Below are 125,903 nucleotides of genomic sequence, written 5' to 3' on the forward strand. Positions count from 1 at the left end.
TTTCCAAAATGAAGGGCCTCCCTTGATCAGGAGCGCCAGGCAAACAGGCCTGAGTGCATAGACCCACGCGATGACAACAGCGGGGTGGCAGCCTGGAGTCCAGCCGTGCTTCGCCCTCCTGTCTTCTGAATTGCACTTTATTTCCTGGGTACTGAGCACCAAAGTGAGAGGCCAGGGTCTTCTGGGAAAAGCAGGATCCATGGCTTCCTCCTGCAGCGTCTCTCTGCAAAGACATAAGCCTGGGAGGCTGGCACTTGCTGGGCTTCCTCCTCATCCTCACTGCTTTTGTGCTTTCAGATTTTTTTCTCCCAGAACTCAAACAGCCCCTGCTCTCCACCCCATCCAAGAGACCCAGACCTCTCTTCCCACCCTTCTGCTCCCGCAGACCCCTAGGTCTCAACTTGATCCAGGCTGAGACTTGATGGTTTAACTTTACCCAGCAGACGGAAGGAAACCTCCAAAGGGCTTTGGGCAGAGGAGAAATCTCATCGTTAGGAAAATTCCACTTGGCAGTAGTTTCTCAAATGAATCAGGTAGGAGGGAAGTTGGGTCCTTCTTTGCCAGAGCAGGTGCCAGTTGGGAAAATGGTGCGCTGCTGCCACCTATAGGCAATCGGCCTCAATTACAGAAGCAGTTGACAGATGGGTGACGGTGCTACTGGAAAAGTGGCCTCTTAGTTGAACTAGACTAAAAAATAATAAAGTTAAAATATAGCGCTCTAGGGAAGTGGCCATGCTACAGACTCAGAACTGGCCTGAGCCCCTCCCAGACCTCCCTCGGAACAGCTTGATTTATAAGGAGGTCCTTGAATTAGTTTAATAATAAAATCTCCAGGTTGAGCTAGGGAGACTCCCCTCCCCTAACCATCCCGTTGGAATCTGTGCTACAACAGATTTGAACCTCAGAGGAAATGGAGGACGGTCATTTCTCAGAAGATCGAGGAAGATTACTTCTTGCTGCAGGTGACACATGATACTGGAGAGGAAGGAGACTTGTAGGGGACCCTGTTTGCTTGCATGGCTTTTACCAGGAGCACTTTTCTCCTACCTGCCCTTTACAACATGAAGAATTAACACGTAGGTTAATTCTAAATAACTGGAAACTGAAAGGAAGCCCTTTTGAGACATAAGACAAAACTTAAATCTTTGATTCTTTCTGCAAACGCATCTGTATGACGTGATGAACTCACCGGGTATAACCCAGGCTCTTGTGTACAAGCAAAGCATCTCAAATGCACACCCAGTGGTGCATGCCAAGCAGCCGCATTTATCAAAGATCACAGAAGCTGTGTTCAGGACAAGGCTGTACTGGCAAAAGATACTGCACAGAATGAAAGGTGGTGCCGGGTGATAGGAAAGGAGAAGCACTACACACAAGGAGTACAGCACACAGCAGCGACCATCCAGGGATGGTGGAGCGTTCGGGATTTAAAGGATGTGCACTTCACCCCTGAATCGCTACGCGTGACTGACAGGGATGACTGACAGGTGCTGAGTCAACACATACCATTGTCCCAGAATTCACTCTGTTCTTAATTACATGCATGAGATGCAGTGTTATTCGTGATCCCTTAATAAGGTTGGAATAGGGTAAAGGTCAGGCTAGGAGATCCGACACATGTGTCTGCCCAGGGTATCAGGGAATCGCTACCTCTCTTTAAGACAATGGAAGGAGGAATGGCCCTAGGATGCTGTTTAAAATCCAACAGGTGCAAGCTGGGCATGATGCCGCATGTGCCCGTAATCCCAGCACTCAGAAGGCTGAGGTAGGAGGGTTGCTGTGAGTTTGAGGCCAGCTTGAACTACAAAGTGAACCCAAGTCTAACTTGAACTGCATAGTGAAATCCTGTCTCAAAAAGACAAAAACAATTAATTAAAATTCAGTAGGTGAAAGGAGTGACTTCCTCAGCTCCATTGTTTCCACTTAGGACATACTCCAAGTCATCTCTTTATAACATTATGCAATGTTTCTTCTCCCAAAGTTCAAGTGAACTAGTCTGGATTTTTCTCTGGGTCATTAAGTTACAGGAAGAGTTATCATGGCTAAATGTTCTCCCGCTGTGCTTTCTTCCTCCTTCCCAATATCTAATGTGGACTTAAGTTTTTCAGTGTAGATAAACAAGGTCATTTCTCTGAGCCGCTGCCAAATTTGCACTACATTGTTGCTTCTGGAGGACTGGGAATCCACAAGCAGCCATTCTGAGGTTTGTAAAACAGGAAGCACGGAGACAGGAGGTTAGGGTGTGGCGAAGCTGGCCCGGGAAGTAGGTGAGACCCGTTCGTCTAAGAGGTCCCAGAACGCTTCTGCGAAACAGTCCCCAAAGTCCTGCTGGTGGATTTCCCCTGAGAACTGGGCAGGTTTTCAATACAGTGGCCTGGACCTGGCTCAGCCTGAGGCCTGGGATCTAAAGGCTGGAGGAGGCAATGGGAAGGGATCACGGCTCCAGGGCTTTCTGGGAAGCCAGCTAACCCTAACCCTTGCTGCCTCTGCCCAGCCGCCCAACCTTCCCTTCCCCAGTGACCACCTCCTCATCTCCCTACTTCTTTTTCTTTTCACTACTCAGTTGTAGATATCCCAGTGCAGCCAGGGGAAATCCATGTGTTCTGTTTGTTTGTTAACTTGTTTGCTTTCTGTCTTCTAATGCCTGACTTCATCCCACCACTACGGAAAAAGTATTTGCTATAAAACCAAAGCTCACCTCTTGCCATCAGCCTCTGAGAGGACCAAGCCGCTCTATGTGTCTGTTCTATACTTTTCTTTCCAGCGGCGTTGGGGCTTTTTCTTCCCTTTGATTTCCTTCTGCAGAGGGCAGGTGATTGGTGGTAGGAGGTGACGGCAGGTTTGGTATGCGGTGATAACAGGTAAATTGGGGAGGTGGATGCCTAAAAGATTGTGGGAGCCAGGTTGGAGAAGTGACTGGAATAGAAAGGGAGAATATGGGGGGCGCCCTAAAGTACTGAACTGCACTTAGAAGGACAGTATGAACCTATTTTATTTAGACGAGTGTTAAATGCAATATATTTAGATGTACACACAGAAAGCTACCCATGCGTGTGTGTGTGTGTGTGTGTGTGTGTGTGGCCACTATTTCAGGCTAGCTTCCTGCATGGGGCCCCTTCAGGTCACACTAAAAATGAAGCATGTGTCATGCCAAAGTTCAGTGCCACCACGCTGAACCATGATATCAGACATGAGAAATCAGTAGAGATAGGAGCCACATTTCCAATTAGTTTCGGTCTTCTGATGTTCTGTCTCCCTGTCCTTGCCTTATAAGGAAAGGAACTTTGAAACGACAAACCTGCTTTTCATTCTTTTCTGTTCTTCAGCCTTTCTCTGACTATCACACCAAACTCTTCTGTTCAGCCCATTGTATGGAATGAGAGGTTGCCTTGTTCTAGAATTCCAAAACGAAGCCAGTTAAGATTTTAAATTATGCTGTTGGCATGTGGACCTCTGATGATACAGGCAAACCGACTCTAGCTGTACCAGCTGAGTGAGCCTGGCCGGGGTAACATTCGGTAGCCAGGAGCAACCACCTGGAGCATCTTGTCTTGGTTTCTGAATTCACCACTAAAAAGAACCAGGAAATAGCTGAGGCCAGGGACGGCACAGGAACAAGGTGAGCCTGCGGTATGTTATAGCCAGAAGCAAGAAGATGCTGAAAGAATGAGGGAGACGTCAAAAGAACACAGAGAGCACCTCCAAGGATTCAGCTTGTCCCATTGGCTGAATCTGGGACAATCTAAACATCAAAATAAACAAGGTAGTATCAGATTTCAACTTACTGAACAAAATCGGGCTCTATGTTATATAATAAGTAAGTGGGGGAAGAGTGGACGCTCTTTCTGATAGTGAAACACCAAGGAATTCTCCTAAAGAGAAACTGGGGGCCTTAATTCAGTTTGCCAAATAGTTCTTGGTTCTCAAAAGAATTTCAAGACCCACCAGCAAGAGACACAGAAAGGTTTCATTAGGCAGAACTAAGGAAGAGCACACTCAAAGGACATAGAGTAGGATCCTCAGGAGACAGGTGCGTTATGGTCTGGAGCTGGGAATATTTTTGTGCTTGGGGGTTGGAAATTTGTGCATTCTGTGAATCTATAGAAAACACAGATTCGATGTGCAGGTGAAAGCCCTGTGTTACAGGTGTGATCATTAACGGTGATATTGGCCTGACTTGAACAAGCATCACCTAGAGGACTAGTAAATTCCAGGTGTTTTTGGATGACTGACATAGAGGCTTCAGACTGATGGGGTGAAACCCCAGATGGGCTGGCCCCCAAAATAGGCTCATAGCTTGGAAAGAATGACAAATGATGAAGAGAGGAATGTCCCCTTTTCTGGAGGAGCTCTGCCCTTTTCCACTGCCTATAGAAGTTGGTCTTCAGTCCCTTCAATCAGACCTTTCATGGGTACCTTGGTGACTGCAGCGAGTCCTCTGGGCCTTTGACCTTCAGCTGCTGTGGGGCTTTTGACTCTCCAGCACACACAGGGCCATTTTGGAGTCTTCTGTGTTTGATCAGCAGATGGCCATCGGACACTTCTGCTTCTAGTCCTGTAAGCCTACCCAATAAATCCCTTGTATAATCATCCATAAATTTGTCTTGAAACTGTTCCTGTAGAGGACCTAATACCACAGGGGAAAGGGGCAGGCTCAGTCTAGTCGGATTTGGATGTGAGGATGAGTCCTGTGAGCATGAACCAGGCCACAGAGCAAAGATATGGAGAACAGATACGGATGACCTTGGGTGACTTCGCACCCTGAAGTCTGTACAGCATCCACTACGGTGTCTGTAATGTTCCTGTCAAAAAAGCATGACAGGGTCTAACCAAAATAAAATATCAAACAAAGCCAGGTCTCAGGTCATCCTGCAGAATGAAGGTTTAAAACTGGGGAGTGTGAGCCAGGCATGGCTGCACATGCCTATGCTTCCAGCCTTCAGGTAGACCGAGGCAAGAGGATCACAAGTTCAAGCCCAGCCTGGGTGACCTAATGGTTTAGTGAGTTGCCTGTTTTAAATTTTAAAAAGGACCAGGAATGTAGCTCAGTGTGAAGGACCTGGGTGAAATATCCAGTACCACAAATGCAAACAAATACCCCGAAGGATATGAACTACAGGGAAAGACTGAAAGAAATTTATCCCTACTGAAGGAGAATGAAGACATGTCACAACTAAACGCAGCACATGTCCCTGGATTGGATCCCACATCAGAAGGGGAGACATAGCTGGCTGAGCTGGCAAAGTTTGACGAAGTCTGCACATTGGGCAGCACTGTGGTGCCAAAGCTGATTTCCTCTTGGAGGATTTGTGCTAGTTTTCTAGATGCCATAACAAATTGCCACAAACTGGGTGGCTTAAATGAACAGCAGTATATTCTTTCACATTTCCAGAGGCTGGATGTCCAGATTCGAGGTGTCAATCAGTAGGCTCGGCTCCTTCTGGAGATTCTGAAAGACAAACCAGCCATGTCTCTCTTCCAGCTTCCGGTGATTGTCAGAGTCCTTGGTGTGCAGTGTAACTCCAGTCTCTGGCTCTGCGGCTTTCTCAGTGTGTCTCTGTGTCACTCTATCCTCTCTGCCCTGTGAGGTGTGGCGTGTGAAAGGCCAGTACCTTGGATGGTAAAAGAATTTACCAATAGTCGAGGAGCATAAGAAAGTTTACTGACACCATGCAAGAGAGTAGCACGTGATTCGGAGAGGACTGTGCCATTGGGCTGGGGTTTTAATAAGGCTTTGAGGACATGGAAAGGGTATGAGGTGCTCAGAACAAGTGTCCCAGGAAGGCTCCCTGTGTACTCTCCGTTATGCATTAAAGGGGCCAATTTGGCATGGCCCACTACTGTATCTATTCATTTTTTGTTTTGAGACAATGTCTTGCTAGGTAGCCCAGGCTGGCCTTGAACTCACTTTGTAGCCCAGGCTGGTCTTGAACTCACAATGATTCTCCTGCCTCAGCTGCCTGAGTGCTGGGATTACAGGCATGTGACACTGCATCCAGCTCCACTATTTTGTGTATACATAAGACCCTTAAGGTTCAAAATAAGGACACCTGTTTTCATCAGTGCTGAGAAAGGAGTACCAGGTCATTGGAAAAAAACGTGTTCCCCATCAAAAGCATCTTATTTACTTTTACGTGGAATTCAAGGTGTGCAAAATGGTCCAGTCATGAACAGCTAATCATACACCTGAGTGAGAGCTTCCCTCTCTCTCTGCTTTCTTGTTCCATATGGGCCCCCAGCCCAGTGGATGTGCTGTCTGTTCATCGTGGGTCAGCCCCACTCACCAGTTGGCCAACCCACACACCAGTCTTCTCTGGAAACACCCTCACAGACACACACAGATGTGTGCTTTACCAATTTTGCAGGTAGGTACAAGTCCAGTCAAGCTGACAACTGAGACAGACCATCACAGCATCCCCTGCAATAATACTGGCCTACTGAGTACAGGCACCACTGAGATGACCAGCAACACCATGTCCTCTCCCCAGATTACTCATTACATTAATAAACAGTGTCTTTCAAACTCTTGCATGGTATGTGATGAATTTCCAAGCCTTCCAGGGTGTCGATAGTCTCTAATGTGCCTTCTTCTCTGAATCCGTTGATCTCACCTTCCACTTCCTAGGAGCAGAGTTCTGACACATCTACTTGATTTACCATGGGCCACTGCTCTCCCTCAACCTCCCAAAGCTGTACTAGCAATATTTCTACTCTTTCTTTGGGACCCTTGCCAGATATTAAATCCTGTGTCCTGGGAGAGCACTCCCATATCTGCAAACTTTCCCTTGCCCAAATTTACATTCCATGTATTAAAAGTGTACCCAGGATTTGTTTGAATCATTACAGTAAGACAGCAGATATGGGAATGATTGTGATAAGGGAAGATATTTATACTCACAGATCTACAGAAACAGGAGGCCTAACAACCATGCAGGGGCATGTGGGAAAGCACAGGGGATGGCTGGAAGGCAGGAGAAGGGCAGGGAGCCCTATATGTATTCTGTGACTCCTCCAGATTGACATGCTTCCCATCTCAGAGTCTGCTCTGACCCACAACCTGCACAACCTGTAGCACTGCCAGACAGAATCCTTCAGGTCTAGAGGGGACTCTGGAGGGTATGCCATCCATCCAACACTTTAACTGATTTATCGTGTGTGTGTGTGTGTGTGTGTGTGTGTGTGTGTGTGTGTGTGTGCCTGTGCACTCACACAGGTTGGTGATTGAACCCAGGGGTCTCATGCATGCTAAGCACACATTCTACCGATGAGCTGCACCCTGAAGCCAGAAGACAGAGGAAGTTAGTCAAGTAGGGCACAGGTGCTGAATAGTTAACCTTCTACCTGCTATCTTGATTGGGCACATGTTCCACCTTTTGCGATAATTTCACCTGTATTTACAATGTATTTTTCATGAAAAAATTAACTAGGACCTTGTGATGGCCCCAAAGGGCAAGGAATGGAAATAAGAGTATCCTGTACCCATGATTCATGTTTGTAGAGACAGATATAATAGCCAACATGAACCTATTTCTCACACTTAATTAAGACCAAGGTCTTAAATCTCATGATAAGGAACACACACACACAAACACACACACCCACACACACACACACACACACACACACACACACACACACACGATAAATCAGTTAATGTGTGGGATGGATGGCACACCCTCCAGAGTCCCCTCTAGATCTGAAGGATTCTGTCTGGGAGTGCTGAGGCTGATCATTTTTTATTAGAATTACTTGGAAGGGCTCTTTGGAAAACCTCACTCATCAGAATTTTGGAAGGATAATGGGACATGACATTCAGTTTAACATTACATCTTTGCGAATATGCAAATTACTTGATAAGTTAGGTACCACTCAATGGTTCTGAAAGTAATAAAAAGTGAATAAAGCCACACTTCATCCATTCTAATTCATTTCTTTTGCTGCTGTTGTTATTGTTGTTCAGTTTTTATTTTTATTTGCCCATGTTTACAGTACATCATGACCACGTTCTTCCTGGGGAGCTGGTACATGTATATAACACACCTTAATTCTCTTAACATCTCCTTCCTCTCCCTTCTCTCTGACTCTTGGTGATTCATTTTGTAAGAGTTTAGGGTTTGGGGGTGAGGGTGTATCTCCACGTAGAGCTGGGCCCTGGGTTCAATCTCCCCACCACACACACAAAGCTTGATGGGAGGAAGATATATAAGTAGAGTGCAGAAGGGTCATTGTAGACGTTTGTACAAGGCATCTTTGCCACCAAGGAATTCAGCCTGTGGGTTTCTGTGGCAACTGCTCAAGATTACAGGGTTCCTCAGGCTGGACCTTCTCTGGACATGGTGAGTACAAAAGACCCACGTCAAGATGGGCCTTATCCATGAGCTCTGAGGCCCTAGGGAGTGATCGCTTTGATCCAGGGATGCAGTGATGTGCATAAGACAGCCACGGTGCCTCAGTGGTCTACAGGACCCGAGGTGCACTCAGAGGAGGTTAACATCAGTCTCAGGCTGAGAAGGCCAAAGAGGAGACCTGGTGCCTTTTGTTTTATTTTATTTTTGTTTTCAGTACTGGAGATTGAACCCAGAGCCTTTGCCCTGAGCTACAACCCCAGACCTTTATAAAATACCTTATTTTTAGACAGGACCTCCCCAAGCTGCCCAGGCAGGGCTCAAACTTGAAGTCCTCCTGATTCAGCCTCCCAGAGCATTTGAGATTACAAGCAAACACCCCACACTTGGCTGAAGCCTGGGTTTGCAGGAGATAGGGATGGAAAGGGTTGATTTGTTTGCTTTGTTCTGTTTTTCCTCTGTTAAATTTTTAATCAGAAGAAAAATAATTTTTCAATTGTTGCCATGTTAATTTCCAGAAGAGATGGATAATGTTCAGGTTGACCTGCAAGTTTAGAACTTTAAAGTTTGGGCAAGCCTTGACTGTCATTGACTTACTCTCTATGGAAAGGTTGGGCAAAAAGATCTATTGGCCATCACCAAACCAGAGCAAAAAAAAAAAAAAAAAACAATACACAAAATCCCAATGACACTTTGTTCAGTTACCCCTGGTGATTGTGCATCAGACCAAGGCATAAATGTACTAAGTTATCTCAGGGAAATAAACTTTAAACTGTGATCAAAACACACAGTGAATTTTAAAAATGTGTTACAGTAAAACACACATGGCCACGAATCCCCTTCCTTGCTTCAAGCGCACGTATCTCATTGCTGTTGCTACTTCCTAAAGTAGTTCTGGGAGTCCCTAGTGTCTTTTTAAGGGGTGATCAAACACAGTGACACAACTGCTGGGCGCCATCCCGGGGAAAGCCAGGCTTGAAAAACAAGTCACTGGATCTGGCACCGTGTGACTTCCGGTTCCTCCCCAAATACCAATTGACGGTGAAAGGCAAATGTTTCAGATTGATTCAGAACATTGAGCAGTACAACTAAAGACACTCACAAAAGAAGACTTCCAGAACTGCTTCAGAAATTGTTGACAGCAATAGGAGAAACACGCTCCAAGGGAAGGAAGAATATTTTGAGGGAGACTGATTGCAGTGTGTCTCTTTACTGTCATAAAACTTCAAAAATTTACACATGACCTGTACTTTTGGATCACACTTTCTATGTCTCCATATATCCATCTGTGTAATATTGTCCTATAAAACTACAGTGCTCAACCTAGTGTACAATTGTAGAATTAGGGGTGGGGGATATAGCTTGGTGAGTACTTACTTAGCATGGGAAATGTCTTGGGTCCAACACCCGTACAATAAATTAAAAACAACACAACAATTGCAGGGTTAAGGGATTTAATAGTTTTTTTAAATGTCTCTAATTTTTGGGATACAATCATGTGAAAATAAAGCACAAAATGTTCAATAAAGGATAGAGGGACAATTGGAGAACAGTGATCAGTCCACAGACCTTTCCTTTGAGGAGGATTAGTGGAACTGTGTTTTGTTTTGGCAGCTGTCAAAAACTGAGCTCCAAACTGACATGCCAATCCCAGTAATGACTTTAGAGATTCTGCTGGTCCCAATTTCTTTGACTCAGTTCCAGGCTACCTTTGGACTGACAGTTCTCAAACAAGGGGAAGGAGGCAGGAAGATCATTTGAGCCCAGGAGTTGGGGGAAAGACAGCAAAACCATATCTATGAATAATTAACCAAATAAAGTGTAATAAAATTCACCCTACACATTCTCTAAAGACTTAAACTTGCCTTCCTAGGTTTATATATGAGCTCAGGTATATTCAAACACATCAAGGATTTCCCTCATTTCTTAAGCCCTGAAAAGGGCTCAGTGATGTTCCCAGCTCTACATATGTGACCTGATCAATTTATAATGAAAAAAGGATATATAAAAATAGTTTTAAAAGTCTTTTATTCCATTTCTAGGGGGTGGAGCAAAGATGGTTGATAGATAACAGCTGGCTACAGAGTCTCTCTGAGATAGTCAACTTAGAATTCAACATAATACAGAGTAGGGAGCCCCGAATGGAGGAAGATGAATTCTCTCGTCCCAAGAAGAAACTAAGATGAGCAGAACCAATCAAACATACAGTCCCGTGATATTATTGGAACAGCTAAAGGACCAGTGTTCCCGCTGATTCGACTCACTGGAGGCGCAGTCACACTGAGGTTGGGGGTTGGCCAGCCTAACGAAGAGCTGAGCTGGCGGAGAGCCTGCATCAACCTGTGGTAAGTGATGGGAGTGGCACCATTCCACAGAAAGGGGGCTTTGGTGGACAACATTCTGGGACCAGGCAGGACTGGCAAGTACAAGGGACAGCAGTGACTTCAGTCAGTTGTTCCCTTCCCGAACGGGATTGGTGGAGTGAACTAAGCCTGGATCACGCGACGTGGATGAGACCCAATAGGTTAGGCAAAATCAATTCCCTATGGCAGTGGCTCACACTAACACAGTGAAGTCTCAGAAGTTTGACTGACTCAGAGAGAGGCCGCGCAAAGCAATACAATGCAGGCCTCAGCAGTTTGACTAATCCAGAGGGGAGGGGCCAGCATAGGCTGTCCCTGTCTGCAATTCATTGGCACACTGCAGTGGGAATGGTCACCTGGCTAGTGTGCTTCAGAAGAATTGTAACCAACAAAGAAAGAAACTGGGGCCTCCTCGAAGAAACAAAAAAGATGGGAAGAGGAAGCAACAACAAAAAAATCCCCAGCCCTGAGAGCATTGACCCAGGACAGGTAAATACAGAGAATGAGAACAGCAAACACAATATTAGACACGGCACCAGTGGACATAAAGAGATACCTTCAGGACCTCATAGACAAGTTCAAAAGTAAAATATTTAGGCAAGTAAAGCAAGATATAAATGTTATGTTCTATGCTTATCGCCCTAGTAACCATGTTCCTGGAGCACCGAACACATTATTATAAATTTGTTATAATTAACTGACCACGTCATCATGATGTTCTGTAATGCGTTGTTCCCCACCCCACCTTAGTAACCTGTTTGCTGTGTCAACTTTTGTTCCCCTTGTAAGAGACAAATGATGCTGTGTCAACCATTGTTCCCTTTATGAGAGACAAATGTTCCTGGAATTGGCAGACCAAGGGCTATGAACTGGCTAACCATCCACTGTGAAATGCCTCTGACCTTAAGCAAAGGGGAACAAAGGCCCACCTTGTTTCTGTTTCTCATCACTATGTACTTAATGGTCAATGAGCTAATCATAAATGAACTATAAAAATCAGTCAAAATTCTAACTCAGTTGCACAGCTTTGCAAATTCTATCTGCACTATGTTGCTGGCCAGCTAAAGTAAGCGCTCCTTCTTAAAACGACATCATTTTGCCCCATTCTTTTTCCGTCTCACTGGGGCCTTGTTTTTTGGGAGGGGGTTACAACAATAAGAAGATTAATAAAAGAGATGCTAAGCACCCCTCAAGCAGACACAGACAGAAGAAGGGAGGAACTCAAACAAAGGAGAGAACCATTTGATGAAGAATAGAAACAAAATATAGAATACAAGAAGCAGATTCAATGAGATTACCAGGAAATTAAAAACTCTATAGAAAGATGGCAAATCTGCTTGAAAGAAACTAAGGATAGATTATCCAAACTGGAGGATAGATTTGCAATGTGGGATTATGAAAGGAAAATCTTTTTAAAAATAACAGGGAAACAAGCAATAACAATACAAAGGCTAGAAGACAACAAGAGGATCTACAACTTGAGAAAAAAGAATGTGAACGAAGAAGCAGGGTTACAAACAAAGGAACTACAAAGGCTATTCACAGAAAAAATTAAGGAAAACTTCCCAAACATAGGAAAAGGAAATGATATTCTGATGTATGAGACATACAGAACTTCAGCCACCTACAACCAAAACAGAGCTACACCCAGGCATATAATAATCAAGATCCCAGAAATTCAATATAAGAACAGAATATTAAAAGCTGTTAGAGACAAGAAACAGATCACCTATAAAGGAAGGCCCATCAGAATTACGGCAGACTTCTTGACACAAACCATCAAGTCAAGAAGATCCTGGAGCAAAACATTCCAAGCCCTGAAAGAAATTAACCTCCAACACAGATTGATATACCCTGCTAAACTGTCTCTAGAAATTAATGGAGAAACAAGATGCTTCCAAGACAAAGAGGAACTTTGGAAATTCACAACCACCAATCCAACTCTACAGAGAATACTGCAGGGCATGCTAGAGAAAGAGAAAAGTACTAGGATTCCAGGAATAGTGGCAGAGAAGCCTCAGTGAATGGAGCAGAAAACAGAATGAAAAAGATAAGCAGACAACTGATGGCAAAAAAAAGAGCATAACAGAAATGAGGCAGAGAAGGTTGGTTATAATCTCTAATATAGATGGCCTTGATACACTAAATTTTAAAAAAAGAACCACATGTGGAGTAGATCAAGAGGCAGGGCCCACTGAGATGCTATTTATAGGAAATATAATATAACATGAAAAAGAGTACATGGACTGAAAATCAAATATGAGAAAACAATGCTCTATGTGACAGAGAACCGGAGAGTAATAAGGGCAACTAGACCAGTATTTGTGGATAGGTTGGAAAGACAGGCTTTAATAGGTAAAGGAATACAATTAGAGATCAAGTCCAGGAGAGAGAAGGTTTGGAACCACTTAGGTAAATAGCAGGTTGCCCCTCCCCCCAATTTAAAATCAAGGGTCTTGGTCAAACCCAAAAATGTACAGTGTACCCTGGAAGAGTGAAAGGGGAGGAAGAGTCTTAAAAAAGATGGCAGAAAGTATTGTTAATAGTGTATCAGGATTTAAAACTCACATTACTCATACCACTCTGCTTAGATTTTATTCTTTTTTTGATAGATTTTATTCTGTCCTAGTTTGTCTACTTGCATTAGATTTGAGGGCACAGATAGCTATCCCAAAAACATTAGGATATAGCACAGTAATCATCTTTAATTTCCTATTATCTTAACCTGGAACCCTGTATGACTTATATTGTCTTATCATGACTGATCTTAGTTAAATCTGGTTTGTTTGATTGCTGTTTGGTATCGACAGATTTTATTCAAAACTGATATATTGATAGTATCAAGTCTGAGAGTATAGGCAACTACACTGAAGATGACAAGACTCACTACAATACACATTCTGGCTTGATTACTGCCTGTTTTTGAAGTTTTCTACTGTTTACAAAGTTGTGTTTTTATGAATATTGTTATGTACTGATATATTCAATTATACTATGTCTGATTATATAGCCAATTCTATTGAAGATAACAAGAGACAACACAGGAACCATGGTAGAACTCCTTGCACACTGATCTTATATATCTTTTACATTTCATGTGTTTATAGGAATATGTTTTGTTTTGTCTTGCTTTATTTTGTTTCTCTCTCTAATATAGAAAGGATAGAAATACATGTTAAGACTCATGCATGTGTAGAACCTATAAACAGTTTATGAGACCTGATCTTATGACACATGATGAAATGAACAGATACTTTGAAGAAAAAGAGACACTAAAGTGCCCAGTGCTGATCCTGGAGTGTCATAATGTGAAACCCAGCAATAGTATTATTCTTTGTTCAGAGTGACATTAGCCTGCTTGGGTTTGTTCAGTCTCAACATAATTGAAGAGATGGATAACCACATGTGTATTTAAGTATATAGGATTGATAACTACATTTCTAAGTTTTTGTTGAATAGTTGAACAGAACTGGTTACAGTCTCACTGTTTGAATCCCTTTATATGTTCCACTTTAGTATCTTGAATTGTAAGAAGACAATCTGTAATCATCAACTAATGATTTCTTACTGTTTATTTTTTTCTTTGAAAGTATTATTTCTACCTGCTTTCTGTTCTGTTTAGTCTTTCTTTATGTAAATTTTTTTAAAAAATTTCAGATTGTATTCTTTGCAAACCCCTACCCCATTGTGATATTTAACTGTTGACATTCAGTGCAGAGATAAGTACAGAATCTGGTTGAGAAGAACAGTGGTGACCCTGGCAAGTCACAGGTGTTTATTTAACGCCTGCCTCTCCTAACACACAAACAGCAGGACAGACCAGCTGAGTTCGCCTCTGTCTTGTGCCTCTATGAGTCTTTGATCACTGCGTTGCTCAGGGGCCTGGTCCGCATTCGGAAACTGCGGTCACGGATTGTCTTTACTTTGCCTCTTGCACTACGGCTCACCGAGCTGGTTTGCCTACCAATGGAATCACTTTTGTAATTGGTGCCTGGCAAATCCGGGGGAAAACAGCGCTCCAAGACCTCGTTAAAGAGTGGAGAATAGTCAGTGCACAAACTCTGCAACAGGCCACGTGAGTGAGCCCTTCAAAGAATGACTCAGAGATGGCTAGAGGACATTTACTTTATTCAGAGTTCCCTTGGTGCCTTAAACACACACACACACACACACACACACACACAGAGTTTACTTTCTGTTGGAGAACATACTACAACTATGCCTCAATTCTGTCTCCATGTTCCCTGACCAATTGATTTCCAAGACCAAAAACAAAAACATAGACCAATTAATGAGGAGTCACAGTGATGTGGTTTCCCTGAACAGGGAAGGTGAATGCAACATTTCACTTTTTCTTTCTTTTTTAAAAAAAATATAAATCCCAGGCTCGTGATATAGTTCAGCAGCACAGAGCCTGCCTGGCAAGCCAGGGTCCTGAGTTTGAGTCCCAGTATCTCCCCCCTGCCCCATATATATATATATATATATCCCTTTTGGAGAAATTTCAGGAAAAATCCAAAATTTGGCAAACTAATCTCCTCATGCCTCAATCGTCACACCTCTAAAAATGTTACAGAAATAATGCAGGTTGGAGCTGGGGTATAATTCAACGAGGTACATGCTTGGCTGTAAAAAGACTGGACTCAGCACACACACACAAAGGAGGGATGAAAAAGGAGCAAGAAAAGATGGGAATCCGCCATTCCAGCACATCTGAGGTGCTGAGAATAAAACAACTCCGCACCCATAGTCTTTCACTACTGTTCACTATTATTTTACTAGAAACCTCGTCGGTTCTCTCTGGTAACCCATCCCTCTCCTCTCCACCTCATAAGCCCCGTATGGCAGCCACACTATCTGATCTGCACATAGTTTTGGGTTAAATTGTGGTCTCCTCAAATTTCATGCACTGAAATCCTACCCTTGACTACTTCAGAAAGTGATTTCATTTGGAAATGGGGTCGTTGCAGATGGAATTATTGAGATGTGGTTAGTGGCGTGGACACCGCATCCAATATAACTTGTGTCCTTTTGATACTATGTGCAATGCGTCTGAGAGATAGAGTCCCAGCTCTCGAGTATGGGGAGCAAAGCATTTGAAGTGTACATCTGATGATAACAGAAAAAACAGTTGCATTTATTGACGTGAACAGGGTAGGTGTGCTTGGGTTCATGCTAGCAGAAAGGAAGCAGGGCATGATCAGAAAAGTGGTCCCCAGAGGGCGGGGAAGAAAGAAGATAACTCAGGCTTTCTGATTTTAAAAGACATGCGCCCCATCCTGGGTGGCTCTCACTGGATCTGTTGGCATACGATTGACAGAGTGCTGAGACCTCTCAGAGGTACCTCACACACATGGCTGTCCTGGAATTCCTCTGTTTTAATCACATGCATGCTATGATGCATCCCTATGTGTGAGCCTTTAACTTAATGAGATTTGAGTGGTGAAAGGTGACAGAAGTCAGGCCCTGGGATCGAACAGGTATGTGCCCAGAATTATAGTTTTAGAGATTCCATGACTCTTTGTTATTTTATTTCTGTTGCTTTTAGGACCCTGGCCCCAGGATTGGCCCTCAGGTGTGGCCCAAATTAAAGTGAATGGAGAGGAAGTGTCCTCCTGGTCCCAATTGTGCTACCTCTATTACTTTTAAAAAGGGGAAATTTGGAGACAGAAACAAGTGACGAAAGAAAACTACCACATGAAGATGAAGATCGAATTCAGGATGATGTTTCTACAAGTTGAGGCACCCCACAGAGTGCCAGCAAACCACAGCTTTGAGTCCTGTCAGTTTCCCCTCACAGCCCTTGGGAAGGACCAGCCCTTGGAACACCTTGAGCTCACACTCAGGCCTACGTAACCTTGACTCAATACACGTGCATGCCTTGAGCCACCCAGTCACCGCTACCTTGTCACTGCAGCCCTAGCAAACAATTGCTGGTGCATGGCTCGACTTTTCCCACCTCTGTCTTTCTCCCAGTGTTGTAATCTGCAACTGCAAAATCAATAGCTGCTAGTGCAAAAGCAATCCACATTTTGAATGCTATATTTGCCTGCTGAGATATCTGCAGTCAGAATTACCCTGTTTCAGGACAGAGGTATAGCTCAGTAATAGAGCCTTGTTCTTAGCATGGGCGCAGCCCTGAGTTCAAAACCCAGCACAAAAATAAGTGAGTAAATAAATTTAGAGATAGGAAATAAAAAATAATCTATTTCCTATTGTTTTCTTTCTTTTGTTCTTTCTCTTTCTTTCTTTCTTTTTTTTGCTTTCTTTCTTTCTTTCTTTCTTTCTTTCTTTCTTTCTTTCTTTCTTTTTTTCTCTCTTTTGTACCAGGGATTGAACTCATGACCTTGCGATTGCCAGGATAGCTTATGCCACTGAGCTAAATCCTCTGCTCCTATTGTTTCTTGTACATGCCAATCATGGTTTTTGCCACAATCTACATGTATTAGTAGCTAATTACAATAATGCCTGCCTGTTCACTAGAATATATTTCTCGTGAATATATTACATAGATTATATATCCTAATTCAATATTCAAGAACTTATTTTTTAAAACGAGCCTTAAGTAACTTTTTATAAGTAAAACTGATTTTCAAGGTAATCAGTACATAAAGAAAATATATATATATTGGATTACTTAGCCAAGAAAAAATATAATTTGATAGACATATAATATTATATACTGGACCTTAATATGCAATGAGCCAATTTTCCCTTCAGAGGGAGCCAGGAGCCTTTGAATGCTGTGTGTTTGCTGTCATGCACTAGGTGGCCACTACTGACCACAAGACTCTAGCATTCAGCTATTTTCTTGTTTCTAAATAGGGCAAACATACAGGCTTCATTTTGTACTATAAGATTCTCTCCTTGAATTTTTTTAAGAGTAGGAAAGGTTCATTGAAGACAGGAGGGATCCTGAGTAAGTTGCCTTCGTCAGGGGTAATTTATACAGCAAAGTCACAACCTGGGTACAATGCAGTCAAACTATAATCAGCCGAGAGTAGAGCCGCTTAGCTAACGACCCAATAGGGAAGCAGAGCATGTAGCAAGGGTGTATGGTCGACATCAATAACTTTGGCTTATCTATGACTTTAAAAATAGGAACATTTTGGAAAGGATTGGGCCCCAGGTGTCTGATGCATATCTGGACTAATGGCAGTATATTCTGTATAGTCTCAACTCCTGTTTATTCCTGAGGGAAGTATGCAAGTTTGGCCCTTGTGATTTTTATTTTCCTTGGTTTGTTGAGCTTAGGTCTTTTTTTAATGCAGGCTAGCCTTGAACTCACTGTGTGTCCCATGGTGGTCTCAAACAGCAATCCTTCTGCCTTAGCCTTCTGAGTGCTGGGATTACAGGGATGTGCCACTCTCCCTGGCTGTCCATTGTGACTTTATCCTGAGGCCTGGGCTTCTTTAAATGTACCTCCAGCCACAATTCTGAGGTCTTTATTTTTCACTGACTTCCGTGAGAGGCCAGTCCTTCTCTGACTGTATGTTAATGTCTATCTAACTTAGGTGCCTCTAAGATTTCCCCCTCTAAAGAGCTAACCCAACTGTGGGTAGACGGGAATGGGCTCTTCTACCTGCTTTGAGCTGAAAAGGGTCAGTGTAGGGGACATTGTAGTCAAGGGCCGTCTCCAGAATTAATCTACTGGGCTTAGGAGAGATGTCACCTTGGAGTTTAGCAGTTATGAACTCCCTTTAGAAGGTAGATCTAGTGGATCCTGGTAAAAGGTTTCTGGCACATTTGCTGTTGGTGCCATCTGCATGACCATTTGGAGTTTGGCAGTCTCTAGGTGAGAGTAAAAAGCTTTTTCCAAGAGATTAAAGCATGTACGACTAAAGCATTGGTATTAGAATGGGAAGACTGAAGTTAATTTTTAAAAACTTTAATAAATATCCTGCATCAACTTTAGAGTATGCATTTAAAAACCTTCAGCTACTGACTTTTTTTGGTAGTACCGGAGCGTGAAGCCAGGGCCCTGGCCCTCCTAAGCACCCACCTCACTGCAGAGTTACATCCCTAATCCTTGTCAATCTGTTTTACCCAACCTTAAGAGCAAAGGCCAGGATATCTGCTCTCATCACATTTACTTAACATCATAGGTAACCAGTGTACTTAGACAAGAAAAAGAAATAAAAAATATACATATTAAAAAAGAAGTAAACCTCTGATAATATCAAATGGCACTTCGGAAAATGAAACAGCAGTCTCTAGTAAAGTTAAACACAGACTTACCATATGACCTTGCAAATCCACCCCTAAGTATTGACCCAAGAGAAAAGACAGCATAGGTTCACATAAAGAAAGTACATGAATACTCACGACAGCTTTTTCGTAATAGCCAAATGTCAGAAACAATTTAAATAATCACCAGTTGGTGAGTAGAAAAACAACTGTGTCTATACCTGTATCATTCAGCAATAAAATGGGACAAAATAAAAAAAGTCATATACAAAAGACAAAAAAATTCTTCTATACACTGTGAACTTGTTGAAGTAACAATAATCAGATCAGTTTTTGGAGAAGATTTCAACTGTAAAAAAAGCACAAGGAAAGTTTTTATATTATGTATTTTAATAGTGGTGATGACTATACAATTATCAAAATTTATCAACTTTCTCACTTAAAGCAGGAGAATCTTTTTGTATATAATACCTGTAGGGGCAAAAGGAAAGTCTTTCCCTTGTCTTTCAAAATTTCCCTGAAACGAACCAACAACAGGCAGATTAATAGGAGAAAATGATAAAGAACTGTATGAACATGCATGGAGGGAAATCACACCAGGAGAGTCACACACAAAATAATGAGCTTTTCCATAGAACTAGTGGATGAATGAGGTTTAAATGACTTGCTGAGCTACAGAAAGGATACAGGAGGAGATGGAGCAGACCCTGTGGTATCTTGGGACACACAACAAGAGAGAGTGGACAGAGGAATGCATGGGTGGAAGAGGGTTGTCTTATTATGTAGGTAAAGTCTATTGGGTAATTTTCTGAAGCAGCCCTCAGAAAACCGGGTGAAAAATCTGTACTGGCGTTTGTTCTGGGGAGGAGAATGTAGTCTCTTCTTTCTCCTTGGTAATCTTTCCTGGTTGTCTGATGGGATTCCCAAGGAAGTGGCGTAAGCCAATTGTCTTTCTTTTAGAAGTTTTCTTTGGCCCATTAGGGAAATTCCAAAAAAGTCCATCCCTGGGCTTCCTGGAGAGAAATAAGACAAGATTAATAAGATTTTGAATGGGAGCTGGTTTCTAGGATCTTTCAGCATGTCAAAGGGCCAATTTTTGGGGTACCCTTTTCTGAGTTCCAATGTACCTTAATTTAAAAAGAATTTAAGTGATTAAGCAAAAGCATGGTCACAACAAGCCTGGTTTGATTTACCAGCTAAGTTAGGGGGAAATTTATTTTACTTCTCAAGGCTGTTTCCACTTCTATGAAACAGAGAAAAGAATATTCATCTTATAGAGTAATGATGATGAAGAAATAGGATAATTAATGTCCTGGCACTAAATGTGTGCTCCATACACAGAAACCATGTGGATAAAGGGAGGCAGGCAGGTGAGGAGGGATGTATATTGCAGATAGAGCAAGCAGCAGGTGCAGGAGTGTAGGACTTTTTTAGTCTGGTTGGAGAATAGAGCAGGACAAGATGAGAGCATAGCCAGGAATCACCCTGTTGAAGTCCTCTGTCTGCCACATTAGCAAGTCTAGATTTTAATTTGAAATCTCCAGGGATTATGAACAGGGAAGCACAATATGGCACTTCATGGGGTTTTGGAGCTAAGCTTGAATACTGATCTTATAACCGAAAGCCACAGGCTCACTCCATTTGGGGAGTGCAAAGCTGATAAATGTGCACAACCAAGTGATGAGAGAGAGAGAATCAGAAAATTTGGATCTGGAATGACCCCCAGTGTCTTGTGTGATTAAGATCAGGTCACTGGGAGAAGGTGGAACCTTTAAGAAGTGAGCCCTCAGGCTGGGGATTTAGCTCAGTGGCATAAGCACCTGCCTTGCAAGCAGGTGGTCATGAGTTCAATCCCCGGTACCGATAAAAATGAAAAAGACAACAACAACAAAAAAAAAAAGTGAGCCCTGGTAGGAGGGAATAGGTAACTGGGAATGCCTTTAACAGAGTTCCTTGGCCCTTTCCTCTCCTGTGCTCTCTGCTTTACAGCTGCCATGAGGTGACTATCTTTGCTCCACCACAGGCTCTCTACAGCAGGTTCAGCCTCACTGTCTCAGCCTAAAACAACGAGGTTGACCAACCATGGACTGAACCCACTGAGACCGTCACCTCCAATATGCCTACTCAAACTGTTGGTGTGGTATATCTTCTCCTGCTTTTGTTTTTCTATTTGTGTAATTGTATTTAAAGGGAGTTTCTTGTAAACAGCCTGTGGGTGAGTCCCGTGATATTGTGAAATAGTGATAGTGAAATAGGTAATCAGCTTTTGAATCTGTTTCTTGGCAATTTCTAAAACCCTTGGAATTGTCAAAGTCTGAGTCTTTTTGTAAGCAAACGAGTTGGCTGATGGCAAAGGACTCCTGAGTAACCTTAGGATGGGGAACAGAGCATGTGGGAGTCCCTACTCCATCCCGTATCTCCCACTCCAGGCTCTCAGGTTGATCACCAGTGGACAATAATGCAGTCAATCATGCTTCTGTAAAAGTTCCAAATTCCAAGATGTGGAGAACTTTTACCTAACCCAACATGTGGCGATTCCTTGAGGATAGTGAGCCTGGAGAGACCATGGAAGTTCTCCACCAATTACTAAATACCTCACCCTGCATATCTATATTAGTCAGTTCTTACTAGAGCTTACAGGGCTGAGCCAAGGCTCCTCAAAAGTCTGCACATGCTCTGAATCAGAGTTAATGTGGGACATAGACATTTACAAGCATGGCCTACAGCAACTGCCTGCACAGTGAAATGTAGAAGAGCAGGAACGATCTATATATACGGGCTAGAGATCTGAAGGATGCAGCTGAAGGTCTGGAGCCCACAGCAATGTCTACATCAGGAGGTCAAAGGATCCATGAAGGAAGGCCAAGAGGTCTACGCCAGAAGGTCAAAGGGTCAGCACTAGAAGCTAAAGAATCTGCACCAGCAGGACAAAAGCCCAGTGCACAAGGCTGAAGGATCTGAACTAAGTCAGGAGATGACGCCCAAGGCAAGGGTGGAAACCGGAGCTCCTCCAAAGAGAAAGCTGAAGATCCTCCAAGGAAAGTCAGCTGAAATCTTTCACTCCTGTCCTCTTTGTTATACTGTTTTGATGACAGTCTTTCAAGTGGGTCTTCCATGCCCAGAACCATGGCTGGGCATCCCCGCTTAAGGAGACCATTAATCAATTAACCCTTTCAGTATCTCACCCATTTGGACATTTATCCACATTCTTTGTGTGAACCAGTAGAGAGCTGTCCTAGCAAATTAGCCAAACCAGAAGAGGGAGCACTGGGAACCTCAGGTTATAGCTGATTGGTCAGAAGTATAAGGGTTTTGGAGGTGATTAAGAATTGCAAGTATTGACTATTGAATACTGAGAAGGAACAGAAGCTATGTGATCAAAACATATACCCAACTCCACACAAGTAATAGGAACATTATGTACTGCAAACATGTTCAAAAAACAAAAACAAGAAGAAGAAACAAAGACAGCGTCTCCAACAGTGGGCTTGAGAGGTTTCTGAAGCTGAAATATGGAAATTACCCCACCTGCTGATCTTAACCCGCCTTTTTTGTCACAGAAAAAGAATTTTCAGGATGTATCAGTAAGAGGCATGAGAAGGGTTTGTTAGAGTTTAGGACACATTCAAAGGCAGAAAGCTCAAAGAAATGAGACACATTTCAGTTTAGAACCAGGCACATTTACACTTTTCTTGAGAGGTAAAAAGTCAGGGAAAAACAATGCCTACCCTTTCGCCTCCCTTAAAAAATGGTACCAGCCCATTCAACAGGTATGAGCAGGTTTGTTCTGTTGTGGTTGTTGTTGGGTTTTTGTGGGGGAGGAAGTGATAGTGGTAGTTGATTTAAACATTCTCGGGATTCACTCAGCCTGCTGTTTAATTTTTTTTAATTTTTAATTTCTGGTCCTGTAGTGCTGGGTCTGGCAGGGAAGGACTGTAAATCCAGATACAGGGCTTGCTTGGGTGGCTCTGCTGAGTCCTGGACATTCCCATCATCTGAAAAGCATACCTTTTAGTTATGTTGTCCATGTCTCCTTTCTATCTATCTTTTATTTCTCCTATCACAGGAGAGGATCAAGAGATGGATGGAGGTGTTACTGTGGGTGATTGGGCCCCGGATGGGTTTCTAGGTACTTGTGCATGATGAACAAAGAACTGGACATGGCACGACACAACAGTATACTCAGAGTCACTGGGCTTATGCCCCAGGGAAGCAAAAATGGAACAAGCACTGAAGGTATTGGGTTTAGGAATTTAGAATGTTGCACCAGGTCCAGGGTGCGTCCTGTTGGGTCTTCTGGATCAAGATTGACAATGTGATTGACAGGGTGCTGAGTCATGTGAGGTGTATCTATTGCACATGCCTTTTCCCATAATTCATTCTGTTGTAATTGTAGACATGAGATGCACCCCATATACATGCACCTTCATGAGCTCCAGGTGAAGAAAGGTTACTATAGGTCATGCTGTAGGATCTGGCACATGTGCATGCTGGTTGAGACATTGGAAATTTCCAAAGCAGGTTCCCTAAGGGTTTTTGTTCTCCTTATCTCTGTCTCTCCAGTTGTAAGGCTTAGGACAAAGTTCACGTGATTGGCCCTGGGGTGCTCAGGTGAGTGGAAGAAAGTGGTCCTGGGGTCAGAGGTTCAGCTCAGAAGCACAAGTGCCTGCCTGGCAAGCAGGGGGTCCTGAGTTCAATTCCAATACAAAAAAAAAAAAAAAGGGATTTCAATTCCAGTACAAAAAAAAGCAGCATAAGCGCCTGCCTAGTAAGCACAAGGTCTCAAGTTTGATCCATAGTACAAAAAAAAAAAAAAAAAAAAAAAAAAAAAAAAACCAAGAAAAAAAAATGGTGGTCCTGTAGCCTCAATTATACTATCTATATTAGCATGGAGAGGGAATAAGGGAGAAAGGATGGAAAAAGGAATTAGGATGTGCTACGTACATATACCCAGTCCCACAAGGATGGTACATGTTATGTGCTACAAACATGTACTAAAATAGAAAAGACTTGAAGAAAGCATAGGAATGGAATGAAACCATTCATAAACAAGAGTCTGACTATATGCTATGGTATTCATCTTGAGCCTGTAGGTACAACTCATCCTGAGGGCTCCTATCAAAGAGTGGGTGATCCAAGTTCACACTACCAGACAGTAATCAGAAGCCTGCAGAAATCCTTTCATCTAAACAGCTTCCAGCTCCATTTTGAAAAGTTCTTCCAATGTTCTTTTCAATGTAATTTTCCCTTTCTTCACAGTAAAAACCTATTGCTTGTGAATGGAGACAGGATCTGATACTATATCCAAGGAGATAGTGTCAGAATTGAATTAAGTTACAGGATGCCCAGCTGACAGTCACTGAAGGACCCATCAGAGAACTGGTTTTGGTTGAGATATACACACAGTTTAGCATCCAAGCTCATAAGAATTCACTGTGAGAATATAGTAGAAGAACCAATCATTTCCCCTATCTCTTCCATTGTGACAAACTGCATTTTCACTGGCATATGTAGTGTATGTGTGGTGAATGTATGACTCAATGTTCACTAGGGAAACTATATATATATTTTATATATAAAGCAGGCTTGCAACAACTGCTTGTGCAGTCAGGTGTGGAAGAATACAAAAGGGCTGTCTGTGCATCTCAGTACCTTTCCGTGAGGGATACAGGAAGCAATCTGTGTGTTTAGCGCCTTGGTATGACAAAAGGCAAGAAGTATGCACATGTGCAAAAGTGTCAAAATGAGATTTGGACCTACCTTTATGCTCCATCTAATTGGGTTTTGCATATGTTTACCCAGGCATCACAGAGGGTCCTGTAGACCCACATCACTCCAGGAATTTTTTTTAAAAGTTTTCTTTTGATTTTTCTGGTAGGAGTAGCCCAGTTTAGCACAGTGGCTCATGAAAAATGAGATTTGTAAGTTTTGAAGAAGGTCAAAAGTGAATTAACAGGTTATTCATGGGAGATAAAGATGATCCATTATGGTAACATAAATACTTTCATAACAAAAGAGTAGCATGAAGGATAACGATGATGATGATGATGATGATGATGACAACTTTGACACTGGCCATGTGAGCCAAAGTTCTTGTGACAGTGAAATGAAGCAAGAACCAACCAATACAGAGACAGGGAATGCAGACCTCCTTGCTTCATATAATGAAGAAAGCAGCCCTGTGAGTACATATTTGGCTAGTTAAAATGGTATGAATTGGCCATGCAAACAAATAGAACATTCTAATGTTAGAGCAAGGTCTGGATATATAGTGAAGGTCTTGGCAGGGGTGAACATATTGGACAGAATGCCAGTACTGCCAGGCAATGTTGGAAATTTCAACAGACAAAAATGCTACAAGGTGCTATGAAATACAATAGCTGAAATGCAAGTAAAACATTCTGTATGCACCAATAGCTATACTCAAAAGCCTATTTATTATCACACTTCACTAGCTGAACTGAAATCATTCATAAGCCTACTGTGCTTAGCATGCGTTTCTCATGGTGATCCCAGATGTAAAAGACTTATGGGAAAAAAGACAATGGGTCCAAATATGGCATAAAATTTATGTTGTTGTGAATGCAAAGACATTACGCTTTCAGTTTATAAATTTGTCCGGGAACTCAGTCACCAAGTCCTTATTCCTAAGAAGCCAAATGCTGTTATGAACAGACTAGTTGCTCCTCTCTCACAAACTAACCAAAATATGACATCTGACAATTGGTTTACCCATTTCCAATTGATGTTAGCATGGATTTCTCATGCTAACATAGCACAAGCTGGCCAACACAGGAACTGCACGTAAGAACAAAGCAGAAATTCCAAATGAAATGTTGCCATTTCAAAACAGAATTGTACAGTGCAATCTTTGGATTTCAGGAAAATATAACATTGGCCTCATATGTGGCAAAGAAAAGCAGACTAAGGCTGGGGATTTAGCTCAGTGGCATAAACACTGCCTGGCAAACACTAGGTTGTGAGTTCGATCCCCAGTACCAAGAAAGAAAGAGAGAGAGAGAGAGAGAGAGAGAGAGAGAGAGAGAGAAAGAAAGAAAAAAAAAAGAAAGACTAAAGACTAGCACTGTTGATATCAACCTTTCACCATGATGGAAATATTGATAGGGAAACCTGGACAAAACATAAACCCAAGATGGGAAATTTCACTAACAAAACCAAAGGTGGAGTAGATGTCCAGATGAGTTATGATGTCACTTGAAACACAAAGCATTGGCCAATAGTTGTGTTTTATTCAATCCTAAACATGTGTGGAATAGTTTGATAGTTTACAAATAAATTATGTAAAACATCACAGAGAAATTTTCTTAGAGGATTGGGACTGGAGCTCATAAGAGGGCACAGGAAAAACAAAATGTTTCTGCCCAAGGAACTACACAAAAAAATTGTGGCACACACTGGTGAGCTGACAGGTGAACAGTCAGGAACAGTATTCCAAAAAACCTACTATGACAACAGGAAAACAACAAAGATGTCAACTGTGCCCTACAAGAAAGTACAGGAAAACAAAACATGCATGCTGTCAGTGTAAGTGATGCTTGTGTGTGGAAAGAAAGTTCTGGAAAGAACCGAACAGCTGTAGGTATCACTGTGTTTAAGTGATCACTATGTTTAAGTGTGAAAGATATATAACCATACTACTAAGTTTTTGTTGGTTCATCGAAAAGATTGGTTTCTGCTGTCATTGTTTGGTTGCCTATTCATTTTTTATGCTTTGATTTTGTAACTTGAACAACTGTTTCTCAGATAACAATATGTAATATATTAACTAGTGACGATTTCTTACTGTTAATTTTTAAAATTCTTTTTAATTTCTACCCTTTTTTTGTTTTTCTTGGGATTTCAGCTATACATCTTTGGGGTACTTTCTGCCTTTACTGATTGCCTTAAAGTTCTCTTATAGTTACTATGTACTATTATCTATAAAATACAGTAATCCTAGAACTATGCAGATCCATATATTCTCTTTGTTCTTTATATGATAGTCACTCCATGTATTATATCTGTATAGTTTTTTATTTTATTTGTCCTAGGCTGCAAGTTTTGAGTGAGATAAGTTAAAAAATCTTAGAAGAACTATGAAAATTATAATAAATAAGGGCTGGGGATTTAGCTCAATGGCTTAAGTGCCTGCCTGGTAAGTGAGAAGTCACGAGTTTGATCCTCAGTACCCTCCCCAAAAAAGGAAAGAAAATTGTAATAAATATAATTTACTCTGATTTCTATGAGTATCCTATTCATAAACAAGATTGGTCATAGTTTTGTAATAGCAAGAAATACAAACCACAGTGATTCAGATTTTAGTTTTTGACCCTCAGGATCTTCCAGTTTTCTTCATGAGACACATTTCAGACTAAAAGAAAAGTTAGTAATTTTATGATTATTTCATTGAACATAAAGACTTCTTTGTATAGAGACCTATGAATCCCTGACAAGTGCTTTTTTGGAATCTAATTCACTTCAACACAAAAACTCCACTGTGCTTAAAATTCAGATCACTGGGTTCCATCTCAAAATTTTAAACTTACACCCTACACTTGTAACTGGAATGGTTTGATCCAGAATAAGGGACTAAGGTAGAAATGCTTTTAAGTCCAGAAATTAAGACTTCAAGAACTGCCTGGATTCCATCATCCTGTCTATTTTTAGAATATGATTCACCAAAATCTTCCAAGACCATTCCCATCATGAGTGACATATCCTTCTTCCAGCTCCATGGAGTAGTCACAAGGACATTGTCCCCATTCATTGGAAAATTCAGAGAACAATAAAAACAGGTCTCTTTGCAAGTATTTCAGTTATCAACAGGTGTCATTTTCACTTGACTAAGGATAAGCTTTAACTGGCCAGTGCCTCGGCTGCTGTTAGCTCTACCATATAATTTTCTGAAAGTAATCAGCAGAAACACCCAGGTCCCTCATAACTTCAACTCCTAGAACCTCTTAGGTTGGTTCCCAATGGGCAGAGAGGTTGTAATTATGACTCCCAAAACACGTCCATGTGAACCACAAGGAAAACCATGTTTGGTACTTAATGAACCTGCCTCCGTGTGGCGTCAAGTCACCAGGACGCAGCTCTCCACCCCAACACCTTAATCTTCGCAGTTCTTCTGCTACTTTGGGAATTTTCCCTTCCCCAGAACTTTTGCAGCCCATCAGTGACAGGAGCAGCTCCCGTCTTGTTTTTGGTAGCATTTACCTGCATGTACTGACAGACCCACCTCCACAATTTATCAAGGCTGACAGTGGAGCAACAGCTTTGGGTTCTGTTTCAGTGGTAACAGTACATACCACCTCCCTTGAAGTAACCTAAGTGGCACGAGTGAAATGGATCCTAGGGTCATGCACACCACAGCACAGCATGGCCCTCACCCTCCCACATGCTTCTGAACCTGGCTTTCAAGGCCTGAAGTTTCTAGGTCATCCTCAGTCTGGATAGTGTGTTGGAGCTGGGAGAAAGAGCTCTGTATTTATCTTAAGCTCCAAAAGACAATGTGATAATCACTTATATAGTTTATAAATAAAGAGGAAAAGGCAAAAAAATGTGTTTGTTGTGTTTTTTTATTTCATGTTTCATTTTAGCACTGTAATGATATTGTTGTACTTCATTCTGTCCTTCAGAGTTTACAGTGATAAATCTCCTATTTACTGGATCTTTCTTTCTCTATCATCATGTTTATTTTTCTCTTGCTTCTTTGAAGATTTGCTCTTATCCTTGGCTTTCAGCAGTTTGCTTGTGATGTGCATTGCTGTGGACTTCTCTGTGCACACATGTTCGTGTTTTTCATTTTTGTTTTGTTTTGTTGGTGTTGGAGCCTTTAAGAGGCACGGCCTAGGGGGAGATCTCATCATTGGAGGTAGCTCTTGAAGGGGTATCCAGGCCCTAGCCCCTTTCTCTGCCTCACTCTTTTGCATTCCACTCACAAGGAAAATGGTTTTGCTGCACATTCACTGTGGCTACCTCAATAGAGAACCGAAAACACTGGGGGCCAGTCCAATCATGGACTGAACCCTCTGAGCCCATGAACCGAAATAAACCTGTCTTCATCAGTTGATTGTCTCTGGTGTTTATTATGGTGAGGGAAAGTTTCCTAACCCAGGGCTTATGTAATGTCTTCATTTAATAAAATGGTGACCAAATTTTGTACGACTCTGCTTTCTAGGACCTGTGAGGCAGGGAGATTTTCTGATGACTTAATAGAACCCGATGAGAAAACGAGGGGCAGGGACCCTGAACTGCCCAGTGTTAATTCTAGTTGTCTACAGCTTGTGTTTTCTGCTTCTATGCTCAGTCTGCGTACACAGGAATTTATAAGATGCAGACTCTACCTTCCTTGCATATGCAGTCTTCTCCAGCAAATGATAAAGGTGATTATTTTAAGACAATGGGGTCCTCTTGTGTCATTCCCGTCCCTGCCTCTGCCTTCCACCCTCTGTGTTATCACCACCTCGTACTCTTTTGTCTTCTGCGCTCCTCTTCTAGGAAATCACTAACAGCTCTCTGACAGAACTCTGCATCACAAGTCACCTGACTGGCACTCCTGTTACTGCAGCTCATCAGAGGCGTGGAGCCTTTGCATGGTGCTGCTTAAGGTGATGTCCAAATTCTTGCTCCCCTGGGAAAGGCCACCCAAGGCTCAGAGTACATTAGATTCAGATGACTAAAGTCAGTGTCTTTCCTGGGTGCCAAGTTTGGTGAGAGGGATAAAAAGGAGAGTGAAGGACAGCAGTATGGCATTATACCTGCTATGATCCCCTGCTGGGTTCATGTGGAAATTTAATCACGGGGAGGTGTGGCCTTTGGGATGCAGCTGAGTCATGAGGGCTTTACCCATGAGTGAGATTAATGGTTATAAATGGGCTAACAGAGGAGTTTGTCGCAGTTTTGCCCTTCTCTCTTCTGCTATGTGAGGACGGAGAATCCCCTGGCCCTGCTCCAGTGGACGCCATCTTGGTAACAAAGAGTATCCCTCACTAGAGGCCAGTGCCTTGATTCTGTACTTCCCAGCACCTAGAACTGAGAAATGAAGATCTATTCTTTATATGTTTCCCAGTCTCAGGTATTCTGTGATAGCAGCACAAAATTAACTAAGACAAGGCTCAAGGTAGAGAAGAGGAGGGTGACTCCATTTATCTGAGCTGGCTGTCTTTGTTACACACATTACCAGGTAGCTCTCAGGTTAAATTAACTCTCTGGCAAATGTATTTACAGCTATCAACTTTAATTATATGCAATTTTATCTTTACATTAAAGTATCATGTCAAAAATCCCAATATCTTTTTGGAAGAAAGCTCAAAGTTCACATTGCACGATCCCAAGGTGAGTGGCCTTGGGTGTAGAGCTGCATCCCTCACCTAATACTCTTGTCAGGCAGCTGCAATCTGCAGGCTGCCAGAACAGGAGTCCAAAGACTGCGAAGTGAGGGCTTCCCTGGGCCAAGCCCATTCCCAGAGCCAACCTGCCAGCTCCCTACTCAGAGTCATTGGTCTCCCTGCACCTAAGCCATTTAGTCTCACACACAGGTCCTAGGATTCATTCCCATCTGAAACAGGAGGCCTTTGATAGCCTCAAGCTCTGCTCTCCAGATACACCATGAAATCTTTAGTCCTGGTTCTCCAGTCTGATGGTGACAATAACCAAGCACCCTCTTTGTCCCTGAGACCAAAGGTCACTCTCATAACGAACAGCATTAATTCCCATGGAAAAACCCTGGCCTTTTGGGTTTTCTCTTTTTTGGTAACCACTCTGGGCTTCCCATGCCTCGGGGAGGATAAGGACACGTGCTAGTATGTGCCAGATGCTAGCCACAGTTCCAGGCCCTGGGTCACGTATTATATCTTCACAGGAGTTGTGCAAGGTGGATGCAGTCTCCCGGTACACAGATAGAGAACATGACACCACTGAAAGTCAGAGACAAGGACATTTCCAAGGTCACCTGGCTGGGAAGCATAGGAAGAAGGGTTGAAACCTGCTCAGATTGGCCTGAGAGCTTCATTATACCATTCCAACCTGGGGCCTCCCTAGGCTAGCACACAGCCTCACACCACAGCCAGTCTGGGCCCCTTACCACCAGTTGCCTGCCCGCCTCTAGGTGATTTTTTATGGGGATGGGGGAGCATTGATGGGGAGTGAATCCTGGGTCCTGTCCTAAGCTGCACCCTCAGCCCCTGCTCAGTAATTCCACATGTTGCACATCCTGGCTTTGCTTAGCTCTGTCATCTCCTCTGTTTGGGGCTGCTCCCTTGGCCCCCATGTTGCTGTCCAACCTTTTAGAGAAAAGCAAACTCTGAGGTCACAGCTGAGTTTAAAATTAACTTGGAGCTGGGAGTGTTGATTGCATGCTTATAATCCCAGCTATCCCAGGAGCTAAATTAGGAGGATCACAAGTTCAAGACCACCTGGACAACTAAGTAAGACCCTGTCTCAAAGTAAAATAAAGGAATAAAGCACAGTGGTAGAGAGTTTGCTTAATATGCATGAGGCTCTGGTTCAATCTCTGGTACCAACAACAGAAAGGAAAGTAAAAGAAAAGAAAAGAAAAAAGGAAAGAAAAGGAAGTGGGGGGATAGAGGAAGAGAAAAAGGAAATCAGTAAGACTCCTAAGAAGCTTTCTCTGTGACCCTGAACAAGTTTCCTAGTTTCTCTGGATCTTGGTTTTCTCCTGTGGGAAGTATAATGCTGACACCTACCTGGCTGTGACTGTCCTTTACAGCCGTTGTAAAACTTTCTCTGTCCACAAGTCTGGATTTCATTGTTTAAAATTCATTGTTTTAAAGCTGAGTTAAAAAATAAGACAAAACTGACATGACATTCCCAGAGGGTTTTGCAGATGATGTTGCTATTGAAATCAGTACACTGCATTGTATACACAATAAGACACAATAATGTTCTGCTGGCATTTATTACAAATGCAGCCATTAGGCAACAAAAGCAATGGAAAATCACTGCGTCCTGCAAGCGCATCTCACAACAATGTCTCCTCTCGTGAGGGGCCCCTGCGACCACCACTGACAATTTTCTTCAGGCCCCATCAATGTTTTCTGTTGTTTAAAGACACACATTAATTTAAAGTCTCCTCCCATTCTCTCTGTAAATTACAGCATTCACAAGAAGTGGCAGCTGCTGTAATTAAGACACAGTTAATTGCCTATCTCCTTAATTGCGATGATAGGATTTTGACAGTTTGGTAAATAAGAATTGTTTGGTTTCCTCTGGCAACTTCAGCCTCAGCAGCTCTGCCCAGCAAGTGCTGAATTTCCCAATTCCAGGACAAAGAGCTGCAGCCCAGTGGAGACAGAATGGGAGGGGAAGCCCAGGAGGCAGGGCATTTATGATTTATCGTGTTCTCCTTTCCCTGAAAAAACCGCCCCAGCACTGACTATTGCATTGCCCAGTAAAATCCTGCGAGACATTTCTGCCATATGAATCAGTCATCACATGAGACTCCATGACAGGAAACCACAGAAGCAGGATGCCTGGAGGGTGAGACAATGGTCTCCTGCTGTAAATGGGTACAGGAGGGCGTGATGTTGTTAGAAGAAGAAACAGAAGCCCAACGAAAAAACATACCCAAAGCTAGGGAGCTACAGTGTGCAGAGTCAGGACAGCAGTCCAGGTCTTTGATCCACAGTATTCCCAAGGATCTCGAGGAGTGTTCTGTAGAGCAGAGATTTGGAGACCACACAGACTTGGGTTTACAGCTGTTAGGTTTCTGCTACTATATAAAAATGCCTGAGAAAATCCTCTTAAAAAGAGCAAAGTTTGCTTCTGGCTCACAGTTTTAGAGATTTCAGTCCAAGGTCAGTTGGCTCTTGCTTTTGGGACCAGGGTGAAGTGGCTCATCCTCCTGGGAGCATGTGTTAAAGGAAAGCCCTCACTTCATGGCCAGCACACAAAAGTAAGAGGAAGATGAGAGTTCCACTGTCTCAAGTCCACACCACCAACGACATAGGACCTTGCCCTATGCCCCATCTCAAAAATTCCACCATTGCCCTACATGGCATCACTGCTAAGGACTGAGCCTTTATCATATGGGCCTATGGGGGACATCTTCAAACCACAGCAAGAGTTTACCTTTACCTTGGCTGCTGGTGTAACCATGGGCCAAATACTGAGCCTCAGTTCCTTCCATTGCAAACTGGGTTTTGTGGTACCCATCTCATATCACTGTGCAAAACAAAATTCTGTAAAAAACAGAACTCTCTCTCTCTCTCTCTCTCTCTATATATATATATATATATATATATATATATATATGATTGATGAATGTTTATTCTATTATTCTGTCAACTTTTCTGCACATTTGAAATTTTCTAAATGCTTGGGGGAAAGGTCCCAAGAGACAGGTGTCCTGAGGGCAGATTTATGCCCATGAGTCAGGCTGAGACATCCTGGCCTGCACACATTTTGCGGTTGACAATTGTCCTCTGTAGTTTTAACAAATCACTTGCAAACTAATAAAGTTATTGTCTCAGACATTATCTCTAAAATCCTAATGTTACAGTAGGTCTGATTGCTCTGGTTGTACCGAAGGGCACAGCTATAGTTTTGGTCTACGGTTTACTTCGTTATATATGTACATAGGTGAGTATTTATTTATTTTTGAGGCTGAGGATTGAACCTAGAGCCTTGTGCATGAGACACATGTTCTGAGCCCCAGCTGTGGCCTGCATTGATTCGAGTCTTAGGAGTTTCTTACCTGCTCCTGAACACCTGGCAGGCTTTCCTTAAATACTATGCCTTATTTGATTAATAAAAAGAAAGGTTTATGATATTATTAGCAGTGTTGTGTTAGATATTCCTGAGAAATTTGGATTTTAAGTAACACTTCAGGACCCTAGAAACCTGAGACTAATGTTTAAATCACTGAGAAACAGTTCTTCCTTCATTCTCCCATCCTCTTACCAAAAGCTGGCTCTTTAGCAGCTCATGGAACAAGCTCCAGGCACCCTCTCCCGTTTGCCCCCAACACGCCTGATGTGATAGGCTCAACATGTGGAGCTGCCTGACTGGTGTGATGCAAGGAAAGAGGACAGGATCAAAGGGGAACAGGGGAAGTAAACATCACACCTTGATCTTGGTCTGTAAACCCAGGTCTAGGCCCTCTTCGACCATGCAGAGGAGGTGGCCAGGGAACATGTAGTTGTCAGAATTAGGTAAATGATTTGGTTGTCACTGGGAATGAGTTCTATTTTTTTAAATTTTGTTTTGTTTTGTTGAAACAGTGTCTCGCTGTGTAGTTCAAGCTGACCTTAAACTCACTTGATAGTCCAGGCTGGTCTTGAACTCATTGTTATCCTCCTGCCTCAGCCCCCCGAGTGCTGGGATTGCAGATATGTTCCATCATAACCAGCATGAGTCCTATTCTTAAACAGCCTCACTTTAAAACTTTTTATTTTTTAATTTTTGGTGCTAGAGACTGAATCCAGGATCTCACCTATACAAAGCATTTACTCAGCCCACTGAGCTACACCAAAGAGTCATCTATTCTTCATTTTAGGCAAGAGCTCTACCACTGAGCTGCCTCCCCAGCCCATCTTTTTTCACTGTAACTTTAGACATGGGGTAAGAGATAATCAGTCATATTCAGAAATCCACATAGATTGATTTATACATTTCTGCATATTTTAAAAACAACTTGTATGTTTATCAAACAAGGAGGAAGGTAGATTTTCCGAAGTGAATTTACAAGTAACTGTTAAAGGTTATTTAATAATAGGATGTCTCGCAGTTGATGGAGAAAATAAGGATTATGACTCTTATTGAGAGACAACTTTGGCTTTGAGCTGGTTTCTGAGGCTGGCTTTTCTGGGAAACGTGCTCCGAGGTGGATATTTGCATAGATATGGGCTGTGGCATGTGTGAACACAAGCAGGGAAGGAAGGAAAGAAGACTTGATGAAGGATATATTGGGTTGGGAGTAGTTGTCTCAGAGGTTTCAGTCAACCCCATGAAGAGCCCCAGAGCTAGAATGGAATTTCACAACTGTCCCAAATCAAAGGCAGAAATTTATGTTATATATGTATGCATGTATGTATGTTGGGGATTGAGTCCAGGGCCTCGTGCATGCTAAGTACATGCTCAACCACTGCACTATCCATCCAGGCCCAAGGTGTGTCTTCTGTATCCCCATACTAACCAGTTAGTGAGTGTGGATTATGACCCAGCAAGGGTCATGATCTCACATGATGCGAATTCTTTGGTAGCGGGCGACTGAGCCACGATCTGTGATCAGGTGAGTCTTCCAGCATGGAATAGACCCTCAGTTCCGCAGAGAGGATACAAGAAGTGCAAGAAGGTGCTTATTTATTTTTATTTCATGGCTGAAACAGAATACCTGGCACCCACAGTTAAAGGAGGAAAAGTTTATTTGGCTTACAGTTTGTAGAAATTTCAGTCCATAACTGACTGGCTCCAAGGCAGGGTGGCTTTATAGAGAGCCACCATGAAGAACAGTTCATGTCACCCAGTAGATAGCAAGGCTCAAGGAGGAGACAGCACTCTTTCTGTTCCTTGTATGCAGGCTACCTGGCCTAGGGCAACTGCAGCAGTCACACTCTTAATATTAACCAGAACTATGCCACACCAATCGATGGGCTGATTTACTAATCTTACACCCTTAGCCCAGCATCACACACTCTAGATTCAGCCACCTCTAAAAAAGCCCTGTGACCACATGAGCCTTTGAGGGGAGACCTAGATACAACCCTAGCAGAGGGCTTTCACAGGCTGAACCAGGACCCCATCCAATTTCTTGTATTCCTCCCATTTATCATATCTCTTTAGTTTCTTTTAATCTAGGAGACTTGCTCAGACTTGATCATTATTGACTGTATTTTTTAGAGTCCAGACTAGTTATTTTGTAGAATATCTGAGTTTGCCTAACCTCTCCTTAGACTGGAATCCAGGTTATGTTCCTTGTACTCATAAACTCTCTCCTCTCTGAGAAGATCCAGGATTTCCCCTTCAGTGTATGCGGTCACTTGGTCTCATCATTGACTTGGTGGCCAGAAGGGAAACCATGACTAGGTTATAAAGGAGGAATAGGTGGTGGCCTCACTATTATCCTCAACCCATCAAGCAAGAGAGAAGTGATGGCCCTGATGAGAGGAGTGACCATTGCTGCAGACGCAGAGAATTAGGCAAATCCGAGGCTTCCACCTCCGAGCAGCCCGACTGCTCCTCCTCATCCTAGCTCTGAGGCTGGTGCTCTTTTCTAACCATGGCCCTGACATTGGCCTAGAAGAATTGCTGGGTCTTTTTCTGAGCTCCACTATCCTTATTTTTAAGTTTTGAGTGTGATTCTTATCTTTCTCTGCCCTCCTGCTATAGGGAAAGAATATCTCCGTATGCTGAAAAAGTCCTCAGCTTTCACATTTTTAATAAAGTAATGATTTGTTCGCCATATTACTCATGAAGTGGACTAACTAAGCACCATTTGGCTTCATAGTTCTCATAATTTCTTTTTCCCTAGCTGGGAGTGGAATACAAGCCTGCAAATCGTAGCATTCCAGGAGGCTGAGGCAGGAGGACTGAATGTTTGAGTCCAGCCTGGGAAATTTAGCAAGACTTTATCTCAAACTAAAAATTAAAAGAGGACTGGGGAGGGCCTGGATTAAATATCAAGTACTGTAAAAAAAAAAAAATGTGATTCCTTCAACCTCTCCAGTGCCTAAGGAACTGTCCCTATCAGTCCTTCCTCTCTACTGGTCTTCTGTCCTTTTGTACTAATGGAGAAGCTATTGCCAACTGCTCCAGGGCCTGGGGATTAGCTCAGTGGAAGAGCATTGGTCTGTCATGCAAAAGACCCAGTTACCCAGTTGGGCAAAACTAACAAAAAGCCACTGTTGCTCCATAACAGGTGCCAGGAGCTACCCCACCCCTCCCCTCCAGGAGTGGTTAGGACCTCACTGGTAGCCTGCCAGGGGGTAATGGAATTCCAAAATTCAGTGCAGAGTCTGCTTCCTCAGGTGCCTCCAGCGCCAGCTCTTTCAAGCTGGTTTCACTGGAGAACAGAGTCTGAGATGGAGATTTGCATGGAGGCAGTTTCCCAGGGAGCAACAAGCCCAGAAATGATCTCCATAATGGAAGGAAGGGAAACAGGACTGACTAGAGAGAGAAACTGGACCCAAAGCAGCGATGGCCTTGCCCCAGCCAGTTGATTCTACAGGAGCTTTGAAGCTGGGATGATCTAAGCAAGGAGTTGGACCTGGATGCCCACACATGGACAAGTTGCAGGATGTGGGCTGCCTGCATGTGGGAGCTTAAACCCTGGACAATGGTGTTCGTGGGTCAAGGATAATTGGGAGTTATCCAGCACACATGCTTTACGCAGATGTGGACAGAGCTCAGTCCCAAAGGGCTGGCTGCTAAGTTGTCATCCATAGGGAACCACTGAAAGGGCTCATCTGTCATGGGTCATTCTCGAGGTTATTTTTTTCTCATTGTTGAGATAAAATACTTGATGCCCAAAGTGAAGCAAGAGAAGATTTATTTCTTATAGTTCTTGGAGGTTTCAGTCCATACTCAGCTGGCTCCAAGGCAGAATGGCATGGCTGAGGGGCAGCTGTTCATGGTTGTCCCAAATGATAAGAACTAAAGGGTAAAAAAAGAAAAAACACACCTTCTTCCTGCCCTTACATTGTATGTTGGCTCTACCCATTGGATGAGTGAAGCATTCACATTGTCAATCCCAGCACAAAACAACAAACCAATCACCAGCATTAGATTCAGCTGCCTCCATGACTACACGAGGCTTGGTGGGGCCATCTAGACACAACCATAGCAGTCATCTTTGAATGAAAGAGGTAGGGCAGCTGGCGAGGGCACCAGGTAGAGAAATGGCAGGCAGCCTCCATGGCGGACTGGATTTGTGCTCAAATAGGGCAGCTAAAGAGCATGTTTCAGGAAGGTGGATGAGAATGCTCTGCATGGCTACCCCATCCTAGAATGGATTCTGACTAACCAGATACCAGGACCTCCTATCCTAGTAATAACTGTGATATATATAACACAAAGATTTATGATAGTATCTCAGGATTGAAGGGTTTCACATTTGCTGTAATGTACTTATGTTTCCCTGTCCTGCCTGAATTTAAAGAATAGAGGTTCTCTGGAGATGAGGAGAGTGTCTAAACTCTTTGATGTCACTAGGAAAGATGTGTGACATGAAGTAAAGAGGTGATCCTCAAAGAGTGAAGCATCAGGGACTCCTGGAGAAAAGTTATGTAGTGATGGTGCTTCCAAACTTGACAATTAGAATAAGAAGAAGGGATGATTGTCTCCTTGGATGCTTGTCAGGATAAGTTGGCCATATTTTGCCTTTTGAATGTCAAGTGACAATATGACGTGATGGAATGACAGAGCAAAAGGTTTATGAACACATTTTCTAGCACAGCCCCATTAATACTCTTCTAAGAAAGCATTAGCTTGCACTTACAAAACCCAGGGAGAAGATTTAGAGGACATTCTAAAGCTGAAGAGAAGGGAGAACTGTGTATTAAAGGTCACTGAGCTTGGCACAAGCTTGAAAAATTTTTTCAGTGAGCATCATTATGCAAAAGTAGGCCCTCCAGTTTAGAGAAACTGCTGATGGTCAGAACACAACTTCTCAGGCTGTGTAGCTAAATCATCCTAAGTTTCAGGTTGACTCTTTAGTAAAACGCTTTAATATTTACTTATATTTTTGTTTTGTTTTTTGTCTTTTTGAGACAAGGTTTTGCTATGCATTTCAGGCTGGCCTTGAACTCACTTTGTAACTCAGGCTGTTCTAAACTCGCAGCAATCCTCCTGCCTCAGCCTCCCTAGTGCCGAGATTACAGGTGTGCACCACCATGCCTGGCCTCTGTTTTTGTACTTTAAATATGCAAAATATGTAGTACAATCACAGTTTTCTAAAAAGACATCTATAAAGTTGTCTCATTCTTAATATCGATGCATTTCTAGAAGGACATCAACAGATTCACCAATCATGCATGGACAACAGCAACAATATCTAACTAGTGAGATCAGTGATCATTTGTCCTTGGTATTTTTTGCATTGCCAGGTATCTTTTCATGAAAAATGGGGGGTCAGGAATTATTTGCTTCTCCCATGAGCAATATGGGTTAGCAAATGAGAAATTAATATATTTTGATTGAAGTGGAATTCAACCTGGGATTCAGTGTTAAGTAGAGTTGGATTCAGGCCCTCGATTCATTGCACCGTGGTTGTTTGATTTTAGTCATGTTTCTTAGTTTTGTTTAGCCTTTATTTCAAATGGAGACAGCTGCCTCTCAGAGTCACAGTAGAGACTGAGATCACAGCTGCCAAAGAGCTACACCTAAATCAAGGATGAAAAGCTGAATAAGCTCACTTAGCAGATGAGGTTTTTCTGTTTGTTTTGTTATTTTTGTTGTTGATGTTGCTGCGTTTGTTTGGCTGGTTACACCAGGGATTCATACATACAAGTCAAGAACTCTACCACAGTTTATTCCCCAACTCTTTTTCTATTTTGTCTTAAGACAGTGTCACCAGATTGTCCTGGCTGACTTAGAACTATTCATCTTCCTGCCTCAGTTTTCTGAATCCTGTCACTGGGATTGCAGACACCTGCCACCATGCCTGGGACCCAATTTACCATTTCTATTTATGTGGACCCAGCATGTTGCCCCTGTGCTTATATTAAAATTTTCCCTAGGTTGTCTGTTTTCAACAGAATGCCATGGCACCAAGATGCTGGCATTAAATCATTTTGTATCTACTCCTGTAGGTTAAGCTCCCATGCTCAGAGCTGGTCTCTCCAGTGCCATCTGGAATTTTATGGAAATACTTTATTACTTCCTTGCAAACTTATTTTTGCAAGAGGCATCCTATTGCCAGGCCAGCATATTGTAGATAAAAAAATTTTTATCACTGAAAAAATTTTTCAAGCTTGTGCCAAGCTCAGTGACCTTTAATACACAATATGCAGCCCCCCCCCCCTGCAGCACAAGGGATTAAATCCAAAGCACGCTGGGCAAGCACTCTACCTCTGAGCTACGTTCCCAGGCCTGTTTTTGCTTTGATATATGTTGCCTGAATGTGTCTGCCATTCTGCTCTCCTAGTTCATGACTTGTTATCTAGTAGTGCTATTTTGATGCTTTATAGGGAGACTTGAATTACATTTTTAAACCATTAAAAGTCTCCTTTGATACCTTCAGGACCAGAAAGATGGAGCTGCATCCGGTCTGGAACCAGACAGAGCTGGTACCTTTGTCCTGGGCCAAACCTACTTCCTCATTTCTAGCACGCAAAGGACAGCACCAGCCAGGGTGGCACCGCCCAGGTCCTCAACCTTATGCAGCCTTTGTGGAAGAGGAAGTTCTAGTGAATAGTGTTCGTAATTTGCCGGTGTGGTGTTCCCATTTACACTAGTTTTCACCTTTTTTTCAATGTGCAGGCTCTCCACAGAGACCTAAACATTTTCTACTTTTTATAAGCTCAAGTCTGAGAAGCAGTGCTGAGCAAATCTTCCTAACCCACAGCGCATCACAATCCCCTTTGAATGATGTAAAGGCATCAACTCTGCAGTGCGCCTTTGCAGTACATCCTACAGCAGGAGGAGGCTGAAGTGATTGCTGCCCTCGGAGGACTGCTGAAAGAGAGGGGAGTCCACCCACTGTGGCCCCAGAAGGTAACTGATGTGGTCATCACTGCCTATGCTTCTCTCACCTCTCACTTAATGCTTCCCTGCTAACCAGCAGAATTTAGTTTTTGAATGTTCTAGAGTCAGCAGCTCACAATTTTGAAGAAAGCTTTTTGTAAAACCAAGAATTATTTTAGAAACTGAACAGTTAATCCTATCGACTTTAAATGAGTGGCTTTACTGCAACAAGTTTACTTACTTATTTTTAAAGAAATAGGTGGTATATAAGGTACCTGGCTCTCTGTGATGCATGAATACCAAATTTTTTTCACTGTTCGCTAGAGTACCAGGTCACTAAGTAGACTTGTTGATTCTGTCACATCTGCATTCATTCTGAAACACACTTCCAACACTTCTAGGATGGAGAACACTTTGCAAGATGAGGAGATAAGAAAAGAACACAAGGCCATCTTTAGGACTATTAACACTGACTGAAGAGGAAGGATGGTGTACAAGATAGATGTTTTGTTTGAAGAGTCTCTAGAGCCAAAGCTTGGTGAAAGTTGAAATATTCTCTTGTTAGCATAAATGAATTAATGCAGAAATCAATCTATCAAACAGAAAAGGACTCAAATGCTTTATAGAATTTTCAAGGGCTTTGGGACATCAGAGGTGGGCAATGTCTTACTTGGAACTCAGAGCTGAGACCTTGGAGAGGACTCTTATAGGACTTAAATAAGGCCCTGAAGAAAGAGTGGAATTTAGAATGATGGCATTTAGACTAGAGAGAAAGGAAAATACATTCGGGCAGCAGAATGCCCAACAAAACTGGTGAATTGGGGGTGCCGAGGGCAACCTTGCTCAATTGGGAAGAGGAGCATCCTGGGAAAACAATGGGGCACTGTCAAAGTCACCTAGCTCCTAGACACCTACATACTGTTAAGCATCCTTTCACCATGTAGGAGCTCAGAGGCAGCTAGGAGCAGAGCCTCAGCTGCAGGGGAGTTCCACAGACGGAGGGAGGTTGTGGTCCTGCTCCTACCCAGGGTGGGTTAGGGCCACACTGAGATGCCCTGCACCTCACGCCTCCCCATGTCTTTTCTGTACTTGAATATCACAAGGATGTGGTTTTCCCCAGGAGTTGAACTTGCCCCAGTGCCACTGAGGAGATATTTCCAGCACAATAAGGAACTATAAAATGCATCCATAAAATCAACGGATGCCACTTCCTCTCTGCGATGGTGTGGGTGCAGTTTGTCCCCCAGGGGCTCTGTATTACAAGGCTGGTCTCCAGGATTGCAGTGCTGAGAGGTGGTGTGGAAGCATTAAGAAATGAGGAAGCTCCTGAGGTCACTAGGAGCTGCTCTCTGTAGGGATTAAGGTACTCTCATGGGACCCCTGAGCTTGATCTCCTGAGATCCTGAGTCTGGCCCCACCCAGTGCTCCAGATTCTTGCCTCACCATGTGATTGCTGCCTCCCACACCTGGTCCTGCCATCTGGTATTACCAGCCATGAGCCCTTCAGCAGAGCCAAGCAGGTGTGGGCGCCATGCCCTTTAGCCTCTGTCACTTGAGCTATATTAACATCTTTCTTCATGTAATAATCTAACCTCAGGTATTTCATTAATGAAAGCTAACACATTGAGTGTTCCTTGAATTTCACATCTTAGTAGATAAATACCATCCAAGTTTGGGAACCCTGAGTCTAATATTCTACTCCTGTCCCTTCTCTGAAAAGATCCATTAGTAATTTGCCAATCACCTACTTTGGACACATTGTATTGATTAAACCTAACAGGTAATTGCTACTGATTCCACTTGACAGGGAGGGCAAACAAACCTTGATTGAACTATAATTCTTTTCCATTTTTTTATATCATAGAAATGGATGCCAAGGCTTATTTTCTTGGTACTTGTTTGCATAATGGCTGCATTCCCCATGGGGAGTTGGTGCAAGTTCATAACACTCCTTAATTCTTTTCCATTCTCTTCTCTGCCCCTCCCTCCCCTCTCTTTGTCCCCTCTCCTTTTGCAAAGTATCATCTCCTTATTTCCTGTTATCTATCTTTTACTTCACTCTTTATGTATATTTTGAGTTCTCGTGTAAGAGAAACCATATATTTAAGCCATGTGTCTGATTTATTTCATTTAACTTTATAGTTTCGAGGCACATTCACTTTTCTACAAATGATGCAAGTTTGTCCTTTTTTATGGAAGGACACTACTCCACAGTGTGTAAATGCTACCTTTTCTTTATCTGCCCATCGGCTGATGCACATGTAGGCTATACCCAAGGTTTAAGTATTGTGAGTTACGCTGCTATAAACGTGGGAACACACATACCACTGTGATAGATGTCTTCAACTCTTTCAGGAAGATATCTAGAAGGAGTATTCATTGGCCATTTGTACTTCTAAGAGGTGTCTATTCGTTTCAGTTGCCCGTTTTTGGTTAGGTCTTTAATTTGGGGGAATGTTTAATTGGTTTTTTGAGTTCTTTATATATTCTAGCTATTATCCTCTGTCTGAGGAATAGCTAGCAAAAAATCTTTTCCATTCTGTAGGTTGTCTCTTCATTCCGGTGGTTGTTTTCTTGCTGTGCAGAAGCTTTTTAATTTGATATGATCCCATTTGTTGATTCTTGGTTGATTCTTGCGCAACCAGGGTTCTATTTAGAAATTCCTTGCCTGTGCCTATAACTGCAGGGCTTTTATCTACTTTATCTTCCAAGAAATTAAATGTCTGTTTCAACATTTAGATTTTTGATCCATTTTGCTTTTAGTCTAGTACACGGTGAGCTAGGTGGGTCTAGCTTGAATCTGCTGCATGTGGATAGCTTGCTTTTCCAGTATTTGTTAGGAAATCTTCTCAGATGCATTGGGTTGGAGAAAATGTCCAGGCCTTCTGAAGCAAAAGCGACTTGCCTACTTGTAGAGCCTTTCCCTTTAGAACTCTGAAAGAGGAGAGGGCATGCTTGCCTACCCAAAGGCCTTGATTTGGTAATGACTTGTGTGATTCTCTGATTAATGTGCAACTTCATATTCTACCAGACTGCAAATAACTCAACAGTGGAGCTGTGTATCATTTGTCAGATGCTTTTCCCCTAGTGCCTAGCAGCATGAGGAAAAGTTGGTTGATCAATAAATCAGTTCTACTGCAGTGCAAAAATCTTTTTTGTCATCAGAGTTGGCTTTCACCTTAAGCGTGTAATTTAACATTTTCTACAAATGAAGGGTGATAATTAACAACTTGCAGGACTCTTGCAAAGACTTGTCATTTGCAGCAAAGAGGATAGAACTGGATATCATTATGTGAAGTCAAATAACACAAAGCCAACTGCCACATGGAAGTTGAAAACAGTCAATGTATACATAGAATAGTAATCATTAGAGATGGGAAAGGTGACAGATGTGGAAAAGAGAGGCTGAGTTTAATCAATGTATCACACTGAATCACCCCAATATCTATAAATTACTCTGTGTTAACAAATTTTTAAGTAAAACCTTTTGAAAAACTACATGATCCCTGATCTGAGCAAGGGTCTCTGGATCGCCACTGTTATTGCTGTTAAAAATTTTCAAATTGCTTTAAAAAACATACTCGGAGGTGAAATAAATAGCTACCCAGCCCGTGGACAGTGAGTTCAGCTTTGAGCATTGTGGTATTAAGTTTTGATCGCCAGCTTGGTTGGATTAAGAGATACCTGGAGAGGTGATTAGACTGTGAGGCGATTACCTCCTATGGACTGGCCAGCGATGCACCCATAGCTGATTGGGTTATAGGAGCTGGGATCGGGTGGAGGGAGTAGGTCACTGGGGGCCACCTTTGAGGGCTGTAACTTGTCCTCAGGTCCTTCTTGCATCGCTCTTTCTCTCTCACTCTGCATCCTGGCAACTTTTCTCCATCAGGCGCTTCTGCCTTTGGAGCCAGTCGACCACTAATTAAACCAACACCCAAACTAAACAACGGGAGCCAAATTAAACCTTTCCTCCCTGAAGTTGTTTTTCTCAGCCATTTGGTCTCAGCAATGAAAATCTAACACAAATACAAAAGGGAAGACAGGGAGGCACAAACACTTTATTTTCAATCCTTTCTCCCCCGTGATTGTGTCTCTTTTCTCTGGCGTCTTTTGAATAGTCCTCTTTTGTTTTGGTTGGTGGTGTCTGTGCCCTGGATTGTTTTGACACAGCACAGTTTAAGATTAATGTCGCTGGAGCTGGACGATTCCAGTCCTGTCTTCCCTGTGAGCTCACATGAGCCACTTTACTTCTTAGTACCTGTTTTCTTGTGGGTAACAGAAGGACAATATTTACAAGGTTGCTGGGAGGCAAATGTGAGTTAATACACACTTCCTGGCATGTAATAAAAGCTCATAAATAGAAACTCATATTTCTCCTTTCTCTACGGCGCTTTTAAGGTTACCGAGAATGCTTACACACAGGACTGGCTCATTCCATCCTCCTGAGTGGCAGGGAAATCAATACACAGAGCGTGGAAATGACCTGCCACAGGCCCCAAGGTCTCAGCCCACAGTCCTTCTGCCACAGGTTGCTGTGTTTACTCAAATCAGAGGCTCAGCTGTCTCTGTAGAGACAGTACATACTGTGTGCACAGACTGAAAGATTCATGAGGGACACAAAACAAACTCTTCAAAGAATACAGCTTTCTCCTCTGCCTCCCAGCTGCTCGGCTCCCCTGTCCTTTATAGCTTCCTTCTCAAATGAATACTTAGGTGCAGACTTTTGCTTGTGGCAATCCCTATCCTCCAGTCAGTAATCAGATGTAATATGAAATTTTTTATAAGATAGAAGTATTATTTTGAAGTCTGAGGTGAGTACAGGAAATCCCAATCGACAGAATGAGGGGCTACAAAATCACTGGGCAGGTGTAGTTTCTAGAGCAACTCCACAAAAATCAGAAAGTTGCTCCCAGAATAACTAGGATCAGGAATCTACCCCAAACACCACCACCACTGCGACTTCTCTGGGTTTAGGGAAAGTTGTAAGCACTGATGAGTGTACAGTTAAGCATGCTGTTGGGAAGGGTGGGGTCTGGTTGGAAGAGGGGGTTCACTGGGGATGTGCCCTGGAAAGGCGTAGCTCCTTCCCTGGCCCTGCCCTTCTCTCTCTGCTTCCTGGATGTTATAGGGTGAGCAGGTTTCTTCTGCCCAGGCCTTTTGACTGTGCTGCCCTACCTGGGAGCCAGTCAACTGTAGACTGAACTCTCTACAACCTGTGAGCCAAATAAACCACCCCTCCTTGAAGTTGTGGGTGTAGGGTATTGTGTCTCAGCAACCAGAAAGTGACTAAGACAGGGCTATCCCCTAGCCAAACTGTAGCAGTAGCTTATGCCTGGAAATGTACACAAGCGCGATATGAAATTTCACTCTGTAATTTCTTTTAAGGTTCCCATGCACCATGTCGCACATCTGGCTTCGAGAATTTGTTAATCGTCGCCCAGTGATTCCACCAAGGTAATGTTCTCACCTATGCTAAGTCTCCCAGAGCAGAGGCAAAGCACGCAGCTACCTGAGGTAGTAGAATTGTTCACCTTGCCCTTCATAACTGAAAGACAGCTGCTTCCAGAGGGCCCTAGTGAAGGTTTAGGGAAAGTTGTAAGCAAAGAAATCCCATATGTATTTCAGAATCTGAGCAAGCTTCCCATTCCCAAAAGATCAAAGTATTGTCTTTCTTTTGGGAAGGGCGTTACCAAGAAGTACGAAGGCCTGGACCCCAAATTTTGGGTGGGAGCCCTTTAATCACACCACTCCATGCTTCTGCATTATGTGGCTGCACAGATGCAGACTACAGAGGAATTTTACTCCTTCTCTAAGGTCATCTAGGGCACAGAGATAATGAGTCCCAGACATGTTTTATGGGGCTAGACTCATTGAGAGATGTCAGATAAGATCAGTAAATCCTAACCACACTCTCCCTTCCTACCGCCCTGTCCTACAAGGACTAAAGAGATTTAAAAGCCTGGAAGCTGAGGCAGCAAATCTCATGTTTTGACTTTAGGATCAGCCTCTAGTAGCACCATTGATTGCATAGATTTGAGCAAATCTTATTCTTGCGTTAGTATTTAGTCTAACTATGTTTGGTCAACAAATGAGTTCTCTTTCTCTTAGAAATTACTAAAGCAAGACTGGGTAGGAAGCTGCTTGCTTCCTGGATTCCTTAGGAATCTTCTTGTCAGAGAAAGCACAGAACCTACACTTCAGGCTCTAAAGTCTACCCCAAGGCGCGTGCAAGGTGAAAAGAAACAGGAATTGGTTCCAATGTTTCCTGATTCCTCCTTCCCCACAAGTCCCTGTTCTTTCTGTGTATTATGAGATTGTCTTGTCCACCATGAGGCCTATTTAACTGTGGTCTTGTCTCTCTGGGAAAATACAAACAAATCTTTGTTGACTGCCATTGTCTGGTGTTCCATAGAGCTTCTCAGGAAGCCTCAGGCTTTTAGTGGAACAAAGTGGGGCAGCCATTGAAATCCTATGGCTGTGCTATCTTTAGCTCACTTGCACTTATTATCAAGCCACATGAGAGGAAGCAGACTTCCTCTCCCTGCGATTGCTCCTCCTCTCCCTGCAGGAGGATGCCCACCTTCCACCAGCAAGACTCATTGTGGGGCAGCTTTCTCCCTGCCGCACACTTTGCCAACAATAGCAGATCCCCCTCCTTCAGCAAGTTCCATCAACTCTACCTCCAGGATAGATCCCCTATCTGAATGCTGCTGTGTTAGTCAGCTTTGTGTCACTATCACAAAATGCCTGTGAGATAAGCAACTTAATAATAAGGAAAGGATATTTTGGCTCTTGGTTTTGGAAGGATCAGTCCATGGTTTCTTGGCTTTTTTTCGTGGGGCCTGTTGTGGTACAGTACATTATGGCAAAAGCCTAAGGCAGAGGAAGTCACTCTCCTCATGGTGGCCAGGAAGTAAAAGAGCAAAGAGCCAAGGTCCCAATGTCCCCTTCAAGGACATTTCCTGAGTGACCTAGTTTCCTCTAAAGAGCCCCCTCTAACTTCCTTTAACTAATTCCACCATCTCTCAATAGGGCCACAGACTGGGGTCCAATCTTTTAACACATGGGTCTTTGAGGAACATTTCAGATCCAAACCATTGCAGCGTGGCTACAGCTTACTGCCACTACAAGCTCCAAATCACCATCCTCTCCCTATGCTGCTTCAACAGTGCCTGCTTGCATCTTTCAATGATCTGTTCTTTAGAGTGAGCTCCAGAAAATGTGAACTGGACCACAGAGCTCCTTCAGTAAAACCCTGCAACCCACTACATTTAGCATAAAATTCACACTTGTTGCCATGGTTGACAAACTCCACAGGAAATACCCCTGCCTATTTCTCCAACCTTCTCCTGACTCAAGTTCTTTGTCTACCCTTTGGTTCTTTCAGGAATCCATGCTTCTTTTATGTATCAATGCTTACAAAATCTTTATTCTGCTCCTTTCCCCAACCTGTCACACTCCTTAACCACCTGGACTGAAATCTCCTGTCTCTCCACCTCTGTGATTCCCTGTTTCACACTCTTAAATTTCTTTTACATCTGTTATCACAACATCCAGATACTATATTTTTAAAAATTTCCTGCCTGACTCACTGCTGGTATGATAATAGTGACAGCGCTTACTGTGTACCCAGTTGTTATACTTTGAATTTGAAATATCCCTCCAAACCCACGTGTTGAAGACTTGGTCTTCAACACAGCAGTTGTCAGAGTTGAGATCTTTTAGAAGTGATTTGAATCATAAGAGCACTTAACCATTGATGGGTTAAGCCATTATTGGCTTCCTAGCTGAATGGGCTATTAGGAGGCAGTGGAAACTTTAAAAGGTGGGAGGTCATTGATGGTGCCTGTGAAGGGTATAGTTTGGCTCTAGCCACTTTTCTCTTGGGTTCTCTCTCTCTCATTCGGTTTGCTCCCTGGCTATCAGGAAGTACCTTTGCTTTGCTCCTCCAGTGCTTCCCACTATGATGTTCTTCTCTACCAGAGGCCCAAAGCCTTAGGGCCGACTGGTCATGGGGCAAAACCTCTGAAACCGTGAGCCCAAATCCACTTTTAAATTGTTTTCTCAGGAATTTTATCACTGCCACAGAAAACTGACTAACATACAAGCATTATCTTAAGTTTATCATCTTATTTTCTCTTTACAACTGTGAATTCAAGATGAGGTAACAATGCACACTGTGGGTAAGTAATTATTCCAAGACAATTGGCAAAGGTAGGACTTGAACTCACTAGTCTGCTGCCACCATTTGTTGTTGGGCGGGTCACTCCAGGGGGTCACTGGAGCTGTAGCTCCAGGTTAACACCACGCATAAGGACTTCCTTAACTTTCTCTGTCACTCATTTCTATAATGTCTGTCTAGTGGATGGCCATGTGCTATGAACCCTCTATGCACAGTTGCTGAGTAGATTAAAATAAATGATCAGAATTATTCTGTCCTTTGTTTGTGGTTTGGCCTCCTGATGACAAACAGAATCTGAGTCTGTCCTTCTGTTCTTCTACACAAGTGCTCATCTGACTCATCCTGAACTGCCTGACCCTGAGGGCTCTCACACACACACAGACACATGCACAGGTTCAATTAAAGTGATGTCTGAAAACTCTAGTGGCAGCTATGTGGTCAGCTCATCTCCCTGCCTGGGCAGATCAAGGAGATATTCTAGTAGCCGTGTACAAATGTCTCATTTCCTCTGATGTAACCACTAGTGGAAATGGTAATTATCATTCCCATCTTACTGATGAGAAAACTGGGGTTCCCTGTCTCAAAAGGATTAGTGATCTCTCTGCCTTTAATGCCATCTGCTGTGTGTATTAACTCATGTCCTTAGTGCAGTTACTTATTCCCAGGCCTCAGCTTCTAATTTGTTCTAGATTTGCCATATTGGCTGTGATTTGTTAGTTGCCTGATTGTGATTTTCTAATCAGGTGATGAACTCTCGGTGGAAAGACAATACTTCCATCCCGTTTCCCTACCACCCAGCACACTGCAGACTGCTGAGCTTGTAATAGAAAATTGTATTCCAAAGGAAACGTCCACCCTGCTAATGGTGCTGCGTCTATATTGCTCTTCCTGCTATCTCGGTTCACTCTGCTTACTTCACCATCTGTCCACAAGCAGGAGAGTCACAAAGATCATAGAGAAACAGTACTGAGCTTCTCTGGAGGGGAAATCACTATCCACACACAGAGATGACCTGGATGCGACACAGACCTTAGGGAACTGGGTTTGCTTCATGGCTCTGGCAGTTCCTAGCTGGGTGATATTTAGAAAGTCCATTTAACCTCTATGAGATTCCTTTTATGAAACAAGGCGTGGATAATATTTACCTTGCAAGGTGGCTGTGAGAAGTAGATGAGATCATCTCTGTCAAAGAGCTTTGTAAAGAATGAGGCACAGCCCAGGAGAATCAGCAACACGGGCCACCTTGGGCCATGGTCCAGGTGACCTTACCTGTGCAGACTGCATTTGTCTGGGGCTAAGTCCAGACTTCGCTCTGGTTACAGTCACCCTCCCATAGGACAGGCTGCTGCTGTGTGGCAGGTACACACCACTTCAGAGAGCCAAGCTGTCAGGCTTGTAAATAATTCACAGTGGAATTGACCCTCTGTGCCACCTGCTCAGCCAAGGAGAAGGAAGGTTTCTGTGTCTGGGCACAGCCTGGGTAGGGCTCCAAGTCGCCTATCTAATTGATTTGTCCCCTACTCAGCCTCCTGAGGGAAGGTTGACTATGCATCTCCAGGAGGAAACAATCCTCCCCCAGAAAAACCTAGTATTGTAAGATCTGAATTGGAAGCGTCTCACATTCACACGAAGGCCACCTAGGGGAGCTGGGACATGCATGTGCAGAAGTGAGGCGAAGTGTCACAGCTTCCTTCCCCACACCTTTCTGCTTCCCACTTCTCCTCCCAGCTGCCCTCCTCCCAGCAGCCACCTCATGATGCGCTCTCCTGCTTCCCACCCACTCCTGCCAACATCCACCCTGGGGCGCTGGCAGGGACTCCCAGCAGGCAGGAGCGCTGCTGGGGCACGGGGAGGGCTCCCCACTGTAAGAGCAGATTTTACAGAAAGCTTCTGCGGAGCAGGGCTCAGTCTGCCCACCTGCACTTCACAGGTATTCGTTGGGTGCACACCAGGGAAGAAGAAGAGAAACCTGAGGGTCCTTTGGAGCCCAAGGATCCTCCCAGTGGGTAACACAGCTCTGGGGGAGCTCCTTGAGGCCTTGCTTTAGAAATTGAGTGGGTGCCTAAGCAAGCTTGTTGTCTTCCTGTCCCATGGGTTCAGAAAAGTCATGTGTTCCCTGCTTCGGTGTCACTTCTCTTTCCTCTTGTGACTTTATCCTCTGCAGTTGTTGAGTCTGCAGCCATAGTATCCAGCCGGCAGCCTGGGGACTTTCTGAAAGTCCAAGCTTGTGGAACCTCCTCTGCACAGACAGCCAGGCCTACCCTGGCCCCTGCTCCAGTGCAGATCTGGATTGTTTGCCAAAGGCCCCTCTGTTGAAGGCTTGGTCTCTAGTCTATGGTGCTGCTGGGAGATAGTGGAACCTTTAAGAAGTTAGGTTCTTGGGTGTGTGCCCTGAAATGGGGCTATTGGAACCCTGCCCTTCTTCCTCTTTTTTTTTTTTTTGCTTCCTCTCTGCCACAAGGGGAGCAGTTTGCTCTGCTCTGCACTTCTGCTGTGATGCGCTTCAGGTACAAAGCAATGGGGTCAATTGGCCATGGACTGAAACCTTCAAAACTCAAAGCCAAGATAAACCTTTTTTCTTTGATTCATCCCAGGCATTTATTATAGAAACAAAAAGCTAACGAATATCTCTATACAATCTACTCAGTTCTGTTCAAGTCTTAGATTCTGTAGTGCCCTTCACCTGGAGTCTCTTCCCCATCCTGTTTGCCTACTCAAACCCTTAACATCTCTCCCTCCTGCTGCTCCATCAGCCTTTCCTGGGGCCACTATTTCAGCATAAGAAGAGCACTTTGAGGACCAGGACTGCTTCCTAGTTTTGTATCTGCAGAGCCTAGATGAGTGCAATGTGCCTTATGGTGTCTAAATGTTGGTTGAACTGAAGGCATAGTTTAAACTTCATTCATGATCCAACACCTGTGCAGTGAACTATGCTATTCAAAACTATGTGTTCCTTTCTCTGGACTCTTCTCCTTGTCTATGCATTCTCATGGCATCTAGTGAGTGCTCAGAATTTGTAGATGATTCAAAAATACTCTACACATGTAGGCATCACGAACTCAATAAAGACAAATGCTGTTGTAGTCAAGGTTTGCAAGGAAAACAACTTAATACAGGACACATAATTTATTATTTTATAATAATCTCCCAAAGAGTCAAATACAAGAAGTGCAGGAAATCTGTCCACACACTAAAGACCCAAGGAATCTAGCCGAGGGCCTGAATCCCACAACAATGTCCTTCCTGAGTCTAGCTGAAGACCAAGAGCCCATGACAATGCCCCCTACAAGTCCAACTGGAGGCCTAGAGCCCATCACAATGTCTCATGCAAGTCTGTTTCATGGATCTGCACTGGTAAGGCTCAAAGTTCAGTGGTAGAAGCTGGAAAGTCTGTGCCAGTGATATAAAAGATCTGTGTGAAGGATCTACACGAGAGCCAGGAAGCGATGCTCAAGGAAGGACCAAGCTCACCCAAAAGTATCACAGCCATCCTCAGTGACAGCAAGATCTAAAGCTCCTCTGACAATGAGAAGAGCTGAGTTCAAATCAGGAAGCCCGTGTGACAAGCTTCGCCTGGAGATTGAACAGCACACATCTTCCCCACTGGAGCCAGGAAGTGTTGCTCAAAATAAGAACCAGAGCTCCCCCAAAGTGAACCGCGGCCATTCTCAGTGATAACAAGATTCTGAGCTCTTCTGACAATGAGAACAGCCAAGTTCATATCAGGAAAGAAGCTCCAGGAGAACCCAAAACAGGAAAATTAACATACCCCAGGAGAACCAACAACACCCAGAAGAACTAACATTACTTTTTCCTCTCCAGTTCTCCTTTTTAATGTTGACAACAGTCCTCAGCCCCATGCTGCTTCAGTTCAGCTGGCTGTTACAAGGTGACCACCTATTGTCAGTCCACCCACAGGCCCCACCACATTGGCATCCTTGGCTCTTCTTTAAGGGATTGAGGTGTTCTTCCCAGTGGTTGAAGCCTAAGCCTTGTCTTGGACAATTCTCATCTATCCTTAAGTCCGTTATTCCATCTCCTAAAAATCCTCAACCAGTCCTCTTCTCCTACTTTCCCTTTTTGCTGTTGTTGTTATATCTTTATTCAAACTGAAAGACAATATCGCATGTGTTTATCTTGCACACCTGAGGTATGAACAGTCAGTGTGCAGAACACTGAAACCTCGGTGCTGCCTCAGTTGTCATCTTGGTGTGGATGCCCACAACATCCGTTCCATTTCCATTTCCCATGACAACAATCCCTCATCTCCCCCTCATTTCCACATTGTTCAGACTGATCGGGTCTCACATAAAGTATGAGTCTCTTCCTAAGCAGTCTTTCTCCACTCCTAGTCAGATTGCTCTGATTGCCACCAGAGAAAAGTTCTGTAACATGGCATTAACCTTTAAAATGTTACAAAGATACGCTGTCACCTATGTCATTGATTTTCAAGCTTTCAGACACAATGCCCTTTTTAAAGAACAAACAAAATCTGTACGTAATACCATGCACACATAATTTTAAAATACCAATTAGTGTTATAATTAGAAAATAATGGGAGAAGTAATTTGCTGTAAAGTACGATGCATTTTAAGATATAAAGTCTGAGTACTCCTTGTGCTATTTGGCTTTCTGTGACTATAACAAAACACCCAAAATGATTATTTTATAAAAACAAAAGATTTATTTTGGCTCATAGTTTCTGACATTCCATTCTGTGATCCATTGGTCCTCTTGGTTCCGGTGGCAATAGGAGGGGGTGTGTGGTAGAGCCAGCTGCTCACTTCATGTCCAGAAAGCAGAGGAAAGGAAGAAGGAAGGGGACAGGGGTCCCACAATCCCATAATCCCATTCATACCTCCAGTGACCTAAGGACTCTGCTTGAGGCCCATCTCCTAAAGGCCGCAGCACGCTGAGGACCAAGCCTTTAATGCATGGACCTTTGGGGCGTTTAACCTTCAAACTACAGCACCGCTGCATGCAGGGTGCACAGCCAGAGCTCCTGAGCTGTCTCATGAGCCTCCCCGACCATGCCCACCCTGTGGCTTCTGGTCATGGTTCCAGGGCCAGAGTCTTCTTCCGGGCTTTGTATCAGCCCTGCTTAATCTGTGCTCCAGTATATACTTAGCTATTTCACTTTTTCTTAAACCTTATGAAATTTTGGAAACATATCAAAAGAAGAGAAAAATTAGTATAATGGTTTATTACTTATTCCCACATTTCAACAATTAGCAATATTTGCCCCACTGGTTTTCTATATCCTCTTATTTCCTTTTTTCCTAGCATTTTGAACATAGTGTTAAATATTTCTCTATGTATCTTGAAAATAAATAGTGTTTTATTACAATGTTAGACGTTGTGATGTAGGACAGGAGACCTGCAAGTACCGTAAAGCCGGGTATGGTTGAAAGAGGCTCACTATGAATGACAAGGACACTACCAGAAAATTTCATGGATTCTAGTTGTCAAGAACGGGGGACAAAGTCCTGATGGATTTTCTTTCCTACCACAGCTGATATCGTCCTGCAGAGAACTAATAATTGCTTTTTTCTCCTCTCTTTACTTTCTCCACTAGTGTATTCATTAATCATCAAGGAAAGGACCTCCGAGGCTATTACCATGGGCAGCTGGCAAGACTCCATGTTGATTACAGTGTGAAGACACCTCCCAGGTGAGACACATTCCTAAACCTTTATTTCCAAGAAAGCATGATAAATGGAAAGCTAGCGTGATAAATGGAAAAAATAATTTCTTGTACCAAAGAAGCAATGCAATATTTATATATGTGTGTCTGATTTATTTCATTTAGGAGTATGGTGTCAATGTGCATCCATTTACCTAGGTGTCTCAAGTTTATCATTGTTTATGGCTGAGTAGTACTCCACTGTATTTTAAAAAACCATGCATCTTTTCTATCCATTCCTCAGTTGATGGGCATTTAAAGTCTTTCCAAGATTTAGTTATTACAAACTGTGCTGCTATAAACATGGGTGAACATATATTGCTGTGGTATGTTTTTAATTCATATGGGAAGAGACTCAGCAGGGGAATTCCTGGGTAAAATGGGACCTCCAACCCTAGTTTTTTGAGGAATCTCCACACTGATTTACACAGTTATTGCACCAGTCTACACTCCCACCAACAGTGGAGAAGTGTTCCTTTATCCTCACAGCCCCACCAGCATTTGTTATTGGTTGATTTCTTGCTGATAGCTATTCTTTCTGGAGTGAGATGGAATCTCATGCTATTTTAATTTGCACCTCTCAAATAATCAGTGACACTGAATATTTTTTCATATATTTAGTTACTGTTTGCATTTCTTCCTCTGAGAAATGTATGTTCATCGGAGATGCCCATTTTTGGATCAGATATTTAAATTTGGGGGGAAAATGGGTTGACACAATCTTAATGATGTTAATAATGGTTGAAAAATACTATTTAATGAATAGACAAAGGCTTAAAAGAAAATATACCAAATTATTTAAAATGTTGCAATTTTGTTTGCTTTTGTGTTTTGCGTGGTTTTGTGTGGATGTGGGGAAAGGAATCTAGGACCTGAAGCATCCTAAGCAGAAGCTCTTCGACTGAGCTACATCTTCTGCCCCAATAATGTTTTTATTGTTGCTTGTGTTTTTTTCTATATGAATGGTGAAGTTATTTGTATTTTATATTTTCATTTTTAATTTTTTCTCTACTTTCCAGATTTTTTTTTTTTTTGCTAATGACTACATCTTAGTTTTAAGATCAGCAATAAAATTGTATTAAACCACCACAGGAATCAGAGAAACACCAGGAGTTTAGAGTTTTGAACTGGCCAAATAACTTAAACTTACTGAGATTCTGTTTCTTTGCTAGTAAATTTATAAATTTGACCTAGATAGTTTCTATCCTTCCATATGTGGTTTTCCCAAAAAGGAAAACTCACAGTTACCTTGACCTTGTTTTCTAGGTTAAGGAACCTGGAAAACTACAGTAAGTAAAATCAGCAATTTAAGGAACTTATGAAATGTTTGATCTTGGGCAATTATTATCCCTTCTCTAAGTATCAGTTGCTTCATCTGCTAAATAAAATAATGGGTATAAAATTCCAGAACACATTAGGCATTCAACATATGAAAACCATTATTTTGAAGTTATCATCTAGTATCTATTACAAATTTCTCTTCTCTTTATTGACCAATCGTCCTCCGTGTAGAGAAAAGGAACGATGGCCTCTGTGCCTTAGAGCAGCGTGTGTCTCCTGACATGATCAAACTGGAGATAGTGAGAGATCATCTCTCTCAAGTGGGATGAATGAAAAGCATCACAAGGAAGTCACATGTTGTCACTGAGTTCACACAGCATAAACATTGAGCTTAAATTTCTTCATATATTCTGATTCTCAGTTCAAAGCTCTTATTTCCAACCACATGCTTGTAGAATATGAAAATTTTTTTAGATAAGGTCTTTTTATGATTCCTAGGCTGGTCCTGAATGCTGGGCTCATGTGATCCTTTTGCTTCAACTTTCCAAGTAGTTTCAAGTACAGTGGGCACTGTCACATCCACCCTCGCAAACACTTATTGTAAGATGTTGGTTCTTTACTATAAGAAATTCAAGAAAGAAAATGATAGCACCCCACTTTCAGACCCGCCCACCTGAGGGCACAGGGCAGCCTGAGAGGCGTCCGGTGGGAACTCTGATGACCCCCACCACCTCCACCTTGTCCCATCTGACCAAGAGCCAAATACCAGTTCTACCACAGCGTGGCCCTGTTGAAAGGAAGGCTGACTGGCTTTGCCAAGACTTGCATCTGCCCAAGAGTAGCTTTAACATGCAAATGTCAATCCGTAAGTGCCAAGATCAGTCTATAAGTACAAATGTCCACCTGTAAGTTTATCAAGCATCTAGATAAGAGTAATGGGGAGGATGTAAATCAAAACAGGAAATAATGTAGTTCTTAGGACCAGTCCTAAATACATGTATTATTACTTGTTGGAGAGAAATTTAGAAATAAGAAAACTTATCATCCATAGATAGCAGATAGATAGATAGATAGATAGATAGATAGACAGATAGATAGATAGATCCAAACTCATTCCAAGATGTAGAAAGTCCTCTGAAAGAACCACAGAGGAGCACACACAGACGCCATAATAGTTTTCTCTGTAGCACAACAATTGTCTGTGCATTGCCAAGCAAGGATCTAAATTTAGTTACTGTAATAATGGTGTCACCTGGCGGGTGCCTAGCGTCTTACCTTCCTGGATATATTCCTCTGCCAGCTTGACACTTTTAGTAGTAGAAGAGCACTAATATCTTACTTGAAAAGGGAGCATATTCTGGTTCTTCAGAAACATGTAAGGCAAAGGCAGAGGCAGGCTGGCAGTGCAGGGGGGTAGATAGGAGGGCGGTTGCTGGGATTCAGTTCAGACCCCAGAGCTGTCGATGGGACAGAAATGGTCAGGCTGACAATGATGGTCACATTGACCCAAAATCACACTATAGTGACACATTCAACAGAGAGCTAATGTCTTCATTGCCACTGGGAGGCACATTTTGTAGAGTAGGTGCTTACCAACCAGGGCACTTACGTACTGAGCATAAAGGAAGAGCCAGGAGAGGTGGGTGCGAGTTCCTGCTGCTTCTCCAGCCCCTCCCAGCACAGCTGCCTCCACCCACCCGGGTCTCTCCCAGTTCCTCATCCCACAAGCGCAGTCACATTCTTACTCCTGTTTATTCTGAACTCAATGGAGAGCCACTCCATTTGTGCTAACACATTCTTTATCAAAGGAGGCACATTACAATCAAGTTTCTATCCAATTAGGCAAGCATTATCGGGGCTTTCTTGTACTAGAAATTGAACCTATCACCTTATGCATGCTAAGCACCTGCTATATCAAGGAGCCATATCACCAGCCCAACACTGTGTGAGTGTCTGAGTGTGTGAGTGTGTGTGTGTGTGTGTGTGTGTGTGTGTGTGTGTACTAGGAATACAACTTGGTGCCTCATACATGGTAGCCAAATGTTCTGTCACTGAGTTATGTTCCTCAACCCCCCAACATCATTGATTATTATTGAATAGGTTTAGGCATCTCTTTGTAAGTGTGATATCATCTTACCTGATTGGAATTAGATGTCCCTAAATCTCAGACAACATTTAATATTTTCCCACCTGTAGCAGGTCACCTCACATGTTTTATAGTTTGAAATATACATATTTGTGAGGATATTTAGAAAACATCGATAGTAAAAAATCAAAACATTGATAAAGTCATAATCTCGAAATAACTATGCAGAATCTTTCAGATCCAACCAAAATAGGGTAGGATGGCTCTGTGAAACTTTTTCTGTGTGTGGAAATGACTTTACTAAGGTAATTCACATACCATACAACTCACCCATATAAACTGCTTAGTCAAAACTTTATTTAAATTTGATAACATGAATATGGACTTTTTCCATCTCAAAAGTTGTAATTCCACCTCATCATTTTTAATGGTGGTATGATCATTCTAGATATGTCTATATTATTGACCAGTTCCACATACTTTCTTTTTAAAAATTTTTTAAATTTTTAATTGACACAATAATTGTACATATTTATGGGAGACGTTCAGTACAATGTGCAATGTTCAGGTCAGGGTAACTAGCAGATATCTATCACCTTGATTTTTTAAAATGAAGGTGTTTGTACGTTCTATTACCATAAAGACAATCTGTTAAGCATTCTTAGAGCTAAGTTTCTATCACTATCCCAAACTGCTAGAATTGCGGAGACAAAATGCATGCATATTTTCAAGGTCTTAATATGTACCACTGAAGGTGTACCAGTGAATGAATGTGCCCATGTTATGTGAAGGTGTCTTGCCTTTATCTTGCCTGGTTTTTATCTTTGGAGGAATCTATCAGAGTAGCGGTACAAGAAGTTCATAACTGATTTCAGGTCTGTCAAACACCAAGATGCACCACAGTGGTGGTTTTGCTAAAAGAATGCACTGGGTCCTTCAAGGACCAAAACACCCTCAGGAAAATGCTGCTGGGCGAGGGTACCATGGAGATCTGGAGTAGAGCACGGAGCTGGCATGGGCAGAGCAGGGAGGTGGGATGCAGGTCACCTTTAAGGACTGAAACCCTTCGCTCTCTACCTTGACTTTACCAGCAGTGGCCTTGGGGCAATGGACGTCTTGTCAACCCTGTCTTATTAGTCTCCTGGCCACTGCTGTTGGTGAGAAGATGGGCCACTTTTCTTCCAATGGGTGCTTAGCACGGTATTTCTATCTCTACTTAGACCACTCTTAGACTCCGCCATTTCAGCCAAAAGAGAAACTTCGGATCAACCTCAGTTAGACCAGCAGACTCTCATTCAATACATTTGTTTTCGAAGACATTCAAAGCCTGCTGAGCCGTGGTATAAGGAAACCACCTACCAAAGAGACTACTCACTACCGTTTTACAAGATCGGTAAGTCCCACCCAGTGCTCTTGATTTGCTGAAATTAACTTTGTCTAGGGCACAGATGAGCTTGTCCCGTGGGCATGCTAGCTCAGGGAGCGTGTCTGCGGCTGGAGGCAGGTAGATGTGTGCAGAAGACATGAGGGGCTGCCCCATGGGTGCTCCCTCCCCCTCCATCCAGCTCCCTAAGTGCACAAACCTGCAGCCATAAAAATGCATGCATGTCCTTGTTAGGAAGCAGGCTTGGGTATGAGTCCTCCTCACTGAGCTGCAGATCACTTCAAAGGGTTAAGTGTGCTTGAACATGCTGTTGGGGAAACTTTTTTCCTCTATTTTAAATGATTTTATGACAGTTATTTGACACATCAAGGTGTATGGTTTAAAATTTCTATGGGTATGGCGGTGCTAACCTGGAATCCTAGCACTTGGGAGGCTGAGCAGGAGGATCATGAATCTGAGTCTAGGCAAATGCATGATTTAGTGAGACCCTGTTTCGAGATTTTTAAAAATATATAAAAGCGCTGGGGATATAGCTCACTGTGAAGGCTCTGGGGCCAATCCTCAGTACTGCAGTAAACAACACAAAATGAAGGCCTTGTGTTGTGACCCAGGTGAGGATGCTGAGTTTAAGCATTCCTTGTGTTCCCGTAGTCACTGGTGCCTTGGACTTTAGTCCACTGCACAAATCACTTCCATGGCAGACTGTCTAAGTGGGCAAACACCAACATTTTAGGGGCTCTTCCACTGAGGCAGGTGCATACGTAGTCTCACAGCAGCTGAGGTAAGTGCTGTTATTTTCCCACTCACACTACAGGATTCCGCTTCTTAACTATCCCCCCGGATCGACAGCTAGGAGTAAGAGAAGCAGAGCTGAGCCCTGACCACTCCATTCCTGTGTGTGCACCGCTTGGCTTCTGTCGCAGCCAAGTGTCACCTGTACTTCTAGTGCTTCAGTGGTTTTCTCTAAAGTGAGAAAGTGGTAGACTTTTAAGTGAGTGTTTAAAAGAAAGAAAGGAAACTAGCAGATAAGAGTGGTGGGGTGGGAAGGATCTACCCTTCCCGGTCTTCTCCCCAGAGCAATGAGCTGCAGGCCAGAGCCAGGCGGGGAGGAAGCAGCCTTGTTCTTCTCCTAGGAAGAACAAGGCAGGAAGACTGGGCACTAGACTGGGAAGACTGGGCACTGGGCAGAGACAGGCAGATCTCGGGAGAGCTGAGCCAGGGATAGGGCGGCAGTAGATGAAGTTGAGATGGGAGCTAGACTGAAGAAGGGGCTTGGGGTAAGAAATTACGAGTAGGGAAAAGCCAGGTCCTAAATGCCAGAGGGGTTTTTACCTGAGAAAAGAGGAAACAGAGGGACTGAGGAGGACACAGAGGCTGAAAGAGGTCATTTAGGGAAGGAGGAGCTGGGGTGGAGGCCAGGCTGGGGCCTGGAAAGGCTGCAGTAAAGGAAGTGGGTTAAGGGCCACAGGCTAGGGTTGAAAGGTATGTGACACCGGGTGGTGCAGAGGCTGCTGGCGTGAGGAGGAGCCCCAAGGGGCCGATGGCGATGGGGAAGGGTGCATGAGACCCCCAGCCATGCAGAATGGAAGAAGCCGTGTGTCCCTTCAAGATCAATGGGGAGGATAAAATCTCTTTTGCAGGGGGATCCAGAAGTGGCAGCAAGTAGGAACTACTTCATAATTCCTCTGCCAAGAGGAAAGCTTGGGTAGACAAACAGAAAGACAGAATTCTCCCTTGATTATTTTAGAAGACAATTTCTAATTCTATAACCCAATAAATATCCTAGCAGAGCAATCAAACAGTAACCACTTGCTATTGCTCTAGCCTTCTGCTAGGTACATAGAAATTCCAGGCAATTACCCCAAATGCAAGGTGCTTCCAGTCCAACTGGGACAAGAACACAGGACACATCAGCCTCTTAGAGAATGACAAGACCAGGAGTGGAGAGAGGGGGTCACGTTGGCCTCTGGCAGCCAGGACTTCAATGCGCCTGTAGATCAAACCCAGATCTGCCCCTCTAAAGCCCTTGCTCTTAAATGAACTAGGAAGGTTGCAGAGGAAATGGAATGAAGACTTACATAGCAGTGTATTTCACGTGAGCAAGGACAGTGCTAAAAGAAAATGCAGGAGAGAAAAATTGAAGGTAACTCTACAGCCTCTTGATTCTGCAAGATTGATCGAGACTCTGATAGAAACAATAGTTTAAGGCAGGTGCATTCAAGTTGGGAACTGCAGACAATTGAAAATATGATGCTGGGGAGTTCAGACTATGCAATAAATGATGAGAAACAGTTTGGGTATCACCTACCCAGTGAGGCTGTACTAGTCCGAAGATCTGTTAAATTGCAGTATTCCTTGTTTTAGTTGTTGAATCATTGACTGAATGTGTATTAGTTATCTAATACAGAGTAACAAATCATTCAGAAACTCAGTGGCTTAAAACCTGAACCCTGAGGTTTTCTCTCATGGGTTCTGTGTTATGGTTTGTATGTAGATATCCCCCTAAAGTCTCATGTGGTCATAGGGTGTTTTTCAGAGGTGGCTGAATCTAGAGTGTGTGGCTGATTTGTAGTACAGTGCTAGAATCAAGGGTGCTGGGATCAAGGGTGACTGGTTGCTGGATCAGTCCACTGACTGGGCTGGCACTGCCCTAATCCAGGAAGGTAGACTCCATACAATATAAGGGAGAGAGGTTTGTCTTGCTCTCTTTTGTTGCTTTTGCTGTCGTCTGCCATCATTAATTGTTGCTCCTCTGCTATGTGCCATCCTGTCTTGAAGCCAACTGATTATCGACTGAAATCTCCACAAACTGTGAGCTAAATAAACCTTTCACTTCTTTGGGTGTTGATAGCAATGAGAAAAGTAACTAAGACAATCTTAAGAGCAGTTCTGGCTTGGAATAGCTCCTGAAGCTTCAGGCAGATACCGGTAAGGGCAGCATCCTCAGCTGACCAGGCAGCTCACAACAGGACAGTCAGCTGACTGTTGGCTAGCGGCCTCTACACACGGCTGCTCCTGTCCTGGTGGCCTAGCGTGAGCTCCCCTTGGAATGAATGAGACAGGACTAAAGTGGAAACTACAGTGCATTTTACGACCTAGACTCCAAAGTCCTACCCTGTTCCTTCTGCTATTAGTCACACATGGCAGCCCTGAAGTAGTCCTGTTACTGGAGTAACCTGTACCCTGGGCAGCTGGCAACCACAGCAGGGTTCAGTTGTTAATTCAGTACCAATTATGAACTAGACTTTGTGTTTCCTGGGCATGCAGTGACCACGACAGATTAGACAGCTGCCACAGAGCCAGCATCCTGGGCGAGGGACCCCACATATCCAGGGAGAACTGTCCAGGAAATGAGCAGATTGAGGACTACAGCTATGGAAAATTCCTTTAAACGGAGCAATCAGGGAAAATGTACGTAATTTTCGCTGAGTTCTGAAAAATGTAAATGACTCAAGTGAAAGCATTTCAGGCAAAGGGGACAGTAAAAAGTGAGCTCCTGAGAGCTGCAAAGGTCTTGGCAAATTTGAGGAACCCACTGGGGTTCCATGGGTGGTGAATGAGGGTAGGAATGATAAGGTAATCAGATTTTATTTCAAGAGTAATGAGAAGACACTAAAGGATTTCGAAGAAGAGTGGCATATCATTTAGATTTTAGCCATTGGAGCATAAGACTAATTTTGTCACCAAGGCACATAAACATCAGATATCTATCAGATAGATCAGCATTTATTGTTTAGAATGTTTCTGATGAATTATTAATTTTAATTTTGTGATTCATTATACTAAACAATGACTACTTAACAACAAAGAAATCACAAAGTATTGAGTTTCTAATATTGTTTACAGAAAAATCATCAGAATTTTCAACATCGACTGGTTTTGTGTACAAAGCCTAAAAAAGAACATCAGAAATAAATTGCCATATGAAGTACAATAGAAATACCTTAGTGGGCTGGGGATTTAGCTCAGCAATCTAAGTGCCTGCCTGGTAATCACAAGATTGAGTTCGATCCCTGCTACCAAAAAAAAAAAAAAAAAAACTACAATAGCATTCTACAAAAAAAACTTTACCTCGATTTATCACACCTAAGGCGGTCTGCACACATGCCAACATCATGTTCTATACACACACACGTCATTTACACTGACAGCACATGCCTTTTACTTTCCTGGCCTTTTTGTAGGACACACTTGACAGTGGTCTGGCTGTTTTGTCAGGAGGTTCTTATTATATTATACAGTGTGTAGTTAACAGGAACATAGAATATCAATAAAACAAATAACTAAATTCTTAATACATATTGTGCATTAAGAAGACATCAATATTTTCACATCAGTTGTGTACTTCCTTACAAAACCTGAACAATAACCTTGAAAATAAATTCCTGTATTAACTATAATAAAAATACCAATAGAACTCAATCACAAAAGTAAGCCTTGCTTCAACTGTCACACGCAAGGCAGTCTTCACACATGACAACTGCATGCTCCACACACAAGCATCACTTACACTGACGGCATGTGTGTTTTGTTTTCCTGTACTTGGCTGAAGGGCACAGTTGACGTTTTTTGTGTGTCTGTTTTCCTGTTGTCATAGTAGGTCTTTGGGACGCTGTGCCTGCCTGTTCACCTGTCAGCTCACCAGTGTGCTCTAGTTTTTTTTGCTTCGTTCCCTGAGCAGAAACATTTTGTTTTTCCTCTGCTGTAAATGATCTCTCATGAGCTCCAGTCCCAGTCCTCTAAGAAAACTTCTCAGTGATGTTTTGCACTTGTTACTTTCTTTATAAACTACCAAACTGTGCTGCACATGTTTAGGATTGAATAAAACACAACTATTGGCCAATGTTTTGCATCTGAAGTGGCAGCATAGTTGCTGCATAACTCATCAGTAACGTCTACTCCCCCTTTGGTTTTGTGAGTGCAAGTTCCCATCTCAGGCTTTCGTGTTGTCAAGGTTTTCCTATCCCTATTTCCCCCATGGTGAAATGTTGACCTCAGCCGTACCTGCTTGCTTTTCTGTGCCACATATGAGGCCAATGGTGTATCTTTTTAAAATTCAAAGATTGTACTCTACAATTCTGTGTTTTGAAACAGCAGCAGTTCATTTGGAATTTCTGCTTTGTTCCTGTGTACAGTTAGTCAACTTGTGCTCTGTTATCAAATGCTGTATCAATTGGAAACCGATAAACCAATAGTTGAAGGTCATATTCTGATTAGTTTGGGAGATGGGAGCAACAAATCTGTTCACAGCATCATTCAGTTTGTTGCTATACAAATAAGGACCTGGTAGTTGAGTTCCAGGATAAATGTCTAAATTAAAAGCATAATAGGTCTTGGCATCTACAATAGCATAAACAATTATTTTGGGGGGTATTGAATTCGGGGTCTTGTGCTTGCCAGGCAGGCGCTAATGGTGCTGAGCTAAATCCCTGGCTCCTATTTTATTTTACTTTATTTTATTTTGGAGCATAATTTTTATTCCATATTTTGACCTCTTGCTTTCTATAAATCCTTTACATTTCTGTGATCACCAAGAGAAATCCATGCTTTGTACAGCTGGCCTATGAATGCTTTCAGTTCAGCTACTGAGGTATCGTAATAAACACATTTTTTAATATGGCTGTTGGTGTATACTGAGTATTGTACTGCATTTCAGCCTTTGAGTGTTTCACAGTATCTATTAGCATTTTATGCTACAATTTCCAACACTAACAGGGGATGCTGGCATTCTGTCCAATACCTCTCACCCATAACATGATCCTCAATATATTTTGAGACCTAGTTCTAACATTGGATCACTCAGTTTGTTTGTATAGTTATTTTATAGCATTTTGACTAGTCAAATATGTACTCACACTGCTGTTTTGTTAATCATCTGAATCAAGGAGTCCGCATTCCCGGTTATCTATCAGTTAGTTGATTCTTGCTCCACTTACTGTCATAGGAACTTTGGCTCACATGGCCAGTGTCAAAGTCATCATCATCATCATCACCATCCCCCTTCTCATCCCCCACACCATTCTTCTGTTATGAAAGTATGTATGTTATCATAATGGATCATCTTCATCATCCATGCAAGAGTAATCTGATAATTCACTTTTGACTTCCTCCAAAACTTGCAAATCTGGCTTTTCATTCTACTGAATTGATTTCTACAGAAAAATCTAAAGAAAACTTTTTTTTTTAAACAAACCCTGGAGTGGTGAGGGTCTAGTGGACCCTCTGCGGTGCTCAGGTTAGCATATGCAAAACCAGTCAGCTGAAGCAGAAGTGGGTCCAAATTTCACCTTGTGCATGCACGTTCTTTTCCATTTGTCACACCAAGTAGATAAACACACAGATTGCTTCCTAGATCCCTCAAGAAAAAGTGTTGAGACGCACAGCTTGCTACCACATGGCAAAGTACAAATCTACAGTAGAAAAGTAAGGGTTGGGCCCATTGGACCCAGGCTCATGTCCTGAGATCACTCTTGCTGACAGTTTGGAGAGAGACAAAGGTGGAGAAATGTCAGCCATTGAGGAAGTTTAGTAGTTTAGACCAGGATGAGGACTTGGGTGATCAGAAAGATGAAGAGAAATAAATGAATTCTAGAGATATTTTGGAGATAACATCATTTGGGCTTAGCTATTTGACATTAAGCACGTTTTCATTCATTTATATTTATTCCTTCAGTAAACAATTTGAGAGCCTAAGTGCCAGTCAATATGCTAGCTTTTGGCAATACCACATGATACCACACGAATAGCATGGAAGTAGCCATGAAACTGCACTTGCTACAAATGCCATGAAGAGGAATTTATGTGGTTCTGAAAAAGAACAATAGATTTCAGTAGGTCTCTGTGAGGAAATGAGATGAGACCCAGAGGAGGAGCTAAAAGTTAACTAGACAAGGAGTTAGGGAAATAGCTTCACAAAGTACACTTGGACTTGCCTGGCAAGCATGAGGTCGTGAGTTCAATCCCTGCTACCAACAAAGTACACTGGGAAGGAGAATAATATGCTTGAAGAACTAACAAAGTAAGTGAACTGAAGTAGAAAGTGTTAAGCATGCATGGAGCCCCAGGCTCAGTCCTCAGCACTTAGGGACATAGACACAGATGTGCCCAAGGGTTCATGGAGCAGGACATGGCTGAAGAGGTAGAAGACCATAATAAGGCACTGTTCAGATATTTGGCCTTTAGCCTGAGACTAATGGGAAACTGCTGAAAAGATTTAAGGAAAGTAGAGGCAGCGATTAAAATATTTTGAAACCAGTAGTCTTTGGAGAAGGGGGCCAGAGAGCGGCAAAGAACAGTCAGGAGGCAATTGCACTGGGTCAGTTCATGTTTCTAACTTTGACCAAAGAGCTTTAAGAGTTTTTAAAAATCCAGATACCCAAGCTGTGCCACAACCAACCAGATCAGAATCCTGTAGAGGGTGTAGCTGGGGTTTTGCAGGCATGAAGTTTCAAAATTCCCAGATAATTCCCCTGTGCGGCTGAGTTTGAGAACCAGTGATTCAGGAAATTGATAATGGGTGGCAGCAGTAGACTGAGATGGATTTGAGAACTACCTGGGTGACAACTGTCTCAACAATCAGGTGGGTCAAGGTTTGGTCCACAGAAAGCCTTAACAGAGAAACCTATGAAATGCAGCACTGACAAAGAGGCTGAACCAATCACTTGTTCTGATCAAGAAACTCACTCTTAGAGTGTGTAGGGGAGGGTTTCTTACGTTTATCGAAGCACAGGTTTGTGTTAGTGCTGGGGATTGAACCCACCCATTGCACATGGTAGGCAAGAGGTCTACACTGAACTACACCCCACCCTTGAAAGTAGAGTTCTAAGAACAGAAGATATGACTTTACATTAGCAATGATTTGCATTTCATGTTCAGTGCTGAGACTTCTGATTTGGAAACTGATAAGAGATTAAAATAGTCCATGACAGAGAGTGGTTATTGCTTTAAAAATTCTTGGTACGCATCATTATTTATTCAGCAAGCACTTAAGAACTGATCACGTGCAGGATATAGTGAGGGCGGTTCCCAGAGAACTTACAGCCTAAGAGGATGCAGCAACTCTTCAGAAGAAAGCCACCATTGTATCATTCACCCTAGTACCAAATCAGTCAAAGAAATCACTCTCCCAAAATGAAATATATACTTTCAGGAGCTATATGACCCTCAGTCTCTCTGACCCTCAATGCTCCCACCTGCAAAAAAAAAAAAAAAGTACCCATCTAAAAGAATTGAAATATGCCTGTAAAGAACTTGGCAATGTTCTTGTATATAACATTGATAAGGCTTCAAAAAATGCCAGTTATTATTGACCAAGAATATATACCATTATATTTTTAAAAATACAATGGAATTGAATTACCCATTGATGTTAACGTAAGAAAACTTGCGCAATGGGGCTGAGGATTTAGCTCAGCGGCATAAGCGCCTGCCTTGCAAGCAGGCAGTTGTGAGTTCGATCCCCGGTACCGATAAAAAGGAAAAAGACAAAAAAAAGAAAAGAAAAGAAAACTTGTGCAAAAGTCATGTACAAGGTTATACTTGGAAATCTCCAATAGCATTCAAGTGATTTAAATAACCTGTATGGAATGTAAATATGCTTGAATTCTCATCAAACTGAGTAATTTTCTTATGATTCGCAATTCATTTTACTTTTCAGTGATGACTTTAAGGAGTCATCACCACAAATCTACATGAACCATAATTACAGTTTTATATAATGAGGGATTTCACATATAACCTTCCATCTGGTATTTCCATGGTACCTTCTATAGCATTTTGAGACAACATTCAGGACATTTATTGTTGAATCAGTTAGATAAGTGTATGGTTTGTCCCTATTGTAAATCCGACAGCAAAGATCACCGAGCTGTTGAATAGAATTTCTCAAACTTTGATCCTACTTTATTTCCCTAAATACAATGTTATTCTCAAGAAGGCTGTAGTTGTCATTTGACTGCATAATCAGCCTTCAGAAATCATAGGTCTACAGACAAGACTGCACTTAAAGAAAATGCAATTTTTAAGAATCCTTCAAATGTATTTCTAAGTCATGTTTCCTGGCTTAATGCAATGTTTAATCATTCTTAACAACAAGAAATGTGTACTTGTTTAAATGCTGTTCATTACAGAACACAGCAGTTTACAGATGAGGGATGCTGGAGCCTGGGAATTGTGGGTGAAGGCTCCATCTTCTTTGTGAGTAAACTTTGACGAATCAGTCTCTTTGAGATGGTGATGATGTCTGTGTATTATGGAGAGCTGCTGTGATTACTGGGTTAATGCAAGTAAAACACTTAATCAGTGAAACTCTGTCACAATGCCAGCATAGAAACACTGTTTGCCCTATTGATTGCTGTAGGCAACCCAAGCCTTCCCTAAATGCTCAGCTTTATTTTTTTCCCCATACCTTTAGATGTTAGTGATTTTAGACAAGAAGTTACAAAACAGGAGAGAGCTCCAGTTCTGAATTTAGGGATGGTAATAATTAAGTTTTATACAAAGTGGTCCACTGATAATATAGGAACTGAAAGGATTTTGGGGTTTAGAATTGGGACATCAAATGCAAATTTATGGGATACGTTTCATTTTGGCATACCGCAATAAGGCCTTTTAATTGGAGACTGAATCAAAGAAATGACATTTTGACTGTGTTCCTTTTCTCATATTTTAAATACATTCGTGTGTGCTAAACCTTGTAAATTATTTGTTATTGTGCGTAAATGATAAAAGGACAGTATGTTAAACTTTCGGAGTAAATAGTCTTAAATTATTAATTTGTTTTAAATTCCAGATGGAAACCACAAATTGGTCACAATATCATCAAATCCTGGGCCACTTAATTCATTGCCAGAGCTCTACCGTTGTGAAGAGAGGAAGCTTTGGAAAAAATGCTTTTAAACTAAAATAACCACGGCATTCCCACAAAATAAATGTTGGCATTCCTAATTCCAGTGTGTATACACATAACTCTAATCCTAAAATATTTACATGTTACAAATTCTTTTCAGGTTAAATTAATCAGTCAAAAACAGAGTAAGAAGACCCACTTATAGTAGCCAGGCATGGGGGCACACACCTACAATCCCAGCACTCAGGATGCTGAGGCAGGAGGACACCCTGAGTTCAAGGCTGGCCTGAACAAAACATAACAAAATCTAAAAACAGAAATTTCATTTGAGCCAGCAATTTCCCTTCTAAATATCTTCCCAAAAGTGAAAGACATATTAAAGTAACCCATGTGGGCCAGGGATTTAACCCAGAAGCACAGCACCTGCCAAGTGCAAGGTCCTGAGTTCGATTTCCAGTACTAAAAACAGTAACAGAATTTTATGTCATTTTATTCCTTAAGTCTCTGACATAGTCAACCATGCAGGTGCCACCAAGAGATGTGAAAAATACTACAACATGAAAGACAAAGACCAAAATACAGGAAATACTTCAGATGAATTAAGGACCCGCTGAGAGACACATTTGAGCTAAGGTATTACTGATCTTCTCTGATCAAGGTACATACCTACTGTAACTGGAGGGCTATGGCAGTATCCTGGATCTCCTGCAGCCAATGAGTTTCCTCTCTCTCAGTGCACAATGACCTTCACCAGGGCCCCAGGACCACTTGGAGAAGGGAGGAGGAAGATCTTTTCCCATTGTACTAGGGTCTTTCCTAGAGGGGACTCAGATGTTTCATCCAATCTATTTGGATCTTTGGACATGAAATGTATTTATAGATGGTAGATAATTTGATCATGGGCTTTTTAACCCCTTCTGCAATCTTCACTTTATGGTAGATGAGTTCTATTCATACTTAAAAGAACCGTTAGGGCATTTCTGCCATTTGACCATTGTGTCTTACACCTTTCCTCCCCTTTCCTGCCTTCTTTTGTGTGGAGGTGCTATTTTGGTGGTGCTGTGCCTTATTTTCTTTAGTATAAATTTTTTAGATATTTTCTTAGTGGTTACAATGGGAATCACAAATTAATGCCCCAAATTTATGACAATAGTTTTAATATCAACTTAGTAATATACAACTATTGTATGTAGCTCAGTCCCTCCCCTTATAATCACTGTGAAAAACATTTTATATAATATGCCCAACAAATTTTTGGGTTTTTTTTGCATTTATCCATGACTTAAAACATATAGGAAATTATAAACCCGAATATTTTACACTATACTACCTCTTAATAGTTACCTCTTCTGGGAATATTTACTTTTTTCATCCTATCTATGGGAAAAAGCGGGGGATCTTTCCACGTTTTGGGGCATTCACATTTCTTCTGTGGACTGTGTGATACACAAATTTTTAAAAGTCAATTTTCTACTATTTTCTTCTACTCTGCATATTAAAGAAAAATACTGAAATATTTAAGTTCTCAGGTTAAAATTTTTTGAGCATTTGTTCCTGTCCACATCGCATAGCTTTGTGATTTGTTAACATCTGATGTTATCTTTGAAAAAATGTCTTAAAAAGTCTCATTCTCATAGAACAGCATTAACCAATTAATACCAAGTATTATACTAAATAGGCTCTCCATACTGAAATACTTTATATGGTTAGCTAGTTCCCTTCTGAGATTTAAAATTTCAACAATTTTTCTGTGCCCTCACACTGTATGTATTGCATTTTGAACTACAGTGTTTTCTTTAACGTTTTGTTTGACTCAGGACTTCTTGAATTTGCTGTCAACCACATCGGCTCCTTACTCACTTTGCTGAGTTGCTAACTCCCCAAACTCCCCCCAGCAGCTAGGCTTTTGCACACTGCATTAGGTGCTTCTGACTCCTCTCCTACTTGGTCTGTTTAAACATCCACCACAGCCTCCTCCTATCTTCTCCACATTTCAATTAGCTTGTCACCCACTGTACCCTGTACTTTTCAACTGCAGCACACAACATCACTCAAACGCGTGTTGTTCCCACTGCGATGAAGTTCTTGCTTATCACCAGCACACCAGGAACCCCTAGCAGAACCTGGCACATACATGTTTGTACTTATTCCATACAAACCTGTCATTTTAATAGTTTTCACTATGTCAACCAATCAACTAGTCAACTTTTTAAAAGAGCTTCAGCAAGAGTTCTCATAGTTAGGATAAGAATGTAGACTTTAAAATCTCATTCAGTCTATAAGAATGAAAGATACATTATTTTTACATATATTATTATAGCTTTACAGTGGAATTAACTGTATTCTATTTATTGAGTCCAATGAGAATGCTCCTACTTTAGAATTTTATAAAATTCAGACAGTGAAGATAAGATACCTGGATCCTTCCAAAGAATCTGTTTTTAACTCTCTCTACACTACCCCCACGCATTGCAGGGATAATGTTCCTCCTATATACTTGTATTATTACTAAAACAAAACACAACACACAAAGCATACTAGAAATATTTGGTTCTTTTTAATCAGCTATTGAGGGTATAACAAAATAAATTTAAATGGCACCTAAACATGTAATAGTTCAACAAACAACAATCTACAACACAATATGTTAAGCCTAATTGTCAAAATAACACTTTTTTTTTTTCAAGAAAGGAGAAAAGAAGGCATGATCAAAATTATGGCCAACAATTTGGGTTCATCTGGACTCTGACATCTAGATAGTTGATTTTGTAGGTATATTGGCAGGCACAGTGTTGAACAATGCATTAGACTTAGAAATAATGGTACAAAACAAATTTTAAAAAGGGAAGATACACATTGCAGTTCATGTCTCAAACTAAAGAAAAATATCCACCAAATATCACAACAGATCTTTTAATAATTTTTTAAACATTAAGATTATTAAGGAGACCGTTTTTCTTTTTGAACATTTAGTTACATGTTTAATGTATTAAATAATTTATACAGAATAAGCTCTATGAAATTAAAGGACCCATTAAGTGTATACCCTGCCCCATCCGCTGCCCCAAAGCTCCATTTTGTAATGGTCTTGGCAGAAAATAAACAATTCCCAAAAATTTAAACAGAATTTATAGCATTACAAAAGTTTTCAGAACCCCTATCTTTTCATCACTCTTTTTCTAACAGCAAAGATTACAATGAGAATTGATCAGAATGTAAAAATATTTGTGCAAAACTGCATTGTTTTCTTATCTAATAACAGGGGTAAAAACTAAAACACATACTGACAATAATGAAGGAAAACTGCATAAAAAAAAAAAACTACTTCAGATTTCAAACAACAGAGATTATGCTTGTACTAAACACGGAAAGAAACATGGCACCATGAGCAGCAGGAGCAAGAAATGATCCGGCAACAAGGCCCCGGAGCCAAGCCGAGCAGGGCGCAGCCCAGGCTGCCCCGCAGCAGCCGCCCAGCGCAAACCCGGGAGGCCTGCAGGACTCCGACTCGATTTACTGGTTTTATTTCTGAATTTGCAGGTCACAAAGAAATATTTAACAAAGTCTTTTCCTTCCCCCACATAGAGTGTTTCTTGTTTTGCTGGTAATCCTTAAAAGAGCTGAATCATGGATTCTCTGGATTTACCCACACCGATCCATTTCACTGGAAAAGAGAACAGCATCGGTTCACCGACAGTGAGCAGCCCCAGGTTAACCCAGTCTCTCCCGCTTTTGCTCCGCACCACCCTCTAACCTTTGCCTGTATGCCTTTTTGTGCCATTTTGTACTTAGGAATTAGCAAATGCACAAAGCTAGAGGGATTTCTAATCATTTGCACAACATGGCTTTAGATTATAGACTGTTTGCAGAATTACTGGCTTCCACAAGTACTGTTAGGAGAACCCCTTACGGATTTCACAGAGGTCACGGTCAGACTCAGGGCTATTTGTATGTCAGAAGCTGTTAACAGCAGTAAGCAAACATGTTTACTAAAACTGACACCAGCCTGGCAGGACCTCCTAGTGATTTGGAAAGTAAGTCATATCTAAAGTGAACTACACACACACAAATGAACAATACGAAAGTCAGAATGAACCTACATAGAAAGCACCTCCTACCACTTATTCTAGTAGCTCTAATTTCTATTAATTCAAATAAAAATGATTTTTAAAATAAATCTTGTTCATCCTTTATACTTGCCTTATGTATTTTCTAATGAGATTTTTTTCACCTCTCTGTATTTATTTCCTAATGTGTAGTCAAGAAACCCTCAAAGGTAGTTTAAACCAAAGAAAATAAAGCCACCATGAACCATTTTTGATAAAAATATAAAAATAATCTGCTATTAAGGGAGAAGGAGTGAGAATGAATGTCACAAGGTAAAAACAAAAAGATTAGTAAAAGAATTAAAGACAGGCTCAAAAAGAGAAGAGGTAACTTACTGTCTTCCAAATAAAAATACAAAAAATATTTTATTTAAGGTAAAGTATCTTGTATCTTATCAGACAGTTTACACAGATCATGAGCACTCTGCAAAGCAACAATCATTTTTTAAAAATTCTACTTCGTGAGCAGACCAGTAAGTTAGAAATAGAAAAACAAGGTAGTTGTTCATAAAGTTTTACATTTACCTGGAATTTGAAGCTCATCTTCAATGAATCGAACATAATTTTGTGCATTAATGGGCAGCTCTTTAAAGGTCCGTGCATTTGATATGTCTGTGTTCCATCCTGGGAGAGTCTTATACTGAACTTCAACTTTATTTAAGACTTCTTGGTTTGCTAAAAGTTAAAGAGTATATTTGTTCATGGTACAGTCTGCCAATGTCAAACAGCACAGGTTCACAAACACAAAGCAAAGTACTTGGAACCAGGTACGTATCAGGATTTTGAATTTCTGATGCTTCAGAAAGGTAAAACACTACATATCTGGGAAAGTATTCTATCATCAAACATGTCTAGTTTTTGTATTTATTTTTTGAGACAGGATCTTGCTATGAAGTCCAGGCTGACCTTGAACTCAAGGTGATCCTCCTGCCCAAACACCTGGCAATAACCAAACATTTCTGAAACAACATGCTTATTCACAGTAAGTGGGGAAAGATTACGCAGCTCTCACAGCAGTTCAACTGAGGCTGGTGCCAAACATGGAGCTTTCCATTCTCAAAGCATTTTGAGTTTTTATGCTGTGAATTACAGATCTGTACAATGACAGCAACCTCACAGAAGCCCTGTGTACCCGATGACTGCTGAGAAATCTGTCACTGAAATTTTTACTACTCTGCCTGGTCATTTTCTCGGCACCCCCTCCTGAAAACACAGCATGCCCTGCAAGTGGGAAGACTGACATGGTGGATGCTACGGGCACTGCCAGGTACCCCTCTGCAAGGCACGCGCTCAGGCTCAATCCCAGGCTCTCCCCCAAGGAAGGCAGATGCCACACCCACTGGCTTGCCCATGTGGGAACACAGGGGCCCCAATCACTGGTCCTTCATTCAGGACAACTCAAGGACCCTCTACCCGCACAGTTCCCCCGGAGATCAGTTAAGAGCTTCCAAGTGACCCCACTATTTGTCTCCTTGTAACTAAATTACAAAGTGACAACTGTTCAAACTATACAAGCCAGAGGCCAGAAAAAAAGAAAAACACAGACATCACCTGGATGGGGGCTTTGAAAGTCTCCTCCAAACCTGCACTGCTCTTTAACCTTACTAACATAAAATCTGCTGTTTCCTGTACTGTTCTAAGGATCACCAAGTCATGATGCACAGCGCTCACCAGTTATCAGTTTAGACTGCTGAGAATTTCAAACATTACAGTATCTGTACAAAAAGTATGTGGCGCACACACAGGAACGGCAACAGTGGTCCACAGGGTGCCTTTCATGGTGCCCCATGTGCCACCAGCTGCCACATCCTCAGCCCACCTCCTGATGTCCCACATGCTCATCAGAAACATCTGTCGAAATGTCTCCAAAAGCCTTCTCCAAAATACAAGACTTTTCTCATTTTTAACTCACTCAGCCAAACTTTTATCTTTTAAATGGAAAATTAAGTCCATTTACATTCAAAGTTATTAATGAAAAATATCAATTTGTGCCTGTCATTTGATTTTCTTCTAGGTGTTTTTGCTCCTGTTACTCATTTGTGTATTTACCTTTCTAGTGAGATTTATATTTTCACTTGCTATCATGGTAGTTCTAGGTGTAGGGTTTCTTTAAGCTCTTTTCCTTTTTTTAATTTTTCTTTCTTAATTGTGCTGGATATGGAATCACTCAGGGCCTTACAAATGCTAGGCAAGTGCTATATCCTTGGCCCTATCTTTTTAAATTTTGAGACAGGATCTTGCTAAATTGCTTAGGCTGGCCTTGAACTTGCGATCTTCCTGCTTCAACCTCTTCAATAGGGATTACAGGCGTGCACCAACATATCCATTAAGTATCTTTCTCAAGGCTGGTTTTGTGGTCATGAATTCCCTCAGTAGTTGCTTGTCTTGAAAGGTCTTTATTGTTCCATCAATTCTGGAAGATAGCCTGGCTAGATACAATAATCTTGGTTGGCAGTTATTTTAAGATTAGAAATACATCACACCATGACCTCTTGGCTTCCTGTGGAGGTATCTGTGATTAGTCTCCAGGACTGCTTTAAACATGACTTCATGCTTTTCTCCTGCAGAGTTTAAAATCCTTTGTCCTGTACTTTCAACGTTCTGACTATGTCTTGGTCACCATTTTTTCTGATCAGGTCTATTTGAGTTCTCCCTCCCAAAAGGAGGGAGATTTTTCTATTATTTTCTATGCCCCTGAACTATTTTTTCCTCTTTGGACATAGTGATGCAGGTGACTGATCTTTCAGTGGTGCCCCAAACATCTTGTAGGCTCTCTCCATTATTTTTTCCCCTTACTTTTGTCTGCACCTATTTTGAAAAAATCCATCTTAAAACTCTGATATTCTGTCTTCCACTTACCTAATCTAGCCTATTGTGGTGGCTTGAACTAAACTTTTTATCTGGTTTACTGAGCTTATTTCCAAGATTTCCAATTGGTTTTTCAAAATCTCTTCAGAATTTCTCATTCATGTCTTAAAACTGAGTTTTCCTAGTTTATGGTCTACCTGTAATTTCTTGGATTTCATTAAGCTTTCTAAAAATAATTTTCTGAATTCCTTATGAGGCATTTCATCCACTTAAAATCTCTAGGATCTGTTCTAAAGGTTTATAATCTTTGCAATTGTCATTTTTTCCTATGTCTCATGTTCTCATGTTGATTTGTGAATATGGCAATCTCCCTGTAGCTTCTTTGACTCTGATTAGTGAGTGTGAGAACACACCCAGTGTGTTTTCTTCTCTAATTAGAGTGGTGGCCCCATCAGCTGACAGGGATTTCCTCTGACAATGCTGATATTAGCTCTGGTATCAGCATGGTACTGATGAAGGGCTAGAAGCACCCATCCTCTGCTGAGACAGTAGTACAGGTCCTGATGTTTCAGGGGCAAGGGGAAGGGTAGGAATCGAAGCATCTGCTGGTGTGGCACTCCCACCCAGTACTCAGGAGTGTACAATCATACACAGTGAGGAGGGGATGAGGCCACAGGCTTGCACGGGTGTGCTGGAAGCCAAAGTGTTACTCCTCTCAGCTGTTCCTGAGGGCACAGCCTCAGCTTACAGTTGAACGGAACTTTTGCGTCTACTTTCCCACTGTGAGAGCCCAGCAGGGGCTAGTATATACCACTAACCTTTCTCTTGAAAATTTCCTTAAGACACTCAACAGAAATATGCAGGAACTTCTACATAGGATTCAACAACCAGAACAAGAACAGAGTGTATACCCAGAACACTGCCTTCAAGACAGGCACAGCCCTTGTGGTAGGAGGGCGTACTGCAAGCCAATGACTCAACTCAGTCCCTTACCCAGGAACCCAGCTTGGACAATGGGAGCAGCTTCACCCACGCGACCACACTTACTGCCTGCTTACTGGGAGGTACACACTTCTGGGCAACCGCCTCAATCTAGGAGAACTTGAAGGGCCACGTAGCTCTCTATATTTTAACTATTCCTTCATAAGCAATAATGCTGAAAACACCCTCCAATACACTTCTTAAATGCAAATTTCCACCTCAGACTATTTTGGAGAAACCTCACCCAAACCAGCTTTTAAATAGACAAGTTTTATCTGTTTGGCCTGTCTTCAGTGTTTCCGCTAAAGGAATCTGCAGTACTGTTCCCTACAGTAGATCTTCTCACTTATCATTAAATTTGATTAGACTAGTGTTTTGGGTGTCTGAGTTTATAACTCGAGTAGCTTTGACAGCAGATAAAACAACTAAGACATAACATACACTGGAATAACTGACTTCCCAGCTGACTAATATCCTATAAATAAACATTCTTTTCTGTTGCCCCACTGCTCCTGAGTGAGGAACCCTTCTATGGAAGGTATGGTCCTCCTGCCTCAATCTCCCAACCACCATGCCTTGCTTGTGTGTGGAAGTTACTTTCAAAATAGGGAAGATGAAACTCAGGAGCAGCATGCTCAAGATGCCGTGTTTCTTCTCTTCCAGGGTCTTGAACGCATGCTTCTAACCCACAACCAAATGAAAAGCAGCCATGAGCCAAATGCTAGCAAGTGAACATACCTGCACTACTTCATAAAGGGCCTACCCAGCTTATCGCTGTATATTGCACATCACACAGAAGCTGCTCTACTGCATACATCTTATAACACTCCTTAGACACAGCCTTAAAAGGAGTACCTGGGAAATGAGGTATGACTTCGTCACCTAACGTGTAGGCAACACCAACTTTGATTTCTGTAAACATGTCCAAAATATCCAACTTGGTGAGTGCCAACCTAATTTTGGAAGAAAAGGCAAAGTTATAAACAAACTCTTAAAAGACCGTAATATCTAAGATGCAGGAGTAAAGGAAAATTCATGCAAAGCTCAAAGTTCCAAAGCAATTCTGAAAACTAGTTAGGATTATATTTTAAAGCGTGCCACACGTAAAACCATAGGGAACAATCTGTTGACATGTATTCTTCCTAGTATGCCAGAGTTATTTACTAGTGATTACAGCAGACCTTCCCTGGGCCTGGCGGACCCATACACTCTGACTCAGCAGAATGTGCTGCTCCCTGTGCACGAGCACAAGACGTAAGCACATTTACACACATGCCAGCAGCCCTCGAGTTCTCACGCTCGCTCGTTACCATTCACCTCCACCCTTCTGGTCAGAAACTGCCAAAGAGTGAGGAAACCACAGCAAGGGACGTTTCGGCATACATCAAAATTTCCTGATAAACTGACTGGATAACAGGTTTCTAAGGGAAAATCTGTGGAAATTAGATAGAACACAGGGTTTGGGCTTCTTGTTCACAATTTTTTTTAATTCTTTATTCTGTTATTTCCTAGGAGCACGTGCTAATTAACATGGATACAGACTTTTTTTTGCTCTTGTCTTTTTGGGACAGGGTTTCACTATGCAATTCAGGCTGCCCTTGAGCTTGCTCTGTAGCCTAGGCTGGCCTCAAACTCAGTGATCCTCCTGCCTCAGCTTCCCAAGTACTAGGATTATAGGCATGCAACACCACGTCCAGCCTAGACACACTTATGTGTATACACTAGTCAATTTTAACGAGCATTTTCAGTGAACCAGAGTGTGCTATATGTTCTCACTACACGTTTCACCTAATCTTCAAACAGTACCATGACATATGCTATACTAATTAATGATTTTACAGATGATAAAAGTGAGGTGCCACCAGTAATACAAGCACGAATGGATCTGAGTCTTGAATCTAGGATGTCAGGCCTTAACGCTAGGTACTGCATCACTCTGCTGTATGGCCTCTCTTCTCCACGCACTAATTTACTTATTCTAGTCACTTACCTACCCACCCACCCATCCTCCTACCTGCTCACCTTGCCTCTTTCTGCTGTAAAAAGACTATCATAATGCATTTCCACCAACTTTGGATATGTCGGTCCCTTTTATATACCATCCCCCTACCTATGTTCCACTTCTGCCTAGAACTGTAATTTCAATTTGGAGACTGAAGAACTATATTTTTTTATTACAATGAAAATTTTCTATTCCAAATTTGCATTTCACAAAATGAACCCTGCGGTCATGCACTGTCCTATGGTCTCCCGAAAGCAATGTCTCCACAGATCACTCACGCAGTGAATCCATTGATCATATGAGCGTATCTGACTGAGACGAGGTCCAGCCAGCCACATCTCCTCTTCCTTCCAGTAGTTACACCATATTCTCTACCCCGTGTTTGCAGTAATTCTCCAATTTCCTGGAGAACAAAAAAAAAAAAAAAAACAGATTTTATGAATTAGAACAGCAATGATGTAAATTTACTAGAATTATACAAGAAATCATGTAAGGCAAAATCTCTTTGTGGTAAACATCTTTCAGAAAACAAGCTGAAAACAGAATTCCAGAGATGACAATTGTATCTGAGAAAGGCATTTTCTTGGAAAGGCAGTTTTGGCTTCATTTTTTTATCCCAATACTTTTTACAATCTTATACATAGGCAACTTCCTAACATGGAAGCTGACACAAAAACAACTAAGTGCTATCCATTAAAAATGAGTCTTTAATCAGTATTTGTTAATATGGACAAATCCAGCAATTGTTCCAAGAACAACTGCAGTTTGAGGTCTTCTCTGAAGATGAAAGGCAAGCACAGGAAAAGGCACAGCAGAGAAGAATTGAGTAAGGGAGAAAAAACATTCTTCTTTCTACAATTTCTGAACTGGATTTATTGAGAAATAGGCTTACATTGTCTTGCTCTGTTGGAAAGGCACCAATACCAACTCTAGTGGTATACGCTTTCACAACTCCATACACTTCTCCAACATTCTGGGGGGGCATACCCAAGCCTGTGCAGACACCTCCAACAGTACAGTTAGAGGAGGTTACGAACGGGTAGGTCCCTAAAATAGAAAAAAATTATTAAAGTATGCTCAGGTCCTTATGCACGTTAAAAAAGAATTACTATTAAAATTCTGCATTTGACTATTTTCTAATTATCTGACAAACTTCACCACAACTGTCACTGCCCTCTTTCAAAGTCTCAATGTTTTATTCTCCATTCTTTGTCTGTAATGAGATTAAAATGTGTAAAAGGATACCTATCTACATATTCTGAGTTTCTTGTTAGTTTAAAACAAATGACTCCACATGATATGAGAATTTAAGGTGCAGCACAGACAGACAGCAACACACTAAGAATGTACTTTGTGGGGTTCAGTATTTCCCTAGCTTTTGATCCCCACCCCCTTTTGGTGCTGGGGATCAAACTTATGACCTTGCGCTTGCCAAGCAGGTGCTTATGCCACTGACTGAGCTAAATTCCTGGCCCTAGCTTTTGATTTCTATGCCAAGAATAACCTCCACAATACAAGTTATTAGGAGTGGTGTTTTCTTCTCCCTTTTATACTTAACTATCCACTCCGGTTTCTTTCCAAACTGGGTAGGCATATTACTGTATCAGAGTATCATGCATAGCAGGACGTGGTGGCATACTCGTAGATCCCAGCACTCAGTAGGCTGAGGCAGGATTGTTCCAAGTTCAAGACCAGCCTGGGCTACAAAGTGAGCCCAAGGCCAGCCCAACTGCTTAGTGAAACTCTGTCTCAAAAAGACAAACAAAACAAAAAAAAATCATGCATGTAATACTATATAAAACACACTCTAATTAGTAGGAACAAACTGAAATGTCAGTGAGCAGACATTAAGCATAACAGACTCTTTTTAGAAGCAACCAAGAAGTTAAGCTTTAACCTTTTGAAGATGGAGGAAATACCCTGAATCAACCCAGAAAGTCTCATACCCCTGTGTAAACAGGTTTTCATAGCTCTTAAGAGTATGTCTGTTCGACAATACCATACACATTTTTACATGTTGAGTTAAAGATGGTGACTCACCTATAGAATGCATCTTATCATCTCACAGCTTCAGGCAAATGAGGTGAATGATTAAATCAGTAACGAAATAACAAAAACCATAATGTACAGGACACCACTAAGCCCCCTGAACTCCAAATGATTTGCTTTTTTTTAAAGAAGTACAAAACTTAACATACTGGTTTCTAGTATAGTCCTTTAAAAAAAAACCTGGCATGACAAATCTTGATCATTCCTGAATATGTAAGCTTAAAAAAAAACCTCTTTAATGCTAACATTAATTATGCATATATTAAGTATTTTATACTTTGGACCCAGTCAAACTCTCCCTGTGAACCATACCTCACTTACCAAAATCAATATCTAATAATGCTGCATTTGCACCTTCTACCAAGATTTTCTTTGGTGGTCCATGTAGAGCCTCATATAGGAAATAAACTCCATCTTTCACCATTGGCTTAATCCTTTCCATATAACCCTGTGCACAAAGACAAAAACTAATTTCCACACGTACTAACACACTGATAATATAACCAGTACAAGCAGAGATTACCTGACTTCATGATGGTAAAAACTGACAAACGCAATTCAAAGAAAGAAGGGTGGGGCTGGGGATATAGTTCAGCAGCACAGTGCCTGCCTGGCAACGCCTAAGGTGGTAAGTTCAATTCCCACCAAACAAAGTAAGAGGGGGTTGCTGACTGTATTTATCCTACTACTGCAACATTTACATTAGCTTTGGTCTCTCATGCTGATTCTCCAGAGCCAGAAAAGATCTAAGTGCGGGGTTATAGCTCAGTGATACAGCAAGTACCTAGCATGCTCATGGCGCAGGGCTCCACTTGCAGCCTGAGGTGTGTATGTGCACGTTAAGAAATTCTAAAGTTCTATGTCAACCTGATGGCAAACAGTAATAACAACCTCCCAAATAGCAAAGTATTACTATTTCATACACAAGGTTTCAGAATACGAGTTACCTGCCGCTTTGGGTTTTTTTTTTTTTTTTTTTTTTGTCTTTTTGAGACAGGGTCTTGCTATGCAGGTCAGACTGGCCTCAGGCTCACTTTGTAGCCCAGGCTGGTCTTGAATGTGCAATGGTCCTCCTGTCTCAGCCTGCCTAGTGCTGGGATTACATGAGTGCACCACCACGCCCAGCTTGCTGCTTTTAAAATTTGTGGAATGTAATATATATAACCAAGAATTTTGAAATTTACATCACAGTGATGATCAAAATTTAGTGAGGACAAGTTACACTGTCAGGTATGCAAATATCAGTGATTGATTGCTATTATTCTTTTTCCTTTGCATTGCATTGCTGTAAAAATACTTCTACAGTATTACTAGTTGATAATACTAAATACTATTTTATATGTGAGCATTATAAAATTTTTTCAAAATATATTTAAAGTATTAAAAATATTACTTAACTTTAGAACTCAAGTTAAAATTCACTATAAATAAGAACATGCCCTAAAACAGTGATGGGGGCTCTTTCAGAGCTGTCCTTAGTAACAAGCAGCCTGCTGCAGCACGCATGCCATAGGTTCACCACCACTGCCCCAAGGCCTACACTGTAACTGCAATAAAAACTCTGTCCCAACAACAAAACCTAGGAATGCTAATTTGAGATATACTCACAGAAAATGGTAGTCTATTCTAAGCTACCATCAATGCACTGACATACAAACACAGAACATCCAGAACAGGTCTATGCATTACAACTATTCTAGACTGCCACATAGTTTGTAGATTCCTATTTAGTTCTGGAAATGTTAATACTTGTTTTCTTGAAATTCACCAATGACTGTGGCGGAGAAAGGGTAGAGGGGAGAACCCTACAAACCTTCTAGCAGAGGCACCACTGACGTCTCCATTTCACACTGCAGGCCTCATCTTTGGCCACTTGCCTTACTCATCTCAGTAGTATGCAGCGTAAAAAACATTCACTGGACGGCTATCAATCCTAATGGGCTGGCTAACTGTATAAGCTATCACACCACACTCATCCTTTGCTTATCTGTATACCCCAATGGCTATCAGCGGTTCTTGAGTATTGCGAATGCTATTGTTGCTCAGAATTATCCAATAGCCTTTCATTATCTCCAGGATAAAAGCTGAATTCCTTAGCACTGCATATAAAACCCACAATCTGTTCCCTACTTTAATTTTACCTTCACTGACTGTTTTTGGTCCCCACTCAATATTTTGTCTGAAATATTGACTATACAAAGTCATTCACACATGCTGTGGCCACGACAAACTGGTGCATTTCCTTTACCAGTTCTTACACAAAACTGGAATCAATGAAAGTGTTAGATACCAACTTGGCAAACAAGTGTTAAAAACAACATTAAAGAGATCAGAAAACATTACCTTGAGTTTTTGTAATTCACCTTCAATGTCTATTTCCAAAGTAGGGTATATAGATTTGTACTGGTTAGCTAGAACTTTGAACCTGAGAAATATAGACAAATTAAGACATTAGCTCATTTTAAAAATACTTAAATATTATTCATTTCAGATAATTTCTGCAGACTATAAGGGGCCCTAATGAGAAATTCCAAAACTGAAGTTACTTTTTGAGAAAGAACATTAATAAATGAGGTCATCGATATGAGTATGAAACACTTAAATATTTTTTCAGGTTTGAGACTGACAATATAATTAAGGTAATTGTTGTCAGGTGGAAGAAAGGCTAGAACAATGGAAATCTGTAAACACAGCAGAAGACTTAAATCTAATTGTATTACATAATGTAAGACACAAAAGAAAATGATCTTCGTGACACTTGTAAGAGAAAATGGTAGACATTAGCAATATGTCTCTCAGAATACTTCAGTGGAGCTATCTTGCCATTCCAAACAACTTAGCTGTTGTTAAAAAAAAGAGGCAGAGCCAGTCTTCATAGTCCTAATGCCACCTCATAAACACAACCAGTTCTTCATCGCTGACTCACTGTATGGCTTTTGACAATTACAGCCAAACATGGTGCTGTACACCTATAATCCCAGCTATTAGGGAAGCTGAAGCAGTAGGAGCACAAGTTTGAGGCCAGCCTGGCCAACTTGAGGCTTTGTATTAAGATAAGAAATAAAAAAGGATACAGATATAGCTCAGTGATAGTGTCCCTGGGGTCAGTCCCCAGTACCAAAGAAAAATAAAAGACCCTAGAACATAGTGACTTTGCCAAAGTACTGCCACGCCCACTAGTGCTATTCTATTTGTTGGGCAAACAGAATACTCCAATTCCCAACTATAATTCTGATTTTGTCTTTAGAGTACTACTGGTATTCATATTATTTTTAATAATATGAATCTGAAAATAAGGTTGAATTAGAATGAAATAAAAGTAACTTTAGTATTTCAGATGATAAAAATAATAGGCCAACCATCACTATTTAACTAGAATACGAGATTTACCATTTTGTGCTTTAGAGTTTAAAAATTGTAAAAATCCACCTGTTCTTTCAATTTTGGAACATAAGTTAGCTACCTTTCAGAGAAGCCATCAAAGTCAGAAACAAGATCACACATCCGAAGTCCACTCCGAGCAGCTTTGGAAGAATAAACTGGGCCAATGCCCTTTTTTGTGGTACCCAAGCTTAAAAAAAAAAGATCAAACAGTTACACCAAAAAGACACAGGTCTTATGGCCAAATCGTCACAAAGGATGAAGTTATATATAACTATGTCTATTTATATTATTTCCTCTAAGTTTGTTTTCACAATCTTATTGGTTTTCTCAACAACTACACAAGATGTTCTATTACTTCTGATCTAGAATTTAAGTATAAAGGTGTAAATATGCTTTTATAGTACCAGAAAAAAAAAATCTTACTTTTTCCCTGCCTGTTCTTGTCTCTGTTGTTCTTGGATACCATCAGCTGCTTGATGAAAATCAAATACTGATGGGAAATAAAACAAAACCACAATTGTTAAAATATACAAGAACGAAATGTTTTTTATTTCAAACTACTAAAGTTATGAGTCCCTCCAGCCTCATTCTATGATGACAGATTACAGATACATTTTTTAAAGTGCTATAACAGTAGCATCAAGGATCTAAGGCCAATTGGCACGTTTCTATGAGAACATGCCTCATCTTTCACTCTGATTTATTAATCTATGACTGTAAAACTGAGTCATTAAGAAGCTAATTCTGTGACACCATAACCTAAAATCATACAAAGCTTATTATACCAATTTTTCTAGCTTCAAGTTCTGAACTCCAGAAATCAGGCAATCATTTGACACTTCCTTCTTCCTCACTAGCCCCACATATCTACCCTCTCTCTTCAGAACTATACCTTGCTGTGTATCTCTTTTCACTCGGGGACATTTCTAATCCAAGTTCTTTAGCGTACCCAAAACCATCTTTCCAAGACATACACATAATACCATCACTCCTTTGCCTTTAAAATCACAATGGCTTTCTACCAAAGAATAGACAAAACTCTTCTTGGTATGGCATTTTTGGAGACCTCACTTTGATCTGATACCACGCTCCACCCTCTGGTCACACTGGCATTCTTTGCTGTCCCTGAAAAGGTATCGCCTCTCCTGCACACACTTGCCAGCTCAATTCATTCTCTCTTTCAAAACGTTGAGAATTAGGACAATGTCAGTTTATCTTAGTACTTAAGTCTACACCAAGAAGTAATCTCAAATATTCACTGACTCGATAGATTATCAATGAGGCAGGCCTCGAATTCTAACCAACGTTCTTGGTAATATTTTATTTTTAAACATCTTTATGTGAACATAATTTACAGACCAGAAAGCTTATTCATCTTAGAGCACAATTCGGTACGCCCACTGACTAACTGCAATCTTGAATCCATTCCAATTCCCTTCCCTAGTTGGCTCCTTTTTAGGTACTACTGAAACTGTACAGGTAGTCTTCTCCCGTGCTTGACGAGGAAAATCCCAACAGCTTGATATGACCAACAGATCTCTCTCAGGCCAACAGTGAGACATTTTATACAATAGTTAGTTATATTACACATGCTAAATGTATACAAATATTGTATGATTTTAAATTATCCAATCAATATTTGTTTCAGTACCACAGAAAATAGGGTAACAACAACTGTAAAATCATACTAGTACATGGTACACCCACCAACAGACATCTACAAGAATGTTCAGAGTAACATTTGCAACAGCCTAATATAAAAAATTCAAATTTTCATCATGGTGAAATGGATAAATTGTGGTGTATTTATATAATAAGTCACTATAAAGATACAAAAAAGAAAAACCCCTTAACACTAAATATGAATCTTACCAACAGAATGTTTAGTGGCAGACAGACAAAAAAAATAAGACTACATAATGCTAAATTTTATAAAAAGTTCAAAAATAAAACTAATTCACAATGAAAGAAATAAAAATAGTGGTTACCTTTAATGATAGGCAGCAGATAATAAATGAGAAAAGTCAGTATGGTTTTTACTTTAGGGCACTAGAAAGGCTCCATATTTTAAGAAAGATGATAATTAAATGAATAATACTTGGGTTTTTTGGATGCACATGCATGCATTTTGACGCTTTACTACATGTTTTAAAACATGAACATTTCTAATATACAGATTCTAACCTTTAGGGACAGATATGACAAGATTAAAATCTTGGAGTACTCTGGTTCTTTTGAATAAAAACTTGGTGTTTATATGTTTTTAATTTCTATTGTCAAGTCATAAAAGGTAATTGGCAAACCCCAAATAAGTGGCTGATGGAAAACAAGTGAACCATATTTTCAAGAATTAATTTAGCACTCTGTCGAAAAGCTAGTGTTTTCCTAGGCTACAGGAAGCTATTAGTGTAATCATAGTAATTACTTTCTTAAGGCTTCCTCATGGCATGGAGCCTTACATCACCACAATTACTATTTTGTAAGAACAATGTTTGTTTAAAAAGTTGCTCTGAATATTGCTTCTATTTTCTACATTTCCAGATACTGCAGGAAAGTCACCTTGGGAATTTGGTCTAATTTTTAAATTAAAGATAATGGTACATCTTTAGTAGTTATATTAGTATCATGTAGCTAAGTCTGGCTGGCTGGCTTTCTTAATTTTGGTGCAAGGGATGCAATCCACAGCCTTATGGTCACTAAGCACATGCTGTTCTGCTCAGCTACACCCCCATGTTGTGTTAATGTGTGATGTATCCCATGTGCTCTTCAACGCATGTACCACCTACTTTGCCTGCTTTCCTACAGCTCATAGGCTTGAAAGCAAAGAGAGCCTCCCTGGCCACCCACACCAGGACACATGCATATTTAAATACAGTTTGAATCTGGATCAGTCACACACAAGTTTCCTGCATGGTTTATAAAGTTCCAACTTCTTGCTCCTGGTTATCATCTCTTAAGCATGTCATTGCTACTTAACAATCCTATTGTTCCAGAAATAATAACCAAAGAAAACCTCAGACTTAATGGTGGTAGATGAAATTAACTTTAGAATCTAGTTTGCTTTAATGCAAGAGGTTAGCCCGAACAAAAAGCAGTAATTACACTGTACACAGGAAGAATCACTCTGAAGATTTGCTGGAGGGCAGATGTACTTTTAAATGAGTATACATAAATAAATGCTCTTTATATTTTATATGGCCTGCTTTTAAGTAATTAAAGATGTCTTATTGAAATACTGCTATGTTACTCACTTGTTTCACTAACCCTAGCTTCTGAAACAGAAATATTTCAGCCTAGCTTTGCCAAAAACCACAAAGAAAATACATAAAACTTTATGTATTTGGGAACTCAACCACAATTCATCCTTCTTAGGTTTAATAAAATATAAAATTGCTAAATGCTTCCATTTAATAAATTTGATAGTCAGAAGTGATAGCAGTACGTTCTCCTTACCAATATGAGCTCTGTCAGATATAATAAGCCTTTTTTCCCAGCCTTCTAGTCCTAGAGAAAAGGGAGAAAAAGTAGGAGATACTCTAAGTTTTTAAAATCTTAATTTCTTTACACATAAAGTGTCATAACAGTGTTTCTACTGAAGCAATCATCTTGGTACCTTCTACAAAGGAAACACTGTGTTTAACAATTTTTCTCATCTTCCCTTCATTCTTTTTTTTTTTTTTCTTGGTACTGGGGATCGAACTCACGCCCGTGCACTTGCAAGGCAGGTGCTTATGCCGCTGAGCTAAATCCCCAGCCCCCTCTTTCATTCAATATACAAACCCATTCCCACTTTATCACTCCAAATATTTTTCTCTAAAATGCTCCAGTCTCAGAACAGTCGCTGCCACATTAAATATTTCTAGGAATGCAGAAAGAAAATGGTTGGGAAATATTTTTGCTGGACATGGGGTGAGGAATTAAAAACCTAGAAGGGGGAAAAATTTTAAGACAAAAGAGTGAATTTTAGGGATGACATCCTTCCCAAGACAATTATAAAAAGGGTAACCAAACAAAATAATGAAACTTTCTCACCAATTCCTTCAGTGCTGTCAATTACTACATTTATGTTGAATTATAGTGAAATATTTGTATCTCCCCATAGAACTGAGAGCAGGGCTATGAGTTTTCACAGCACAGGGCTCCTCACCAAACATGTTTGAGAAGAAAGAAATGACTACTGGATGAACAGATGGACAAATTCAAGTAGATATTGAAGACAGTATCTTACCAGGCTTTATGTGTTTCAAGATTAAAATACCAAGTTCCAAACAGTTTCAAAACTAATATTTATATATTAGAATATTAGTTGGGACTATGAGAATAGCTCAGTAGTACACTGGCTGCCTAGCAAGCACAAGGACCTGGAGTCAATCCCCAGCGCCACAAAAATACGAAAAATTTAATAAAAAACAAAGAAACATTAGCTATTACTTTCAGTAATATCCAATATTCACTTTTTTTGAAAGTTTATTCTTTATAGATTAAGGAGACCTTCCTTGGTAATGTGCTAAAAAGAAAGACGTTTTGTAAACCCAGCACAACAGGCCACATCCCCTTCAGTTGGTTTTTTCCCCTCCTCTGCAGTACCAGAGATTCAACCTGGGGCCTTCACGCTAAGCTAGTCCCTTTTGACTTCTTTATTTCAAGACATAGTCTCACTAACTCTCCAAGGCTGGACTCAAGCTTATGATCCTTTCTGCCTCAGCCTCCCAAAGCACTGAAATTATAGGCAAAAACCACTGTGATAGGGTTTCAGTTCTTTCTGACATGTAAGTATGAATTCTAAAGTTAATTTTTTCTCCTAAGGAAAATATTACAAAGAAGCTATGGAGGTAGACTTAGCAGGGTTAGACAGGCCAGAAAGATAAGGAAGAACGGCAACATGATTCAAGGAGAGCAGAGAGCAGCATGAAAATTCCATGTTCACCCAATTACAAGCAGGGACTAAAAGATAAATTAAAAAAACAGGGAGGACAACAAAGGTGATAACGGACAGGGTTCTATAAATCAGATGCAGCTGTTATGAACACCTGAAGATGGACGGCTACCTGAATAATGAACCAGAGTATTTTAAATTTGAACTAATCTGAAAGGGAACTATATAAATGCTTTCCACAATGGCGTATTATTTGTATTATCAAATTCCCATCACCCCCTAATGAGGAAACTGAGTGGATCAGGATAGATGGGAAGTAAAGGCTATTTCTTTTCAAGTGAGGGGAACCAATGCACTACCTAAAAGAAGCATTTCCCTCAGCTGGAAGGAAACGACCTTTTATCTGAGTTGCAACAATCAAGGGTGCGCTCTCAATCTGGGAAACACTGGCAATGAGCAACTTGTGAATTTCCTAGAGCTGTGCCACAAACACTCAGTAATTTCATACCTTACGATAAAGTCTGCAAATGGTCAATGCATAAGAACAACAACAAGAAAGAAATCAGGATCTACAGAAGGTTCTTCTTGTTTTGTACTGATTATAATGAATAAAATATAATGAGTGGTACTAAAACTTGTGTTAGAGTAACCTGAAACTTTAAGTCAAAAGTGTTAAACTGTCTGACATGATACCCAAAACATTCTAAAATAACAGATGAACAGACACTCATTCTTTCGTACCTTTTCCTTTTTGAACGTTTTTGTCTGCTTCTTCAAACAATCCAGGTAGGTGAATCACCACACCGTTTCCTAAAAAAAATAATCCCCCATCTTAAACATTCATAACTATAATGTCAGCATGTATATATAAGATATTAAATACACACAGCTATAATAACCTCTTATCCGGAGAGGAAAATACTTAGATTAATAAGACATTCTGATTTATCAAGGACTGATCACAGAAATGAAGCTAAGTTTTAATACTTAACATAAATAATAACTGAATACAAAGGATATAGAACACTAAAATTATACAGAAACAAAAATGAAACATGATAACCAGTATTTTAAAAAGAACTATGTAGTATGGGTTACAATAGACTAGAACAATGTCATTCAAATTGGGGAGTCAATTTTTAGTGGTCATAAAATCAGTTTAATTGTACGATTACAGCACCCTTAAAAAATTATAAGTAGAATACAAAGTATTCCATCGCATTGTTTGTTATAAGGGTTCACAACCAAATCTTTCTTATGGTGAGCCACAGTTAAACATATAGTATTTGGAAAACTAATTTGATCATCTAATATTTCTTTATAGAACTATGAAATCAAAGACCAAAGATGCATGAAAAATATTTATTTCAGAAACTATTACTATTAAAGGAGCTGAAAGAGTTACAAATTGCCAAAGTTAGTATACTCCAAAAGGTAACCTGGTCAACATTAACACAGGACCAATGAACCATATAGTTAATGAGATGCGAAATCAATTCTGATCATGAAAACTAAATAGTATTATTATCCCCAAGCAGTCCAACTGAAATACTTACCAATGAATGCAGTAACATTTGGATTAATTATTCCACTGGGTAGAAGATGAAAATCATATTCCACAGAATCTACAACAACTGTATGACCAGCATTATTTCCTCCCTGAAATACAAGACAGGGAAAACTGAGCATGAAAAACAACCTATATCCTTTCAAAAGTAAATTAGTATCTAAAAATGTCAATAAAACTTAATGAAGCCCAAGTGGTTGCCACGTGTACTGATACAACAAGTTTCCTTTGTATTATAGTGCACTTGAATGACCACCCTAAATGGATCTAGAAATTAGAGATGTCAGGTTTTGGAAGGCAGGTACATTCCTTTTTAAAAGGAAACAAGTGAAAACATATAGGAAACAGTCTGGCTTTGGCATCAAGTATGTGTACCCATCTATTTAATTATCCATGATACTTTATTTATACAAAAAATATTATCTCAAAGATAGAAAAAGTAATCTATTTAGTCTAACAATGCAAATATTCATAAAATTCTTTTTATTCTTAAAGCACATCAAGCAACTTTGTGATCTGAAATTTGGATTCTTACATGGGTTGAATTAAGATTATCTCCCAACTAACTCCCCCAAATACTGGTTACCCAAAGACTAATTTATACATTAGCCTTGTGCATTTACTTGGTTAGAGAGAGACTGCTAGCACCTGCCCATCTCTAGATAAGATAACTCACCAGATCAAGGAAACTATAAGGCTCAGAATCAGACTACAAAGCCATGCTGAATTTTCTACTCTATGAAGCTTACGCCTACCTGGTCAATAAAAAAGTAAAACAATGAATTACGTAAGTTAGGTACAAAGAAGACAATTATTAAGTGTCGACATAATTTTTCCAACTTTTAAATTAAAAAGCATGGATAAAAGTTAAATCAATTAATTATGTTTAAGCTTTATAATTTTAACAATCTTATAAAAATACATTAAGACAACATATTAAGACCATTTAACATTGTTGTGTGACATTAGGAAAATAAAAAACAAACTTACACCTCCTGGGAATGATTAGTTTTTATTACAAGATCACTTTTGATAAAATGTTACTTTTCAGAGAATCCTTACCAATCATAAATTCATATAAATGCAAGAAAACTACACCTGTTAAAAAAGAAATCTTCGAAACACAGTAAATGCTTATTTCACTGTTTTTCACAATATAAATAACTCTTGCTTGAAGACTACTACTTTCAGTAATGTCATATACTTAGAAAAAAAAGAATAGTAGTAGTCCCTTCGACAGTCCTCAAGGTACAAGCAGGACACCAACAAGGAAGCAGGTAACACATGCACACACACACACACACACACACACACACACTCTCTCTCTCTCTCTCTTTCTCACATTTTTAAAAATCTTAATTTTAAAAATTTTAGTTCATTAGTACATGTGCATGGAGTAGAATATTTATATTCTTCGTGAGAAACTGGTTACTTCTTTCTTAAATTGTAAGTTAGTTTAATTCCAGGCTGGAACATCTCAATTATAAAAGACTAGAAGTCATACTTTGAGGTAAAGTTTATTCATTCAACCATTTTCAATAACCAATATCACATTAAGGATGATTATATGGTTCAAATATCATCTGAATTATTTAACTGAATATGAAAATAGTGCTGAATACACCCCCAGAATAACCCAAGATTGTCTTACTAAATAAAGACTTAGGAGAAGCCCTGTGTGGCGGCTGAGACAGGAGGAGTTTAAGGATGGCCTGGGCTACAAAGTTCAATACCAGCAAAACTGCATAGTGAGACCCTGCCTCAAACAAAACAACACAACTTAGGAGATAAAAATAAGCACTTAATTATACGTGTGACCCATGTGGGAGATGGGGCAGGAAAGTTTCACCTCGAACAGAGAAGTGTCCTCGGATGAGAAGTGAGAAGAAATTATATACAAGGAGTTTCTGGATGAGGTAATCTACATAAATGCAACTCTACTTAGTACACTGGCACATTTCTGAAATGCAACACATGAAGCTTGGAATTTAAAGTGCCTTTTTAAATACTAGGCTAAAATACAGATTGTTTGGTATATGCCAGATTCCCCGTGGAAGCTCACTGTCCTCAAAAATACTGGTCCAAGGAGAATTCACACCCATCAGCAGATGATGGTTTCAAACAGGAGCACAGCACTGACCACAACTGTGCCCGCCCACTTACAAACCACAAGACAGATGGAGCTGCCTGCCATACAGGACACTATGGAGCATGTGACAGGATGATAGACAGCAAGGACATGTTTATTTCATCATGTTAATGATTCTCCTAAGTAGCACTAAGGCCAGATTGTACTAAATAAAATGATGGAGATTTTTCTTATTCTAATTTTAATAGTTATGTTGTTCTCTTAACCCAGATATCCCCCAAACCTGCTAAGTTAAACCCCCAAAAGCATCAATCATATACAGTATTCATGTGAGCTGCTGTGTGTAACTACCTCTTACTGTTTTGCTAAGTCCCCATAACGCTTCTGGTCCTAGTTACTCATGTACCAAATAACAGATACTTTTCATTTTCCTAACTGCACCCTCTGTCTGTATTACTTAACTAAATAATAGATCATGGTTATGCAAAACCCTGTGGAATCACAATTCAAGGTAATTTTCTGTATCAATACCATAAGGAAAATGAGTCTCAGATTCTTAAAGTTTTTAATCTGAAGTGCCGCCAAGAGAAAACAGTGAAACATGTGATGCATATGGTAAGTTTCTTTGAAGAACAATGTAAGTTTACAACGGCTTACATGATGTCCTTCCAAAAACAAATCAAGATAACTGTATTAAAATGAAGAAAAAGCCAGCCATGGTGGCACACAGCTACAACCCCTGCGCTCGGGAGGAGGAGGTGGAAACTGGAGGACTGCAGCAGGAGCACGAGGCCAGCCTGGACTGCAAAGTGAAACCCTGGCTCAAACACACAAATGAATGTTTAAGAACAGTGAACACATAAACAAAAATTCAGTTAACATCTTAATTCTATCAATTTCCTGCCCCGGCCTAGCCTCCACCGTAATACTGGGGAGTAAACCCAAAGCCTCCCACATGCCAGGCAAGCACTCTGCCACTGAGCTATATCCGCAGTCCTTGACTACTACTTTCACATTATTAGTAGTATTAATGTATAAATTCAATTAACATTCCTTAGATTCTAATTTAACAATTTCTTTAACTACTATCCATCTACATCCTGCATTATTATATTAAATACAGTTATAATATATAACTAACCTTTTTGATGACTAGAAAGTTTTCTATGACAGAACTATGAAATAAATTGGATTATGATAGAAACAAAACAGAACTGAAACTCTTCTCAAAGCTGAAAAACAAGGTTTTTGATGCATCCTTTCAACTTTTACAAAAATATGTTTTAATTATAATGAAAATAAAAAACCAGTTTAACTCCAAATATTTTTCTTCTACATTAGAATAACTAGAGATCTACAGTGTATCAAGACTGTTGGATTCTCCTTGTGGGGTATATTACATTTATTTCATTTATTAACTTACATAGGGTGAGCCATTCTTGCATCCTTAGAATGAAGCCAACTTGATCACAACATATAGTTTTGTTTTTGGTTTTGGTACCAAGGATTGAACTTGTGACCCTGCACTTGCCAGGCAGGCACTTATGCCACTAAGCTAAATCCCTGGCCCCGCATATAGTTCTTTCAAAGACCAGTTGAATTCTGTTTGCAAATATCTTACTGAAGATTTCTGCATCTATGTTTCTCAAGGACATTGGTCTGTAGTTTTCTGGTTTTGTTCCTTATCAGTCTTGGTATCAGTATAATGCTAACTTCTTGGAATCAGTTTGGGACCATTCTTTCCCTTTCCAATACGTGTGAAAAAATTGAAGAGTATTGATGGCAGTTCTTCAGTAAGTTCTGATAAAGGTCAGCAGTGAACCCATTGGCTCCTGGGCTTTTCTTGATTGGTAAAGTTTTGATTACCATATCAATTTCATTGCTCATTACTGGCCTTTTTGGGGTTTTTATAACTTCCTGGTTTATTTTTGTTGTGTCATATGTGTCTTGGAATTTATCCATATCTCCCAAGTTTTCCAATTTATTTGTAATATTAGTTTTTAAAACATCATATAAGTGGAATCAAGTATTTAAAAAAAAATCATGACTGCTTCAATAGATTCAGAAAAAGTCTTTGACATAATCCCACATCTCTTCAAGACCAAAGAAGTATACAAAGATCTTACCTCAAACTGATAAAAGCCATATATGACAAACCTACAGCCAACTTCACACTGAAAAGGGAAAAACTGAAAGCATTCCTTCTAAAATCAGGAACAAGGCCAGGGTACCCACCATCACCACTACCATTCAATGTAGCACCTGAAACTTTGGACAATGTAATCAGGCAAAAGAAAGAAATTAAGGGAATAGGAAAGTTCCTCACTTTCCTCACTGGGACAAATACATTCCACTGGAACATCACAACTTACAGGTTTATTCTGGCTCACAGTTATGGTCCATGTTGGGTGGGCTCTGAGGCAGAAATGGCCTTGTGGAATAACGCAGAGGAAAAGCTGCCCATGATACAGCAGCCAGGAAACAGAGAACATAGGGAAGAGCCAAGGAGAGAGATACATCCTTTCAGGGGACACCCCTGTCACCCACCTCATCCAACTAGGCCCACCAGCCTAACAGCAAGCACATTTAACTATAGTGTCCCCATGATTTAATCACCTGCCAAAAGCCCAGCCTCTGAGTGGATGAGAGTTTTGGGGCCCATTCTTGATCTAAACCACAACAAAAAGGAAGACGTCAAGTCTCAAACCGCCAACAGAAGGCTCTTAGAGTGAATAAACTATTTGGTAGACTATAAAAATCAACAAATGAAAATCAATACTGTTTTTTAGACCAACGATGAACACACCAAGAAAAAATTAGGGAAATAATTCTATTCACAATATCTTTTTTAAAAAATGAAATACCTAGGAATCAATCAAACCAAGGAGATGAAAGACCTCTATCATAACACCTACAGAACCCAAGAAGGAGACTGAAGAGGACACTGTTCTGCAAAGGCAGAATTAGCATAATTAAAATGGCCATATTAACAAAAATGATCTACAGAATAATATAATCACTATTAAAATACCAACAATAGTCTTCATAGGACCTCAAAAAAAAAAAAAAAACCCTAAAATTCTGAGCCAGAAAAGACCCAGAATAGCCAAAGCAACCCTGAGCAAAAGGAGCAAAGGTGAGGCGTCACTACTCCAGATTTCAAGTTATACTACACAAAGCTCTACACTAGTAAGAGAAACATATGACGCTGGTACAAAAATCAACATGTAGACCAATGGAATGGAACAAAGACAAAACAACTCAGATACCTTCAGCCATCTGATTTTCAATAAAGGAGAAAATTGAAACTAGACCCACACCTGTTACCCTGTGTTAAAATCAAAGCAAAATGGATCAAAGACTTACACATAAACAGAGAAAGTTTGAAACTTAAGGAAGATAACACAGAGGAAACTCTATGATAGGAACAGGCAAGACTTCCTGGACACAACTCCAGTCGCACAGGAAACAATATCAAGAATAATAAATGGGAAAACATCAAATAAAAAGCTTTTGCACAGCAAAGGAAACAAAAGAGATAATACACAGTATGGGGAAAAATTGCTAACTATTCTGACAGAGGACTAAAATCTAGAATATATAAAGAACTCAAAGAGAAATGACTCAAGAAATGGGCCAATGGACTGAATAGTGACTTCTCAATAGTAGTAGTACAAATGGGCAATAGGCACATTTTTAGCTATTAGGAAAATGCAAATCAAAACAACTCAGATTTCATTTTACCTTTATCAGAATGGCTATCATCAAAAACACAAAAACCGATAAATATTGGCTAGAAAGAACCCTTCTACACTGCTGGTAGGAATGCGATCTAGTAGAGTCACTATGGAAATCAGTATGAAGATTCCTCAAAAAACTGAACACAGAAATTCCAATGGATTTAGCTATTAACTCTCGTGGGTATATTCCCAAAAAGAGTTAAAAGACATCATACTACTATTATAGTGCACTCATATTTTTAACAGCTTAACTCATAATTGCTAAGCTTTGGAAACAACCCAAAGGTCCATCAGTAGATAAAATGGATAGAACAAATGTGGTAATAGACAAAATGGAGTACTGTTTGGCCATAAGGAAAAATGAAATCAGGTCATTTTCCGGAAATTGGATAGAACCTGAGACCACAGGGTTAAGCAAAATAAAAAGATACAGAAAGTAAAATATTGCATGGTTTATCTTATATGAGAACTATAAACTAAACTATAAATAAAATGAAAAAGAGAATAAAGGAAACAAAAAGACTTTTTAGGATACAGATGGGATGGAAATAAAAACTTATCAAGATGTTATATACGTACATCAACTCTCCAAACATACATATTATCTGTTGCAAACACACATACATGCACATGCATGACTGTTAGAAAACCATTACCAAAAAAACAACCCAGTATAAATTTTCCCTCACCTCTTATTTTCCTAAAGAAAATTAATCCCGGGTCAGCTATACCTTTTTATGTACCAGCCTTCTTCTTTCCTCGTATTTTCCAAATTATATAGTAAGTCATGTCCCTGGTCACAGTGACTAATCCAGACTGGGACACCAGATCCAACTTAAAAGCAATTACTTAGTTCCTCTCCTGTGGAAATTTTGAATCTGAGTTTAAGATGCCAGTCATTTAACAGAAGCAACCTCAGGGGAAGGTCTACCAGGCCTAGTTGCTGAGATCCCAGGAGGAGATCACATCAGCCAGCCTCAGGCTTGGTCATCCAGATCCCTGACCAAACAAATCCCCACTACACTTACGATAGTTTCTTTCCACTGTTTGCCAACAAAGTCACATCATTCACAAATAAACTCCTTATCACCTAGTATGTCCACAGCTGGCCCTGAGTTTACTTCTCATACCAATAACTGAATATAAATGTGATATTAAAATTTTGATAACATTTTATGCTGTCAAAGACGATTCTTTAAAACATAGTACTGTAGGCCACCAGGATGATATAACAGTGCCTGGTTATTTCTAACCCTTCTACATTTTTCCACATATGCTCCTTCTACTGGTTACAATTAAGGAAGTCAGAAGACAAGTGCTTTGGATGTTCCATGGTTCCTCAGCATCACAGGTCATAACTCAATTCCAAACTAAAAGTTCAGTTCAAGATATGTCGATTTGTACATGCTTCTAATTACACAGTTCCAAAGGTCTTGAGGTTTAAAAAAAAAAATTGGAAGGAGAAGAAATTAGTCTGCAAAAATGGGTCTTGATTCTTAGTTTCCTATAGACCTCCTGCTTCAGCCAAATCACTCCATTCTGCACATCAACATATCCTGCTATGGGAGCCACAAAGGCAATGATGAACCTTTTCTGACAATATTTAAACCCAGAACTACTGGTTATCTCTTTGACTGTTGGGAACCACTGAAGCCAGAAATTGACTACACGAACAAGACTGGAGCATGACCATCCCAAGAAGGAAGAGTGCCCAGGGCAAGCCACATGAAGCAGCTGCTTCAGCCGGGAGAACACCAAGCCCCAAGACAATCTAAACAGTGGATTGCTAGACAACAGGGTGTCATGTGACATTAAGTTGCTAAAAGGTATAAATAAATGCCCCAGCAGTGAGGGGCCAGTTCCTTTCCTCCCATCAGAAGAGTAAGGGTGCCGCCAGACCCCAGCTTTGTCTTTATTTATTTTCTCATCCTCTCGCAGTCCTTCACCCCAAGAACCTCAAGAACTGCATGGGTCGTGGAAGGCAACAGTAGAGGCCAGAATGTCAAGGAGTAACAAATTCATACACATGGCCCAAAGGCATTTCTCTGGTCACTGAGGCCTCTAAAACAGTTTGTCGTCTTTTTATCCTTTTTGGTCTGAGTCCATGAAAACTGCACTGAAATCACAGAGCTCCCAATGAAGTCCCAGTTAGTACTACAGATTACACAAATGGACAGCAATGCCTCAGATCGGATGCCCTTTATCCAAAAAAGGACGCTACTTCTTGTCTGTCTGGCAGGCTTAGGATCCTAACAACCTTTCAAGTCAATGCTTTTTCTTTATGCTGCTTTCCTGGTAAAGAGTAAGAGCTGGTTGAAATGAAACATTCCCAGATGAAACATTTCACAGTTCACCAAAACTAAAGCACCTGTCAACTATAGCAATAAAGTACTCATAAAAGCATCCTGCAACTGCAATTAACTTATGATTCCACAGCAGACCAGATTAAATTACCGCCAGTAAACTGATCAAGTAAACCACTCAGCAGTAACCAGACACACTAGGTAGGCAGAGAACACATATCCTTGTATCTGAATTTCTTTTTAGTAAACACAGCCAAGTGTACTGTTCAGCTATCTTTGAAAGGCCTACAGGGACCCCACCTTACCTTATATAGTTACCTCCTAACTTCAAAACCACACAAATGACAGTTTCAGACACTTTGCATTTTAGTCCATAAACTGCCATTGTGAAACAACTGACAATGAAAGTGGAAAAGTGCACTGGCTTGGAGGATTTCAGGTTCCTAATCAAGAAGTCTGAAACCCTAGTTACCAAAATGTAGTATACCCAGGGTTCCTAGGTGGGAGAAGGAACTATGTAAAGGGTGTGTGGGGCGACCTCTACCAATGATGTTATATAGTTGTTGGGTTTCATCACTAATAAAACTTCTCCTTTAAAAGGGATTTTAAAAGCTCTGACATAAATAAAACTTCACTTGGGGCTGGAGGTTTAGCTCAGCGGCATAAGCGCCTGCCTTGAAAGCGGGCAGTCGTGAGTTCGATCCCCGGTACCGATAAAAAGGAAAAAGACAAAAAAAAAAAAAATAAAAATAAAAAAAAATAAAACTCCACTTTTCCTACTTTTTGAAAGAACTTTATTACACTGAGTTTGTAATTAAGGTTGGATAAAGTAAAGAAGCATTTCACACGTAGCCATGGGAACTCCCATTCATTATTGTTCAAGGCTTGCACCAACACCCAGTATTTCAATGTCCCTTTTTCTAGTGATAAAACCTCAATAATCTTCACTTTTCACTTATCAATACATAGCTCACCCACATTAATCTTTCATGTCAAAATCTGACATTGTTCCCAAAAGATTACGTTTCTATCCAGTTGCAGCTAAACAAGCTATTAACAGCATATTAATTACTGATTCACTCTAGATTTGTTCAAAGCAAGTTTTTCTAGAGATACTTGAATCTACCCAAAACTCCACTCATTCCTTCCAAAATACCACAAACAATAATTTAGAACAGGTACCATTGGGATGTTCTCCTATAATTTAACGATCCACACTTTTAAGAATAGATAATGGTATAGCAGATCCAAATAGAGATCCTAGTAAAGTTACTTCCTTTTAAGTAATGTTTCACTCTTTCTACTTAAGGAGAAAATTTCTGTAGCTGATAGGTCCTTTATACTGTCCCCTAACCAATGGCTGTTTCCAAGCATTCTGCAAGTACCAGCATCTAGCTACCCATCAGTAACATTTTTTCACTGTGTTTATTTTTATGGTGAGCATTCAGATGTAACAACCATATATTATGTACTTTCTTTTGTAATTAATTGCAGTTAATATTTTTTCTATATTATTTTAGAACCCTGGGTGAGAGAACACAAAGAAAGGGATTGTTGCCCTGGCCTTTCCTGGTCACAAGTTACTGCATGCCTGTCACTGTAACCAAGACCACTGAGTTCCCTTTCTCCAGTAACAGTAAAAAGCCCTAGCTTACAGCCTGCTATAAAATGTTCTGGTTAAGAAGCCTCTGGAGTTTCTACCAACAAAGTAAGGAAAATAAAATACAGTATGTTACTTTGAGAGGATCTGGTGGGGGCACCAACAGGCTTGCTAATAAACTACTTCTTTGCTACTAAAAAGGAACTTTCGTCTTCCTACATTTAATTCCTTGAACACGGTGTACTGTAGCTGACTTCTCTGGGCCTGAACTGGCCACATGGTTTACACTGCAGCTGTCTACTATACTTTGAGCTTCTGGTGGACATGATTTATGCCTTTTTAGGGGGCTTTTTTTTACTCCAGGGCTAAGTGGTCCTTTGTAGATACTCAATATGTGTTTATTGGATAAACAATCAAGTGTTTGGAGTTGGCCCTGTACTTAATTTTTCTCCTTTCTTAAAAGATATATTGATTTAAAATTCAGACATCAGTAGTGTCTGTACTTTGATCCAAGCCACGCACACACTTATGGGCCCAAAGTACCTACAACCTTATAAATAACTCCCCGTAAACTCCGAAGCTGAAGGACACAGGCTTTAAGTGTTGAAATTTTGAAAACACCGTTTTCATCTGCTCTTTCCAAAAAAAAAAAAAGCATTTTATATACCAAAATCTATAATTACAGGAAACACTAATGGCTTTTTTTAAATTTTAAAACTATTTTGTATTAAGAGAAATTCCTATTTTATGATTTACTGTTGACATATGGGCACATTATATGTACATCACTTCTAGAGAAACTGCTGTATAAAATTTGGATTCACAGTGTATTATGGCAAAAAATAATTACCAAAAGATACACAAAACTTGAAACATCAAACAAAGCAGTGAATCCAAGCTCTGACATTCCTTAGTAACCTACACAACTAATTAGGAATTTCAACATTTCATATTCTTTAATTTTATAACTTAGGAGCCAGCATTATTACTAAGCAGATGTCACATACATTACTAGGAATGGCCAAACAATGTAAAGGTCAAAGTGAATCACAAATGGAATACGTCTAAAATGCTTACCTTCCTACTTGTGGCCAATGAAACTTTTTAAAGAATTATAATGATTAGATTTTAAAAGGAACAAGGAGAATACAGATTATATAAAGAAGGTAGTACGAATAAACAAGTAATAAGAAAGTCTACCTATCAAGTCTGGTCACTTTTCTACTACCTTCAGTAGCATTTTGAAGCACACTGCTCCTTCTTAATCATTTCTCTACATTTTCCAACGTCATTAGATCATATTGGTCCATGACCTACCTTAATACTAATTTTTTTAACACTTTTTTTTTTTGTCTTTTTCGTTTTTTTTAATCAGTACCAGGGATCGAACTCACGACTGCCTGCTTGCAAGGCAGGCACTTATGCCACTGAGCTAAATCCCCAGCCCCAATACTAATTTTTTAGTAACACCTGTAGACTACTGCTACTATTTCTAATGATTTTCAAAAGAATATGCACCTGTAGGGAGGCTGAGGCAGGAAAATTGCCCTGAGATGGTCCAAGCCAGCTTGGGCAACATCAGTTCAAGGGCAGCCTAAACTACACTGTGAGATTCTGTCTCAAAACAACAACAACAAAAAACATAAGTCTTTTAGAATAAATACTGTAGTGGTACATTCCCCAAATAATAGAACCAATAATGGACTCAATTTAAATTCGCATGTATTTAAATTCGTCAAGAGCAGATAAATCAGCCTCAGCCTCTCCCTCTAACCAGCTTTCTCTTTTATCCCACAGCTGGGCCAGATCTAATTTTAAAATCGACAAAAAAAGGTGAAGGCTGGTCTTCAAAAGCAGCTCTTAAGGTCTGTAGGGAAGGAATTCCACAACACCTCTGGGGGCCCAGTAAGTCTGTATGCTGCCAGACAGGTGGAGGTATGGAGTGGGGGCAGCTGGTGCTTTAAGTGCTAAAACACTAAGACCTCTATCTAGTCAAGAAATGGGTAGATTTCTTTGTGAAAAATAACATGAACAACAACAACAACAAAAAAATCCCACGCTAAATCAGAGGATATTTGCATTTAGCTTTGCACATATCTATAACTTCCTTATTTTTCCATGCTCAAATGTTATTTTAGGCAGAAAATCTTCGATCGAGTGAGCCAGTCTCTGACTTGTCAGAGCACCCACCCAAAAGCATCATCGTCATCATCCTATTATCCCAAGTATTTTTAGAGAGCAAGGAATATTCTTCCAGCCCAGTATGCAGTTAACATACTACTACACTACAGATTGTTTTGAGTAGGGGTATGGCTCGTCTCTTTTGAATTCAGAAACTGGGGGACGGTCATCGGAAAACCTTCACAAAGGCCTAGCCTCTAGGCTGCTTCAAAACAAACAAATAGGAAGAAAGCTCACACCGAAAACCACGTGCCTCCAGTAGGAAGTACATTACCACTCCCTTCCCCGAGAAAGTGAACTTTCCAGGGAGCCGTTAACAAAGTATTTCTAAATATCCGATGTGTCATTCATGTATTTACTTGCCTCATGCTTCTTAACCAAGAGAGGTTACATTCCTCTGAGACCAAAGAGTAAAACTAATTTCCCTTTAATATTAACGGCGGGGGGGGGGGTTATGTAGTAAAAACAAAAGACAGAGTCCCTCAACAGTGCCAAAGCCCCGCGGTGGGTTCCGATGTCAACAAAGTAGCGCAGGGGCAGCAAAAAGTCCGCCTGCTCGGGGCCTGCAGGTGAGGCGGAGGCGAGTCTGGATTCCGGGAGATTTGGGAGGAATCGCGCCCACTGCCGCCCAGCCGGGTACTCTGCGGGTCCGCGCCCCGAGTGGGGAGCAGGCCTCGGGCGATAGCTACCCACGCCCGGCCCGCAGAGCGCCGTCCCCGCCCGGTCCTTGGCTGGGCACCGGTCCTCAGGCGCCGCGCATCTCCGCCAGCCCGGCCAGTCCGCATTTCCTCCCCAGCGAGCAAGCCGAGGCTCTGGGTCAGGGGTCCCCGCGCCGGGGGTCCCCGCCTCCCGCCATTTCTCTGCCTCGCCTCGGTTCGCAGCGGGAGAACCTCAAGGTGACACCTCCTGAGGGGCGGCGGATAGGGGCTCCCGGCCCGGCTCACGTCCGCGCCCCGTCGCCTCACCTGGCAGCGGCACACGATGTCCGCGTCCTGCGCCAGCAGATCCACTACCTTCCCTTTGCCTTCATCGCCCCACTGCGCGCCCAGCACTACCGTCACCCGGTTCCCTCCTGCCGGCGCCCTGAGGCGGCCGCACTCGCCGTTGGGCAGGGAAGATGCCGCCGGGGCGACCGACATGACTCCAACGAGGCGCGGAGAGCCCAAAGGAGATGAGGAAGCGAAGAGTGCGCGAACTCAAGCGCTCTGCTGGGGCCAGCCACATGCGGAGGAAGAAAGAGCCAAAGGCCGGCCCCGCCCCCCGCGCGCCCGGCCCCTCCAGCTAGGCCCCGCCCTGTCTCCGACACCCCGGCTCAAAACGGGACCATGACTGCCCCGCGCAGGCGGACCTCAGCAACACCTACGTCCCAAAGGCCCTGGCGGCGGCAATGGCCGCCACCCGGGACTGAGGCCACGCCCCTTCCGTGGCCAGGAGTGTCACTCAGGCGAATCCCGCGAGCGGAAGGGGCGGGGCTTAGAGCGCGCATCGCCCATCACGCCCCGCCTACCCACCTTTCCTCTGGTTTTCAAATTTGAGAGATACGTAGACTTGTGAGGAGCGTCGAACTACATCTCCCGACGTGCAACGCTGTGCGTAGAGCGACGTAATTTGGTGCCAGTTGGTTTTAAGAACTGAAAGAATTCTTTTGTTTTTTGAAATACTAATTTTTATTGAGGAAGGAGATAAAGTTTACAAAACACAAAGAAGGTAATTTCAAAACACAAATAAGATAGAATTGGACCGTATAAATTGAAAGTTAAAGTTCTAGAAGAGCAGAAATGGTGACAGGGATAAAAAAGGGCAAACTCAAAAGTAAAGCAGTAAAAGTGTAACCAGGAAATTTGGAGATCAGTAGAGCCCTAACCTGTTTCATTTTGCATGTTAGTGACCGCGGCTCGAAGAGAGCGAATTATCTACTTTATACAGGACATGCAGATACAGTACTGGAATGCACTGGGATTTTTAATCCCCACAATCATATAATGTACGTGGGTGTCCTCGTTTTATAGGATTTGCTTTTTCCTTCTAGTGCTGCGGATCAAACCCAAGGTCTCAAGTATGCTAGGCAATTACTCTGCCACTAAGCTGCACACTAGCCCATTTTATAGGTTTTCAAGCTATGTAACTTACCCTAGTGCGGCTCAGATTGGTACTTTGGCAGACTGCATGTAAGATACCCTACCCTCGCTTAGCTTCAATTGTGGGTATATTCCAGAGTATCCCAAATGTTGATTTAATACTCTTTCGACTGCAATGCGAATTAATTATGATGTCTAATTCTGATTTTTAAAAATTTCTACCAAAAGGGCTGGGGATTTAACCCAGTGACTCAGGCACTTCCCTGGTAAGTGCAAGGTCGTGAGTTCAATCCCCGGTACCAAAAAAAAAAAAAAAAAAAAAAAAAATTGGGAGCAGGACAAAATCGCCTTGTGTGTAGTGTCTCCCAAACTTATGAACTATCATCTTCTACAGTGGTCCTCACAGCCCATTGTAGTACACTGTCTTACTATTTCTACCCAATGCTTTGTCAGTACACATTGAGAACCTACTACAAACTAAGACTACTGCGCACTGACCTCTGAGGATTCAGATTGTTTGGTCTCCCTGTGTATGATAATGTATTTATCTCAGCTTTATCACAGAATAAGCTCATTGTAAACAGGAACGCTGTCTGATTTATTGAAAAATGCCCGAGACAGTGTTGGGCACAGAGTAGATTGTGTTCACAGTGCATCTGCCAGATATGTATTTGCTAGAACAGTGGTGCTAAACCGTCACACCAATATTTGAGCTAAACAATACAGTGACTAAAAAAATACACCTTTTGACCAACTCGGATTTTTCGCCAAGGGGTTTGGCTATGCCCTTCCCTAAAATCTAGTCTATATTTTAGAAAGTTAGGGCACCAGCTAACTTTGAGATCACTTGTCTTTCCCTTTGCAGGCACGTGTGGCCCGGACGCTGAGCCGAGGACGTTGGGGCGAGGACTCTGTATCATGTCAGCCACACGGGTGGTGGCGCTGCTGCTGGAGCTGAGCTGCTGCAGTTCAGCACTGTGGAGGTAGACAAACGCTAGTTTCGGGGACCAGACAGGGCAGAGTCGTCCCCTCACCCCCACCCCCGGGCCGAGCCTGCAATACCCTTGGCCCTACTAGACCGCTGCCTTGTCCCCCAGCTCAGGAAGCAGATCACCGCGCTGGTTCCCCCAATCCCACCTTTCCTGGCGTCTTAAGGCTCTCTTCTAGTTCCCTCAGAAGACTGATGGGATCTTCATGCTGCTGTCTCCTGAACAGCTGCCGCTTTCTGAATTTTCCACTTTTTAAATTTTATTTATTTGTTTCTCTGGCGCCCCTCTCTGGCTGAATTCGTAAAATGGAATCCCACTGTTTTTTTACTAGTACAAGTTTGCAGTACATGATGTTTATGTTCTTTGTGGAGGGTCGGAACATGCACATGACACATCCTAATTCCCTTTTTCATCCCCTTTCCTTCCTCTCCCTCCATTTCTTGATTCCCTTCCCATTTAAGAAAGATCTACTGTATCTTCCTACTTCCTATTTCTTATTTTGTTCATTATGTACAGTTTGGGCTTCCCATATAAGAGAAACCATGTGTTACTTAGCTTGTGTATTTCATTTATTTCACTTACTATTACGGACTCCAGGTAAACCTTTTCTCCTACAAATGACTCAAGTTTTTCTCTCTTTATGGCAGAATAGTACTCCATGTAAATCTCATATTTTCTTCATCCATCCATTAATGAACACATGGGCTGCCTTCCATTTCTGCAAACTGCTGTCAAAAAGGAGAGGAGTAAATGAGATCCTAAATGTCACCTCCTGAAATTAGCAGGGGGCGGCATTTTAAAAGGACAAGTAGCAATGGATAAGGTAGTTGGAACAGAGTAAATTATGTGAAAGTGCTTTATATGATACAAATGCTTTACAAATGTAAGGAAAGGTAATTCTTATAAAAGAGGAGTTGAATGAAAATGTTATAAAGTTTTAAGAGATCTTTAATGCAGGTTTGATTTTTGTTTAGTATTTAGTAATTGTTGCACTGGAAGGTTTGTAAAATATTTTAGAAAGATTTTCAACATACTCAGGTTAAAATCCAGCTGATTAACCAGAAGATAACACTCTTCAACTGTTCTCTTTTTTTTCTTTTTTTCGGGTACCAGAGTTCAAACTCACAACCTTGGGTTTGCCAGGCAGGTGCTTATGCTGCTGAGCTACATCCCCAGCCCCAACTATTCTATTTTTGCTATAAAGATAATTATTCTCTAATATTAATGATATAGGGGGAATAAAACTCCAACCTACTCTAAAGTCAAAGAATGAATTTTAGGAACAACAGAGATTCAGAGCAGTATGTATTTATTGAGAGAAAGAAATCCTTTATCTGAGAGACAGAAGGGCTCCCAAATGAGTTGTCAAAGTTTGTCTTTTCTAGGGGCTTTTATAGAATTAAAAAACAGGTGAGGCAGGTCTAAAGTGGGGAAAACTCACGAGGTGGGCATGAGGTGGGACAGAACAATGGCCAACCAATAAAATTAATTGCTCAGGTAAAATTGATTAAATTGGGGACAAATAGGGAAATGGGTCACATAGCAAGTGGCCATAAATATAGAACAGTGACTCTTCCTGTAAGGAGTTGGCATGATGAGTACTAGCTTCCTCAGGGTGATAGAGACCTAGTTAGACTATCAATCCCTGATACTTATCCTTAGGAAGTGTGCGGGTATGTTTAACTTATCTTTTGTCTTGAGGCGTGGCTCACAGGGAGGTGTCTGAGTTCCCTAGTTACAAGGTGTCTGCCTTTCTACACTGGCTCCTTTGAGGGCCCAGCCCTGTTTGACTGCCTATAATATTTCTATCTAACTGAGTTGCCTATAACGTTAACATTTATGAATACCAACAATAAACCATTGTAGAAGTTTCCGTACAATGAGGAAAAGGCTTCCCTTTCCAAAGTATATCTCATTGGATAGATGAAGGAGTCAGAGAGCTTGGGGTGCTGGCACCCATCTCCAATTGCAGCCCTTTGGGAGGCTGAGACACAAAATAAGGATAAAACATCTGGTTGGATTATTATGAGGCTCGAATATATTGGTGTACTTAGAGCTCTCAGCCCATGCAAAAGATAGACCCATAAGCCATGATCACTGATATTAATGATGGCCTGTGAATTCAGGGAGTTTATAAGCTTTTTTATTTTGAACACCAGAGGTCACCAAATGTTTTTGTAAAGGACATGGCAGAGTATATATTCTAGACTTTTTCTGGCAATACAGTTTATGTTACAACTGTTCAGCTCTCTGCCCTAGTATGAGACAGCACATGCCGACAATAGTAAACAAATGTGTGTGATTGTATGCCAATAAAAATTATTTATAAAAGTGTAGAATTTGGCTTCCAGGGCTGTTTGCCAATGCTGACTAACATACATGACTGAAGAAAATGCTCAGGTTCATTTAGATGTTAATGAGAACAAAGATGTTATTTTTTGTTATGGCTGTCACAGTCTCTGAATTTTATTTAATTTTATTTAATTTTATTTTATTTTATTTTTTTTTTTTTTTGGTACCAAAGATTGAACTCACAACCTCACACTTGCCAGGCAGGCGCTTACACTGCTGAGCTAAATTCCCAGGCCCTGAATTTTATACTTTAATAAGGTGTCCTTTTGAACATATAATTTCGGGACTGGGTATGCAGCTCAGTGGTAGAGCACTTGAGTAACATGTGTAAAGACCTGTGTTCAAACCTCAGCACTACAGTACAGAAAGAATAAAATGTCTTAAACTTAACATGATTTTTAAAACTTTATTGTTTGTTAGCTTTCAGGGGAGGTCGGGTGAGAAGTTTCTTGGTTAAGAAACTCTTCCCTGCCTCAAGGCCTTTTTTTTCTTCTAAAAGCATTAACATTTTGTTTTTGACATTTAAATTTGTTAAATAAAATTTTTGGAGACCATTGTTTAGCCTGAATTTTGTCAGCTGTGTAATAGAACAGACTAACATGGGGTTGCTCACCCCGAAATTCTATGTCATCAAAACCCAAACCAAGTTGTTATGAGTAGGGAAATCTGCAGAGGTAGCAGCCAAATTCTGAAACAGGTCAGCTTCAATCACCATGATAATTAAGTTCCCTCTCTGCTTTAATCTTTATAAAAAGTAACAGAGAAAACAATAATGTTTACTAATCAGTTATTTTTCTATTGTTCTATTTCCAGATTTCTGCCTTTCCAAAAAACATTGAAATAGACCAGTCTGTTATGTTCAGCCCTTTTCTGTCTATGAAACCAACTTTTTCTGCTGCCGATCAGACTTCTTTAGAGAATAAAGTGTTGTCCCATGGTAGGATTGTAAATAAAGTCAATTAAGATCTTTAAATTATTGTAATTTTGTCTTTTACATGTTCTCAATCCCAGTGGAGTTGGTTTTTTGAAATGATACAAGGTAAAGATAGTTGCTTCTTTTTCCTTATGAGTCCAGATTCATTTTTCCAGCTTCATTTATCTTTTTCTCAGTTGATCAGATATACTCCCTCTGCTCTATAACATTTTCTGGTTTATTATTATGTTCTATTCTGTCATTGGTCCATTTGCCTGTTGTTGTACCTGTGCCAAATGTCTTAATTAGATGCCAAGTTTTTGTTGTTTTTGCTTTTTTTGGTTCCAGGGATCGAACTCATAATGTCCCACTTGTAAGGCCAGCATTTATGCCACTGAACTATATCCCCAGCCAGATGCCTTAGTTAGTTAGGTTCCTAGTAAGTCTAATATCTCATAGGGCGTCCCATTCCCTGTTCTTTTCCCACAGTGTCTCGATCATTCTTGGACCTTCACACATTCACACACATGTTAAAATCAGAAGGTTAAGTACCACATGGTGTCTTTTAGGGTTTGAATTGAATTGACAGTGGCTCGGAATGACATCTTTATGAATATTAAATCTTCCTATTCAGTAAATATTGTGTAATCTCAGATTTGCTGCAGAAATTTCTCTCTCTCCATATATATGTTCAAGAATGCTTTCTTTCAATTTTTTGAAAGTGTTTATGTAAGTTTAGGGTAATTTTTACCATGAAAATTTTGGTAGAATTCATGTATAAAAATCCCAAAACTCAGTGTTTCTGGTAAGATTTTAAACTAGTGCCTTATACAGCTGTTTAAGCTTTTTATTTCTTACTGAGTCAATTTTGGTAACATACAAAAATATTTATTCCATGTAATTTTTCAAAGCTGTCATATAATTGAGCTATATGTTTATGCTTTTAATATCTATCTTATCTATAATTATGGCCTCCTTTCATTATATGTTTTTGGTCATGATCAATCTTGTGAGCCTGTCTGTGTTACTCATCTGTTGGAGACCCCTACAGTGGTCCGATCTGCCAAGTGTTACAGCCCACCACAAGAACAAGCAACAAAATATCAGTGCCGCAGGGATCTGGGATGACCAGTTGTTCAGGGGGGACAAAAGGCCACAGGCAGCCAGACCTTGGTATTTATTGATCATTGGGGAAAATGGGTACACTAGACAGGTGGCTGGGCAGGCAAGACTTGTAACACAGGAAACAAAGTATTCTTACAAAGAGGTAGAAGTGCCAGATTTAGGTTATGGTTAGCAAATAACCTGCTTGGTAGCCAATTCTGGGAAAGAATTTTCCTCTGGAGTCATGCTGGCCTCAGTGGAGATATTATATCTTAGCCCCATGGTAACTGCTTGCTATCTTGAAAACCTATACACAGCCTCAGCCAGACTCACTAATTAAACTGAAAGCCAAATTAGGGAAGTCTCCTCTATTCAGCCTGTACCGCTTGCTAGTAAACACAGTCACGTTAGGGGCTGGGGAAGAGTGACGTGGCTTCCATGCTCATCTTCATGTTTTTGTTCGGCATTTTATTGATTTCACCTTTTGATCCTGCTATTTTTTCTGTTTATTCTGATGCTCTCTAACAGCCTTAGTTAGACCATTAGCTAATAGTCTATGCTTTTCTGACATGATTCTTAATGGTATTTATGTCCCTAAGAGCACTGCTTGACTGCATCCCGTAAGGACTGTTGTATAATCTCGTCACTATTCACTTCCGGCTAGTTTAAACTTTGATCATTGTCTTTCCTGTAACCCTCCAATTATTTAGGATTTGTTTTTAATTCCAAATATGCAAGGCTTTTATCATTTGTTATTAACATCTCCATTAATTATACTATATAGTCAGAACCTGGTCTACATGAAGCCAGTTCTGGGAAGTTTGTTGATACTTGCAATATCTAGTTTTATAAATACTCCGTGTGTGCTTGAAAAAGAGCGTGTTTTCTCTAGTGGTCTATTCTATTATTTCTCAATTGTAATGAATTATTTTCTTCTTAAAAATGAAAGTGCTTTCTGTGATAATTTGTCACATATGAATGTATTCTGTAGTAGGTTTCATGGGACTTCTGAGTTTCCTGAAGCTGTCCTTGTGAATGTTTTAATGTGTGCTTCTGTTAGATGCTCAACAGCAGGACCTACCCAAGACCAATTCCTGGATAGGTATAACCGGGTGAGAGAAAGAGAAGATATTTGAGAGAATATGGTTTACTCAAATGTCTTATTCTATAGGCTGGACATAGAGTGAAAAAGTGACATCAGGAAGGGACTCATCTATGGGGAGCTGAAGGAAAGGGTGGGTACTGGATGGGACCCAGGGCACTGAGCTATACCCCCAGGCCCTCCTGTTTGATTTTAAAGAGCTGGTAGGAGGGATGGGAATTACTGCTGGGAGCAGGAAAGATACATTTTTATGGTCCAAGAGTCAAACAATAATGAACTTTCCATTATAAAAAAAAAAAAAAAAGCTCAATACATGGTGTAGCTGAACACGCCACAGCTTCAGCCCTCTCGGATCTGTTTTCAGCAACAATACATTAAGTATTAAGACAATTAGGAGAGTGAAGATGAGAAGGATGGCATAACTGTCTCAGATTAATTAATAAGTGAAATATGACTCCTTGAGGTACTGTTTCCTCCATGCCCTATTGCCAGATCCAAAAGGAGAAGCAGATGACGAAGCAGGTGGAAAGGACCTGCCAGGACAGGTAGTTTTGTCACTTAACCAACAGGTTTCATACACAAATTAAGCTGCATACTTTTCCTTTGTTAATTAGACTACAAAATCTGCCACTGGTATTTGTCTTTCTCCTAGGTGTTTATCTTTTTATATAATGAAATGGATTTTATATTAATACATAAAAATGGATTTTCAAATATATATTGTAAAAAGTGATTTGCTTTTACTGGAAAAGTCTTTGATAAAAATAAAAGTACACTTTACTTTATGAATATATAGAATATACATTAACATTCTTTTCTTACTTGATCTGTACGTGTAGAAATGTGTTTCATTATTTTGGTAACTGGCCCCAATTGAGAAAAAGAATTCAGAGTAATGTTAAGGCTTAGACAACTGTGCTCAGAGAATTACATATGACATCCTAGCACTTTCTCCTTCCAAAACAGAAAAAAAAAAAAAATGCTTCTGTTTTAAAATATTGGGGAGGGAGAAATTCCAGTGGTAATTGAGTATGCATTATAGACGTAGATTATTTAAGTGAAGGGACAGTGAAGAAATTTTTAGGATGTGCTTTGTGATAGTGACTGGGTGTTGTGATTGATACTTTGTGTCAATTTGAGAAGTTTAGAAGTTTAACCCAGAAACTCATCAGGGAACCTGATCCTTACTTTGTAAATATCCTCATCCTGTGAAAAGGAGGGCATAGAGATTTTGGGGGTGCTGCACCTGCCCCTGGGGGCAGGGGGGAATGGCCTGTGTACAATATGAGGGGAAAAAAAGAGACTTGTTTCCCCTATTTTGCTCTACCTGCTGCCTTAAAATGTTGCCCCAGTGCCAAGCCACCCTGCCATTTGATTATAGGCCGAAACCTCCACAGACAGTAAAATAAATAAACCTTTGCTGTCTTCATTTTGGTTGTGGGATATTTTGTCCCAGCAACAAGAGAAAAGTAACCACAACACTGGACACACATGGATTTTGAGTGCTTGAAATTGGAGTGTATGCACATCACATGTGGAAGTCTTAGTACAAGAAAACTGTAAAATGCCTCACTAATAATTTTTATACCGATTACATGTCAAAGTGTATTATTAAAATTAATTTCACCTACTTATTCTTGTGATTTTAATGTGGCTATTAGAAACATTGAATGTGCCTAGGTGACTTGTATTATATGTGTTGGACAGTGATGCTTTGGCTGAATTAGACAGAAAATGAAGTAGCCTGGATAACAGGACAAAAATGATTGTAAGACCCACAGAAATTTGTTCTTTGGTTTTCCAAATGAGAAAGACTGGTTTTTGAAATTTCAATCTTTATTATCTTTATTTAAGCTCAGTTTACAGTGAAGGAATTTGAGCCAACAATCTTCAACAGTGTTTATAATCAAAAAATGTATTTCTTTTTAATTTCATTTTTATAACTTCAAAAAGCTCTAACAAGCTTAAAGGGGTGGATTGAGGTCACTGGGAAACTCAGTTTACCTGAGTTCACTTTCTAGAAGAGCCCCTAGACAGAAAGACAGAGTTCTTGCCAGCTCAGGTGGGCCTTGGCCATGCATAGATCCATTGTATTTAGAAAAAATCAGCGTTAACCATCACACCTGGTCTTTCCTCTACAGGTATTCAAGTAAGAGCCCACACCATCACATTATTAGTACCAGAAGTGCTGTAAGTGTTGACTTTTCTTAAAAACTACAGTTAAATATGAAATACTTTGAACATGGAACAGAGAGTAATCATTGTTTTATTTTTATTTACTTGCCTTCATTCCATTTGTCATCCTAACATAGCTCCCTTCTCCAATACATGTTCTTTATCTGTATTTAGCAAAACACAGTGTGGTTTTCTGATTTTATGATTAATACTCACGGAATGATGTTATGATATAGACAGTATATTGTCTAAAAACTGAAGTATCAAGAATGAAGAATACTATTAGTAGTTATTTAGCAAGTAATTGTACAAGGGTAAGCTGGACTGTCTTAACTAGGCAGACATAGCTGTATGGTCAGCCATGCTATAGACTTTATTTTTTTAAATTTAAATTTGTTGATACAGTTTAGATATACATAATGACGTATCTTGATTCCTCTTTTCCCCCCATTCTCATCCCCTCTTTTCAACTCCCTTCCCCTCCTCATTCACAAAGCTCAGTTTTCATTTTAACCTTCTTTTCTCACTGTTTTCTTTCCCTTTCTTCCTTTCCCCTTGGCCCTGCTTATTTTCTCTTTACCTTTGTACAGTTTCTTCCTATTTCACAATATCTATTGTATACTTATATTCCTATTTACACTTTTGGCTTCTCAACACCAGAGAGATAATGCTATATTTACATATGTGTGCCTGATTTATTTCATTTATAATTATGGATTAAAGGTCCATCCATTAGCTATAAATGTCTTAATTTTGTCTTTTTCTATGGCTGAGTAATACTCCCTTATGTATTAAAGGAAAACAAGACATCTTTTTTATCCATTCATTGGTCGATGGGCATTTTGGTTGCTTCCAAGATTTAGCTATTACAGACTCTGCCACTATAAACCTGGGTGCATATCTATGGCTGTAGAATGATGTTTTTAATTCTTCTGGGAAGATAGAAGGAGAATAACTGGGTCAAATGAGACCACTAATTCTAGTTTTTGGAAGAATTTCCACACTTATTTCCAAGTGGTTACATTAGCCTACACTCCCACCAATAGAAGTATTCCTTTTTCCCCACACCCCCATCAGCATTTGCTATTGGTTGTTTTCTTCATAATATTCATGCTTTCTGGACCGAGATGGGACCTTGGCTTAGGTTTAATTTCCTTTTCTCAAATGACTAGTGATGCTGAACATTTTTTTCATATATTTGACATTTGTGCTTCTTCTGACAAATGTCTATTTATCTCAGATACCATTTGTGGATTGGATCTTTGAATTTGCAGGATCTATTTTTTTAGCCTTTTATATATTACAATATTAATTCTTTGTCTGAAGAACTGCTCGCATAAATTTTTTTCCACTCTGTGGGTTGTCTTGTCACTCTGTTAAGTGATTTCTTTTGCTGTGCAAATGCTTTTCAATAAGATGAGATCCCAGTTGTTGATTCTTTGTGGTAGCTCCTGTTCAATTGGGATTTTGTTCATAAAGTCTTTGCCTACCCTTGCATCTTTCAGAGTTCTACTTATTCTATGTTTTAACAGATTTAGTGTTTCCCTTTTAACATTTAGATCTTTGATCCATTTTGATTTTAGCTCAGTGCATGGTGATAGACATGGGTCTCATTTTATTCTTCAGCATATATAAAGCCAGTTTTCCAGCACCATTTATTTATTAAAAAGCCTATCATTTTTCCAATGAATGTGTTTGACCCTTTTGTCAAAGATAAGGTGACTGAGTGCTTTGGAGTTGTTTCTGAATCTTCTAGTCTGTTCCATTGATCCTCAGGTCTGTTGTTTCATCAGTACCATGCTGTTTTTAATTACAGTAGCTCTGTAGTATAATTTCAAGTCAGGGATTGTGATGGTCCTTTCTTACCTTTGTTGTCCAGAATTCCTTTTGTATTCTAGGTCTCTTCTGGATCCAAATGAATTTTAGGATTGTTTTTTCTAGTTCTGTGAGGTATGCTAATGGTATTTTGATTTGGATTGCATTAAATCTATATAGAAATTTTGAGAGTATGGTCATTTTACTATGTTGGTTCTTCCTACGCAAGAACAAGTGGTATCTTTCTATTTTCTGATATCCTCTTTGATCTCCTTTTTCAGAGTATTATAGTTTTTATTGTGAAGATCTTTTACTTCTTTTGTTAGATTGATTCCTAAGTATTTTAGGTTGAAAGCTTTCAGTTTTTGTCCATTTAGTATGATGTGGCTGTTGGTTTGTTATAGATGACTTTTATCAGATTATGATAAAGACCATCTATTGTAATTTTCTCTAGGGTTTTTAGCATGAATGAGTGTTATACTTTGTCAAATACTTTTTGTGCATCCACTGAGATGATTATATGATTTCTGCCCTTTGCTCTGTTGATATGGTACATTACATTCATTGATCTACATTTATAGAACCAACCCTGCATACCTAGAATTAGTCCTACTGGATGACGTTATAATCTTCTTGATGATTTACTGAATCCTAATTGACAGTATCTTATTGAAGATTTTTACATCTGTACTCCTTTTTAGTCGGATCATTCTCTGGTTTTGGTATCAGGATAATATTTTCTCCCAAAAATGAGTTTGAGGAGTGATGGCATTAGATCTCTAAATTTCTTATAGAACTCAGCACTGTATCCATCAGGACCTGGATTTTTCTTTGTTGGTAGGCTTTAATTACATTTTCAATTTCACTGACTGATATTGGGTTATTTAGAATTTTTATATCTTCTTGATTCAGCTTTGGTAGTTCATACGTATCTAGGAAACTATGCATTATTTGTGTTTTCCATTTATAGTTATAGAACAAAATATAAAAGAAATCAGAAATTATATGCAGTAAATATCCCCTCAATAGAGTGATTTTACCCTTAACTAAGAACATATGAAAGAGACAAGGTGTAAATATAAATATAAGAAAAAAAGAGATTAAAAGCAAGCCTGAAAAGACAAAAGATTACCCAAGGTTTGGGAAACTGGTGAAGAAGACAGGAGGGAAAGAAAGAAGAAAAAAAACAAAAATAAAAACTAAAAAAGTATTTGAACTTCTGAAAAAACAAAAACAATGATAAAAGAAAAACAAACTGACAAAAAAATAATTTTCTCTGTAATCTCAAGCCTGTGGTTATCTTCTGGGTTCTACAGATTTTCAGTAGTGTTTGATTCAGGGGTGTAACTCTACTGTGACTGGTAGAGAAAGGCGGCTATCTGAGCCCTGATAGGTACTGCATAACCCCAAGGTAGGATCACGGTGGGGTGCCCACTCTGGTGCCTTCAACTCCACAGAAGTTCAGGCTCAGCCCGACCTCTGGTTGTGAAGCTAAGCCTGTGTTGTTCGGCCTCCAACAGTCTGGATGTCTCTTGCTGGCTGACTAAGGCTCCCTGACCCTAGATGTCCTCTGCAGTTGACACTCACCCAATTACTGTGACATTTCAACACTAAGGGCCCTGAGATAAGGTGAACTCACAGCTGCTCTGAGTCCTGAGTTCCAGGTTCAGTTACCCATCCTACAATGACATCCAGGCAAGGACTCTTTCTAGGGGACACAGCAGTCACTGGGACTGGAGTCCCTCACCAGTTGTCACAGCATCCATTGCTCCATTCCACCAGTGCATTTTCCCGAGACCTCTGGAGTCACTGGTCCTCACTGTGACTCTGTAGGTTCAATCCTTTCTCCTCCTGGGAGCTGGGAGCTGGGAGCTGGGAGCTGGGAGCTGGGGTTAAAGTGCAGCTTGTCCCCCACCCCCTTTTTCTGCACTGTGCTCTGTCTCTTCACTTTCTCTCTTCACTGGGCTCCAGTTTTCTCTTCAGATCTTTCCTGGGTCCCAGTGATCCACTTCCCTCCTTATGTTCTTCCCAAAATTGTTATTTTCCAATCTGGATTCCAAGTCTTGGAGCAGTTGATTTATTGCTTCTGATCACTCCACCATCTTCCCAAATGTCTGATAGATTATTTTTTAAGTAAAATGAAATTAAAAGTCCGTTGGATTGTACTTCATTTGTAGAGTTGTGCTAGCAAGGCCTGATGTTCAATCTCAAACTCCCAATTTTAAGTTGTTAGGTAGATTTGTTTGGTTTGGTTTGGTTGGGTTTGGTTTGGTTTGGTTTGGTTTTCAGTTCTGGGGATCAAATCAGGGCCTCATACATGCAAGTCCATCATTCTCCCACTGAGCTAAAACCCTCAGTCTAACTTCAGAGGTTTTTAGAGGCATTACCATTTTTCTTTTGTCATATTGCTTCCAAAGGATTAAATTTTAGTTATTTTTTCTTTAAATGACAAGGACCCTAAATTTGAAGCCTACCACTGAATTCTGAGGTAAATATTGTGAAATAGCTTTTCATTTGAGTTCTGTCACTATTTTTTAGATCAAGTTAGAGTATGAAGGAACATTATTTTCTGAGTGGCAAGTGCCAGAAACCTGTACTATCCAAGATAAAAGGTAAGATTTTTAACTGTGAATGTCAATGTATTTACATGTTAAAAAAAAAAAAAGCATTTATATAATGTGGGCTTTCAGATTCAAAGCTGCGATTTAAAGTACATTTCCTTCCATACATAAAATACATCTGAAAATAGAGACAAAAGCATTCTGAAAATACAATAGAAATAAAATGTTTTGATGTTTTAAACTTTCTCTTATCGGCATACAATAATTAAAACTTTTAGGTTGAAAAATAGTGGGGAAATTTTCATTAATCTTATATGCATTTGTAGTTACTTCTTCTTTCCTGTTCTTTTCAAATGCCAGATCACCCAAGGCAGAAATGCATTGTTCTCAGGGCGTTCATGCTGTAAAACCAGTTGTTACAGGCCCAGTAAGTTGATTTTAATGATAATTTATTGAATCTTGAATAACAATGTCTGTTATATTTTCTCTTGAGCTTTTCAACCTAATTTAATCTGTTTTAAATAATATTGACTGTAACTCCAAATGACAGGTTCTTAAAAATTTTTGTCACTGTGTCATTAAGTTTTAGGTATATTTCATATCAAATTAAGTTTATTAAGTTTTAGATATATTTCATATCAAATTATAAAGTAAAACCTGATTTTATCTTAATTGATAAAATTTGATTCATTAATTTGTTTTGTTTATTTATTCATTCATTTGCAGTGCTAGAAATTGAAACCTGGGAAGCACATGTGATAGACAAGTGCTATACCCCAAGTCGCTACCTTATTGTTTTTTACTGACAAATATGTTTAAGTTCATAGCCCCTACTTTAATGAAAGTAGAACTCTCAGATCAATGAGCCTCCATCATGCACCCCAATGACACAATGCCCAGAGCAATTGTTAGCAGGACTTTTTTATTCCGCTCTATTTTCTCCACTTCAAGAAAACATAAAAATGCAGAGATTGAGAACAATGCTGAGTTTCCATAGTTTGCCAAACAAAAACAAACAAAATATAAAGGATTTTAAGTCACTGGTATTTTAATGTTAGTAACAAACTACTGGCCACATAACTGATGGCTGATGTGCCCATACCAGTGTATCTAAAGCTACTGCTACAGAGGCTCCCTGTGATGATTCTGCCTTTACTTTGCAGACTTGTGTCTTCTCTTTAATTATCTTTGTATTCAGGGCACAGGTAGCATGTGTGAAAGAGAACTAATGAATATAGTAAACCCTTTTTAAATCCTAAAAAAGTGGAAAGTATTTGAATTTGTCTTTTTGAGCATATGAATAAAGTTTCAAGAATTCATGAGGAAATAAAAAATGCTTATCCCTTTTGTTTATATTGGAAGCCATATAAATGTGTAACGTATAAAAATATACACACATACACATGCATAGGTAGGGATATCTATGTCACTTGTGTATCTGAATGTCATCAGATCCTACAACCTGAGTATGAACATTAAAGTTTTGAAATAACTGAAAGCTTTCCCAAGCAGAGCCTCGACATGTCTCCTGGAGAGCAAAATTATTCCAGTTAAGAAGCACTGAACTGAAACTGAATTGTAAATCAATGAGGAAGAAAAATATACCAAATAATAAAAATAGCAAGCTATCAAATCCCTTCTAAATGTATCATTCCTGGTAGCAAATTCTTATTGAGAGTAGCTAAAGAGTTGAATTGAATTAATTTTGTATGTATATTTATTGATTCTGCTTTGGAATTTATTCATTCCTCTTTCTCTAATCTCAGACAAGAGTCCTCAGGGACTTTTATGCCTAGGTCTAAATCTTAGCCACTTCCTGTTGCTGGAACACAATACCCATCACCTAAAACTTAAAGATGGAGAGGTTTACTTTGGCTCACAGTTTTTGTCTACAATTTTCTGGCTCTACAGCAAAAACAGATGGCAGAGGAAAAGTGGTTCAACACATGGCAGACAGAAGAGAGAGAAGGGAGGGGTCAGGAACAGGAATGCGCCCCTCCAAATCTCATCTCATGGTGACTTACCTTTTAACAGCATGTGCAGTTCAATTTTTCAGTGAAAGATACTGTGTTATTTACGTGATGTGTAATACCACAGAAACCAAATAGGAAAGTATCCATAGACAAACAGCATTCTTTTTCTTCCTAAAAGGCAAAATGATGAATAATACAAAATGCAGTGGATGAATATACTGACAAGTCCAGCACTTCCATGATCCAATCACCTTCCACATACAAGAGAAATTGGCTGGATGTTTTAGATCTAAACCATAACTGTCTATATTTGTATGTATTTATATATAAAGTTAACAGTATATTATATATTTTTTCTTTTAGAAAGAAGAAGAACGCTATTTGCCTGTAGACACTACTTATATTTGTTTCAAGTGGTATTATACAGTCTTGTAAGTAACATAGTAAAAAAAGCCCAAAGATAATTAATTTTTTTCAATTATTTAGCTTTAACTTTTAATTAATTACAAGTTAATCACCTATATTATGGTTTTCAGATAAATGAAGACAAGCTTGGCTTCACTTATCAACCAAAATATTCTCAAATATGATGCCAAATTAGTACTGAATAGTAAACTGATGAAAATAATAATAGCAACCACTATTTAAACACATCCTGTGTCTGCATCCCCATACTTTACGTATATCATCTTTCTCATTTTTATAATAGCACGTATATTATATTTGGAAGACTTACTTCCAAATTTTGATAATTACAAATAAAACTGTTATCAACATCTCTGTTAAGATTTTTGCATGGGCATAAGTTTTAAACTCCTTTGAGGAAATACCAAGGAGTGCTATTTATTGCTGGATAGCATGGTGTTTGTTTAGTTTTGTAAGAAACCACCAAACTGAAGTGTCTTCTCAAGTGTCTGTTTCCTTTTGCGTGGGCATCAGCAGAGTTTCTGGTGTTCCACGCCCTTGCAGGCATAACTGCTCTCAACAGTGTTCTGCTTTAACATTGCACTGACTATTTTGGGTCATTTTACTTCTTCATATAAACTTTAGAATCAGCTTATCATTATTTATAAAATAACTTGTTGAAATTTTGATTGAGATTTCATTGAGTATGTAAATCACTTTGAAACAATCTTGACAATATTGACTTTTTCTGTCCATGAACAGGGAACATCCATCCACTTACTTACTTCTTTGATTTATTTTGTCAGTTTTCTAGGTGTTCTTGTATAGCTCTTGTATATATTTTGTTAGATTTATACCTAAGTATTTGGTTTTTGGAGTCCAAATGTAGATGTAAATGATACCAAATGTTTAATTTGAAATTTCATTTCTCATGGCTGGCATTTAAGAAAGCAATTAGCTTTTGTATATTAATCTTATATCCTGCAACCCTGCGATAGTTGCTTATTACTTCAAGAGATTTATGGTTGATTTTGGTAATTTATTTCACAGTCACATCATCTGCAAATGAAGATAGTTTCATTTCTTCCTCCTGAACAGTATGTCTCAGTCTCTTTTTCTTATTGTATTAGCTTAGACTTCCAAAAGGATGCTGATAAAGAGTGTTGAGAAGGTATAACCATGGCTCCCTAAAAGTTTTTGTAGATTTTTAAAACCAATTTGAGAAAGTTATATCTCTATTCACAGTTTGCTACAGTGTTTTTTATGAATGGATGATGGGTTCTATCAGATACTTTCCTGCATCCATCAGTGTGATCCTGTGATTTTTCTTTAGCCTGTTGACATGATGCATTACATTAATTGTTTTTATATTGAACCAGCTTTGCATGGCTGTGATTAGCCACGCTTGGACATGATGTCTAATTATTTTCAGACATTTTTGAATGTGATTTGAAAATATTTTTTGAAGCTTTTTGTGTCTAAGTCTATAGTTTTGTTGTAATGTCTTTGTCTAGTTTTGGTATTGGGATGATTGTGTTTCATAGAATGAGTTAGGAAATATTCCTTTTTCTATTTTCTATAAGACATTACACAGAATTGGCATGATTTTTTTCCCTAAGTACTCGGTGTAAATCATCAGAGAATTTATGTAGACCCAGGCCTTTTGACTTTGAGGGCTGGTACTGTGAATGTCTTGTTCATTTTGTTCAAAATAGCTTCGGTTTTTAGAGGCTTTTTGCAGGGTTAAGTAAATTTTAGGATTTTTTTTTATTTCTATAAAGAATGCCATTGGTATTTTGATGGAGATTGTATTAGGTCTGCAAATCACTTAGGGTAGGATGGATACTTTAACAATATCAATTCTTCCAGCCCATGAACAGAGAATATCTTCATTGTGTGTGTGTGTGTGTGTGTGTGTGTGTGTGTGTGTGTGTACGTGTATGTGCATGCTCTTAATTTCATTCAGCAATGTTTTGTAATTTTTATTGTAGATATAACTTCATTTCTGTCTAAAATTTTTAAATTCCTAAAACCTTCTAAGGAACCTTCCTTCTAAGGAATTCAGATGCAACTACTATAGCATCTGCTGTTTTGCACCATTGCGTTCAGAATTGGCTACATAATTGTGGGTCCTGATGGAAAAGAAAAGTGTAGGAACTTTTGTTCAAAGATCAGGAAAAAATAATGTTAAAGGTATTAAATATAAACCTTGTTCTCTGGATAGTGTCATTATCTGTTACAATGCTTTTTATTTATAATATAGTATCAGCTTCCCACTAGCTTTTTCTCTCAATAGATCTACATATCATGCCCCAGTCAATGATAAGGTCTAGAAATCTCGGTCAGGTATCTTCCCTGTCTGTGAGCCTACTACCTCCACGTAGCCCCCAAGGTACTGTAACCTCTGCAGTTACATATGGAGATGGCTAAGAGGCTCGTTCATTCCCAGATCAGGACTCCAGGAGCCACATCGTGGTACTGCCATCCAGGAATAGACAGTACCCATAGGTATTACTCTAAGATGGTACTGGGTGCACATTCCTTATACTGACCATTCCCACACCCGAGCCTAGGTCCTCACGCAAGGGAGAAGCCATTTTGGGAACAAGGGAAAGGAGATGGCCAATGGGGACCACAGGTACCAAAGCCTGGAGGAATGAGTGGCAAAGAAACTGTCCCAGGGAGGCATAGATCAGGAGCCAGGGCAGTGCATGAGCCAAAGTCTCAGTCCCCAACACATGCTGCATTATCTTGTCATATGTGTTTACAAAACTCACATTCTATTAAAATTTCAAGACAGAAAATACAGGGCACAAAAACTCACATTCTATTCTATTATTAAACTTATCAGCACTGCCTCTTCCTTGGAGTCTATTGACCTATTGACTCTGTTTAGCCTCAAACCAATGTTCTAGTACTAGGGAAGTGAATTCTGGGCCCAAGGGTTAGCAACTAAACTCTCTGGCTTTCTTTTCTCCCTCTCCATCTCTATTCCCCTCTTCATTTCTCTCCCACCTTGATCTCAAGGGAAAATAGGAAATAAAATACAGAATAAGCCTGAAACAAATTAGACTACAAAGCAGGAAAGGTGAATCGTCCAGGAGGGCAGATTAATTGCCAAGTGCAATGGGACATTTTTAGTGGTCATTTTGCAACTTGATTTCTATGCCGCCTGAAGGTGGTGAGTCTCTCATTTTTCCTTAGCATGGTTTCATTCTTTTATTTATCTAGTGTCACAGTTTTCTATTTTTGTAATAATTCTTTCCTTGTCTATTTGTTCTTTTCTTTTGGCGTTTTGTCTCGAATCCTTACCTTACATGTCAATTTAGTTCGGGGTTTCCTCTTCTGCCTCCTTATTCTACACTTCAGTCCGAGTACTCGCTGAAGAAAGCCAGGCAAACTGGTACAGACACTGTAGAAGGTTGCTGAGATTGCTTCTTCCGTGGGAATCAGGATCATCCTATCAGCTGGTACCCATTCTTTCTCTACAAGGTTACAATATCAACAATAAAGCTTTCTTTTATTATTTACACATTTCTCTTGTGGCCTTCACATTTTTCTTCACAGATGCACTTGAGAATTATTCAGTAGCCCACTTCTCTCCCATGCCGCTGACGGATAGCATAGCACACAGCCAGTCAGATCTCCCTTAGTGCCAGGAATCATTTTTTTTAATCACTCATGGACTGTATTGAATTGTGTTCATGGGGGCATAATTCCCCTATCAAGATTTACTGTACTGTGAGGGTAGGGGCACAGCTCAGAGGCAGAGTACTTGCCAACAATGGGCAAGGATATGGATTCAATCCCCAGCACCCCACACAAGAATTATAGTGTCTATTTTTAGTAACATTCTAACACATTGGGCCAAACATATGAAATATAATATTCAGAAGCTCACTGAATATCCATATGTTGATCAAGTTATTTCCATTTCATTTTGTGCACAATGTACTAGGAAATATGCAGTAATTAGTAAATGGAAGAAAATAGTCCTGAGGTATATTGAGATTATATGGTGAAAAATATGTATAAACAAAGTAAAGAGCTCTATTTTCCAAAAAGGATGCAGGTAAACATAGAAATGAATATTTTTTTCTTTTCAGAGTTGATGAATGAAAGATTTGTAATGCTAAAAAGTGGTTTTATATTTCACATAAATTATAACATGTTAACACTGTAGGCTTTTATGTGAAATACTGAATTTTAAAGAGAATTAGTCATGCAACTTTGATTATGTGAACTTGCAATATTGTTAAGGAAGAATGCAGAGTCAAGCCTGCAGTGACAAATGATAATCAATAAATTTATTGATAGAAATTTGTAAATTTTGTTTTTAATTCTACATTCAGCATCTAATTGTTTATAGATATATAATGGAAAATAGAAAGAATATTCAAAGATTTAAAAATATGTATTGAAAGCAAAACATTGAACTAATATAGAATGTGCTGTTTGCTAACATGTGTTTACTATTTTTTTCTCAACAGAAATATATTTGAAAATTTAACCCAGGTAAAAAAATGTTCAATTTTATATATCCTTCATATATTGCTAATATATTGTTTCCCTCTTTCTTTCAATATGAAATTTTCTAAAGTAATTTTGCAATAAAATTTGCTTAGATCAATGGTACCCAAAATATGTTTTAGGATGCACAGGGGCTCCCTAAGACTTATTTGGAAGGAGTCCATGAGGTCCACTCTTTTCCAACAGTGCATTTGTGTGAGGAGGAATTTTTTCCCATATGCTTCCACCAAAACAACATGCACAAAACAGCAGGAACAAATATTAATATTAAATTTTGGGAAATACAGGTTTTTGCACAGAATATGTTAATCTATAATGGATTGATGATAGTTTTAAAAGTAAATAAATACATATATACATATCTTTAAATGTTCTCAGTTTTAATTTGTTATATATTATATTTTAAAAATTTTAATACTCTGGAATAGAGAATGATTAGATATACAGTAGAGAGATATATTCAAAAATTTAAAAATTGAAATAATATGATGTTTAGAAATTGTACCTCTATATAGATATTTTATTTTTTTTCTAAAAGTAATAATTTACTGGAACAAATAATAAAATAATAGTTAATATTAGCCTATAGTGGGTCTGGGGGTTGAGTGAGTCTGTGTCTACAGGTACTTCTACCCTAAGTCCCACTGGCTATTCCCTAAGTCCCTAAGGCTATTCTTATACTATTACCCAAAACCAAAGAGGAGTATTATCAGTAATTAGAAATTTTATGATAGAAATATAAGACAGAATGTCCAGATGTAGAATATATAAACAGACCCAAATAATACAAAATAGCGTTCATCTCACTCAAAATACATGGAAGTGCCTGCAAAACTATGTGTACATGTATAATGATAGTATACATATGCAAATCTCTACGTGTGTGTGTGTGTGTGTGTGTGTGTGTGTGTGTGTGTGTACAGTTTGAAAGCAAGAAAAAGAGTTTCTTGGTTGTCAGAAATAGTTAAGGGATGCAAAACCAGAGTTGCGCAATTGAATACTGAAGATACTGGAACAGAATATAAGCTGTTCTGGAGAAGGGAGCGCTGTTTTTATGTGTGAGACGAGGAAGTGAAGCCTCCATCCTATGAGAGAGGAAGGAGCTGAAACTAATAAGGGAGAGAGAGAGTGATGGAAGAAATTGTGGACTAATACTTTTGTATTCTATGTAAAATATTAACAGAGGAAATCCAAAAATAGTGCAAAAGAATAAGAATTTG

At 40.4% G+C, this 125,903-nt stretch overlaps 3 protein-coding genes across 6 annotated transcripts; 2 read left to right on the forward strand and 1 right to left on the reverse strand.

The window, feature by feature from the left end:
- Nucleotides 1-40,225: 40,225 nt before the first annotated feature.
- Nucleotides 40,226-69,651, forward strand: Spmip3 (sperm microtubule inner protein 3). 4 transcript variants are annotated; one of them, XM_063236759.1, is made up of 5 exons: nucleotides 40,226-40,567; nucleotides 45,923-45,991; nucleotides 54,295-54,390; nucleotides 59,086-59,162; nucleotides 69,502-69,651. In XM_063236759.1, exons 2-5 carry the CDS (start codon nucleotides 45,936-45,938, stop codon nucleotides 69,612-69,614), a joined length of 342 nt encoding a protein of 113 aa, XP_063092829.1. In that variant the 5' UTR covers nucleotides 40,226-40,567; nucleotides 45,923-45,935; the 3' UTR covers nucleotides 69,615-69,651. The 4 variants fall into 4 exon arrangements, with proteins under 4 accessions (XP_063092829.1, XP_003474298.3, XP_063092828.1 ...); XM_003474250.4 differs by lacking the exon at nucleotides 69,502-69,651 and adding an exon at nucleotides 68,944-69,103 and having other exon boundaries at nucleotides 40,231-40,567; XM_063236758.1 differs by having other exon boundaries at nucleotides 40,233-40,567; nucleotides 58,990-59,162; nucleotides 69,502-69,629.
- A 1,884-nt stretch (nucleotides 69,652-71,535) lies between these two features.
- Adss2 (adenylosuccinate synthase 2) lies at nucleotides 71,536-104,016 on the reverse strand. Its single transcript, XM_003474258.5, has 13 exons — nucleotides 103,652-104,016; nucleotides 90,763-90,865; nucleotides 89,948-90,016; nucleotides 87,784-87,834; nucleotides 84,754-84,820; nucleotides 84,410-84,517; nucleotides 83,290-83,371; nucleotides 81,268-81,394; nucleotides 79,790-79,944; nucleotides 79,176-79,300; nucleotides 77,751-77,848; nucleotides 73,632-73,781; nucleotides 71,536-72,664 (listed from the first exon to the last, which is right to left on the reverse strand). Exons 1-13 carry the CDS (start codon nucleotides 103,823-103,825, stop codon nucleotides 72,612-72,614), a joined length of 1,362 nt encoding a protein of 453 aa, XP_003474306.1. The 5' UTR covers nucleotides 103,826-104,016; the 3' UTR covers nucleotides 71,536-72,611.
- Nucleotides 104,017-104,090: 74 nt separating this feature from the next.
- LOC134473199 (cation channel sperm-associated auxiliary subunit epsilon-like) lies at nucleotides 104,091-120,235 on the forward strand. Its single transcript, XM_063236760.1, has 6 exons — nucleotides 104,091-104,393; nucleotides 105,630-105,747; nucleotides 113,366-113,414; nucleotides 117,753-117,826; nucleotides 118,136-118,202; nucleotides 120,112-120,235. Exons 2-6 carry the CDS (start codon nucleotides 105,683-105,685, stop codon nucleotides 120,181-120,183), a joined length of 327 nt encoding a protein of 108 aa, XP_063092830.1. The 5' UTR covers nucleotides 104,091-104,393; nucleotides 105,630-105,682; the 3' UTR covers nucleotides 120,184-120,235.
- Nucleotides 120,236-125,903: the final 5,668 nt, after the last annotated feature.

The sequence above is a fragment of the Cavia porcellus genome, unplaced genomic scaffold (assembly GCF_034190915.1).
Source record: "Cavia porcellus strain 051 isolate PalLab524CR breed Dunkin Hartley unplaced genomic scaffold, mCavPor4.1 scaffold_26, whole genome shotgun sequence".
NCBI classification, from domain to species: Eukaryota; Metazoa; Chordata; class Mammalia; order Rodentia; family Caviidae; genus Cavia; species Cavia porcellus.

Bases quoted from the DNA above. Each gene is read 5' to 3' on its own strand.
- LOC134473199 (XM_063236760.1), top strand. From the start codon at position 105,683: ATGTCAGCCACACGGGTGGTGGCGCTGCTGCTGGAGCTGAGCTGCTGC. The intron at 113,415-117,752 runs GTAAGTGTTGAC...ACTATTTTTTAG, and splicing joins TTATTAGTACCAGAAGTGCT to ATCAAGTTAGAGTATGAAGG. The intron at 117,827-118,135 runs GTAAGATTTTTA...TTCAAATGCCAG, and splicing joins TGTACTATCCAAGATAAAAG to ATCACCCAAGGCAGAAATGC.
- Spmip3 (XM_063236758.1), top strand. From the start codon at position 45,936: ATGTCGCACATCTGGCTTCGAGAATTTGTTAATCGTCGCCCAGTGATT. The intron at 45,992-54,294 runs GTAATGTTCTCA...TTTCTCCACTAG, and splicing joins CGCCCAGTGATTCCACCAAG to TGTATTCATTAATCATCAAG. The intron at 59,163-69,501 runs GTAAGTCCCACC...TTATTCCTTAAG, and splicing joins ACTACCGTTTTACAAGATCG to TCTCTGACATAGTCAACCAT.
- Adss2 (XM_003474258.5), bottom strand. From the start codon at position 103,825: ATGTCGGTCGCCCCGGCGGCATCTTCCCTGCCCAACGGCGAGTGCGGC. The intron at 90,017-90,762 runs GTAAGTATTTCA...TATTTTTTTTAG, and splicing joins AAATGTTACTGCATTCATTG to GAAACGGTGTGGTGATTCAC. The intron at 79,945-81,267 runs GTAAGTGAGGTA...TTTCTATTTTAG, and splicing joins ATTATTAGATATTGATTTTG to GGACCTACCCGTTCGTAACC.